General features: G+C 41.8%; 1 protein-coding gene across 3 annotated transcripts; it reads right to left on the bottom strand.

Moving 5' to 3' along the window:
• Positions 1–20,038: 20,038 nt before the first annotated feature.
• Positions 20,039–122,713, bottom strand: ntrk2a (neurotrophic tyrosine kinase, receptor, type 2a). Of its 3 annotated transcripts, none has more exons than XM_065951186.1 (19): positions 122,060–122,713; positions 119,139–119,213; positions 115,811–115,882; positions 115,263–115,331; positions 113,677–113,825; positions 104,194–104,327; positions 102,903–103,035; positions 102,612–102,683; positions 102,133–102,360; positions 101,967–101,993; positions 99,821–99,858; positions 99,470–99,569; positions 59,475–59,663; positions 47,727–47,857; positions 41,219–41,391; positions 40,937–41,092; positions 40,241–40,331; positions 30,351–30,509; positions 20,039–26,328 (listed from the first exon to the last, which is right to left on the bottom strand). In XM_065951186.1, exons 1-19 carry the CDS (start codon positions 122,320–122,322, stop codon positions 26,143–26,145), a joined length of 2,445 nt encoding a protein of 814 aa, XP_065807258.1. In that variant the 5' UTR covers positions 122,323–122,713; the 3' UTR covers positions 20,039–26,142. The 3 variants fall into 3 exon arrangements, with proteins under 3 accessions (XP_065807258.1, XP_065807266.1, XP_065807275.1); XM_065951194.1 differs by having other exon boundaries at positions 40,247–40,331; positions 122,060–122,711; XM_065951203.1 differs by lacking the exon at positions 101,967–101,993.
• Between the last annotated feature and the right edge of the window lie 4,787 nt (positions 122,714–127,500).

Raw genomic sequence — 127,500 nt, 5'->3', positions numbered from 1 at the left:
TTGGTTCGAGCAAAAAACGTTATACCCAGCAGAAGTTAACTGCCGTGTGATACAATTTGCAAATTAATCCAAAACCATACAGCTGTAATGTTTTCATGAACAAATTTGAATAAGAAGCCCAATAAGCCCAGATAAAATGCATTTTACCTCAAACTTTGTTGACCAACAATATGTAGAACTGCTTCTTTTTTTTAAACACAAGGCAAATCCAACTGAAATTGGATGGGAATAAGAGAAAATCTAGTTTGAGTGTTGGTGGTTAAAGGCTTTATAAGCAGATGGAGCAGATCGCCCTTGAGCACCAGCATGAAACCAAAACAACTCACGCTGCATTGTTGTGTTAGCATGCTAATGCTAGCGATCTTTATTATGCTGGTATCTTCACACTGCATGTAAATTTACCTGAAATGAGCGTGATCTAGAAACACAGTTAAGCAGTGAGTACAGTATGTTATTCTTCTTTTCTCTAGTCCCTCAATTAAACAACTTTTATACACGAGGGGAGGAGTCAGCCGGCCGTCCGGGCGATGTAAACAAACTGAAGATAGGACTCTGAAAACTCTGAAAACATCACAGACAGTGGGACTCGGGTGTTACACCCATTGTAGACAGTCATGACTCACAGAGTTATTTTCAGAGGATATACTTGATTTATATTATATTTAAGTGTGAAAAATCACATTTAAAGACTTTAATGAAGAGAGGAGAAAAGGGAGAATAACTTTGAAAAAAGGATGAATAGAGAGTTGGAAGTTGGAAGAAAGAACTAAAGGAAAAGGTGCTGACACTGAGAGAAGAAAGGAAGTGACAGGTCTATCCTCTCGTGTCAGCTTTCTGTCAAAGAGAGAAAGAGAGAGAGAGAGAGCGAGCGAGAGAGACAGTCCTGATAGTCCTTTGTCAGCGTCCAGTCAGACCCCAGACTGGGGATGTCGATGGATGGACGCCAGCGAGGTCATCAGCCGTGACCTTCAGCTTAACCCAGGGACTCACTACACACTAACAGACCATGAGCATGTATGCATAAAACACACACACACACACACACACACACACACACACACACACACACACACACACACACACACACACACACACACACACACACACACACACGCACACACACACACTTAACATACAGCATTACGAGTTGATGGTAGAATACACATAGTTCTAATGAGCGCGGGTAGAACAAAGAGTGAGCGGTGATGATGGATCCAGAGAGACACACACACAGACAGACTGGCACACACACTCTGTCTCAGGAGGGGGATTAATGTGTGAGTTAAAGTACGCCTGCTATAGATATGAGTGCAGCGATCTGTCTGCCTCCTACTCACTGTACCTCACAACTAAATACAGAAACACTGAGAATTCAGCGCTCGTTCACAAGAAGATACAAAATGCTTCAAGTTGCAGAGAAAAAAACAGAACTAAGTTGGAAAAGTTTCTAGGAGGCACCAAAAGCTGACATTGTTTATTATTATTCGGTCGATTTGAAGATCAGTCAGTGCATCCAGATCTAACCTGCGTTACAGGAGAACAGTTTCCCTCAGAGCTGTACAACCTCAGCATACAATGAAGAGCAACCAATTAGAGGTTCACCGTTGGTGCCCAGTAAAGCTGAAATATAAAACGCTAGAGGTAAAACTGGAAGTTTTGTAATTATACTTTTGTAAATACAAATAATCCAGTGCTGTTGTTGGCGGGCTGAAAATGAAAATGATGTCCAACCCACCAAATCAAAAAGGATGCAATGCTGACTATGGGATTTTCACTTTGTAATGAAGCACCCTGCCTGGGTCTTAACTCAGTCTCAACCCCAAAATGTCTTGGTCTAGGTCTTGACTTGGTCTCGATCCCTTAATGTCTTGGTCTTGTCTCGGTCTTGATCCCTTAATGTCTTGGTCTTGACTCGGTCTCGATCCCTTAATGTCTTGGTCTTGTCTCGGTCTCGATCCCTTAATGTCTTGGTCTTGTCTCTGTCTCGGAGCACTCTGGGTCTTGGGTATGTTTTAGTCTTGGTTACTGTGGGCTTGGGTATACAAAAACTGGTTATTCTAGGTCATTTAAGGGTTTCATTGGGCTGTGTAAGTGGAGAAAAATTATTCTAACTGAGTAGGTGATTGAAAAACTGGCTAAAGAGGCTTTTGAAGCATTTAAAAAAAACTTTGAATGAAAGGTTGTACTGTGAATCAGGGGATGTGCAGGATAAGCCATTATAGATGTACAGCAAGTGTCGTTATTGGTATTGCCTCTGATTGTCACTTTCGGTGCATCCCTATATTTAATAATCCAAACTGTTAACGCAAACATTACAGAGATTTAAAGCGATTTCAAAAACTATTCGTTTGTGTTTTCTTGTTTCGCCTCTGAGGAAACTGTGAAAGGAGAGACGGATGATGAGGGAATCTTAAACAGAAAACGCTTCAGGAACAACAAGGAGACTGCTGGGAATTCAGGTGTGTGACAGGTGACGGACAGGCTTGTTAAAGACCTGAGAACATCTGACCCGAACGATCAATCAAAGAGGACTTTTCAAAGTCTAATCACGTCCTTTTTTTTTCTTCCACCAGATCTTTCTCGACTGTAGATAAGAAGGTGAATTAAAGTATCCTCCAGCATTGTTCTCAAAAAACAGAGGAGCTTTTTAACATCTTTTCTCATAATGGTACGTCTCATCCTCCCGAACTGTCAATCAAACCATCTCTTAATCCATCAAAGGCTAAAATATGTGACCTCCTGCACAACCCCAGAGCTTGACTGAGCGACTGTCAGAGTAATAGGTAGCTTCCACTTCCATCAGCAGTAAAAGCAGTTGTGAGACCCTCCTCCAAGATTTAGGAGGTAATTTAAGGATTTGGAGGCAGTCAGCGGGTGCTCCACTGCTGCAATTTAAGGACCTGTTATGGATGCAGAAGGCAGGGATGGGATGTCTGGTGAATTCCTGACTAAGAGGGCTTCAAAGCAAGTTGGTATGTTAAGAGCAAAGACTGGCAGGAGAAAAAAGGTATCAGATTATGTCACAATACAAAAAGCTCAACTACAGAATACAATACATGAACCTGATCATAGATTTAGAGCTGAGTCATTGTTTCCTGAGTTTATTCACAAGCCATCATTTTGAATTTTCCATTGCAAATAACAACTTTGTAAGACGTGCAGACGAGTTTGAAGTTCAAAGGTCACATATTCTCCTCCTTCTCTTCAACCAGTTTAAATAAGTCTCAGAGCTCCCGATACATGTCTGTGAAGTTTCTTGTTCTAAATCCACTCTGATCCTGTATTTGATCATGTCTATAAACCCCTCTATTTCAGCCCTGCTCAGAACAGGCTGTTTCTGTGTCTGTACCTTTAAATGTAAATGAGCTGTGTCTGACCACGCCCCCTCTCTGGAAGGGCTCGGGTGTACTCAAGCTTTCTCGCTCCATGTCCTACTGTTTACGGTGAGAAGGCAGACTCAGAGAGCAGAACTAACACCTAGCTGTGGGAGTGTCACCCACCTGGGGGAGGGGTTACTGCCCTTTGTGATGTCATGAAGGGAAACTCTCCAAACGGCCTGTTTGAGCACACATTTTCTGAAAAGTGGAGCAGGCAGAAGACGGAGAGGATGGACTTTTCTCATCAATGGGGGTTTGTAGACAGACTAGGAACACATATTAGCGTTAGAGAAACTTGGTGAAGTGGATTTTGCATCATATTCATGTTTGTATGAGTGGACCCCAGGAAGAGTAGTTGCTACTTAGGTAGTGGCTAATGAGGATCCAAACAAACAATAAACAATATGTGACTATAGGTTCCTCCTAAAAACATTAAGATTTAAACTGATTTCAATTTTATATTTCACGTTATTGTAAAAATATAAAAAGTGAGTGTAAAAAAAACAACTGTAGAATGTAAGTTTGCAGCATGACGGCAACAATGGTGTCTGCTTCTTTTTACACACAATGATGCACACACACACACACACACACACACACACACACACACACACGCACACACCTGTGTGTCTATTTTACACAGAAATTGAGCCCACTCTGTGTTATTGGATTATTTTTTGCTGTTCTAATGCCAGTGGCCTATTAGTGTGTGTGTGTGTGCAGCTGTGTGCAAAGTTATATGCTTTAAGCCTCTTCAGGGAGAGTTGGGGTCCCCAGTCTGGCAACTTTTTTCTTGAGGCCGCGAGCTGAAAAGTTTGGTCTATCAGACGGTGATATGTGATGATTGCTAAAGCGTTCCATTATTGACATAAAGCTAACGTCTGTGTATGTTCTCAGGTCATCCCGGTCATGGGAAATTTGAAGTTTGATCCAAAGGTAACTGGACTTGGATAAACATCTTGAAGACGGAGGAGAGGAGAGACGACTTCCAGCTCTTAAGTTGCCTTTGGATCAAGGACTATTGCAGCTTTAAAGTGACTAGTGTCTGCAGAGCTCTCTAGTAAATAAATAAAAACCCAAACAATAAAAGGACCACATGCATGTCATAACTTGAATTAAACTGCTCATTAAACTTAATGATACAAACAGTGATAAATGAGATAAACAGTGACTGTAAAACAAAGCATTCAATTACAACCCCTTCTCCTTAAACATTTTCCTTTCATCGTTTCCAGGAGTTCAAAGGACATCTCTGCTTCAGAGAACAACATCTGGACAGTTTGGCTTCATTGAACACATGTAAAAAAGTACGTCGTTTAGGAAGTGCGTCACCTTTTTATGTTTCCACACAAACAGGTTGCACTAGTAAAATTGAGCTGTAGAAGTTCAGATGTGTCATGTTGATAGAGAGAAGAACACTCTGCGGAGAGATTCCTTTGTTTTAAGTCATGCTCTACATTTGGGAAATTAAAGTTTAAACGTATGTGAATAATCCCCCCCCCCCCCCCCCCCCCCCCCCCCCAAATGTCTCCAAAACATGATTAAAAATGTGTGTGAGCTAGCACGCTGTGTGTTTGTTCACCCTTTTGCACCTGTGGCTTAGTCATTCTAATTACACCCTTTGAGGACTCCTTTCCCCCCCGCCTTCCCCAGAAATGAGAGTTAAGGGTTTAATTAGTCCTCGTGACCCTCATCAGAGACAGTCTACCTCAATAACACTCGCCTCAATCAGAGGGACAATGAGCACATGTAGGTGCACACAGATGCAAATGGATGGGGCCTTCTGGGGGGGCCGCACGTAAACGCATGCGCACTCACACACATATTGGTGGACTCGCTGGGGGCAGAGGTCCCCCCAGGATTAGTCAATTATTAAGCGGCCTATCCCTTTAAGAAAGAGTGTTATTGATCGATTATCACTAAAGGTTTAATAATTTAGTTGTTTTAATAGCAGAGATATGGAAGCAGAGGAGAAGAGGAACATTCAGGGGAAGGGGTGGAGCCACGGAGGGAGGAGGAGGAGGAGGAAGAGGAGGAGGGGGGGATGAGGAGGAGGAGGGGGAGGATGAGGAGGAGGAGGGGAGGAAGAAGAGGAAGAGGAGGAGGAAGGGGAGGAGGGGGAGGATGAGGAGGAGGAGGGGGAGGAAGAGGAGGGGGAGGATGAGGAGGAGGAGGGGGAGGAAGAGGAGGGGGAGGATGAGGAGGAGGAGGGGGAGGAAGAGGAGGAGGGGGAGGATGAGGAGGAAGAGGAGGAGGGGGAGGAGGAGGAGGGGGAGGAAGAGGAGGGGGAGGATGAGGAGGAGGAGGGGGAGGAAGAGGAGGAGGGGGAGGATGAGGAGGAAGAGGAGGAGGGGGAGGATGAGGAGGAGGAGGAGGAAGAGGAGGAGGGGGAGGATGAGGAGGAGGAGGGGGAGGAAGAGGAGGAAGAGGAGGAGGAAGGGGAGGAAGAGGAGGTGGTAAGGAGAAGGAGGGGGAAGAGGTGGAGGAAGAGGAGGGGAGGGGGAGGGGGAGGAGGAAGGGGAGGAAGAGGAGGAGGAGGAGGAGGAGGAGGAAGAGGAGGAGGAGAAGGAGGTGGAGGAGGAGGAAGAGGTGGAGGAGAAGGAGGTGGAGGAGGGGGAGGAGGAGGAGGAAGGGGAGGGAGAGGAGGAGGAGGAGGAGGAGGAAGAGGAGGAGGAGAAGGAGGTGGAGGAGGAGGAAGAGGTGAGAAGGAGGAGGAAGAGGTGGAGGAGGAGGAGGAGGAGGAGGAAGGGGAGGAAGAGGAGGTGGTAAGGAGGAGGAGGAGGAAGGGGAGGAGGAGGGGGAAGAGGAGGAGGAGGAAGAGGTGGAGGAGGAGGAGGAGGAAGGGGAGGAAGAGGAGGTGGTAAGGAGGAGGAGGAGGAAGGGGAGGAGGAGGGGGAAGAGGAGGAGGAGGAAGAGGTGGAGGAGGAGGAGGAGGAAGGGGAGGAAGAGGAGGTGGTAAGGAGGAGGAGGAGGAAGGGGAGGAGGAGGGGGAAGAGGAGGAGGAGGAAGAGGTGGAGGAGGAGGGGGAGGGGGAGGGGGAGGGGGAGGAGGAAGAGGAGGAGGAAGAGGTGGAGGAGGAGGGGGAGGGGGAGGAGGAAGAGGAGGAGGAGGAGGAGGAAGAGGTGGAGGAGGAGGGAGAGGAGGAGGAGGAGGGGGGGAGAGGTGGAGGAGGGGGAGGGGGAGGAGGAAGAGGAAGAGGAGGAAGAGGAGGAGGAGGAGGAAGAGGAAGAGGAAGAGGAGGAGGAGGGGGAAGAGGAGGAAGAGGAGGAAGAGGAGGGGGAGGAGGAAGAGGAGGAAGAGGAGGAGGAGGAGGAAGAGGAGGGGGTTGAATGGAGAAGACGTCATGGTAGAAAAACAGCAATGTGCTGAAAAGATGAGGGTTTAAAAAAACGAGATGAACAGATGAGAAAAGAGGAGAGATATTCTTAGCAGCATCTTCTGCTCAGATTTCATTTTTTTCTGCGTTCAGTGGAGCTGCCTCAGTGAACGAGTGTATCCCATCATTCCCGGGACGAGAGGATGATTTCTGATTTGTTTCTCAATCAAAAGAAAATAATAAGATTGAGTGGAGCAGCAAAATATAAAAGCTAATGATGGACCAATTGTTTTAAAATGACACAAACTAAACAAGAACATGATGTAAATAATTCATCAAAGGCTGCGAATAATGAGAAGCTTTGGCAAATTATTGTCTTGATTAATTAATCAAGAGAGATCCAATTATCTCTGCTACATGTCCAAAAGCTTGGATACAAAACAGTTTGGATAATTTAACCATATTATAGTTTTTGTTTTTTTTGCTTTTTGGCATCAAGCACCTCGTTTAGTGGCAGAAAATTGTGTTTAGTGTTTAGTTTGACGTCCAAATCCTAAAATTAATACAAGTTTAAAGTGATGGGGATGATAAATAAATAAATAATAAATATACTGGATGAACTGGAAGCCAACGATAGTTTTATTGTTTGCCTGAAGAAATTAAAATGACTTCTGAATAAAAGAAAAAAACAGCTGCAAAATCATTTCATTCAGCTTTAAGGATCACTTGAGTCATTATTTCAGCTCTAAACACATTTAATGATGTTGACTATGGAGTTGATAATATTAACGAGTTGATCCACACTGTGCTAATGATTCAATCTGTAATAACTGTTTACAACAATCAACACATCTGGAGTGATCAATGGTAGAGCTAAGAGTCAGCATGGGAGATTTAAGAAACAATCACAGAGTCAGTAAAAACCTAGACTTATACAGAAGTCATGCAGCTCAATCATCACTTATGGACCTCTAAGTATAAGGCTACACTTGTGAACTCAGATCACCCACTTCACTGTGAGTTTGACCTTGAACCCCCAGGTCGTTGTTTTAGAGCTCATGCTCAGAGTCCTCATGTTGTATTTCTAGTCTTCTGTGTTCTCATGCTGCAAAACAAACGTCCCCTTGTGGGACAATAAAGAATCTGAATCCTTACGTGTGTGGTGGTGACTGTGTCTGCAGAGACTCTGTCCTCTGCCTGGAGTTTCATGTTTATGTTTGTTTTGGTTGACTCTGGACATTTCTGAGCGGGCAGCTGGTGTGTTTCCCTTCAGCCAATGAGAGGAGTGGATACAATTCAGCGATTGGATGCGATTAAAACCTGCAAATATGATGAGTGTGGAAGAGAAAATATAATCATAGTGAGGCGGATAAAGCTCGGGCGGACAGACAGGGGCCACACACCGGTGGTTAGAGTGTGCTACCACGCAGTAGCTTGCAGTGTAGATCCAAGCCAAAAAACGTCCACTACTATACATCCTGCAGTGAGTTTGTGTTTCTGCGGCAGTGAGCCCAGAAGGAAGAGGAGGCCCAGTTTGATTATTGTGTTTACAAGCTGCTCCTGACTCTACGTCTAAGATTTATAAAAGTAGTACTCTGCTTTGATTCGTCTCTGACTTGACGATGTGGCATCTCTTTCTGAGTGCAGATCTCTGTTTCAATTCACCTCATGATTCTGTTTTTTTTTTTTTTTCAAAGTGTATGGATTGTGAGAATAGTGAGACTCCAGGTCGGCCACCTTTATACCTGCACTTTAAATCCGTGACATTTTGTCCGATGTGTTTCTCCTGGTTAAAAATGCATGAAGCGACTGTACAGGAGAGGCTCTTCAGCCCTGAGAAGACACCGCCTGTCTGAAAAATTCATGAAAAAAGGTTTTTTTATCCCCCACTGTTCTGTCGAGGTGGAGAAGAAGAGGAGATTGTTGTCCGATGTTGTTAACCTGGGGCGTCTCTGACCCTGCTGGTCTCGGACAAAAACATGTTGACAGTTTAGCGTACACACATACGGGTGTGTAAAACACACACACACACACACACACACACACACACACACACACCTGGACCTGTTTGCTAACACATTATTTTTTCATACTTTTTTTCTTAAGTGTCTTTCCTCAAGACGAAGAGAAAGGGAAAGAAACCATGGAAACAGATGTATAGGTTGGTTGTGTTATGAAAGTTAATCATATTGAGCCAGTTAAGAACATGAATTTGGGGTAAAAGCTGCATCACAAAAGGATAGCATTGGGATTTCTTACCTGCAGAGATCCTGCAGCAAATTTAAAGCTATTAAGGACCCAAAGAATAGTTAAATCAACATCTCTCTTTCAAGACATTTTAGTAAATGACAAAGATCCTCCAGTCACCGCATATTTGTTACAGCTTCCTTATTTTAAAGCATAAACATAAACAAACCTCAGTCACAGCTTGTGTTGTTATGGAGTTTTGATTTATTTTGTAATTTTTTTAATTCAAAAAGATCCTCAGTTTTTGAACCAACAACCTTTTTTTTTGGCCACCGCGGGGCAGCAGACACAAGCTGAGATCACTGTAGTGACATATCATCTATCTTTAATTTGACCCTGTCAACATGTTAGCAACCATTTGCTTATTTACACATCCAGTGAGCAATGTAATCATTTATTTAGAGTGTTGCCGATGGCAACCAGTTGGAGATGGATTTTTTTTGTTTGTTATATTTTTTGGCGATCTTGCCTTTATTAGGTCGGACAGCTGAAGAGAGACAGCAAACATTGGGAAGAGAGAACGGGGGACGACATGCAGCAAAAGGCAGAGATTGGATTCGAACCCACATCAGCTGTGATGAGGACTACAGCCTCTGTACATGGGGTATAAGTCATAACCGCTAGGCTATCGGTGCCCCAGTCTAAACTATTTTCAAGCTCTGTTTCTGGCCTCTTCAAAATCCTGAGTAAAAAGTGTGAAGCTGCTAAATGCTCCTCTGTGGTAGAGACACAATAAAGACAAAAATGAGCCCCAGATGTTCAGCTATGGGATGAGTGGAGACAGATTTGTCGAAGTAGAAGTAGAGAACACAGATACTTTAAAGTCCTGATTAGTGTGAGGGTGCTGACACAGGTTTCTGTCACAGCAGTGTTTTCATCAGGTTCTCTTATTATTTGTTTTGCCTTTATGTACAGTGGTTTATTAACCTGTCTGATCCTCTTTTTGAGTTAGATTTGCAATACCCTATTGTTCCTAGATTTCAAGTTTTGTCATACCAGATTAAAAAAAGGGCAACTGAAACCTACAAGCCCCAACACCCAGGATGGCAGATTTACTTTGAGCATGCATACACACAAACCCCATTATTAAGTCAGGCCATTAGGTCTCATCTCCCCTGTCAGGCAGCGCTGTTTTAAAGTCTTAGCGGTCTACCCGCCGAGCTGTGAGCCAAGTCGACTAACTGTCCCTCTGAGGCCGGCGAGGTTCAAACCCCAAATACACCACTGATGGTCTGCGCTCTCCTCCACTGACCACAACTCCCAGCAGCCCCAACACCACGCACAAACACACACTAAAAGGTGTACCACAAATGTTATAATACGTAAACCAGGTATACCAGTTTGACCCGACACACCAATAGACAAACATGTACATGCACACACACACACACACACACACACACACACACACACACACACACACACACACTCCTGCACATCCGTCCTCCCTTGGCAGTACAGCAGAGTCACTGGTGTGATTGCATTATTGATTGCCCTGGATATGTTTTTTTTTTCTTCCTTCTTAAAAGCATTTAGCAATCTGGCAATTAGTTAGAGCTTAATGTAGGATGTCAAAACAGTGCTATTGATCCAAGCGGGGCAAGGAGGAGAGATTGATCAGTCAACTCATTACGTTGCTGGCGCTGGCTCGTCATAAACACTCCAGATGAGACTCCATCAAAAGCCCATCCCTCGTCCAGCGGCTCTCTGGGCTCGCTCTCTGTGCAGCAGCCTGTGTTCTCTCTCTCTCTCTCTCTCTCCTAATTGCACTGTCTGCACCTGGTTAGAGTTCATCTTGTTTTGTTTTTGTTCTCCTTAAGATTGCTCTCCTGCTATATGCAATTGATTGTTTTTTCTCTCTCTACTGCTCCTCCTGTAGCTTCCACCTTTCTTAGTCGCTCATTGTTTTTAGGGTAAAATACAAGCAAGCGATTTATCTCCATCTTTTCTTCCAGTATTTAAGTTTTCTTCCCTCTGAGTTTTTTCCTCCCTCTTCCTTGTCACCACGGCTCAACACTTCTGTGTTTAACAGGCAGGATACAGGCAGTTATCATTAAAATCTCTCCTAAAGGGCAAATGAAGCTGATTTAGTTTACTCTGCGTCACATCATTTCATTAGTCAATCATATGAAAATCAGGCCCGTTGTAGACACACTTGATTCAATTCGCACAAACACGTGGCTCTGCAGTCATTTCTCAGGGTTGTATTGTGCTCAGTGGACGGATGCTAAGCTCATTAAAGGCGGCACAAGCTGCAAAATAATGAGGGCTGGCATTTATCAAACACTTCACACTTTGGATTTTGATTGAAGTTGTTTTTTAACACATCTGTGCCATTAAATATTCAGCAGATCTCTGCACCAAAGCTGGGGTAGAAGTTAAGGTTAAAATGAGAAAATCAGAAACGGGAAAGTAATGGAGATGTTATTGTTGCAAAACTATTAGTCAATCTGTAACTAATCAATCAGTCATCTTTGTTTGTTTTTCACAAATTCATAGCAAATGTTATGACTGATGACTTGTTTGTATTTTCAGCTGTTGAAGCAAAAACTTTTCAACCATTCATAAAAATGTACGCATTCGGAGACTGGTCTACATATTTGCAGATTTGTGACAGCCACATTGAAAACTCTTGTAAAAAATCCTGCAGCAGTGTTAGAGGAAGGATTCTCCACTAACTATAAGTAAACATCACCACAATTAAATTCTAGCTAAGACTTAATATCTCTGTTTTTCTACATTTCTACAATTCACTTAGCAGATGCTTTTATCCAAATCAGAGAGTAAGAACAACACAAGCAAGGATCTAGAGAGGAGGAAACAATGTAAAAAAGTGCAAACGATCAGCTTTGAGTTCGATTGGACACACAGATGCTGACAGGCATTGCACAGATGGCAAAGAGCGGGGTCTTTAGCTTTTACTTAAAGGTGCAAAGCGACTCTGTAGATTGAATGCAGTTTGGAAGTTCGTTCCACCACCGTGGGGCAGACTTTGTAGGCAAGTTTGGTTGTACCAAGGTACAAGGTGGCGTTCATTTATCCATTTGGAGATATCAGCAAGGCATGACAAGATTCTTGCTTAGACTGTAACATCGTCTGGTGAGAATGACAGGAAGAGCTGGGTATTGTCAGCATAGCAGTGGTATGAGAAGCCATGAGAGCGGATTATGAGCTTGTGTATATGGAGAAGAGAAGGGGACCAAGCACTGAACCTTGGGGTACCCCTTTGGATATACTGTGTGCTTTGGACACTTCTCCCTTCCAAGTTTTAATGGGATGAATAAAAGTAGTAGACTAGAGTATTTAGAAAAATGTGATAGCTAAGAGAGAGACAACTCTGAATAAAATCATACACTTTAAATAAATACGGTTGAGTCAATTCAGAATATTGAGATAAATTACTTCAGCTAATTTAAATGTTAAAAAAAAAATTGCACAAGAAGATTTCATTCAGAATTCTGTTACCTTCTTACATTGAGACAAACTTTATTAGTTGGTTTGACTTTGACATTTTGAAAATGTTTGCAGCTCATAGAAAGATTTTGTGATTCAGAAGTAGGCCTAAAGAGTAACAGTTTCTGCTTCAAAGTTGCAGAGTGAAGAATTAAAGTTTTCTTGCCCTCCACAAAGAACATGTAGCCTACAAACATTTTCTCACTTTTTAATGAATCACCTCATAAACATTTCAGAACTCACTTCTGGCAAAAACACTTCAAAAGGCAAACTGGAGGTAAGGTGTAATCTTTATTTATGCCAAAGAACATTACTTTTTTACGGTGTGTGATCCGGTAGGTGCATGTGGTCAGCTCCTGTAACTTCACAAAACAGAAGTGAAAAACTCTCCACCTGGGTCTCATGTCTGTAGCTCAAAAGACAGGATTTCTCTGGTTATCAGCTTAATGTTGCCTACAGGCTCACTTCCTGTGAAACTGATAAAAAAAACCACCTTCACTTGATGCCAATACATCTTTATAAACAATAATCCATGGGACTCAAGTGTTTGATCGATTTAAAGTTCAGCCCTGCAGCAACATAAAGTTTTAAAGTTCAAACCATTAAGCCAGGATGGATGAATGTTTGAACATGTTGAGGTGATCTTACCTTGAGGTGAGATTTGTCAAATGTTGTATCTCATCCACAAACTATTATTTCTGCCTCCACTGTTCTCTGAATCAAACTGCTTTCAGTAGCTTAGCCCTTGTATTGATTATTAGTGTTTTCAAAAGTCCAGGTTCAGTCTCAGGTTACTTTATTTATACCCGTAGGTAAACTCTGAAACTCTCCTGAAGTTTTCAGGATGAGCATGTCTGCAAACAAATAGCCTCCCTTTATCCAGAGTTGAGAACACAGAAGAATATAATCACTAGAATTCACTGCGAGCGAGTTTGAATGGGTTGGTGATCCCTGCTCCGCCGCTACCGGTCGGGCCCAGTTGGTCTTTTTTTGGCCGATTCCACATGTTAAATCGGTGCGAGCCCTTGTGGTTGGGGGTAGGAATCCCTCTGATTGGCTGTTCAGCTAAGCGAAACAGGAGAACCAGTGCATGAGAAGAAATACGGAAGTGCCTCTTCTTTTCTTGTGCCAATAAAAAAAAAGACCGGGCTGACAACGCCTGCGCCATTTTCAACTTTTTATCAGTCACTATTCTCCATTAGAAGTACCTATATTACGAGTGTTGAGCGACAGCGATGAGAAAATTGTCTTCTCGTATCACAACAACGGTTTATTTATCTACATTTTTCCTCGTCCTCTTCCGGTTTCCCCCTTTTTGGAATGAAGATTACAGACTACCGCCGCCTGCTGGCATGGAGAGTTATTGCCTCTCAAGCATGTGCAGAACGTACGTGGTGGTTGGCCGTCAGCTATAGTCTTTGCGGTGTGTTCAAGTGCAACTTTTTGGACTAAGACAAAAGGCCTTCCGGCGGGCTTCCAATAGTTCTTTGCCGTCTGCTCGGTGTGTCAGAGCCTTAAAATCAAACTGAAAAAAAATCTGAAATGAGAAAAACAAGTGCATCTCCAGGAGTGTTGTGATGTAGCACCTTAGGCTGATGGACTTTGAGATTCTGCTCATTTTCCATTTGTCTGCAGTCTGTTCAGCCCTTTATCTCCGCTGCACCGCTGCTTGTTTTTGGAGTGTTTCGCTTGATAACAGCTTTCAAACGGGATGTCAGCACGTTTAGAGAGGAAAACAGCAGCAGCATGAAAGATAGTGCCAAAGATGTTTTTTTGGATCAAGTCTAGACATCTGTTCCAACTAAAATCCGCCTATCTTGCCCTGTTTGTCTTTCTCTCTCTCTCTCTCTCTCTCTCTTTCTCCATGTTTCTTTCTTTCACTCTCTCTTCTTTCTCCTATTTCCACTCTATCCCCTCCCTCCCTCCTATCTCCCCTTTATGCCCCAGCAAGTGTCTTATATTTCCAATGATGATTTAGCTCATAAATCTTGATAAAGCCACTGGCTGTTCAACAGGAAACTCTTGCAGGAGGAGGCAGAAGATGAGGAATGGCTCTGGTTCAGGAGGCTGTCCTGTTTTTCTGTTTTTGGTTTTGACGGCGTCCTCTGGGACGGAGAGTTTTTATGTATTTAGAGCCTTTTTCTTTGGTGCAAACTCACTGGAGGGATCTGCAGAGGTGTTGTTTATAATCATATCCGTGTTTGTTCAGCCACCCCTTATATTTGATTCTGTTCCTAATTCTTTTTTTTTGTTGTTTTTCTTCTACCTGAGCCATTACTTCTCATTTTTCAAACACCTCATGCAGTTACCCTAAATAATTAAGCAATCCAACAGAAAACCTGTGAAACATTTCTTTCTTTTAAGGGCACAGCAGACTATCTGGGGACCAGAAATCAAACCTGTTTGCCTATGATGTTGTTTCAAGTGCAAATAAAGAAATCAAGTTTCTGCCAGCGCTCAATGCAGCTGCAGCAACTCGTTTTTAAAGCTCTTTTCTCTGTATGTCTCCGATTAGGTAGAGTGGTAAGGACCACTTCAATCTTAAAAAAACATTCTAGTAAAGTAAATGAATCAGCATCTAAATGCTCTGTAAATTTACCCCAAAAAATCTGCAAAAGAAAAGAGAGTTATTGTGTGTTTGACTCCCCTGCTGTGATGCTGATATTGGAGTTTAGTTTGTTGAGAAACACAGCTTGTGGCACTAACTTTTTTAAGGATTTTTCTCTTGCTGATGTTTTTTGTTTGCTGCAGCTTCTCTGTGTATAGGACGCTTCAGTCAATGTTTACGTCTGGTATTTCATATAGCCCATTTTTAGTATGCTGAACCAGTACAAAGACAATCAAGATGATTTCTGGCCCAGTTCCCCCCTCCTGACTAAACTAAGGCTGACTCAACACTAGACGATTGTTACTGTTGCTGCACACCTGATTTCTCTCTCCTTGATTCTCCCTCCCTCCTTCGCCTGCTGCACACCTGAATGAATCTGTGTTCAGGGAGGAGGAGGGGTATGTAGAGAACCCGGGTATGGAGCGATTCTGGTTAGCAACGTGGTGAGGAGTTCTTTTTGTTCCTTATATTCTCTGTCTAGGTTTCTGTTTTTCCCCATATGTCAAGATTGTTGGGTTTTCTTATTTTAGTTTGAGCTGGAGATCAAGTAGTCTTATTGTAGGTCTTTTTAGGTGAATCTTTTCTTCTTTGGTAGTTTTAGAGGGAGGTGCTGGGAGGGATGTCCCATTACATGGTCCAATCTTTTTGTTGTTTTTTGGCTTTTGTGTCTTTGATTTCTATTTTTTCTTTGATTAATTTGGGGGAATCATGTTCAATAACGCTCTGGAGTAAAATTTAAATCAGTATGTAGCCTTCCATGTTTTGACCTTGATTTAGTTATTTTGGTTGAGGAGGCTGTTACAATGATTTTTAAAACAAGAGGACTGTTCCACCATATTTTAACATCCCACACTAGAAGACACACACTAGACCTTACAGCCAGACATAACAGAACACACACTTGCTGTTTGAGGCGATTCCACAGACTTGAGATCTCACAGAAACTCGTGAGATCAAACGTGACTTTAGAAGAAAAACAAATAGGGAGTATAGGATCAACGTTGTCAGCTGGTATGTCTTTCATGAGACGTTATAAAGGCACTCATGTTGTTGCCGAAATTTACAAGCTTGTCTACGTTTTTTAAGATTCCATTTGGCTTGGGGCACAGTAGTGTTTATTTTCACTGCTGTGTGTGAGAGCTGTAAAAGTACACTCGCTCTCATTGACTGTTGCTGGTATTCTGTCAGAAACAGTTTGATATTTATGTTTTCAGATCAGGGAGGTTCGACTCGATTGGGAGCAGTAACACCACAAACTTCAATCAATGAATCAAACTTTATTTATATAGCACCTTTCAGACAAATTAAATTGCAGTCCAAAGTGCTTTACAAAAGTCCAGTTATTGAAGAAAAATGAGTTTATAAAATCATTGAGGATTATTTTGAAAAATACAGAATAATAAATAATTGGTTTCGACAAGCCTCAAATGGTTTCACGCCCCCCTGATTGTTGGGGTGAGAAAATCAGTCCTCAAATCGTGTGGTGTGTAGCCAGTTCAAGCAAAGTTTTGTTTTTGTGATGGTTTTGGAGATTATTTTGCCAGATTTTCCTTTGCTGTGAGGTGTGTTATGAGTGATGTAATCTGCAGGGATGAATGATTGGGCTGCACCAATTTCAAATAGTAAAAACTAAACATGTTCAATATATCAAAGATCTGTTATCCTGAGGACAGCCGAGCAGGCCCCTCTGTGGATTGTCGTGTTGAACAAAACGATAGCCATTAGCCAATTGGGAAGCGGGCTGACTGAAGGAGAAAACACAACAACCACAGCGAACCAATTTATACTCACCGCTAATTCTTACCGTCCTCGATGTTTGTTTATTTTAAAGTCGACTTTGACAGATTTTGTGAGATTTGGAGCTTTGAGAGTCTGGTTGGTGAATTTAATTTGTTAGTGTGGTGGTGTGTTGGTTATAGCGTTCATCTCCACACTCGAAACTGGAACGAAACTGTTAATCTATCACTAATTGTTGTCATGTGTGGGCTCTCACATTGTCAACATCTGTTAAGATATTTCAAAAACTCTTCAGTGTGGGCGTTTTAATCCCTTTGTGTTTGCATTCTGTGCCTATGTCTGGACACTGAGGTTTTTAATCTAAGCAAAGAACAATGTTTTTTCTGTAGACCTTTTCTGGGATTTTGTTTATATCATAAATGTATAACACACTATTCCTACTTCCCAATTAAGATAAAAAAATTATGTATTTGACAGACCAAATAATAAAGCACAATACTATTATTTTTTTAAATCAAAGAAAAACCTTTTTTTAAAACTGAGGAACACTTCATAAATTAATATTCAGGCGAACAACAATGTGCAGATATTATTTCAAGTGCAGCTGATCCTCGTCATGTTTTCATTTGAAAATGGTTAAAACACGATTACAAAGATGTTACAAAGATTACATTTTAAAGGAAGAAAATATTTATGCTCATACAGCAGTGGATAACTATCATTACTCACGCTGGTTGGGGAACTTCTCCACACACATCTTCCTCCCCGGGGTGCTGATGATGTCATCGTGCAGGTGCAGCAGTGAGGACTTAACCACTAATGACGGCCTGTCGGGGCCTGAACATCTCTAATTGGTCCGTGTCATTACGAGGCTGCCTTGTCTTTGACTCATTCCTCCATTGTTCTGTGGTGTGTTTCCGTACTAATAACACATTTCTTTTGAGCAACAGTTGCTCTTCCCTGCTGCTTTTAGATCTTCGGGGATGAAGAAGTGTTAATAGCATGGCATTAAAGCAGAGGCAGGCTACAGTTAGCAGAGGCTCAGACTTTGATGTAAGGGATTTTAGAGACACTTAGACCCGGCTCCAGCAGGCATTACCTTCCATGGATGAAGTGATGAAGTGTCGAAAGGTGCCGAGATATTGTCCATACGGGGTTCCAGCCACTGAAATCAGGTGACCTTTCACCTTTCCCTTTATGTCACCGCTCATTTGTGAGGCTTCGTCGGGCTTTGAACTCCATCTTGTTTGTTTTCAGGAACAGTTTTTTTCAGGCGGTGGATGCTTTTATGGTGTCAGAATGTGAGGTCCATTCAAACAACTATTTTGTTTCTGTGACAAAAACATCGCCTCCAAATTTTGAGCAATTTTTTTTACATCATGGGAAGGTAATGAGAAGGCGAGTTTTCTCATTTAATTGCCCATATAATCTGTTTTATGGACGATAACATGGCTGCCACTGATGGCTGATTATTGACGCACTTATTGGCTTGAAAAGTTATTTTGATCACACACTGTGGGAGCACTTCTGTTTCCTTTCATTATTACAACTTGTGAGGTTAAGTCAATGTAGATTAAAACCTGCAGTTCCTCGAGTGTCCTCTTGAGGCTTGCTCCAAAACGGAGCGAGTCCCCATTAGATCCTGTATTAAAATGCAGCAGAACATGTTTAGAGCCTGGTTCAGAAATACGTTTGGTCTCTGATTTCTTTTATAATTAAAACCTCAATGGAGGGGGGATTATTATAACACTTCAGAGTGTTTGGGGTTCTTGTTTTGATTTCAGTCCAGTGCTCAAGGGCAACTGGACAGTACTCAGGAACCAGCCCAAATCCGACCAATTTACAGACTTTGGTCCGTAATGGGACTTGAACCGGCGACCGTCCGGTTGCAACTAAAGCCTCTGCAGACTTATCTACTGTCGCATGAGGAAACAAGCGAAATCTGGAAAAGAATCGAGTCTAAAGTCAAGTAGGAGGAGACTTTTGAGCAGAATATGTTTGACTTTTCTTTTTTTAGAAAGTCGGCTTATGAAGGAGAGGATTTAATTTTCATCATATGATTTTTTTTTTTTTTTTTTTAGGGTTAGGGTTACTTCTGCAAACATGTCTGCAGGGGATGTTTAGTTAAAGGAGGAAAAGCAAGTATTTGAACACAGGCACAAACCACATCCTTTAAAAGTGGCCAAAGCCAATTAGTTTGACTTAAGTTCTCGAGAAAATCGCATTTAATTTATTAAAATTGCTGAAGGAAATTAAATATATTGAGTCTTGGGGTTTACTGTATCTCTTTCAGCTTTAGACCACGTTTATTGAGGTTAAGCATGTTTTAATTGAGATCAAGCTATGAAATAATTTTGTCCTGAGGCAGAAAGACGGAGAGGAGAGGCTATGAAAAAAAAAAAGAGATTTTGGATTCATATTGGAACAATTTCTGCATTTCTGCAACTTTAACCACCTTCGGTCAGAGGCAGCCATGTTTGTTTGAACAAAGACACAAAATAGATTTTACAGTCTGCTTCGTCTTTAAAACCTGCGTGTGTGTGTGTCTGTGCATGTGTGTCTGTTGATTAAAAGTGCAATTTATGAGGTTGATGTGCTGAGTAAAGGAGTTCTCCACTGGACACCAAGAGAGCATTACCACTACCTGCTTTAACACACACACACACATGCACACACACATGCACACACACAGTCTGCTGAGTCCACTTTCTCCTCTCTCCACATCCACCCAAACACACTCTCATACCAAGATGAATTTTTTTCTGCCGCCTCGTGCGTTTCTCATTTCCATCCCTTTGACGTTTATATTGAAGATAAATTGTAGACTGTGTAAGAGGGAACATATTCATTCAGCTGTTGCTTTAATTGCATCAGGGATTTAGACGCACTCTCCTGTCCAATTTGCTCGTACAATTCTCTGCGAAAGCCCTCAGCCTGCCCCTAATCTGCAAACCAAGCAAAGTGTGTGTGTGTTTTTTTTCCACAACTCTTTTCTTTAAAGACACTGGATTTATATTGGGATTAATAGAATGGGAGAGATGTGGCAACACTCAAACACTCCAGCTCTATCACTGAATTCAATTTAGCTTATTTTTTCGGCTTCTCTCACATCACCCCGAGCACGCCTGAGTGCTTCTTCTGTTTCTGCAAAGCCCCTCAATTTCTTCACTTCCCCCCTTTTAATCAGCCTCCTCTTCTCTGTTTGTTGGGCATCTCTCTCGCTCTCTCTCTCTCTCTCTCTCTCTCTCTCAGACACACACACACTCTTTTAACTTTTCTGTAAATTCACTCTGCAGGAGATTTGATGTGACATAACACTTTTTATTAATTACATTGTATCACGACAGACTGGTCCAGGTTCAGAGAGAAATCATATCATCATCATCATGACTCACTTCCACCACTCGACTATATGACTGTACATGTCCCTCTGGTGTGTGTGTGCATGTGTGTGTGTGTGTGTGTGTGTGTGTGTTTATACAAGCTGAGCACTTTTTTTGCTTCATTTCCAGCTTTTAATTACCTTGTGTGCTTTGCAATACAGATGGTTCTTACATTTTTAGGCATTAAATGACATTGAAACATCTCTTTCATACACATTTTGTCCTGTGTCCCATCTGAGGCCTTTCACAATCCAAACATTGACAACACATCCACTTAAATCCTTCTTTTTCTACGACCATGGCAGCAACAAAACCCCTCTTTAACACAGAGACAAACAGCACAGAACCAATTACTGAATAACAGAAATACTGCATATAGCAAGTCACAGTTTTCACTTTTTTTTTGCAGAGAAGCACTTTTTTGTGGTTTTACATTCTTCAAGGCGCAGCGGCTCCAGAAGCATCCGAGCACAAAGGTAATCTGAAAGATGACCTTTATGATTCTTCAGCTTTATTAGCTCAGACTGTGATGTGTGAGAGAGAAGGGATTAAACGTGATATGGATCATGACACGCTCAAAGTCCTGATCTGTATCTGAGTGTGGATTGGCTTCAATTCACTGAGTCGCAAAGTTCAACTTTACTCAGCCCCCGATATTTTAGGTTATGATGAGGCGATAAGAAAACAGAAACTATCTGTTGATATTGCTGAAATACTTTTTCAGGGGAACGAAAGGTTCAGTAGGTTGTGTCGAGAAGGAGGCTGATTTGGAAACATAAATAAATCAATTGAGTGATTCCATAAATCTTAGCTGCCATAATACCGACCTCAGCGGGTAAAGTCATTTGTCATGAATTGGTGAACGGCGACAACAAATCAATGCCTGATTCCTCCGTTGAATGTTATTTGAACTTGGATTTGGGTGGGGTCTGAATCCCTCCTGACTCACTGCAGCATCAATCAGCCTTCTCCACACACACACATATACACACACATACACCACAGAGAGAACTGCTCTGCACCCGGTGGGCAGCTGAATGTCATTTTGTTTAATTCATCGTTATCACACTGCGACTATTTTCCTCTGATTTTAACGTTTTAGGGCAGGGACCAGAAATGAGGCTACAATTTAAAACTGCTTTGTTCCAGGTTGCAACGTGTATAAACATTGAGAATCCAATAAATGATCACTCCATCCTGATTGATCAGCAACTGGAAGATACATTTAATAAAAAGTCAGGAGGGACATCAGGACATGTTTGAAGTTAAAACATCATATTTGAAATAAGCTCGTGTTAGAGTCTGCATGACATTAAAAACACATTCTCATGCTTGAAATCAAGTGGCAACCCTCAAATGTTGAAAAATGAAGCCAATGCAGAAGTGCAAAAAACCTGCAGTTCCTTGAGTGTCCACTTGAGGCTGGCTCCATGGGGATTTTAAAGAAGGGCTAGCATTTTAATTTGAAAGTACCGTGATAAAGTTATGACATGTTAGCTAATATTTTATGTTGATAAGCTTTTAAACACATTTGCTAATATCTTCTTACTCATTAGTTAATTTTGGATCATGCACCAAAGTAAACAAGCGCTAACAATCAAACACTCACTAGCTAACATTTTAATTTGATAATGCAGTTGAGAGGTATAATGTTTGATATTAGCAAAGGTTTAGCTTTAAAGCATTATATTTTCTAATTAATTTTTGATAACCAAGCTAGTGTCAAACACAAGCTACCATTTCGCCACTCCCTGGGTAAGGTTTGACTTATTAACTTTATTAACTCATTAATTTATATGAGCAAATGATTAGCTTGAACACATATTGTTTGCTAACTTATTAGCTAACATTTGATATATCACCAAATATAAATCGAGCTAACATCCAGCCGGTTATTTTTGCTAACAAACTCATTTGAGAGTGATGAAGGAAAGGTAAAGCAAACAATTAGCTGAAACAAAAGCTTAAATTAGCTAACAGTTTATATTAGATAACTCAACCAGCTATAGTGTTAAACAAGCTCTTGCAGTATTTGCACATATTAGCTTTAAAACTAGGTATGCTATGCCAATATGTGAACCTGCCATAAGGCTCAATAACTAGAGAGGTGTAAATTAGTAGCGTAAGTGTTAGCAAGAAGTGTAGGCGATGTTTTTCTGATAAGACAACCAGTTAACCAGATAGAGGAAAAATGCTAACGTTAGCTGTCATCTTTTGTAAGCTATTGAGGTAAAAAACAACAACATATGGCCTGATGTCTCTATTAATTTAATTTGTGTAAATATTTTTTTAACAATTTGTTTGCAACCTGAAATAAAGCAACAGAAGAGCATTTTATCTTTCCACCCTGAGCCAAGCCGTCAGAGGAAAATGGCCGCCGTTTGCTTACAGTCACTTGTGAGTCCCATATAGCTTTCCCCATTTTCTCTGCCCCTCCACTTCTAAGACAAAAGAAGAAAAAGAAAAGTACAATCTAATTACCGACACGGTCTCTGACACGGCATTTTGTGGCGCTCAATTCTTTCAGCAGCTTATTCACATTTGTACATTTGTGTTTTTGTTCATTCCTCTCGCTGTTATTTCATTTTACAAAAAAGAAAATCAAGAAAAAAGTAGCACTTTTTAGAGACCAAAGTTTAAGACTATCACGTACAGTATAGGCAGCATAGAAGAGGAAAGTTGGTTGAGTAAGTCTACTTTACAGTAGGTCACTTGAAGAAGAGAGAGAACGAGAAAAGTCTGTGATTGTCAGTCCCTCCTTGTCCGAGGTGTCCGTTCATTACGACAGTTTTTCCTTTGTTTTTTTTATTTTCCATTTCATTATTTGACTGTTATCTTTGATCTGAGGCATCGAAGCGAAGACAGCCAACACTTCGGGTGGAGCAGAACTAAAGTTTCACAGATCTCTCCTGCGTTGTGCTGACAAGTCTTCATCAAAACAAACAGTGTCTCACACATCGTCTTCCTGTGAGAAGTCCCCTCAGTTCATTATTACAAAAAAAAAACAACAACACAGCAGGTATGTACACACACAGTGCAGCCAGCTGGCATGTTGCTTCAAACCTTTTTTTGACTTTGTGTCTCGCCTTTCATCTCCAGCTAACACACACCCTTGCCCTCTGTTATTGCACAGAGTCAGTGTTTGTAAGTTTTTGAATCCCGTCGAGTGCAGCGCTCGTTCTACTCGACTGTACAGCAGGGATGGATTCTGAGGAGCTTGTTAGCTCTTCTTGTGGGATGCTACGACCATTAACCCTCACATTCATGCTCTGTAGGAGACGATTCTTTTTTTTTTTTTTGCAATATTTGCCAAATGTAATCTGCACACTTGTGTGAAACATCAATCCTTGCTGTAGAGTCCTCTGAACACAAGGACGGGTCAGGTAGCTCAAAGAGGGAGACGTAAAAATACACTCGAGATTATCTTACACATTTGCTCAAACACAATCAAATTAAAAAGTGACCGTTATCAGTCAGTTTTTGCGGTTGCAAAAGGCAACTGTAGATATAGAAAGAAATGTACAAAAATGCTTCTTAATTTATAAATAATAATACTATAGAAATCAATAAAACCAACATTTTCAAGTTCACAAACATCGATACCATCAAGTGCTGTTGTCAAGAAACGTAAAGCCTTCCAGATGGATGTTTTCTTTTTTTTAAAAATAAAATGGCTGTTAGTGAAACCTCAGGGGGGGGTCGCGTTTGAACGAGTAAAATAAGCTCCAAACAAACGTTAAACGTGTTTCCTTGCATGCACGTGAGCCGCTGTTTATATACAGTATGTCGGTGAGAGCAGATATGTGAGCTGTACTGTAAGTGAGTGAAGTGGTTCTCAGTAATGGCGCTGTGTGGTGCATTATTGAGTTTATTTTTTTTTTAGTGTAAGCTGTTGAGTGAAAATGTGTTTGTGTGCGGTTGACGTTGAACACAGGAATGTGATGGGAGTGTGTGAGGTTGAAGCTGTGGCTCACAGGACATGTAATGATGGATGCTCACTTTCACTTTCTCCCCGAGGACTTTCACACCTCCTCTCCCTCTCCTCTATCTTCTCCTCCTTCCCCCGTTCCTACCTCTTCCTCGCCTCCTTTCTACCTCATCGCCTGCATTCGGGACTCTCTCTCCTTTCCTCTCCATTTCTTCCCCCAATATGCGTTATTACCTCTCCTCTCATTTCTCCTCTCTCCGCTGCTCCCACGTTCCTCCTCTCCTTCACCTCTCCTCTCCACCCCTCCATCCGTCCTTCTCAGCCATAAAACAATAAGTCTTGAATGTCTGTGAGGAGACTGTGCTAATGGAGCCCATTAGGCTGTAATGAAATATACATTACACCATTACAGTGGACGGGGGCCCCGGCTAAAGCACTGCACCGCTCAAATAATAAAACATGCACAATTCAATTTCCTTCTCGGACAGTTTTGAGTGTCTTTTAGTGTGCATGTGTGTGTGTGTGTGTGTGTGTGTGTGTGTGTGTGTGTGTGTGTGTGTGTGTGTGTGGGGAGATGGGGGGGGGGCGACTGGTAAGGTATACAGTGTGTGTTTGTGTGTTGTTATGTGTGTCCCCCCCCCCGTCAAGCACACATGTGGTTTTCAAGGATGTCTGAGTGCTGAAAGCCTTGATGATTTAATACGGGTTGACCAAATGAACCACACCTTCAACAGCACCACCGCCCACACACCGCTGACCGAGACCTGACCACTCAAAAAAAAAACCCGGCCCGCCCCTCTACAACTTTTACTACCCCCCTCCGCCCCCTTCCTCCACCTTCTCCTCCTCTTCCTCCTTCAGCATCGTCAGACAGCTGCGTACAAATCAATCAATTGACCTCCGACATCAGTGCTTGACATCACAAGTGAAGCATCTGTCACTTTGGGAGGAGGCTGGATGGTGGTGGGGGGCGGGGGGGGGCGGGGGTGGGGGGTAAAGTCATCATGTTACCATGAGCTGCATGTTTGAGGCCTGAGCAAAGTAAGAGTGTAACACCGAGCGGTTATGAGTGCATATATCCGTATAATCATGTGTGTGAGTCCGTTGCATGAGGAGATACTGAGTAGAGTCGGATAGTTCAATCTTCTTTTTTTTTTTTTTTTTTACATTTTTAGGATTTGCAATTGCGATGAAGTAAAACACCTCAGGTTTCATCCTGAATGCGACCGCAGAAGTTCAGCTCAGCTTCAAGCAGGCACTGTAAAGTTCCAGAAATTCTCTTTTTTTTCCGCCCTCACACACACAGAACATCAGACTGTGTTTGCTTTCCCCCTCATCTCTCCTCTTGTAGTCAGTGTACAGTTTGAATCATCCCCTTGTTTAGCTGAAGTAGGATGAATGCTGACAGTAATAAAGAAAGACAGACGGACAAACAGTCAAGACGGATAGGGTGATGGGGGGGGGGACACAGTGTTGTCATGGCTCGACGCCGTCCGGAGCCATCTTCCCAATTAAACATCTCGCCGTCGTCCAGTCCCATATTTACACTCCAAACACTCACAGAAATCCTCTTGACTCCTCCTGTTGTCTGACGGGCAGCGAGGGATGAGTCACTACATATTTCAGGTTTTTATCAATTCAGCCCCAGTCAGTTTTTAAAGCATTCAAAAAAGAAAAAAAGAAAAGAGAGAGAGGCTTTTTTTCTCTCCCTCCTCTAAAGTTAAATCACTCTCAGTAAATGTTTCTCCAGGAAGGAAGGAGCGGGGAAGAAGAAGAAGAAGGAGAAGCAGAGGTGCACAAAGGAGAGGAAACGGGTGAATGGGAGGAAGGAATGAGGCGGTTGAGGGGACGGGTTGAGGGATTTTTTTTTTTTGATTGCCTTTAAGAGTCTGGTAATACCTTCACATCCTGTACAGTGGTGCCTTGCATCACACACACATCTTGCATGAGCACACTTCATTCACAGGTGTCACCATGTCCACCCTTAAAAAGAACAAAAACACACACACACACACACACATGCATGCACCCTTAAAATACTGTTACACACACACACACACACACACACACACATCCAAAATCTCTCCCGGGTTTCAGCCGAGTATATCCAGGTACACAGGCGAGGCCTTGGCCAGGTTGAGGAGCAGACAGTGGATTTCTTTGATGTTGAGTCTCATGTGCGGCTCTCTCTGCCAGCAGCCCAGCATCAGGTCGTAGACTTCTTTAGGACAGGTCCTGGGGCGCTGCAGCACCCTGCCCTGCGTTATGCACTCTATCACCTACAGAGGAAGAAAGACAAAAAAACATTGAGTCTATAATCAGCAGCTTTTGTGACAAAAAGCAAAGAAAGAGAAAAGCTTCATCAAGTCAGCCTGAAGTGTTGAAACTGGGACGCTGATGGAGCAGTGGTTAGTGCGCGCAGCCCATGTATGGAGGCTTTAGTCTTCCAAGCGGGCGGCCCAGGTTCAAATCCAGCCTGTGGCTCCTTTCCCGCATGTCATTCCCCACTCTCTCTCTCTCTGATTTCCGGCTCTATCCACTGTTCTGTCTCTCCATTAAAGGCACAAAGCGACGATGACGGGAGGATCTCTCCCCGGGTGAAGTTCACTGCAGCGGCTTGCAGTGAAAATGTCACTGTGAATAAATGATTAACTGAGGTGATGAAGTTATTTTAAACACTGAAGTACGAGAACGAGATAATCAAATTCATCTGGAGCTGTGTGATTCTTGCATTAGATTTATTTATTCCAGTCACTAAAAGACACAGATTTTTCTCAGCTCAGTCCGCCCTCAAAGGATGAAGAGGATTTGTTAATCAAGCAAGAGGAGGCTTTTTTTTTTAAACTACTCCGCACAGAAGAAGCTGTATTTCATTTACTATTTTCCTGGCAGCAGTTTTACCGTGAGGAGCCTTTGATACAATTAAGCTTATTATCATTTCCTCACACGGTTAATACACCGTGCTGTGTGCGAGGAGTGATTAGCAATAAAACGATGTCGATTAAGCTCCGAATACAGATTTGTTTTCTTCCCCAAAATGCAACATTTTCAAAAAGGGTTCCTGCAGATTATCAGTCAATGTCTCTGAATTATTAAGATGGATCTTGTAAGAGAGTAATCATTGTGCTTATCTAACATTCATCTCTTCTTTCCTTACTGCTGATTATCAGATTATGAGATACGGGTGTGTGATGGATTTCACATTTCAGTACAATTCATCCGTCTCCGGTGTAAAAGATACGTGAGGTTGGAGGTTAGAGGACTCTGAATAAACATAGATTTAATGTAAACGGGAAAGGAGTCTGTAGAAAAAGGTTAAAGGTTGAGTTGAAAGGGGGTCTGCTGACATGGACAGAGGGCTGTAACCGGAGTCGAGGGCGTCGTGTGGGTGAGGATGATGAAGGTGGAGGTGGAGGTGGAGGTGAAGGGTTGGAGGGCGCTGACATGCTGGACATTCTTTACGGAAACTGGGTCAAGACCCCGAGTGTAGTAAAGGGAAGATTTGTAAGAGTTATTAATAATTCAGAAGAACCAGACAATCCTTTACTTATTTATTGATTTGTTTACCTGCTTGTGTTTTTTTTTTTGCTGATACAGAACATCTGCTTTTTTATCTCTTATTTTACTGAATAGACTACAAATTCACTTTTTACAGCTTAACATATAATAATAATAATAATAATAACAATAATAATTATAATAATAAAGGGATTTGGTGTCCTGCATGCCTGTAAACTCAGATAGATGGACAGGCACTTTATTGTTGTTGTGTAAAAGCACACACTGAAACTCTGCTGGCAGCCCTCTCGTACAGTAGTGTTATAAATCTGGTCTCATATATAAGAAGAGCTCTGGGCCGCAGCGCCTGTGTCCGCCCGCCATCTTGGTTAGTCCACTGACAGAAATAATGACCCCTTTCATAATTATTCCCTCTTTTGTTTCTCCTTTACCGTTTTTTTCCCCCACGCCAACAGTGCCAAATCATTTCTTACTTAAAAAGGACATATTATCCCCCCTTGTCTACCTTCTCAAACAGTCCCCCTGGGGTCTAAGTGAAACATCTGTGCTGTGCTTTGGTCAAAATATAACATGAATCAAGCACTCAGGTTACCCAAACATATGTTCAAATACACTGTACAAGTGGATTTTTCATAATGTGTCCCCTTTAAACTCTGTGTTGATACTGAATGATGTTTCCACTGAGTGAAATCTTCCAAAGAAACTCAGAAAGTTTTTTTTTTTTAATGATATGATAATTTAAATATTCTTGATATGTTGGGCATCATTTTTTAGTATTTGCTGACTTTGGGATCTGCTTGATCTGGTGTAAAAATAGTTGTGGGCTTGTTTTGATTTACTGTCAGGCTGGTTAAGGTTGTCAGCCCTAATGTCAACAGCCGATGTCTTAATGACCTGTTATTGTTGCTATCTTTAATTGAGCAACATTTGCTGCATCCTGATCCTCCAATGTGCAGATTTTTCTTCCTTCCTCTTCTCACATTACGGTTCAGAAAATATTGGGATCACTTTGAATATACTGAGAAACACATCTTCAAAGTATACTTGAAATTGAAAGTGATGCTTCATTGAAGCTGTAGTCTTTAATATTTAAGATAATAAGGAAAGATAAGATAAACCTTATCTTCTGAGATTAAATTCATCCTGAGGGAAATTGCCTTGCAGCAGTTCAAAGAAGGAAAGAGTGTAAATATGAAAAGCAATAAAGACTGAATCAACATGTAAATAAGCTCAGATCCTAAATCTACAAAGAACAAAATATACAGGATGTCTAAAATATATATTTATGTTTGATGTTTAGGAAATCCTCCTTTTAGCAGGTGTGTCACTTTACACTAAAAATTTGGCACTTTTTCTAAACTCATTTTAAAACAGATAAAAAACTCTGCGCCGGTGGACTAGCGGTTAGTTTTTGCGCGCAGCATGTACAAAGGCTTAAGTCCTTGAAGGGGATGGACCATTACGACCTGTGGAACCAATCCCGCATGTCATTCCCCACTCTCATCACCACCGCCATCGGACTGTGTCGTCCCCTTAACCACCGGCGTCCTCGTTCACGCACGGCCTGCTCCGACCTCCACCTCAGCGGTGAGGAAGTGTGGACAACAGGAAGGTCATGAATACAAAGGAGAAATCCTTCCTGCATATTATCACATTATGCTCGTTTGTAAAGCGTCTCGAGATAACAGTTTTTATGAATGGCCGCTATACAAATAATGATTGATTGACTCTCTCTCTCTCTCTCTCACTCGCCCTTATTTTTATGTATATCCACTTTCCTGTCTCTCCAATAAAGGCATAAATAGACCCAAAATAAATCTTTAAAAAATATATTTTCCTTTTGAAATGTGAGCCATATCGAGCTTCCCTGCTCAGTTTCAAACCTCACAATAAAACCAAGACATAATGGGATTATGCCGTCCCGGCGATGTAAACAAACTGAAGATAGGACTCTGAAAACTCTGAAAACATCACAGACAGTGGGACTCGGGTGTTACACCCATTGTAGACAGTCATGACTCACAGAGTTATTTTCAGAGGATATACTTGATTTATATTATATTTAAGTGTGAAAAATCACATAGAAAGTCTTTAAGGCAGATTTAATGGACTAATGTTTCGACGCATTACGTCTTCTTCAGAGTCAAAACTCTGAAGAAGACGTAATGCGTCGAAACAGTTTCTATGGTTCCTGTCTTGAAGACGGTATCCACTGAATTGTATTTTTTGTACGTCTTGTAAGTCTTTCTCTGAGAGCATTCCTGGAGTGGCTGAAGCGCCAGAGTTTCCTTCTACATAAGCGAACGTGTTATGGGACATGGCAGTGTTTTAAATTACGACTGAACGGAAAAGAAACGAGGCAGAAGAACTCCAGTCAGGTGTGGCACTGATCCATGCAGACCTGTTCACCTGGACTCATGTCTCCATCAGTGGAAATCTTTTAATCAGTTTAATGTGGATAATTACAGCTATTTTAGTTCATTTTGGGAATCTTGCTAGGTAATCTGTTGCTATGGACACAGCGCTAACTTTAGATTCCAATGGGCTATTTGTTTAAAATAGAAATAAATCTATATCAAGTTAGTGGTTAAAGGAAGTAGCCGTGTAATGTCGGGCATCCAAAACCCATTAACTATACATCACCCCTAACATACTGTAATGTCCTTCCCTTAATGTTCACAGAAGCTCGTCTTGTCTCTGCGCTTGTGTCTGAGCTCAGTCGGAGGGAGTGAAATAAAAATCGATCAAGTTTAACATGAAGAACTTTTTCTTTTCACTGCACCTCGTTGTTGGAGAGCTGGTACCAGGGCTGTTTGCCGTAGGTGAAGATCTCCCACAGGACGACTCCTAGACTCCAAACATCGCTCTCTGTGGTGAACTTTCTGTACATGATGCTCTCAGGAGGCATCCAGCGGATTGGCAGCATGGTGTGACCTCCGACCTTCAAACACAACACACAAACAAACATGCACACACACACACAGAAAGAGAGAGAGAGAGAACAAAGTCAGTATGATGGAAGGTGAATGTGAGACAGATTTAAAGAGCTGCAAAGCATCCTCTGACACATATTTAAGCGTCTCCATTCAAATGATCCGTTCTTTTATTCTCTTAATCATTCATTCAAACAGTTTAAAGAAGCGCTGCGGACATTTCAGGCCTTCACACTGCAGCTCGAGGCATTGAACCTGTGACACGGTGGATTGCATCATCTCTCTTACTGTAACACACCTCACTGCTGATCGGTGTGTCATTTCATTTCACTGATGGATGAAAGAGATGTACGGCTTTATATTCATTCAGACAAAGAGGGGGAACGTACGCTGTTTGCCATTGAGCTCTAATTGAGCAAACTCATTAAATGGATCATTAAGTGGATGAATATTAAATATATTACGCTAATCACACACAACAATTAAAAGAAGGTGCTGGATCAGTTGTATTTATTTATTGTCCATTGGACTTTCTTACTTCTTAGTGTCTTTCTTATGTTGAATGCTGGCTGTATGCATTTATTTTACTGATGACTGCAAAACAAATTGCCCTCTCACTGTGGTAACAAAAACCAGTTAAACCAACATCAGGTGAATGATTTGGAATAATTTGGGATATATTCAAAATAGAGAAACTGCTTTACTCTCTGGGGATCCAAAAAGACAAATTCTAACATAAACTCCTCAAAAAAATTTGGGAACGTTATTTCGGTCACTCGCTTCGTCCCGTTAATAAAACTAATTGGTGTTGTATTTTATATGGTTGGAAAGCCTGATTAGTCACCTTTACAATGAGGTATAACTTGTGAGGATTGTACATTTGTGGAATGAGAAACACAGCTAAATGTGTGGGTAGCGCCCCAAACAAATGTGCCAAAATCCCCTGCAATGTTCTAAGTGACCGAAATAACGTTTCCAAACTTTTTTTAGGAGTTTATTTAGAATAAGCGTAAAGGCCCTGACACACCAAGCAGCCTGCCCCTGATATCTGCCTGAGTTGCTCTTTCACACAGGTCCTTCACAGCAGGAGATTTCCTCTTTCTGACATGGGGGTGGGGAAGACATGATGCTGCGGGGATCACAGTGTAATAGTAACAACATATCAAAGATGTCTGACGTAGCAACAGGCTAAAATGACAGTGTTTGCCTTTACAGTACATCGGCGCTACATGGGATTGGACGTAGAAGAAAATGAGTTTGATGCAGCATCATTATGGTATGGAGCTATTATTGTGGCAAAACTATTTGAATATGCGTACACAGATCCATAAATGTGTAAAAAGATCCACAAATGCGTAAACTAATCTGCCTGTGAGCCTGAGCTAAGGGCAACAAACCCCACTAATGTGTTTGCAGATCGTCAGACACACATTTGAAGACATGTGTACGCATTTGTGGATCTTGCACGGCAGGAGTGTTGCAAAAAGTCACGTGTAAAATGCCAGCCAATGGAGAGGCAGTTGTAAACGATCATTTGTGTGTATTTTCAGGATTTACAGCTGAAAAAACTCACTGCCATTAATAAATAAGTAAATATTTGTCTACATATTTGCAGATTAGTTTACGCATTTGTGGATCTGTGTACGCATATTCAAATAGTTTTGCCACAATAATAGCGCCATACTCCGGGCACTATTTTGCAGGGGTCTTGCAGGAAAACGTCTGGATAAAGTCAGGGTGAAAACTTCAGCGGGCTGTGTTCACACATGCAGCTCACCCAAAAACTGTTTAAAACATGTTGACTGTATCCCGTCACAGTGAAAGTGGAAACATCCTGACCCCTGTACTCCCTCGTCCTGCACCTCCCCTCTCCTCTTTACTCCTCCTCCATGAATCTACACACCCATCTGCGCTCCATCGCTCCACACAGATAGCACAATCCATTCCCTGAGGTTTATGCCCTGTTATTAATGGCTTGGCACCCACACTTGGTCTGTTTCTTTGTTAGTCGGAGGGTTATTTAATGGAGTAATAAAATGTGCACGGTCACACAGATAGCCATCAGGTTCACTGGTACGCCTGGGGAAACATATCTGCCTCCATCTCTGCAGCTCTTACTCCTCATAAAGCAGAGCGCTCTCTCTTCTGACTCCAACGCCGCCGCCGTCTTCTGCCGCTTCTTTTTTTTTCTTTCTTACTTTCATTTCTCTCTCTGGCTCGCTCTGATTTCACTCTTTATTTATTATGGACATGAGGCAGAACAGAATTGCAAAATTAGTGCAGTACATCATAGATGAGTTACCTAATGTTAGCCCTATTTACCAAAGGCTGTTTGAGCTAATGTTTGTACTGTAGTCATTAGTATTTAGTTTGTTTGTATTGAAGACTGAAAGACTGATATCAAGTGGGTGGGTGTTTGGGGGGAATGTGTCATGTGTACGTAGTGGTAGTCCAATGATGACTGATGAATTTTATTTTGTTTATATGAAGGTTTTATGGATGTTTTTTGACATTCTCAGTATTTATTTCTTTAAAGGCTTTATATGTGATTTTTTGATCCAGCAGATGTCGCCCTTGAGCACCAGCATGAAACCAAAACAACTCGCGCTGCATTGTTGTGTTAGCATACTAATGCTAGCGATCTTTATTCTGCTCGTATCTTCACACTGCATGTAAATTAGAGAGAGGTGGTGCGAGATACCACTGTCAGATATTTAAAATTATTATAAATATAAATATTTAAAATAATATCCCTCATTATTTCAGCTGAATTGTTGTGGCAACACTAGACAAAAATAAATTGGTAGTTTGTCTAATGTCAGTATTTATTTTATTATTAGCTGCATAAATACAACAACATTATGAAATACATTCATCCAAATATAGCATATTTAAAATAAAACCAATTCAAATGTCACTTGGTTAACCTAACGAGCAGGACTTTGGACTGTGGGAGGAAGCTGGATACCCGGAGAGAAATGTGCCGAGTGACTTTAAGGTTTGTCTTAATGGAGGATCGTGCTTGTTCATCTTTTGTATTTGATTCCTTTTTATGAGTTTTTATAAGACTAGACTTTCTCTGGCCCCTTGTGGTCTCACCCCTGACAGGTATCACAATTTAAATATTAAAATGATTGATAGATAAACACTAGAATAATAACAACACAGTCAAACTAATAAACCAGCATTAAAAAAACTAAAAGTCAAAGATGAAATAAAAAATGGAAAAACCCGGACATTTTCAAATGATCGTAACCTTGCAGTGACTTCAGTGTGCGATATAATAAGTAGACAGTGATTGTGATTCTGGACACAGTCTGAGTTTCGTCTGTTCAGTTGTGTTGGATGGATAGTTTTCTGACAGTATTTATTCACTGAGGTGCCCGGACCGGCTGCTATGCATTAGTCTTTTTGTTTTATTCATCATGGCTGATCATTTCCCCTGATGGTCTGAAATATTAATACCAGGCTCTTGAACTGTGGGGCTGCTATGTTTGTTAACCACTATGTATGTGTGTGTGTGTGTGTGTGTGTGTGTGTGTGTGTGTGTGTGTGTGTGTGTGTGTGTGTGTGTGTGTGTGTGTGTGCTCTACAGAGAGAGAGAGAGTAGAGGAAAAAGGAGAAGGGCAGTGTTTAAAAAAAGGCCCTACAAGGTAGAATGTATAAAAGTAAAGAAAAAGAATCAAGGAGCAGAGATGGACAGTTTTTCTCTGCTCGTCATCGGGGGCGGGAGGAGTGCATCAAATATTAAGAAAGTCATGTTAACAGTGACGCAACGAGTCTCACTGAAGTAAAGGCTGCGCGTCTTTCTCTGTGTCATTCAGCCTTTTCTCTGTTTTCTTTCTGCTGTCAGTCTTTGTCTCCTTTGCTGTTTCTCTCTCTCGTTCTCACCTTCTCTCACTGTCTCTGAGCCCGCCTGTCCCTCTCTCTCTCTCCCTCTCTCCCTCACTGTCTTATAAATATGCATCATTTCATGGATAGACCGACGCCCGACTGTTCCAGGAAAGCCTTAAAAAAAAAGAAAAGAGGAGTGAAAAATAAAGCAGAGGAGGGCTTTTGGGATCTCTGTGGTGACCTCCTGGATGTATCCATGGAAACTGGACCAGCTTTAAAAAAGAAAGCATTATGGGATGCATGTGTAGGTGGAGCTTAAGTGACTGACTCCACCTACTCTTTGTTGCACAGAAATCCTACCTTAATTGCCCTCTGTGTTGCCATGGAAACAGAAACTCTTTCCAAGAATGCTGGTGTTTGTGGTGTGTGTGTGTGTGTTGTTTTCTTTACCATAGTGAATAGAGCTCACTCTCCCTATGTGAGTTTGTTACAGTACAATTGTTGATTTATAGACTTTATTTATATGTCACCTTTTAAAACCATTAAGTGGGGGCGCTGGTGGCTCAGTGGTTAGAGCGCACGCCCCATGTATGGAGGCTGTAGTCCTCCAACCTGTGGCTCCTTTCCCGCATGTCGTTCCCCACTCTCTCTCTCTCTCTCTCTCTCTCTCTCTCCCTGATTTCCGACTCTATCCACTGTCCTATCTCTCCAATAAAAGGCAGAAAATGCCCCCCCAAAAAACCCCCAAAACCCACAAAGTGCTTTACTAAACATAAGATCTCCAACAAATAAAATACACAACAAAGACATTTTTACCTTTCTTAGAAAATTAAATGCAAATGTGTGATAAAAATATATTTTTTGATGTGTGATATTTTCCTTTGTCCCTATAAGACAGAAGTTTATCGTCCCATTTTCATGGAGAACATTTCTTATTCCTCAAGATCCAAAACTTTACAAAGTGCCGAGGTGTTGGGTTACAATGGACCCAAGTTATGTGGGGATTATTAAAAAAGATGTCCACCCATTTAAGGGTTAACACACATCATTACAGGAACCGGACAAATTTAGATGACAAGGTTTTTACTGACATTTTGCTTTTATTGCTTTTCCTCGTTGGCAGGCTGCCTTCGAAGAGACACGGAAACCCCAGGTAACCGTGCCATAAAGCAAACCCTTCATTAATGTGAATTTCACTCTAAATGAGACCGTAAATCACAAAAACTAACCTCAGTTTATAGAGAAGGAGGTTTGAAAACCAGTAATCGAGACTGTTAACTCATTTAGAAAAAGTTTTCTTACGTCATCTTTTTCCCATGCGATCAGATTACAGAGGAGTCGCCCCCTGCTGGTGGTAAGACACAATGCCATTTTAAGGCACATCTTCAGTCGCTTTACTTTTAAAGACCAAGAGACTGTGTTCACTTTTAATCCACAGTAATGTCCATCATTACTTCACTAAAGGTGTTTTTAGCTGTGTGTACTCAAACATAGAGAAGGTGTAAGGCTGTGAAAACATTTAGCTTGTCATGAGAATTTTGTAAATAAATACGCGGACAAAATTCATGTTTTAGCTACGAAATATCAAAGTCCATTTTTCATGTGCAACAAGAAGGAGTGTTATTAATTCATTAGCATTATTTAATAAGATGTGTAACTATGGGGCTGTCTAATTATTACAATTTTTAAACGTGATTAATCGCAAAATTTAAACAGTCAATCATGATAAATCACATTTTTTAATCGCATGTTTGAAATTCCATTATTTCGCATTTCAAAATAAAAATACTTGGGCTTTTATTTTGAAGTCTCGTACTGTCTCGAGCTGAGATCGGCCCATGAAGGGACAAAACAGCATGTGATTAATGGTGATTAAAAACAATGTAACGCTTTAATGTCAGACCTTAATTAATTATGATCAACGAGTTCATGCTGACAGCCCGATCATTAACATATTAATTACAAATTAAAAAAAGGTTGCATTGATATGTAACAATCTTTTTTTTAAATAATAATTAGATGTCTGCTCTTTTATTTGTCTAATTAAACGTTTTATTTCCCTTATACCTAATATATCATTTTCACTATATTATCATTATGTATCTATTTATTTTAAAGAATATTTTATGACTTTTTTTCTGTCTTATTATAGGATTATTATTTTATCCATTGTTGCCACTTTCTGCTTTTATTTATTAAAATGAGTTTGGAAACAAATGTTGACAATCTAATATGATCACTTAATATTCTTATATTTTTGTGTAGTCTCCATGTTGTCTCCGTGGTAACAGAATCCTCTTTGTTGTACAGACTGTGTCCACACACACACTCACTCCTGCTCTGAACCCAGCTCTCCTCTCTGGCCTCTCCAGGTGCTCCATTAAGAAGCTGTTTGCCTGAGCTGATCGGGACCCAGAGATGGGTTGTAAAAAAACAAAAAAGCACAAAAAAGAAAAAAGAAAAAAAAGCACAGCAGCCAAATGACTCCGCAGAGATTGTTTAGCTCTGCTTTGCTGCCAGTGTTTTTCAGCGGACTGTGTCAGCAGCGTAAAACAGTCAAGGCTGCAGCCCAAAGACCAAAGCAGACATTTCATTCTCCTTTATCCGACACAAGTGGGCACTGAATCAGTTTAGGGAGAAAAGGTCTGAACGTGCAGCGTGTGTGTGTGTGTGTGTGTGTGTGTGTGTGTGTGTGTGTGTGTGTGTGTGTGTGTGTGTGTTAAGCCTTCCCATGTGACACAAATACACACAGAGAAAAAAAAGACAAACAAAGCTGAAGATCTGAATGAAGCTTCCTGTAAGTCTCTGTCAGATTCATTGTGTAACGGGGGATTCAGTGACGTCACCACAGCCCACTCACACACTCACACACACACACACACACACACACACACACACACACACACACGAGCATAAGGTGGGTGTGAGGGGTGAGAGAGAGAGAGAGGGTTGGGGGGGGGGTACAATTCCTCTATGAGTCATCTCTGCTCTTCTCTGACGCAAGAACATGACTGGATCCCCGTACCCCCCCCCCCCCCACACACACACACACACACACACACACACACACACACACGGCTGTGTTTTACCTCCCATCATCCTGTACCTCTCTTCTGCTCTGCTGTTTTTTATCCCCCGTCTGTCTACCTCCCCGTCCTTTTCTGTCATTCCTCGCTGTTTTCCTCCCGTCTCCTATTTCCTGCTCTGTGGTCGTCTAAAGCTGCAGAATGTGTTTGTGTTTTGTTATTGACTATCCTGTGCAGCTCCTCTCCCACCTCAGCATGTGTACATCTCTTTATCGCTCTATTACTTCTCTTTTCTCATCTTGTATATTTATTCCTGGCTTATTTTTCTCCCTTCCTGGCCTCCCCTCCACCTCTCGCTCTTTCCCTCCTTTCATCTCCTCGCCGCCACCCTCCCTCCCATGCCTCCGTCTCCCACACCTCCATCTCTCCCCCCCCTCTCTCTTCCTCTCTTCCTCTCGTACCGCCTCAGCATACTAAACAGAAGTTCCCTGATTACTTTTCTTCCTGAGAAAACGCTGGATACAACTCTGAGGCTCGCCGCCACTGCCTTCTGCCGTCACCATGACTACAGCCTCGGCGCTTAGTGTTATTGAGGAGGGATGAAAGGAAGAGGAGAGGAGGAGGAGGAGGAGGAGGAGGAGGAGGAGGAGGAGCGGGAGCTGTATATCACACAGATATAGTGCAAAAGAAAGAAAGCCACAGAGGAGAGACTTTTAATCGTTTTGTTCATCTTTAAATTTGATGCCAAACGTGACCAACACGGCTAGATGATGTCATTCTCAACAGAGCAGACGAGATATTAACATTTCTAACTTGTGTTTTTGCCGTTTGTACCATTGTGGCTTGGCTCTGGGTTAATTAAAAAATATTATTTCTTATTTTGGGAAGCTCTGGAAATGTTCAAACCTTCATATTTTCTGTAACATTTCTCAACGTCATGGTCAAGATTTGCACGTGTCAGAAATCGAGGTTATGTCTCGTCAAATGGGCGCTCCTTCTTTCTTTCACTCTTTCATTTCTTTTTTCCCTCTCTCCTCCTCCTCCTCCCCCGAGGTCTCTGTCACTCGAGTCAGTTTGTCACGGTGAAGAGGAGCGCGGGCAGGAAAAAAATGGACAGTCACTCTCGATCAATCAGTACGATTTATTGGATTTCTGCCTTTAGGAAAGGTGACAGATTGCTCTACAGAGGGAATAAAACACACACACAGTCAGTCTCTCGCACCCCAGGGTTTTCCTGACACCCACAGCGGAGCTGCTAAATGTCCTCACAATACACACACACACACACACACACACACACACACACACACACACACACACACACACACACACACACACAGTCACTTGCATTCAAACTCCTACACATATTTTTCTTTTGTGAATGTGACTCTGTATTTTCTACCTTTTCTTTTTGCACAGTGGCCCTTTCTACATCAGCCTCCACTACGTGTGTGTGTGTGTGTGTGTGTGTGTGTGTGTGTGTGTGTGTGTGTGTGTGTGTGTGTGTGTGTGTGTGTGTGTGTGTGTGTGTGTGTGTGTGTGTGTGTGTGTGTGTTACATCCTGTTGATCTGCACGTTCTGCAGCTTAATTAGTTCTTCTGAAAGCAGTACCTTCTGTATACGTCCTTCAATATGTGTTCACTACATACAGTAGTGCTGTACAGTCAGCATTAGATATTAAAGAGCAAAGGAGCTCATATCAGTGTCAAATATATCTGATCTATAGATACATACTAGGGCTGGGTGATATGACCTCAAATCAATATCACGATTAATTGAACATTTTACCTCAATTACAATTAATAAACGATTTTTTGTTTTTTCACCCTTATAGTTCACTGACATGGTCTCTACTGTAAATACGCTCAACTATTAAAGCTGGGATCTGTTTTCTAATGAAAGAGTGCATATCTGATATTTATTGAATATTTCAAAGCACTGCTTGACACATTTGAAAGTAGAAAGTAGAAATTAACTTCTCTGAAACATTAGAAAATAAATAACTAAAAGCAATTTTTCCGCAGTGTTTACATTTGATTTCTTTTTGTTCTGTGTCGTCTTCCCTAAAGACAAAATGTGTCCAAATGACATATATATATATATATATATACAGAAACATATTTTTGTATGTTGTGTTTTGGAGTGACTGACAAATCAAAATATCTGTTTTGTAATGTAATTTTTTAAAGAAATAACCTGACTTTGTGCCATTTTTACCGTATAATGTTTTACTGAGTGGTTTGATACTTTTGATGATTTAATTTCTTTGAATAATCCACCTTGAGGATTATGTCACGTAGTTTTGTAATATGTTGTTTTTATGTGATAGACTGTTTGCAAAGATTTGTTGTCCTTAATTTCCCTTCCTGCCTGGTAGACCACAGATGTGAATTAGCTTTATCGCTAACTCCGACCCGACTGTTATGTTGTGCATGGCCCCCGTCAGAATAAACCAGTAAACTGAAACTAAACAAATTTTAATCAGAACAGTTTATGATGCTTCTCATGCTGCTGGACTCAAATTTTAAAATGTAAATACTGTCAAATGATGAATATATGATGGCCTCAGTGGTAGAAATGTTCTCCAGCATTGCTCCAAACAAACAGATTATTTCACACACCGTCTGAGCTAGCTATCCTCCCCCTGAGTTCATGTAATTATGTACATTATGGCATCACAGTGAGCTCCACACAGCTACGTGTATGTTTAACTTCACTGCACTGCACTCTGTTTAATTGACCTACCGCAGCACGCTTCTTATCCTAAGTCTGCCGAGTCCTTCAGCCATGCCCATGCAGGGGAGGAGCAGAGAGGCTACCCATGCAGCAGGGAGGAGGGAGGCTTGAAAAAAGGGGCCAGAAAAGATATCGACACATACACCTACCCTGTAGTAGTCAGTGCTGTAGACGTCTCTGGACATGCCAAAGTCTCCGATCTTTACCAGCAGGTTCTCCCCCACCAGGCAGTTCCTGTTTGGCAAACGAAAAGTATAAATGCAGGTTATTTAATAAAGATTCTATCTGTAGCCTTAAACACACTGTGGAGTTATTAACCGCTCCCACATGCAGGATATTATCCCACTGGCGTTTAGATGTTTGCATAAAATGTAGCATGAAACTTAAATAAAGTTTAGTTCAGTGAAGAAATCACCCTTTGCATTTTTTGTTTCAAGGATGCAGGAAGCTTCTTTATATTTATGATAAAGAATTCTAAAGATAAGAAAATAAAGAAATGACACAGATTAATAATATCCTTTAAAATCAGTGAATAGTTACAGTATTCCTGTATTCACTCGTACACCAAACTCTTGAAAATAGCTGCATGTGTGAATGCACACGGGCGATCTTTCCCCTAAACTCATCTCCTCACCCCTCTCGCTCTGGATCCATTATCCTGTCTTTCACCACCTGCGCTGACACATCTGCTCAACCCTTGCAAAAAAAAACTTCACGAGAAAGCCTGGCAGGAAAAGGTCGACATGCAATCGGGGTGAAAGTGGCGGGACATTTTGTGGAGTTAAGTGCACGTGTGAATGCGGCTTAAGGGGAGTGTAGTGACAGAGAGAGTGACAAACCTGGTGGCCAGGTCACGATGCACAAAGTGCTGTGAGGCCAGGTAGACCATGCCGGATGCTATCTGCTGGGCGATGTGCAGCATTTGAGACTGAGTCAGCTCCACGGGTCTGGTGGTCTGACCCTCTGACATCAGAACCGCATCTGGACCGTGAGCCCTGGGAGGGAAAAGGGTTTATCATGAGGTGGAGTCGGGCTCGTTGTTGTCCATTTAACACATTGTGTATGTATGTATTTTAATATAACAGCAGTCGTTTGAATGAAATTGACCTGAGGATCTGTACCTGAGGAACTTGTTGAGGTCTCCGTGTTTCATGTACTCAAACACCATGATAAGAGGGTCGCTCTCCACACACACGCCGTAGAAAGTAACAATGTGTTCATGTTGAAGGTTGGTGAGCAGCTCAGCCTCCCGGTGGAAATCCTTCCTGGCATTTTCACTGGCCTCTTTAAGTGTCTGCACACACACACACACACACACACACAGAGAGAGAAGTGACATTTTCATACACTGACAAATTAAAAACTCACACATTACGCCTCGTACACTATTTCCAATTAGTCATGTTCACGGTGTACTCAGTCTGCTCCAATTTCTCTGGCTGATGTCCAAACTCAAATGTAAGTGTCTTGCCTTGTAAAAAGTGAGTTACAGCAACTCAACACAGTGAAATTACAGGGCGCAGAGCACGGGCGCAATACAATGGCATTGCGGGTGGGGGGGGGAAGGAGTCGTTTTATATTAATGTAAGTCATTACGAGGTCCAACTCTGTTTACATTCATTATATTCCCCGGTTCCCTTTGCAACTCATCTTGATCTGCCTTACATGAATCAGGAAACCTGTCAGGGATGTTGTGTAACACAAGTGACTGTGACAGAGTGAGCGAGAGAGAGAGAGAGAGAGAGAGAGAGAGAGAGGAGGAGACGCAGGAAATGAAATTGATATGGGATCTCAATTTATTTCACATCAAAGAAGGAGAAATATAGAAAATTCCTCTTGTCCTACATGAATAATTGATTGTCTTCCTACAATGTATGATATGGATATACATTCACTTTCCACTCTGTGTGTGTGTGTGTGTGTGTGTGTGTGTGTGTGTGTGTGTGTGTGTGCGTGTGTGTGTGTGTGCGCTAACATCTCAGATAGAAGCTCGTGTTACAAATAAAGGTTTATAGGACGAGGAGAAGAAAGCTCAAGGAAGGAGGAAATGACTCGCGACCTCTCGGCCTGAACGCTGAGATACCAGAAAACGAGACAGTAACTCCACCCAGCCCGCATTTAAGTAATCGTGCATCATGAAAAAAACCGAGGCTCGGCTCATGTACATTACAGTAAGTAATGTGATATAACATGATGATTATGGGGGCTGATTTGTACAGTACGGATACAGCGCTCCAATCTCAGTTTGAAACGTGATCTCAGACATGTATGGGAAATCTGCGTTGGCTGACTGGGTTGAATTCTTCTCCTTATGAGAGTGTCTTTGTTTCCCCTCTCAGTTTTTATACTTTGTGTTGCTGAATGTGTCATTTGTTTGATTTTTTGAGTAAGAGAATATCCTGCACCTTTTGCACATTTTGTCATTTTTACTTTATAATGCTTTTCATAATTCCTTTTGTGTTTAAACGTACCTGGCAAGAAACCTGATTCTCAATGAATCATATGTAGCTTGCACTGTGTGCTCCCAGTGAAAGGAGACATGGGATACAACATTTGAGTGAAGAACAGAAATCAGTCTTTCTGTCAGACACACGTGCTGCTCCACTGACTTCCTGAACTTTCCAATATATCAGACAAATATTCCTCATGTGGAGGTAAAACCTGAATAATGTTGAACAGCCTCTGACATCTACATATGATCCATTTCCTGTATCTGCATACTACTCAAAGTTGGATTCATTTTCGGGGTAACAGTCATAGCGTTGCACTGTTCGTCATCCAGTCCGCACACATTCTGGTCCCAGGACAAATAAAAAGCAATCAACAACCTCTAGCTCAGGAAGCAGCAACTCACATTTACATGTGTGAAGGTAACGTTATTACCGAGCTGGGTGCTGATGATTGATGGCATGCAGGACGATGCATGCATATTTCTGTGTGTGTGTGTGTGTGCACGTGTTCCTGTGATCGATGAGGCCTCAGAGTATGAGGTACAGTAACAGTAAAACTCGTTCCTGTATTATGGCTGACGGGCTGATTGATAGCCGACTCTAAAACCAGAACCATTAAGCTCGATTAGTGACTGTAGCTTATTGTAATGAGCTATACACGGAGAGAACATGTTTCTGTTATATACCATGCATGACAGAGTGCAACATAAGTGCAAGATGTACAGGAGGAGGGGAGGTGATGATTAAAGGAAAATCAACCTCAAAATACAAATCACCACATTGTTGAAGAGTGGAGAAGCCAGCTGTGATGATGATGTAATGAACTGACACATCTTAGCTCTATACTCCACGTTTATTGTTTAGGTTTTCTCCATCAGACTGTCGCGCAGATTTTAAGCAAACTTCCACAGAGTTAGCAAAGGACGCTAAGAAAATGCAAATCAGTGTGCAATATAATTTATAACAAGAGAAAACCCGCTAATGGTTTTAAAGGGGACACATTGTGAACATATATCTGGGTAACCTGAGTGTCTACTGACCCACAACATGTGAAATAAACCCATCCAGTCCTTTGTTTGTGGTCTGCATAAGTTTAACAACACAGAGAAAAATGCTCTGTTTCAAATGTGCTCTCCTTGTGATGTCACAGTGGGATTCTGGTATAATCAAATCCCCTGGTATCTCCACCCATGGACTCCACCCCCAGCCTAGAGCAAAACTTTTGCACAGGTCTGCCATTTTTATTCTCGCTACAGAGGAGTGATGTCTACGGGGAAAACTCAGGGGGGGCTCATTACATTTAAAGAGACACACACACCAAAACGGAGCGTTCTGAGAGAGCTGGTTTATACAGGGTCACAAACCTCCTCTGGTGCTTGATTCATGTTATATTTTGAGCAAAGCACAGCACAGATGTTTAATTTAGACAACAGGGGGACTGTTTGAAGAGGGGGAAAAGGGGGTTTAAAATGTCCTCTTTAATGAAAGTGAGCTATTGTGGCTTTTAAAGTTTACTCAACTACAAAACCCATTGATATCACTCTAAATCAATAATTTGGGATTTTTCTGGTGCATCTAATATTAGTTTAACATCATCACTTCCCAGTGGTGGAATTGTCATTATTTTGCACTTCCATTTTGGCTTCATTTTTCAAAACCGGAGCTTTCCGCTTGGGTAGTGTGCATACACTCTATGCACCAAACACTGGTTCTTGCTGCGGAAAAAACACCAGGGGTCTGGCAGGAGAAACTCCAGGTTAAGTCAGAGTGAAAAATTTGTCTGTTGGTGTTCACATATACAGCTCCTCCTGGAAATAGTTTTGTGTAGTGTGAAAGCTTTATTTGATAGCATTTCTATGGGCCAATAGAAATGAGAGAGAGTTGTTGTTAACTGTCATGTTTTCAAACTCAAAGCTCATTATTACCAGTTATCTTTTAACTGCTGTACTTTTGTAAAGAAAGTCCATCCTCGTTTGCTTTTTATATTTTGGATGAATTGGCCCTTTAAATTAGGAGAAGCGGTGAAGGCAATTTCATAATTCATTAGAAAAATCTGTCTCCCCACCAGCTTTCATCACATCGGCCTCTTTGTTGATGCAGCACCGAGGAGGAAGAAAAGACAACTGGAGAGAAATGGTGAGTCATGTTGTTGTCGTCAGTTTACAAAAAAAAAACAAGGCCGGGGAGAGCAGGAAGAGTGTACTATAAGCAGGTGGTACATTAGCTAATTGAAAAGGAGGATAGAAATCCAATTGAGAGAGTTAAATCAATGAAATGACTGTAATGATTACGTGATTTATCTACACGCTGTTTTGGGGAAACACATTTTATTTTGAGTGTAAGTTGAGTGCTGATTATGAAATGTTTGACCAGATTTGATGTGCGGGAAAGCGATGCAGCGTCTTGTTTTACAACCAAGAACTCTGCTTCCGGGGATTTTTCCAGGTGCATATTTTACCGAGTGCTCACGCTGAGCTGAGGCTAAGCTGGCAGCAAACATCAGCGGGGCCAGCGAGAGGTTTAGAGCTAAGCTGCAGAGAGAGAGAGAGACAGGAGGTGTAAGGAGGGAAGAGAAAAAGGAGGTGGAGGAGGAAAGTAGCAGGAGTGAGGGACCGCAGAGGAGAGAGAGAGAGAGAGAGGGAAAAAGTGCAGGTGAGAGTTAGAGGTGAAGTGCTGAAGATGGAGGAAGTGGAGGGGTAAAGGAAGGAGATGTGGGGAGGGGGGTCTCTCACTGGTCATGTATTGTTAATGAGAAGTTCTTCACCAATCAGATCCTGTTTCACCGCAGACCAGCAGAGAAAAGTGTGCTCGATGGAGAGATGGAGGATGCTCTCAGGGAAAACGTTCAATCTCACCCAGGAAGTCGTGCGGTTTGAGTGTAATTCCATCTTTCGCTCCGAGAGAAACTCTCGAAAAGGAGCGACATTTCGAACGGAGGTCGGCATGGCGATACAGGCCGTGTGAAGGATTTTCTTCAGAAATGCCACAAATCCATCACAGACCATACTATTATCTGTAAACGTCTCAGATCTCAGCAAAAAGAGCAACTTCACCTTCAGCTACGACGCTACAGGCCTTATTTTTGTGCCAACATTTATTTTGAAGGCAGATGGATTTTCAAAATAAACCGTATACCATTTTCACTCCTCATAAGTTGAGTTTCTTTCTTTGTAGGGCACGCTGGATGAGACCTGTTTTCCTTTCGTGCACAGTCTGCTCGTCTGGGTCTGGTGTTGGGTTAGTGATAGCTGCATCATTTGTGTGTTTTAAGAAGTTAGCAGGAATGGTAGCAGACAATTTTTCTTGCATCATCCTATAACTTACATTGTTGTAAATTTTAAAGGACAATAGAAAATACATAATAATACATTGTTAAGGTCTTGGATTCTCTGGTGTTTTAAAATGTATAATCCATCTATAGCCTCAGTAGAAGACATCTCTACCAGCTCGTGACTTATTGACTCTGGCAGACGCGTCTCCTCCTCCTCCTCCTCCTCCGGTTTAGATATATTTCCATTGGATCTGATTCAGCTCGGGCCAACCACAAGCTGTTTATTTAACATGGGGCGGTTCAATGTGATGACTGACGGAGGACAGCCCTTCAGGCCTTTTTGTTTCTCAAAGCTCTTGTGAGGAAGTTTTTAACCGGTTATGAAACAGACTGACATGAATACTGATGCCTCTTTATGGTCTTTACAAGCCAACAAAACCAGCAACAACAAGACTGATGATTTCTACAGAGTTATTCTAAATGCATAAAGCTGCTGCGACAGGGAAGGTTTAACATACGCAGATAGACAAAAGCAGCCTGTTTTTACATTTTCCATGTGCACGGATTATTGATGACTTCTGTGCTTTATCATTTACAGTAAGAATACAGCAGAATGTGATTTTTCTTCAGGAATCACAGCCTTTTCTATGTTCCCTCAGATTCTAACTTGCCTCGTCTGTGCCTCCTGCTCGTTCAGTCGAGTCGAAATTTTTCAACTTGAGCAAATAATTTGCGAGATTTTGCATGAGACACGGACGGAGAATGATGCGGAGGAAGTGCCCCATCAGGAGCAATTCAGGGTTAAGTGTCTTGCCTAATGACAAATCGGATATGTTTCTACAGGAGCTGAACCCCCAACCCTCTGGTTGAGAGACGACCGACTCTACCACTGAGCCATAGCCTTCCCTGAAGTGGATGGTCTTGGGTGCAACAACACATTATGTGTATTATATAAGGGAATGTAGGCCTGAGGAAACATAGGGATGACCCCCAGATCAAGATAAGCAAAGAGATAAATTCAATACTTTACCAAAATTGACTCAGAATTAAAGTTCCTCAAAGAAGCCCTAAACATCCGACATGGCTATTTAATGTTTTTAATCTGACCTTTTGTCAATGTTAAATGAACTGGGAAATGCCATGCCAATCCTGTCTGTTGTGTTCATTTGGAAAACATATAAATGTGATACTGAGACTAGCTCTGAACTCTAGCTGTATACTGTCACATGATTCCTTTGTCTAATTTGTTTGAGTGTCCAGGAGAGTTTCGTTTTTGCAAAGTCTGTCCTGCGTTGTTGATCTAAGTTTAACATGTCGCCTGAAAAGCGAACACTTTGTCCTCCTCACTCGTGCACGTCTGAATGTTTCTGGTACGTTCACATCCGGCTGCCCCTGAGATCTTCTTTGCCTCATGCTGAGACGCTGAGGGAATCACAGCGTAATGTTGACATTACAGCCAAGATGGCAGACGAAGCAACAGAGTTGGATACTATGATGACATTTTTTTTTTTTTTTTTTACTTTCTATCATTGCTACGTGTAACTGGACATGTTTACATCGAGGAATGAGGGAAAAAAAAAGATACTGGCAAGAAGAAGAAGTTTGGCTTCAGTATGTGCACAAAGATCACAATGGTCGTGCAACAGTCAGAGGATTCTCGACCTTTTGCAGAAGTTTTACTCGGGTTACTTCAGGTGTTTGTGTTCCCCCTACCTTGGAAAGTTCTGGATTTTGTGCATGTGTTTAATCTGCTAAAGTCAAACCTGATCTGCTGTTTCCTGATCTCAGATGATTAGCTCATCGAATTCTAACTTGTACGTTCAGTTCTTTATCACAGGACCTTTAACTTTTGAACCAAACAAACTTGTGCAATGTGTCATTCGGTAAATTATTAAGATCTTAGATTACCTTGACAGCCACCAGTATCTTCTCCTGGTCCGGTGAGAGGTTGTAACATTCAGCGAGGAAGACTTTCCCGAAGGCTCCCTCTCCCAGCTCCCTCTTCAGCACGATGTTGTGTCTCTTTATGTGCTGGACGACTGTGGATGAGAAAGAATACACGGTCAGAAATATGTCTGCTGGAGGAGTAGATTTCTGTCCCTGCAGGCAAAATCTTAATTCATAAGCACCCAAGGGCTAATTAATGAATCTCAAGGTGAGTTTTTAAAATCTTTTAGGACTAAAAAGCTTCATTTTTGTCTCCCAGAACTCAAATTTTTGTACCTTTTTTCCCCTTAAAGACTGAATATGTGATTTTTCACACTTAAATATAATATAAATCAAGTATATCCTCTGAAAATAACTCTGTGAGTCATGACTGTCTACAATGGGTGTAACACCCGAGTCCCACTGTCTGTGATGTTTTCAGAGTTTTCAGAGTCCTATCTTCAGTTTGTTTACATCGCCCGGACGGCCGGTTGACTCCTCCCCTCACGTATAAAAGTTGTTTAATTGAGGGACTAGAGAAAAGAAGAATAACATACTGTACTCACTGCTTAACTGTGTTTCTAGATCACGCTCATTTCAGGTAAATTTACATGCAGTGTGAAGATACCAGCATAATAAAGATCACTAGCATTAGCATGCTAACACAACAATGCAGCGCGAGTTGTTTTGGTTTCATGCTGGTGCTCAAGGGCGACATCTGCTGGATCTAAAAATCACATATAAAGCCTTTAAATATAAAGATACATTACCAGAAGACAGTGTCAGGTAGGCCAACATTTTTAAAAGCGTTTCTACTCAGATATAAAGGCTTGATTCAGTATCGGTTTAAAGTCCATTTGTAAGAAATGGTTCATGTTTGGTAAAGAAATGTGTCAAATAAAAAAAAAGGAAAAACATATAAACATCTGTTTTTGACTGATTCCTTTTGGGTTATAAAGTGCAGAGCAGACTCTCAGAGTGGATGTTTCACAGCAGAACTTTGCCCTGGGTATGAATAAACAGGTTTACATTTCTGAGAGCATACAGTCTCTCTGTCCGTCTCCTTGGTCTCTCTTTTTGGTTTGAGGTATTTATTGAGCTGTACCAGTGTTTCCCTTTGTGTTTCTGTTGCGATTTCACCAAATTACTTAAAATACTTATTATAAAATTGTGCATTGTGCATATTTAAACTCAATATTTCATGTAAATTTTGTACTCATAAAAAGAAAAACAGCCAAGAATCTCTTGACAGTTAGTTAGCTCAACCTGCAGCTATGTTTTTATCTAATAAAGAACATTCTAGAAGCGTGGGATTTTTCTGTTTTTTAAATGATTTTTTTGTTACTCACGATCCAGATACTCGTACAGCTCGCTGTCCGGGGGCTAATTTTCCGCCTCTTCCAATTTTGTTGTATTATAATTTCCAATGTGAGTTCAAGTCGCAGAGGGAGAATCATAACTGTATTTACTAGAGTTTGTTCAGAGGATATTTTTCTGTTGAGTAAAGATTTTTTTCTGTACGTCATGTGGATGCTGCAGTGAAGATGCTAAATCTCTGTTTTGACATATTGGATTTGGTTTTTAGTACAGTGTAAATAAAAATAAAAACATGTTTCAGTGTCTGTTTCATGTGATCCCTCTCTGCCTTCTGCTCACACACAGTTGGATCAGAGTCGGGAAAACCTGCTTTCTGTTGCTAAGTAACTTCTGACTCTGTGCCAGACGATTTTTTTGGGGGGGGGAGCGGAAAAATTTGGCATCTCACCTTGACTGTGATACAAGGAATTTATTTTACAGAATGATACACAGCACGGTGCCCTCAGTGTGACCCAGCTGAGCCCCGACTTCACTGCAGACGAGCTGTGCAACTGTCCGCATGTAAGGAAAAACACATTATCCTCTAACAAAGCAGAGGGGTAACACACACACACACACACACACACACACACACACACACACACAGATAGAGAGAGAGAGAGAGAGAGAGAGAGGACAGCACGAGCTGAGATTTATCTGTGATGTGATTAAGAGGCGCATTTGAAGAAAAGCTGTCCACTCAGAATATCACATTAAAGGCCAGCTAGACTCTCAGAAGCTGCATCGATCTACACTGTAAGCTACCGGGGTCCTCCATAACCCAATACTGTACAGACCGAGAGAGAGAGAGAGAGAGAGAGAGAGAGAGAGGACAAAAGAGGAGAGGGGAATAAGAGTGATTGTGGTGCAGGAGAACACACCAACAATGTAAAATGTACCCAAGTGTGTGTGTGTGCTTCAGTAGGCTTTGCACACTTACAGTAAAGCAGAACACAGTACCTACTTAAATACAGTTTTTGTTTTAATTGAGGTGTAACCCACATCTGACTCTCTGACATCTTATTTAGCCACATAAAAGTGATTCAATATTGTGCCATAAGTCGTGCATTAACCAGTCACTGTTACTGTCCAAAATGTTACTCAAAACAAAAAAGAAATGCAGTTTGTGTCGTTACAGTATCTACAGTTTGGATAATCTAGGATCTGCAGGACTTGGATTTACTGTACTTGTGCAAAGAGGCTACCAGTGTGAGCTAGTATAAACTAAAACTACGTTCAATTGATTTTCTCCTCATTTTTAAGTTGTAAATGTTATTAAAACCTAATCTCATACATGTACCTGAAAGCAGCTTCCATGTGGAGTCCTTTGTGAAGATTTACAGGGGGGAGCTGTTGAGTTATTTTGCAGCACCCATGTGAGAGATAAGATAACGCACTGTGTTTATTCTGACATATCCTCCGTTCTGCACTTGGAGAGAACGGAGGTCCGTTTGCAAACGCCTGAATTAAACAATCAGAAAGACAACTGTTGGCTCCGTGTTGTACTAAACACACATTTCCAGAACAAGAGCCACACATGCAGAGACCCCAATGTAGATCTCTGCATGTATGGCTCCCTTCCCTCCTGTCCCCAACTGCAGCCGAGTCGCCTCTCGACTCTGCTGCAGATGTTTTGAAGAGACTGGACGACGTGCAGGATGTTGGCGACTTCTGTTTCATCTCTTGGTGTTTTTTTTTTTGATGAAAGTTAACTGAGCTTTGGGCTCATGTTAAAGCCACAAAATATATGATTTATGTTTGACCGGGAAGAATGTAGGAAGACGACTTATAATCAAGAACAAACTTAGTTGGGGCGCCTGTGGCTCCTTTCCCACATGTCATTCCCCACTCTTTCTCTCTCTCTGATTTCCGACTCTATCCGCTGTCCTATCTCTCCATTAAAGGCTCAAAAAGTCCAAAAATAACCCTTAAAAGGAACAAACTTAGTAAATACATGCATCCTCTCAACATGTTAGTTTTCAGGTCCCTTAAAAAAAAAGACAAGTCGAGCATGAAGAGTTATTTCTGTAATGGCTGTCCCGTTTTCCTTCATGACGTGATCGTCTTCAGTTCAACAGCTCGATGCATCATCATCATCCCCGTGCAGCAGCAGCAGCAGCAGCAGCAGCAGCAGGAGAAGCACATTAAACCCACATCCCTTCAAAAACAACTACCCACCGTTTAACCAGCTAATAACCTCACCGCACTATTTCCTAATGTGGTTGTGTAATAAGCATTCACCCATGTAAACCCCTGGCACCGCTTCTCCTTAATCACACCCTCAAATAGCAAATAAATTGATGTGTGTGGATACCAGCGCTTCCACTTTTCCCCCTCCGAGGCAGGAAGAGTTGCTGTTCTCTTTCTCTCTCGCTCTCTTTTTCTTTAATATTGGTCTTTATTGCAGATTTATAACGTGTCTGATTTTGCATTCATGTATTCAAAAAGTTGAATGATTGCTGCACGGAGCAATCAAGAACTTTTCAAATGGACTTTTTTTTTTGATGGTCTCATTGCTCATGAATTCTGCTTTTTCAGCTGTCACACTTTACCAATTTGACACTCCTTCTTCCCCTCCTGCTTTCATTATTCCTCCGTCAGTATCCTTAATTAAGATCTACAGAAATATTATTCCCCATTTACCAAACTTTAAACTCTTATTCTCTGATGTTTTTCTTAATTAGCAGCCCTTCTCCGTGCTTATCATAAGCGCTCATTTTCCCCTCGTTTAGCATCGCTCCATCCAGCCTCATTATCTCCGTCTCACATTCCTTATTCTGCATCGCTCTGTTCCATCATTTATTCCTCCCTGTTGCCGTTCCCCCTCAGCTGCTAAACCTATCACTTTTTAATCAACATCTTCTAAACATTAACATCGCAGCACATGTTCCTCCCCATTCTGTTACTACATCAGTCTTTTTTTTTCTCTCTCTCTCTCTCTCTCTTCTCATCGCTTGTTTATGACACAACATTAGCATCAGGAGGAATAATATTTCCCATCAGCCACCTCCTTCTCCGAGATATTTTCCTGCGTCCTGCAGTCCCTCCACCTTCTCCCTGCAGATCCACCTCTTACACCTCTGCTCATTAATCAACATCTCATAAACAACCAAAAGAAATTAACGCCTCTGGGACATAACTCCCTGTTTGCCACCTGACTCTTTTGCCATTTCTCTTTCTCTCCGCTGCCCAAAATCCTCACATGATGTCGGATTCTGACGAAAACAGAAGAGCTGGGTATCGTCCAAAACCTCACAATTCGATTCCATATTGATTCCATATTGATTTAATATTACACATAGATTAGAGAAATACCCAGATAACTACTCCCTGCACCTTCTTATGTTTGTTAAATAATTATGTGTTTGTATTTCTTTAAAACAAACTGACTCAAAATGTATTTTATCGTCGCATTATTCTTCAATAAACAAAAAATAAAACATGAAAGTACAGTATGATGCAAAATTGTGCCTGACCTGAATTCACAGCACCCACAGCGCCCCCAGTGGATAGGGGTGTCATTACAACAACAACAAAAAAAATAATAATTGGGAAAATAATAAATTGCAATGCTTTACATTTTAAGCAGCACTAAAAAGCAGCCTGAAAAGCTTTGAACTGGTTTTTGTTTGGAAGCTGAAACAGAGCATAAACGCCCGTAAGCTATTCATGTCACCACTCTGATTACTCCTTTTCTTAACCGCTACACCTCCCAACTATAAGCCTCGCTATCACCAGCTAATTTCTGACCTAAATATTCTCAAGCTTTGTGTGTGTGTGTGTGTGTGTGTGGGGGCGTGTAAAAGGGTGTTTTCAAATACCGTACACGCGTGTTGACTTATGAATAACATTTTCCAGAACAATGCTAATCCTCATTCCCTCGATACACAATCCCCAAACGATGTGCTGGGATAGAAGACGATGGAAAAGATTGAGAGATAGTTCCGAGTACAGAGCCAAGAGAAAAGGTGAAACACAGAAGAGATGAGAGAATCCAAATCTGCTCTTCTGTTGCTCTGGCTGTAGCTTCTACTCAGGACGGTGAGGTCAAGTTCTCTTTGATTCGTCTAAGAAATGTACAGTTTCTTAAAATTCCTATACCTTCCTATGACATGCTTTAAAGCGGATTCCTCACATTTAAGACTCAAAGTTATTCAGTTTGACTCATAAAAGAAATATGTTACTGAGGGGGGGTAGCAGCTCAGTCTGTAGGGACTTGAGTTGGGAACTAGAGGGTTGCCGGTTCAAATCTGGGTGCGGACCAAAAGTACGGAAGTTGTTCTGGTAGCTGGAGAGGTGCCAGGTCACTTCCAGAGTGTTTCCGAGGTGTCCATAAGCAAGGCACCAAACAGCTCTGGTGCGCTCCCTGCACATCAGTGTGTAGCAGTCCCACTCTGACTAATGCATGTCCACAGGTCCTGTTTGTGCATGTGTGTTTTTTGTGATTCGGGCCTATGTGTTTGAGAAGCACGAGTGTAAAACCAGAATTTCACCTCAGGGATAAATAAAGTAGTTTAAAATCAAAATAATGATTTTTGCTTTAATACAGTTGATTTCTGAGCTGGAGACAGCAGCTATAGTTAGCTTCCCAAAAAGACAAGATAGAGGGAAACATCAAATCTTGAGAGAGTTACAATGCAGGACAAAGAAGTAGTCCTGAACGCAACTCCAGATAACAGAACGTGTCCTTTTATATTTTGCTATTATGCATCCATCCGTTTTCTTCTGCCTATCTGAGGCTGAGATGCAGCAACAGAAGGCTAACCCAGAAATCCTGTTCAAACCAACATCTTCCAGCTCCTCCTGGGGGAATCCGAGGGGTTTCCAAGGCCAGATTGGATAAATAATCCGTCCAGCATCGAGCTTTTTGTATAGCCCGGGGACTCCTCCCAGTTTGATTTCCACAGAAAAACCTCCAAGGGAGACGCCAATGAAGGCATCCAAATCAGATACCCCGACCTCCTCAACTGAGCGAAAGGAGCAGCAGCAGCTCCACTCGGAGCTTCAGACTTCAGTATTAGCATCAACATATTATAATATGATGTCATAATAAACATAAAAATTCAAACTAATTCAAAAATCAATTTCCTCTTTTTCCCAATGATATTAAAGCAGCACCACCGTGGAGTCTTCAGAAGATGGCTGGAAGCAAAAAATGCAAAAAAAGATCCAAAGATTTAAATAATTGGCAACAACAACTCGCGCAGGATATTAACAAAAAAAAAAAAAAAAAAAGAAGAAAAATCTCAGACAATCCTTGATCTCCATTTTAAGTTAAACTCTGGCCCACTACAGGGCTGCTATGCTCACTGGTCTGGAGGGTTTCTTTGTTTTGCCTGAATTCTTGCGTCCACATGATGGAAAGTTTTTTATTTCCTTGAGAAAGAAGCAGAGCATCACAGGGTCTCTGAGCGCTCCATGATCTCCTGCTACTGAGAGAAACTAGTGGTGTTACACACTCGGTGTTGTTCATCACTCATACTGGACTTTGGATCTCGGTTGATGGTAAAACTTTTTTTTTAGAAACACACAGGTCCGGTAAGAGATGATCACCTGGTAACCCTTTTGATTCTCTCTGAGGCATCGAGTTGTGAAATCGGCCTTTCTGTGGTTTCTCCACTTTTTCATTTCTTCTCTTGGCTCTTGGTTTCCTGTTTCTGAAACTTAACAGGGCTTTCATCTGGTCTTCTCTTCCTCCTTTTATGGCCCTCTGATTTATACATTAGTGTCTGTTTTTCTTTGCAGCATTTAGAAGTTAATGGTGGAAAGAAAAATGTAACCAAATACTGTATGGGTTCAAATGTCCAAATGATTCTTCCAGCTTTCACAAAACCTCACATTATTGGAAAATAAAATGTTAGCCATCTTTACATTTTCTGGGACTTTTGGGTGAGAATTTGATTCATGAGTTTAAAATGTACGTTTACCTAGTAAGCCTGAAACATGTTAACTGGTTGACTTGAAGATGCAAAATGAACTTTTGTTGCACTAATAATAATAATAATAATAATAATAATAATAATAATAATAATAATAATAAAAATAAAAATAATACATTTTATTCATAAGCACTTTTCAAAAACTCAAAGACCCTGTACATTTGTTCAAAAAGAAGCTTGTTTAAAGAGGGTAATAAACCTGACTATAGTTAACTAGTGAGGCTTACAGAGTCACATACAAACATGTTATCCACTGGGTTAATGTGCATGGAAAGCCGTTCCAACATTAATTCAATATTTTTGATTCGATTTTTTGAATTTGATTTTGAAATACTTTATTAATCCCTGAAGGGAAATTCTGGTTTACACTCTGTTATTTTTTAGAGACATGCTTCTCACACACGCAGGCCTGAATCACACACAAACAGGACCTGAGGACATGTAGTAGTGGAGAGATGTCAGAGTGGGGCTGATACGCAGGGAGCTTTTGGAGTTGGGTGCCTTGCTTAAGGCATCTCGGCAGTACTCGGGAGGTGCTCTGGCACCTTTTCAGCTACCAGACCAACTTCTGTGTTTTAGGTCGACACCGGGACTTGAACCGGCGACCCTCTGGTTCTCAACCCAAGTCCCGAGCAGCCTTTCCCAAACTGCAGCGCCCCACTTTGATATACAAAATTACTCCGGGGCCCGTTATAGAATAAAAGTTTTGACTACAGCTATCACTTTCAGTTAGGGTAAACTATTGGACATGACAACATGATATTAGACACAAAAGTTTACTAAACATTATGTCCATGAATAGTCATTACAGGCCTTACTAATCACTTAAAGTGTTGACTCATGGTAAATCATCATTATTGTGATATTTATTTTATTTTTATACTTGGTGGAGGACTTTTCGCGGCCCACCTGCAGTACCCACACGGCCCACCAGGGGGCCGCAGCCCACACTTTGGGAAGCACTGCCCTACAGACTGAGCTACTGCCGCCCCTAATGTCCTTGACATCTCACATCAGTTTCCTGTACTAGATCTGTTCACTAGTTAAACGCTGAAAGCCTTATCACTGTACTAGTAGACAGAGAAGCATTCACATGTTAATTATGGCCAAAATATCTACTAGTTATAGTGGGAGACATTTTTACGAATACTCATAAACTAGGAAGAGCCAAAATGAGAGTGAGGGTGTCTACAAACTGACTAGCTAAACAGTGAGGCTAAAATGTTTACTAGACTCAAAATGAGCCGCTATGGTATCTTTATTTTCCTCTAAAACTAACACATAGGTGACGTTTTTTGACACTGGTTGAGCAGTTACTAGAAAACTGGCACACTAGTCAACATCTGCACACGTCTACTAAACTAGTGAAGTGCAGCAACAGTCAAACATGTTGATAGTGAAATGTTATCATGTGACTAGTTAGTTGTGCATGCATGTCACCTTAGTTTTGCTGCTCTCAAGATACAATTTTCCTCCATGATAAGTTTAGGGATTAAATCCTTTCTAGGGTTACTGGTGGATTTTTTGCCCTTCCTTGTTAACTTGTTGACACTGCGTCCATTTTTCCTTTATCTGTATCTCTTTCACGATGCATGTGACACACTAAAACTGTTAATGAGGTACGCTCAACACAGCGAGCGGTTCCAGTAATCACACACACATCTATCAGCACTGCGTGGTAATTGTTGCTTTATTGCTGCCAAGAAGTGCCATCTTTTATGTGGAGAAGTGTAACAGCCACTGACTCCTGTATTCAATATAAAAAAAAGGCCACAAGCTGGTTAAGGCCACTGTTGAAAAAAAAACAGAGTTTAGTTCTTGGCCTCCCCATCGCTGCCTCTCTGCCAAACTGTCGCCATCAAAGGCTATTGTGCCGGGCTGAAAAGGCAGAGTGCCAAATAATGGGTCAGAAACTTTTCAGTATTTATGCTGCCTGCCTGAGAGTCAAAGAGGCACATGGAGTAATAGTTGTAATGGCTGTGCAGAGTATTCAAAACACACACACACGCATGCACAGCAGTAGGTTATTGACTTTTCATTGATCTTCAGAGCTTTCATTCTTGCCTTTAGGCTTTGAATCTCGGTCTATCTTTTAGTTATATCACAGGACTGAAGAGGTCAAGCCCCAATCCGCCATCATTATACCCCCCTCTACAGAAAAAGACACATATTCTACACACACACGCAGGGTATGATAATTGACTTCAACACAAGGCCAAAGCCTGCAGAAGCTTTTATGACTTGTCAATAATCATAATGTCATGTTGATGGACTAGGTCAATATCTGTGCGTGCTCTCTGTCCGTCTATTCTCCTTTGTTGTGTTTCTCTCGTTCCCCCTTTTAGACCACTTTGCCCTCCTCTCTATGGCTTTGTTGAATTAGCCCAATTATAAATAAGAAATACATGAAAGTCATCGGCGTATATAAACACTTTCCACCTGTAGTTACTCGTGGACTCTCCGTGCCTTCCGGTCTGGGAATAGTTGTGCATGAGTCACACACAGAAGTCTTCAACTCATGAATGAATCTGTGTGCCTAACATATGCTCGGGCACAAACACACACTCACACAGAAACGCACACACAGAAACACACATTGCATACAAATAGACTTTTTATTTTTCCCACTTCTCCCTCAGAACTGACAGCTTATATCCTCAGCGGCTCCAAGGTCACTGCCATGACAGCAGGAAAGATGTTTCCATGGAAACCCCCGTTGTATGACACAAGTGCTTTTAACTTTAAGTTTTTCACACTGGTCTGATGAACGTTTCCAGTCAATCTGGGTTACTATAATCTATATTTACAGATGCTACATAGAATCATATAGGCTTTAGGTGGGATCAGGATTTTGATAAGGGGACGTTTTCTGGTTTCTGTTTGTTGTCAAAATAGTAAAGACCAATCACATATGAGCAGGCTTAGGTGTATGCAAGAAGTCTGAATAGAGAGCAATAACAGGTTTAACTCAGCTCAGCTTCCAGCTTAACAGATATAGAAGGTCAGCTCATAATAAGTTCTAGATCAAAAATTAGCAACAACTCAGCTCGAATCTGTGTCACAAATCAGCATTTAGATTCACAGAATTCCTGGACTGCATCAGAAAAAATCGATCAAACCTCCCTTCAAAATTTAAGCATTTTAAAAACTCATCTCCTCTCGAGGACAGACCCCGACACAGGACCTGACAAAGCCTGAAATCTACTTTTAACCTATCTGCATCAGGGTTGCCAAATCCACTTGTTATAAGCGACTTTGGGATTGTTTTTCTGCAAAGTCGCTTGCAAATTTTATAAGTCGCGGGTTGTGTTTTTTTAGGCTTGTTTTCACACATGCACAACTACGCCTGACAGAGTGACAATGCCCGGGAATAAGTGGGGAAAATATGGAAAAAAAATGTGATAAAGAGAGGGAAAAGAGAGTGTATTGAAGGACTGGATTCGACCTCAGGTAGGGGATGACTCAAAGGCATTCTGCCGAAGTGTGAAATACTAATCTTTTCTTTTAATCAGAGTTTAAAAGTTGACTGTTGCCTATGCAAACAAAAATAAATATATATACTGTTATCAAGTGGTCTCTCTTTTAAACTCTCTATTTCACCTGTTGGGCTTTATTTTATTTATTTGAGGAGCCAAGTCGCTTTTTTTGGGCTTCTTTCCATAGAGCTGGTTGCTTATTTATCTTGCGAGAAGACAAACGATTCCTTATTGGCAGTGGCTATTTTAGAGTCTGTTGGGGCCCTAGGCAAAAATCAATTGGGGGGCCCTCCAACCAGCATTCATCATGATCATGTCTACCAGTGTCTCGACTCTTACTCCTCTTATGTTCTCTCCTATAGACGGATAATTCCTCTTCATCTTTCTTTGTTGACTTTCACCGATGAAATTCGTTTTTTTACCGCAATAATGGGAGCAACACTTAATTGGGCAATGAGATTTGGTGCTGTCAGATGGGGCCCCCCTTAGGGAGTTTTCCGACTGTCGTTGCAAAATTTACACATTTTTATCCACTGCTCTGGTTTAAGTTTGTGAGCCCTCAAGGGGTCCCAAAGCAGTTACCTGCCTTGCCCTCTTGACAAGCAGCGCCTCTGCTTATTCAGGCTACATTCAACTGAATCCTCTTTGTAACTATTTCCACTGAAACTGAGACTCACCAGAAAAAGACAACGAGCGCTCCTCTGGGGAATGCTATGAACCAAAAAATTACTTTGCAGACACATTTGGAATTTTGCTTTCCCTTAAGCCAAACACATGGCCCCTTCTCAAAGTGCTAATTGAACTTTAAACAATGAAGAAGGAGGAGGAAGAGGAAGTCTTGGATGGAAGTTATTTGCCGCCAACCACTGGCTATACCCCAATTACCAAATATTCGGCCATCACTTCCAGAGGCATATAGTTGAGGACAAGATTAGGGTTAAGATAATTGTTTTACTCACATGTGTCAGTTTTGAGCAGGCTGTTGGTGCTCCTGAAGTACTGAGGGTTTTCTATCACCGGGATCTTGGTCATACCGATGATCACGGCGTCTGGGCCCATCTCCGAGGACGACGGGGTGTTGCTGCCATTTGAGACGTGGTGAAGAGGAGAGGCAGAGTCATCGTCGTTGCTGATCACTGAAGACGGTCCTGAGAGAGAGAAAGAGAGAGAGAAGGGGGTGATGAGTGCTGCTGATTGTGTTTGGTTTATCTTATCTCTATGAGGATCCAGAGATGTCCTGGCATGTGAGATGGAAAAGCATATCAGTACACTTGTTAATAGCACAAGAGAATGAATTAAGTATTTAACCTGTTATTAGCAGAGATTGAAAAGATGAGATCATAAAGTGGGGGAGGTTAAGATGTTGTTATTGATCACAGCAGAGAGAGATGCCAGGTGCATTTTATAAACATACTTTAGCTCTCCGAACACTGTCTCAGAAAGTGCTCCTGCATACTTTAGAAGTTATTATCAGTGAGGTTTTTGCATTATGACATTGTGCAGCTCAAAAAATGGACTTGAACATTTTAGATAGATAGGAACTTTATTAATCCCTTGGGAAGGTTCCCTCAGGAAATTCAGTTTAACATTATTTTTAACCTTAAGTTCTAAGACTTTAGTAACAGACTCACAACTAAAACGTCTTTTTTTGGGTCTTTAAAATGTTGAGGGATCAGTACGCTCAAAATCAAGTCCTCGATGGAAGGTGTAGCTGTGTCTTTAAGGCTGGGCCTCCAATTATTCTTTGTTATTTTAAAGGCGCTGTGAGGAACTTCTCTTTCTGATTTTGTCCTTTACATGCATAGGTAGTGTTGTTTGACAAAAATAAAAGTCATCCTGCTTTCTTTTAACAATCAATGTATCAATCAACAAACTGTCTTGTTGTGGGAAGGCTGTTTCCACAGTGTGCTGCTAATCACTCGGACTGACACCTACCCCCATTTGAAGCAGTGTCAGATAAAAAACAACTTCAGATAAGTCATCAGTGTTCATGCTGATGGTCTTTTCGTTTTTGTATCTCATACAGAAGCAACAGTCAGTTTCATAGCCGACTAAAAAACTCCTCACAGGAGCTTTAATATGGACTCGAATATGAATCATTGACAATGAATCAACAATTGGCATCATGTGTCTTCACCCAGCTATCGCACCAAAACCTCCTACAAAAAAAATTATCTCATAGTGTTTTTAAAAAGTATAGCCTCCTAACTAAAGCTGAAGTTCTGATCCCCTTCCTGTGACTGTGTAAATGCCCTCTAACTCATTGTCACTACCACTTACCAGCTGCATATCATGACATTGTCTCTGGCTGAATTAAAGCCATTGTATCAATCAATCTTTATTTGTATAGCGACAACTCATAACTAGTGTTATCTGGAGACACTTTACAAAAAGCAGGTAAAAGACCGTACTTATTGCTATATTACAAAGACCCAGCTTAATCCATCATGAGCACTTTAGCAAAGAAGCAAATGTCAGGACTTGTCTCCCAATGTGCAAATATAACCCCAAAGGAAGCCCCCTGCTGACACTGTTTTACAAAGGTACTGTTTCTGCATCCTGAGCTTCAGTTATTGTGATTAGTGTGTTCAGTGAGACCTTTTCCCAAAACTGGCACAAGCTCTTCAATATAGTCAGGAGGTCTGGGTATGCAAGACTACATCCCCCATTGGTACGCAGAGATACATAAATTCTTGTTCTGACCATGAGCCCCATTCTAGAGGCTCGTGTAGGTTAAATGTGCACCTGCAGAGTAAGAACATGGAAAGGAGAGACACAAGCACCTGACAAACTTAGGTTGTGTTACTGCTTGTAAGACAGATAGGTTCAGAGTATTGACTTAGGGCCATCTTTTATGGATAGGAATTGTTTGAGAATGAAAAATGAGCCAGTAAGTGTGCCTGCGAGTCCTATTAGAGGGCTGCAGCAACAAGTACATTGATGAGCGGCTGTTTTCATGTGTGACTGCTGGGTTCGTTTCTTTTTTTTAGGTCAGTCTCTGCAGCAGCTAATGATGAAGTTAAGACAGGAGAGAGAGGAGATATATTTCTGAATAGTTCGAGGGTAACCAAGGGAATTAATGTTTGCGTTCAAAAGGACAAAGGCAAGTAATCTAGGAAGCTGGAGGAGTTTAAAAAAAAACAAATGGGATATTCAGATTCAGTGCTCTGAGTTGTTTTACTACGATTATCTACTGAAAATCTCCTCGGAGACCAAGCGTTATCTGCTTCAAACCTCGAGAATCCACCACTGTCTCATTTCAAGTGAGAAAAACTGTGCATATTAAAATTCATGTTTCATACGACAGACGTTTAAAATGCAGAAACAGCACGACGCAGAAAGCAGAAGAGAAGGTGGGATGGCATGAGTCAGACACCGAGCCCAGCCCTCTACAGGAACATGGTTTGCTTTGGCAACACAGCGGAGGTGTTATACGTTTCTCATTAAGACTGAAAGAGGAGACAGATAATGGCCCATCATGCTGATTCCATGTTGACAATTTTGGCACACCTACATGACAATGACGATGATTTTCTGTCTTCAGGTTGAGTGCCAAAACAAACAATTTCAGCTTTTCATTCCTCACAGATTATACCGTGAAATTGATAGCTACATTTGCAAGTGAGTACAGGCACAACTTGATGCTCACTTGCCTAAAAACACACAAAAAGAAAATTACTTTAAAGACTTAAATACTAAACTGTTTGCTTCCTGTTCCTTTAACCCTGTACTGTAACTTAAAGTAAAAGTGGTAAAGTGGCGTCATTATATATCATCAAAATCAATAACTCTTGATGCCACATGGTTAGCAAAACAATGGACCATTTGAAACCCAAATCCTGTTAAATTACCCGCAAAACTTCAGTCTCAGGGAAAAGAGTAACAATGGCCATGAATACCTCCATTCATACTGTAAATGCAGACATGCTGGGTAAGCATGAGGACATAGAACAACACTTTGAAACTTCAGACTCTCCTCAGCTTTTTTTTTAATCTCAAAAATAGACTTTGAGAGCTTTAAGAAGCATTGGTTAGTGCACGCACCCCATGTGTGGAGGCTGTAGTCCTTCAGGCGGGCGGCCCAGGCCCAAGTCCGACATGTGGCTCCTTTCCCGCATGTCATTCCCTACTCTCTCTCCCTCCCTCATTTCTGACTCTATGTCTACAATAAAGGCAGTATGGCTTACACCATTCTTAGACGTCCCAGCTCAACTCTTACTCCGTTCTTGCTTGAGGTTACCAGTTGGACTTAAGACGGTTTCAACTCATGGCTGGAGGGGCGCCGGTAGCCTAGGGGTTACAGTATGTTGCACACCCGATGTACAGAGGCTCTAGTCCTCTTTGCAGCAACTGTGTGTTCAAAACCGACCTTTGCTTCATGTCATCCCCACTTTCTCCTCCCAACATTTACTGTCTTTCTTCCGCTGACGTATCCAATAAAGACAAAAATGGCCCAAAATTACCTTAAGAAATACAAACTCTTGGCTGGAAATCTCTTTTCTCTAAGGGAAATTAGAATCCCTGAAAAGTTTCCCTTTGCTGTATCATCACCAGACGTAGAGAAACAGTCTGGTATTATAATGATGTTTATTCATAGCAACAAGAAAATGAATGAATCAGCTTCACTCGGACATGAAGATCCTATCCATCACCCCCGCACACTTTCTCATGATGAAATTTCCACAATGATTTCTGCTTCGTTCACACGCGTTCTGACTTCATGAAAAATTGTGGACACTGGCAGGAAAAAGTCAAAGTAAAAGTCGGGATGAAAAATCTGGCTGTTTCCATTCAGACATCCAGCTCACCCTGAACATTTCTGGATATTTGGTGGGAGTTTTTGTACATGTGTGGAATCACCCTGCGCTGCATAAGAAGGAGACATGACAGCCCAACCTGTCAACCGTAACCTAAACTATTTGAGCATAAATGTCACTCTGAAAATGAAGCTTTTATTACACAAATCTCTCACAGGAGAGAATGTAAAACAGCTTTCAACACTTAACACTTAACACATAAATAATTGCTTGTAGAGAAACCCTCCGGTACATGAGGGAGTTTACTGCTGTTTTAAATGCTTATATGAGCTGTATTTGTTAGAGGTAATATAATGTTTTAATGCATCCTTCTCTGATTTAGGGGTGTGAACTTTCCTTGAATGTGGAAAACGTGTGCGTGCACATGTGTTTGTTTGCATAAAGATCTTTTCAAGGACGTAATTGGATGCTCCTGTCCTCCTGTCGGCCTCTCCTCAGCTCCTCACAGTTTGTCAGGTGAAGGGAAAATAACACCGGAGACAAGTCAGAGCACGGCTCTCATCATAAGCAGTGAAGCATTATTCACAATCGCCCGTACACGGTACCTCCTCTTCAAGACACGAGGAAGCCTGCACACATTGTATTAAGAGTTGAGATTGATTTCCCGTGAGCACCAAATACAGTAGATGTATTCCCTCTCATGTGGTCGCTTCTGCTGAATTATAACACCGGTTGACATCGCTCATTTCCTCTGTCCCTGAACTCATATCAGCTCTAGTGCGGAGCTTGATTGAGAGGGAGAAACATAGAGAGTTTGTTTGTTGTGTGTGTGTGTGTGTGTGTGTGTGTGTGTGTGTGTGTGTGTGTGTGTGTGTGTGTGTGTGTGTGTGTGTGTGTGTGTGTGTGTGTGTGTGTGTGTGTGTGTGTGTGTGTGTGTGTGTGTGTGTGTTGATGACTCATATGAGGATTAAAAAGGCCTTGGGAGGGAAAAAGAAGGAGTTAAAGCACAAAAGGTTTTTGTGTGTATGTGTGGAGTAGTGCATATACTTTTTATGTGGTGTTAATGTGTGTGTGTGTGTGTGTGTGTGTGTGTGTGTGTAACCTAGTTGTTTATTTTTCATTCGGTCATTAAAGCAGGCTGTAACAGGGGGAGTAAAAAGGCCAAATAAGATTTGTGGTGAACTGAAAAATATTCCTCAGCAGTTTGCTTCAGACCAAATCCTTTCGGCAGTTTTATGATTAAACTCAACAACTCTGCGGCAACAACCTATCATGCAGCTCCAGAGTGTTAAATGGTGGCTGCCACTTCCTTAAAGGGGACACATTATGAAAAATCCACTTTGAAAGTGTTTCTGAACATATATTTGTGTAACCTGAGTGTCTACAGACCCACAACATGTGAAATAAACCCATCCAGTCCTTTGTTTGTGGTCTGCATAAGTCTCACAACACAGAGAAAAATGCTCTGTTTCAAATTTGATCTCCTTGTGATGTCACGGTGGGATTCTGGTATCTCCACCCATGGACTCCACCCCCAGCGTAGAACAACAAAACTTTCGTGCAGGTCCGCCATTTTTATTCTCTCTACAGAGGAGTGATGTCTACGGGGAAAACTCAGCGGGGGCTCATTGCATTTAAAGAGACACACACACCAAAACGGAGCGTTCTGAGAGAGCTGGTTTATACAGGGTCACAAACCTCCTCTGGTGCTTGATTCATGTTATATTTTGACCAAAGCACAGCACAGATGTTTCATTTAGACCACAGGGGGACTGTTTGAAGAGGTGGAAAAGGGGGATGATATGCCCTCTTTCCAACTCCAGCTTTTTTTTCTCGTCAGGTGTCCAAGCCGGTCACATGAATGAAAGCTATGAATTCAAAGAATTACAGATTGCTGTTACTTGTTGAATATTAAATAAATTAAGCTGTTAGTTTTGAGCTACTCATGGGGTTTAATTACCTACAATGTTAACCCTGTTTTTATCTCAAGATAACAAAGGATAGATTAACTATATTTACACAGGAGAGTGCAGGTTATTGTCTGTCAGTGTGTGTTTGTGTGTTTGTGTGTTTGTGTAAGGAGAGGCTGAAGATCATTAGCGCAGAGAGGTCCCAGGGTCAGATCGTTATAAATACTGTTAAGCTGAGGGGCAACAAGAGGCTGCGTGCAGGTTTGTGTGTGTGTGTGTGTGTGTGTGTGTGTGTGTGTGTGTGAGGTGGCAGAAGGTCCGCAGGGATTGACTTGGTAAAAGGGGGGTTGAAAAGAGGTAGAGCTGGGGGGGGGGGGGGGGGGGGGGGAGAGAGAGAGAGAGAGAGAGATGGACAGGAGAGGTGAGGGTATAAGTGGGGTCGGGTCATGACCCAACACTGTTAATAGACATGGAACCGCTGTTTAAACTGGTTGAGACTGGAGGACCTCACAGCCTGGTGGAGGGAAGCCCGGGTTAACAGTCAATAAAAAGCATCGCTTTGCTTTCAAATTTCAGGTCATGAAATCAAGAGGGAGGGGGATGGGGGGGGGGGGCAGGATGAGCACTAAAAATGGCAATAATTCAATTATCTAAAGTCACATAATTGTTGAGCCTGACATCAGTGAAGGATCATGGATAGTAGAAGTACAATTTCTAGATCAGCCTGTGTGGAGTACAATGTCCCCACAGGAAACGATGACCAGAAAGGTATCAAAGCGTCCGCCATCGACTGACCATTTTGTTGGGTGCAGCAGGTTTAAGAAATGAGTCTTTTTGAGCAGCTATCTGTTCAGGAAGCCTCTGCAATGCTGCCATCCAATCAGAGAACAGCTCATAAATAATGGCATCGTTAAATGAATGACCTGCAGTCCACTCAGCCTTCCTCATTACAGGTTTATGTTGAGTGCTGGGAGTAAGAGGCTAAAACCTTAGTTCTACACTCGAGACCATCCATCCACTTAACATGTGGAGGAAATGAGAAGACAGGAACACGTGTTGACATTTCTGGACATCGTTCTTGTTTTTGTAGGTTTTCAAGCTTGGAATGTGAAACTAGACCACTCGGCCAAGTGTCCTCCCCTCACTCATGTTCAAATGTTCACATATTTAAAGGCTGGGTCGCTCATTTCCTCCAGATACACTTTTTTAAGATGTTGTTTGAAATTGTCTTTAGGTCCTGACAGAAATGAATAACTCATGTTCTCTGAAAAAGGAACTAAGAAAATCAGTCATCCGTAGCAGTTGTAAGCCTGAAAAAACTTCAACCAATGTCTGCGACGAGGTGCGTCACCGATGACGTTTGTCAGCCGTTGTGAGGAGGATTTTTAAAAATGTATTATGATAAAGTTTAGTGCTTACTTATTACTTAATGAGACATGAGACGACGTAGTTTCTACAAAATGCAAGCGATGAGCTGAGGTGCGCTTCTGGATGTAAGTGAGGGGGCGTGGCTTTTGATGGAGCACAAAGGGGAGGGGCTGGGTGCAGACGCAGCACTGAGGGAATGCTACTTTCAAAATCATGCCAGTTTTTGAAAATGACCAACCCTGCCTTTAATGAAAGTGTAATCTATTGTTCAGTCTTTGGTTTAACAAAAGTTTAAAGATCTTTCACTAAGGACAGTTTTGTATCCTACTGACACAGTTTATTCTTTTTTTGTACGGTCGTATTTTATATTCGATTTTTGTATTCTATCTTAGTGATGTTGAATTTTTACATTAATCATTCTTTTAAAACTGGACCTCAACACAGCACAGTACATGCTCTGGTGTTACATCAAACCTTTTTGAGTCCTTGATCTGTTTGCTAGCTAGTTACTTACTCCTGATGGGAGACATTTCACATCCAGTTTGGGGTTAAAAATACAGATCAAAAATATACCAAAAAAAGCAGCTGAAGGATAACCAACTTTAAATGCGGGCGCACTTATTAATGGTGTTTCTTTGTAGATCTTACCACACAATTTAGTAAGATAAAAATGGTTTAAAATAAGAGAAAGCGGTTTGGCCCGGCCTCCTTTTGACTTCTTGTTTTGGGTTTTGTCTCACAACCCTTGTAGTCATAAATTAAAAGCAAATGTGAAATGGTAGAGCTTCAGGGGCTGCAGATAAAAACACAATAATGATTGTAAGTCAGACCCACTGTGGGGAACATGTCCTGGTGGACAGGCCATTCTTAAGCTCTTTAAGTTGTTGCAGTGACAGCAGAGCTGCTGTGGGAGCTCCCGGGTTTGGGGATCGGAGAGTGGAGCAGTATAGTTTCAGGCAGGAGCTGCACTGGAGCCGAGTTAAAACAATGACTGTGAGTGACTGTATTGATCTCTTTTAGGCTCTCGGGGTACACCTCAGACAAACTGAAGCCATTTACTGCTGCACGTTGCCCGGGGCGATGGATGTGGAGAGGCTTTTATGGGATTTAAGGACATCAGGGCCTGTCAGTCAGTCAGTCAGTTAAAACAGATAGGTTGTCTTATGCCCACAGAGGAACAGAGGGAACAGTTGTTAGCAGATAGCGCTGGATTTGATGAGCCCGGGTGACTTTACAGGTGGTATTCGGCGATGTCAGGGCGCACTATTGGCTGTAATATGTGGTTCAGATTCACTTCAGAGGGCTGATGCACAACCTTGATAACAGATACAAGTTTGAGAAACAACAAATTGAAAAAAGCAAGAGTTTGATGTCTGCGGCTATAGACATTTCACAGAAACCACCGAGCAGCTGAAACGTAGAAACGTATGACGGAGATTTGACAGTAATTTGAAAGCATTAATTAGGGGTGGGACAAAATGTTGAAACAGGCAATTTGTCCTGACTTGTGTGATACAATTATCGAATCCCTGATGCCAAAATTGGTACTTCAATTAAAAAAAAAATATGGTGCTTTATGTAATGAAGGTAAACCCTCTGCTGTTGGGTCCTAAAGTTGTTTTTATCCAAGCAGTCAGCGATCACTCTTCAGAGCAGACAACACAGGACTGCTGCCACCGATGACCCCAAAGGTCTAGGTGACCCCTTACACACACACACACACCACCACACACTGAAACGTACAGATAACTGGTAACATGACCCCCCCTTCCCCCCGTGGTCTCTAAACTGTGCTGTCAACCTGCTGAACACAGGAAATAATCTATCGATCCTGGAGGAGGAGAGAGAGAGGAGAGAAAACAGAGAGGAGAGGAAGAACTTAATGGAAAAGACACATTTTGTCAAAAGAACAAAAAACATGATAGCGCCAAGGTCATGAAGGTTAAACATAGGAAAGCGTATTATTTAAAAGAGAAACACATGAGGACTTTATGAAGCACGAGAGAAAGGACAGAGAGAATAGTTGGGAGGAAACAGTAGACGGGTAGAATTTCCTCCACTCTGCAGTAAGAATCTGCCGATACAAGCCAAAACTTCATCTCCTCTTCGGCCTATAACGCAGAGGCCGATCACATTCCCCTTTTACACCGGTAAAAATAGACATTTCCTCGACGCTCTGCATCCGTCACATATCTCCTTTCTCATCTCCCTGCACGTCTACCACCCTGCTTTCCTTCGTCATCCTCCTGTCCCACCCCTCCTCACATCCTTCTTCTCTTGCTTCCCTGTTGCCTCCTCGGTCTGATCTTTTCTATTTTTAATATTCAACCCACATTCAACCCTCTCTGATGACACACCGGGAGAGCGATTCCCTCCCACTGAAGGAGCACTCTGAGGTGGTCCGAGAGAAGTGAAAGCAGCAGAAGAGAGTGTCAGAGAAAGATATTAACGTGAGAAAAAAAAAAAAGGCAGAGAGAAAGTTGTTGTGATTATCGCTCTGTGCTAAGAGGAAAATAACCACCGAGCCATCTGTTCAACACGGAAGACAAAACCTTTGAATTATAATCCCCCAAAATTAAAGGAAACAGACTAAACACAACTACATTTGAACCCTTCATTTCATTTTACCAGACTCATACATGACCGGGCAACGTTGTTAAATCTTGACTTAACAATAAAGAAGTCATAACGCTAAGGGAAGTTCAAAAGAATACTTTCTCACTTGAGTATAAATTAGAGTTAAATCACTTTTTTATCACGATTAATCGCTGAATTTCAATAGTTAATCTCTATAGACTAAGGCCACATGTCCACCTCGCGTTTTCCTCTCAGCGCCAGCGTCTTTTTTCAGATGTTTCCAAAGGGTAGAGAGCGTTCCCAGCAGACAGCAACCACCTGGATGAAAAGCAGAGCGCCCAGCGTCTTTTTTTCAAGCGCTCTGCCGTTATTGGTCGGCCGCTCCGAGCGCTCAAGTTGAAAATCGTTCAACTTTTCAGAAAGCCGCTGTTGACGTCACGGTCGCTCTTTTAAAATTGTATGATATTCCCCGTATTTTAGCCTCCTACAGATCGTGTCTTGTGCTCACATCCTCTTTGCTCCGTGTCTGCTGGGGTAAAAAAATATCTCAAATATCAAACACGCAGTAAAAAGTAACGGAGCCGTGTCGGTCATACAGCAGCCGTTATCAACAGACTGTTGTCATAGCAACAGGACGGACATGCAGCACTTTTCTTCTCAGAGCACAAACGCTTCATGCAGACACTCCAGATCGTACAGCCAGGGTTCAAACTGTTAAATCAATTTGTAAACATGTTCAATTGTGCTTGCTTTTTTGAACATGGTTTTGTAAGTAACTTGCGGGGCTTTTGGAGCCGGCCTCAAGCGGACCCTCGACTAACTGCAGGATTTGCACTTCCGCATTGGCTTCATTTTCCAACACTGGAGGTTGCCGTTTGGCCTCTTCTGATTAAAATACAAACTCTCACTAAGTGGACATTTACTCAGGGGCTTAGTTTAGCTCAGATGATAGAGCGGGCGCCCGATGTTCAGTACAATGGCTGCAGACTTTCTTGCACTGGTCCTGATGATGTTTGGAGCATGTCTTCCCCCACTCTCTGTCTCTGCCGACAGTTCATCTCTCTCTCAAACTTTCCTGTCTAATAAAGGCAAAAACGCCCATAAACATAAAAAAAGGAAATATAAAGTGTCTTTTTTAGTAGTGAATCTACTCTTTTACAATCTTAAATCCTTTTTTTTAGGATTAGAACACGAGCAGCATTTCAAATCGGATCCCTTTTTCTTCCATCACTTTTCATGTAAACAAACAAGAACAACACCATGACTGACTTCCAGGGAGTGTGTCTGAAATGTTTCATCTTTGTCAACTCAATGCTTTTTCACTTTTCGCTCAGAACCACTGGTAATACTTTGTTTTTGTCAGTGTGATATTGGTAATATTTAACTTGAGTAAAGAATATGAACACTTCCTTCACACCGCTCTAAAGCCGTCATGTCTCAGTGTTAACGTCTGAACCATCCCACTGTATCTAAAAGTCTGAATTCCCTGAGTATGAAGGGGGAAATAAAAGTTATTAGTCTAATTAGCCTGGGACTGTCGGAGCTCCTCACTGACAGAAACACTCTCACTGAGTGTCATACAGTTAAAAAAAAGATGAAGCCTGATGACTTGCAGTATTATTGCTTCAGACATAACGACAGTGAGTGAGAAAAAGTGAATCCAAGAAAAGAGAAAGCACACCATAAGAGGATCTGGATGTGGCATTGATTTCAAAATGGACGCAGATGTATTGGATTTCATTTACGGCGTCTGACTGGGCCTTCCGTGTGACGTAAAGGAACACTTTGAACCAAAATGTGCAAGTACACACAGATACACACCTTAAACGCTCCTCCACTGTCAGATGAAAAAGACACATTAACACACACACACGGTGCACCAATAAAAGATTTATTTTATTGAAAAGAAAAAAGACGCTTTCTCGTCTTCTGAAGAATGACGTATCTTTTTCAAACGAGCCTTTTGAGCAATTATACAGAGCGGCCTCTTGAACGCAGCTTTAATGCCACAATACACCGTTCACGGTTCCTCGTCACTCTGAATGCAGCTTTTTTTTCTTTTCCTGCTGAGATTTTTTTTATTTGTAGTGTTTGACATTTTGACAGGTTTAGACATGTTTTTTTTGTACCCTGGCAGGTCGTGACTGTGCACTTACTTTAATATTTTGTTCTCTAAAAAGGATGATTTATACCACCGCGGATGGAGACGTGTGAAAAATGAGGTATGATGATGTCAGTCTTACACATATGAAGGTAAAAGAGGCACTTGGTAACAGAAACAATAACATCAGAATATACAAAAGAAATCAAAAAGGACAAATAAAGTAAAGATAACGCATGAAAAAAAAAACACATTCACGTCCAGTCTGATACCTAATATAATATACTGTCATAGCTCCCAGTGTTAGCATTTATACAAGAAAATCTACATTATGCAATTTGCAAAGTTCAAGCATTTAATATGTACATGTAATGTGCAAAGAAATCAAAGACATGTCACCCTTAAAGGAGCCAAGCGTCATGTTTATAACAGGTAATAACTCAAGAGTTCATGTTGAAATATTCGGTGATGATGGACCAAAGTTAGCTTAAAAAAATGTACCAAACACTTCTCAGGTGTAGTCACCGGTCGTACACATGATGTGAACAAACCTCAAAGTTTTATCACCTTCCTTCTTTCTAAGATTGGTGCTGAAACATTTAGCTAAATATTTGCTTTTTATTGAAGCATCGCTACTCTAAGTTTGTCTTTGAAGGCTGCAGGCAACATCTTATTAGCTTAGCGTAGCTTAGCGCAAACACTTGAAGCAAGGAAAAACAGTTCCCCTGGCACAAACTCCACCTGTAACTAAACAGCCTGCTTCATGTTTCCTTGATAAAAAAAGTATATTTCACATCATGTTAAAATCTATGAAGGCGTCTTTGTGGTCAGCCTCTTCTCGGCTCTCTTCTCTTTAAAGGTTAGACGCGGTTATGTTACATGTGGTCGATGTTCTGAACCATGAAACTGCTCGGCTGATGTGGCTGTGCTGTGGTTGACAAAACGTCAGTGAAATGAGGCCTTTATAAAAACATGTGTCTCTGTGTATGTTCAGGTTATAATAATCTGAGATGCACACACACACACACTAGACTAAATTGAAATCCTCAGTTATGAGACACACAAAGTGCGTTATATTCATGTTGCTGATGAAGCTACGGTTGTTGAATACTTAAGTTTTTCTTCCAAAAAACTCACAATCTCACTTTCTTTCTTTGTTTGGGGGGGGGCCCACTTTGTCTTTTACACCAGCACACCAAACACACCCTCAGTGACACACAAACAAGACATCAAATCCTCCCGCTTACATTCACTTTGACTTTATCATGTTTTGTTTGGCGCTGTTTTAAATGATTTTACTCTTGTTTTTTATTCACTTGTGCATTTTATGCAATTTTTTACCCTTTTCCTCCGATTGATTTCTGATTTCTGACACCTCATCAGCACTTTGGCAGAGTGATTATTATTTTTTCTGAGTCCCAAAGGGATTATAAAGTTTGATTTTTTTCTTCTCATTAAGAGCTAAATTCATCTTTTTTTTTTAATTCACACAAACGTGAACTTTAATAAAAACCAACAAACTGAAAAAAACTCAGGATATGAAACGTTTCTTTCTGCAGATACTTTCTACGGCAGCCCGGAGTGGACATACCGTACATCCACACGTTTTATTTCCTCACTTTTCCTGTGATAACTGAGAATTTCTGATTTGTATCTCCGGATCTGGATTTTTTTTTTTACCTTGCTATCCTCAGAGTTGCAAAAGCCCAAAACAAACATAGAAATAAGTTTAGCTCACATCATTAGTGTGGGAATGGAAGCGTGATACTATATGTCATGGTGTTGCCAATCACAGTGAGCAGATTGTTTTGATTTATAGATCTGCAGAAAAATATCATCAGAGGAAAATCTCAATTATCTCGACATAATGAAATAAATTAAGTTTGTTATTTTGACATAACGAGAAAAATACGTTGAGATCTTGAGAAAGCGACGCTATATTGTTTGGGAACTGTTTCTTTATCTCGTTTATTATGACGTGTGGATTAATTACCTTTTTTAAATCAAATTAAAAAAAACGAGTAAATGGAGTAAATCAAATGTATGGATGTATGTCTGCTCAGGGCTTCCTTACATCTGCTCTCAGATTCACTTCATAAAGAAACCGAGCGATTGTGTGTGTGATACACTTACTTTACATGGGGGGAAAAAGTTTCAAATCTACTCCCACAGTGAAGCAATGAACCCTTAAACTGAAGTAGATGTTTGTAGAAACACTAAGTGCAGTTTGAACTGCTAACAAACGACAGCGTGATCAATAAACACTACTTGAAATGTGGATTTTGATACATCAGAGAGAGTGCACAGCCCCTCCCCCTCCTCTCTCCCTTTTTTTTTCCTTTTTAATGGATGGAGACGCTACTCGAGCGCTCACTCTTAAGATAATGTGATTTAAAAATATCAGCCATCTGAAAACATTTTTTTGTTATGCTCCTGATTAAATTTCCCCGACCAGTTTTTCCTGTCTGGGGTTTTGGATAAACAAGGTTTTTACTCTATTAAAGTTGGATTCCCTTCAACAAGAAACATTCCTCCTCCTAGACACCAGTGAGTGTCCGAGTTTGTTTTAACCCTCTTCCCTGTATACCTGCCCTGACCTCAATCTCAGTCAGCAGAGCCTCCCTGTACTGTATCTGTGTGTGTGTGTGTGTGTGTGTGTGTGTGTGTGTGTCCTCCTGCACACTGATGTGAAATGTGCACATATGGTGGACAGCGGGGGGGTAAAATGCTGCCTTCAGGAGAACATGCAGTGCATACATGATGAGCTTTGAGCACTTGACATGTGTGTGATTATTAATTCATGTGTGCATTTGTATAATCTGTAATATCACCGAGGTGTTCAGCTTCATGCTTTATTGGTTTGTGATCATTTGTGAGCAGCATGGACACGTTGAAAAGTCCATCAAGACTTTAAAATATTAATTAAAGATTTTTTTTTTTTTTTGTCCAGCTTTTAGTTTAAATCTTCTGGTGTCTGTGTGACAAAGTGCACACATGTTGTGCTACATACAGATGTGTATGCATGACCACATCTGTCTCTCAGAGAGGAAAAGGGTTTGAGTGGAAGACACGCGATGATTAATTTAACAGAGAGGCTTCACTTTATGATGCTGCGTGTCTGTATTGGACACTAACAGGTTCCATAAAAAGCAAAGAAACGAGGAATGTAACATCTTTAACATCTTGTGGGAGAAATATTTCCCCGCCACCAACGCACTTTGATTTATTGAGCTACTAATGATAACAGAGCTGTCGGCAGCAGAGGAAGAGAAATGTGTTCTGCGGCGGATGTTTTGACAGGTGGGGTGAATACCTGCAAAACTAATTTGCTTCCCAAAGCAGTCAGGTACAGAGCTCTGCCCCCTTAGACAGAAAGTAAAAAAAAAACCTAACTGTCGGACTCATCACATTCGGTCGTTATCCTTTTTAGCATTATTGCACCCAAGAGCGAGGAAATTGAAAGTGAAGCCATTTTCCTCGCAAATGCATTCCCATATCTCTGATCACTTTTATGGCTTGTTCTAAAGCGGGACTTGCGAAAAACACTAACAGGACGCCGCTGCCAAACTCAAACAAAATCACTTATTTTTTTCCCTCTTCAAAGGCAGCTTTTCTACCCCCGACCGCAGAGTAGTCCGGATTTATCAATTTAATGAGCCTCAAAACTTCCTCAGACCGGTTTGTTTTCTGTGCAGCAGGATCACCCAGAAAGGAAAAAGCGGCTGAATGTCTGGATTTGGTGTTATTATGCAGGACAACACGGGGTGTAAAAGTGTGGGAATGTTTCTAATTTAAAACACAACCACAACAACAACAGGGTTGTTTACAAGGTGAGGATGGTGTGTGCAGGAGCAGGACTTTATGTGGTGTCCATTAAGGCCTGGTGAACAATATGTAATGATATGGTTTAGTGTGCATTAATAATACAAAGTGTGATGGAAATAAACACATGTAAGAGTGCATGTTAGCTATATTTCACATTTTTTATGTTTTTCATATTGTTTTACATATTTCATATGTTTTTTTGTTTTTGTTTCTTTTTAATACAAAATAAATCCAGAAAGCAATTTTTTTTTTGCCACTAAATTGGCAAATTAGCTGAAAACTAGTTTAGCTTCATCTGACTGCATTAAAATGGTTTGAAAGCATTGACACTACACCTAGACCTACACCCAAAGGGTAAAATGTCAGCATGCTGAGCAAGAATTGTTGTTTTTTTTAGTAAATATCTATTATTTTTAGTTGAAAAATTCAGACATTTGCAATGTTTTTAAAGAAAATGCTCAAATCTGCAGAGTACGAAGACATTGTGAGTCGTTGTGCAGCCTTAGTGTCCATATAGAGAAAACGGGATGAACCGACTTTTAGGGACAAAATCAGCACCTCAGTGCCTTCTTTTTACACTGTAAAAAGTGTGTGTGTGTGTGTGTGTGTGTGTGTGTGTGTGTGTGTGTGTGTGTGTGTGTGTGTGTGTGTGTGTGTGTGTGTGTGTGTGTGTGTGTGTGTGTGTGTGTGTGCGCGCGCGCGTGTGTTTTGAACATTGGAGGCACGTGTGAGTATTTTGGAGAAGATGTAGGTTAAGATCCATCTCCGTCCCTCTGACCTGAATAATTCATCCAATGGGAGACTCTCTGTGTGTCTCTGAAGGCTCTCTCTGATTGGCTGATCAGGATGCTGTATCTCAGAGCTCTACCTGCTTCTTCTACCTTTAGAGGCTGATACGAGACGCCATGCACCTGACCGGTGTGTGTGTGTGTTTGTGTTTGTGTGTGTTTGTGGGAGTGTGTTATGTTTGTACAGTGATGGTCCAATGCCTTTTTTTTTAAATTATGGACACAGAAAATTACTGATACTGATGTTCAGAGCAAGACATTTAGCCAGCTGCTGATTCAGATTTTTTTTGTTGTGTGTGTAAGACTCCCAGAATGCCACATTCTCTCGTGTTTGACATGAAAACATTCAGATTTTGTCCAACAGGTGACCTCTTCTGCCCAATAAAGACAGCTCATCTCTAAATCAACAGCTCGATGTACTCGTGGCAGCTGTAAGTTAATATGAAACAACAGAAAAACATCGGCTGATATTTATCCATGTGCTATATTTGCTGATTTCTGTCAACAGGGTCGAACAGATGGATTTGTGCATTCCTATTTTTATTTATTTTGTTGGGGGGTTTACCTTTTTCCTATTTATACTTTCCTATTTTCTTTCCCATAAATACTCTGTCGCACACATAAAGTCACATTAAGAAACACACACACACACACACACACACACACACACACACACACACACACACACACACACACACACTCTCTCTGTCTTTCAGTCTTGTGTGTGTCCGTCTCCGTTAGCGTGAGACCACCTCCACTGGGATTCTCTGAAACAACGCACATCCTGAAGGGAAAAACAAAAATCATAAACAACAACAAAAACAAAGCAAACTGTAACAAAAAGAAAAAAAACACAACACAAAATATAAAATAAACGGGTTCATAATTGAAATAATAACAGAAGCCTGAATGGAAAGGGTTAATAAAAGGAGGTCTGCAGGTCGGGTCAGTACAGGAGGGATCTTCTTCTGCTCAGTGTTTGTTATTAAAAGTGTTTTTCTGATGCTGATTTAGAGGATGGGAAAAAAAACACAAGATGTTGTTTTTCATTTTTTGCAGTGTGCATGATATAAATATGGGACTCTAAGTTATGCTTGTGTTGTTTTTCCATCCATCGATTTGTGAGTAAAGATGTTTCTATAAGTGGAAAACTCCAGAATTAGAACAGAGGGGTTTAGTAAATTAGCCTCATGTTATCACAACAGAGCAACAACAAGTCTTCCTGTAGTCAGCATGCTTTGCAATGCAATAAACTCTGAAACAGAAATAATGTGTCTGTGGTCGTTTTCAACAACAAACAATAGCAGCAGTGCAAAACCTATTTGTTAATGTAAAGCTGTGTTGTTGGTGTCGACAGGCTCAAAGACGTGGAGGCTCTCCACTTCATCAACAGCTGCACGACTTAAGCTGCAGAAGTTGAAGTACATCTGATAGGAAAACTGGTACAGCCATGTTCACCGACGTAAAAGTAAGTGAATGACTTTCAAAACAAAAAACTATAAAGAAAGAAGCTCAACAACCGACTGAACCTTCCCTCATCCATGTAATGAGCTAATGAGTCAAGTGGAGCTGCAGCATTTTCAAAGTTATGAAGAAGTTCTGTTGGGATTTCTGACTTCTGCAAACCTGCTAAAGTTACTTCGTTGATAACTGCAGAGTTTATCTCCAGATTACTCAACAATCTTCAGCTAATAACTGAACTAACTGATGTTGAAACCAGCAATGAAAGGAGTCGATATTGTACGGCAGATGCAGCTGCTGTTGCAACATCTGGTCACCAATACACAAGACGTTGATATTGAAATGCTGTGAGATTCACTTTGTAGCAGGAGTGCATAGAATTTTAAATAACACAAAACACTTGAAGGAAGAATTTGTAGCTTTCTGATCCAGTAGATGTCGCCTTTGAGCACCAGCATTAAAACAAAACAAACTGCTGCCAACACACCTCCAGCCCCTCACGTTTGCACAGAGGAGTTTAGCGCAAACAAGGGACAAAGTTGTCCATCGCTCGAGCTGTAATTGCCTGTGTCCTGCATTGTTTTGTTAGCAGGCTAATGTTAGCACTCTTGAGTTAGCTTGTAGCTTCACATTGCACATAAATTGACACAGAATGACTGTGATCTAAAAACACTTCCAAATAATCAGTGAGTCATGTTCTTCTTCTTCTCTCTAGTTCTTCACTAAAACAGCTTTTATACACAAGGGGAGGAGTCAGCCGTCCCATCCATGTAAACATGATGTAAACATGATGTAAACATGATGTAAACATGATGTAAACATGATGTAAACATGATGTAAACACGGCTTCGACAACAACACAGCCAGCGGGACTCGAGCTTCTCTCTCATTGTAGACAGTCAGGACTCAGAGACACATTGAGAAGAGGGGCAAGCCGCCGTTTGCAGAGAAATAACCCACTAGAAATAAAATAATGCAATACTTACAGTAGTCTCTACAATTCTCACATTTTTGATACATGTGATGAATTGTGATTTATCAATCAAAAATCACAACAACCCAACCAGCAATGAGATACAAGACCGAGAGTCTCCGGATAGCGGCTCTGTGAGCGTTTACATGACACCACAACGCTTTGAGCTGAATGTTTGCTGATGTGCTCACAATAAAAATGCTAATATGTTGACGTTTAATCTATCTATGTCCCGTCTATTTACATAATACAGCCCATTTTCATCACCTCAGTGTATCTGGTTAGCATGCTAACATTTGCACATAATCACTGAGTAAGTACAGCTGACAGGCTGACGGATACAGATCCCTGACTGTACACAGGGTAATCTATTAGTTTTAGTGTGTGTGTGTGTGTGTGTGTGTGTGTGTGTGTGTGCTATTGTGGAGTATGTTTATTTATCACTGTGCTGCAAAGGTCACAGTCACTCTGATATTTTAAACTGATCCACAGTCGAGCAGCTTCCCCGTAAAGTGCTTATTTGTGGAAAAAGAATAAACTCACAGAGGGGGGTGAAGTGACCTTTCACAGAAACATGAACAATAAACTCATTGATCGCACACACGTCTGAACTTCAGTTTATTGCCTCTAACCTTCTCACTGTGGCCCAATCAATGGACACACATGTTTACAGGTACGTCACACCACAACGTGCTGCTCAAAACACTTCTACCTCCTCTCATGTGCATGCAAAGAGAGAGACATTTATTATTCCTTTAAGGTGATTCACTGCATGTCTGTTTTCCTTTTCGAAATTACAGGCTGATGCCAACATCTGGCCCGTCACTGGGGGAGTCTGTGCCAGCTGACACAACAGCCTTATCAGTGTCGGAGGATTATGTGTACATTACAAAGCTGCCAGTTTAACCACGGAGGCTGAGCCAGCCAGCCAGGAGAAATTAAAAAAAGCTCTCCGCTGGATGGTGGCATTAAAGGTTCAAATGCATTCCAAATATGTGAGCGAAAATAAGAAATGTCATGAGCAGCCAGAGTTTGTGAGTTTTTGAAGGAGAGAAGTGAGTCATGACTCGTAAAACATCAAACGAGACGAGAGAGGAGAGCGATAAGACGAGGTAAAGAGAGGATAAAAGTCTGATTCCAGGTGTGTCACTGCACTGGCTTCAATTTAATTTCATGTAGTGACTTCATGTCCTCAGGCTCTGAGTTACGTGTCTTATTGATTTCCTGCAGCGGAGCTAAAAATGCCAAGCAAGCAGAAGGAAATCATCGCTTGTGAAACATTTACTTTTCATTTATTGTTTGGCTCTGGAGATGCCCGCGTGTGTTTTCAGGTGATTCATTGACATTTTGGTGTTCTGTTAATGTCGTTTTTGTTCAATGTTCTGCAGGAAACACAGCAAAGTGAAAGAAGTCCAAATGTTCCTATTCCGCTTTGAGCCATGATTTAAAATCCTGCAACACTAGGTCAGACTGAAGCTCTCTTTCGGACACAAGTCTACCGTTAAAACTGAATACAGAGCTAAACCACTGCACCAACCACTGAGCCACCAGCGCCCCAAGATATGTGTATACATATGAAGTCATGATAACAATATGTTATTCCATCTATCCATTATCTTTACCGCTTTGGCTGGAGCCGATGCCAGCTGTCACTGGCTGAGAGGCGCGGTACACCCTGGACTGTTGAACAGCCAATCACAGGGCTGCATAAAGAGACAGACGACCAGCCACACTCACAAAACCTAAGGACGATGTAGAGTCACCAGTTAACCTAGCGAGCATTTCTTTGGACTGTGGGAGGAAGGAAGAGTAACCACTCAAACTCCACACAGAAAAGCTCCTGTCTGACGGGACTTCAAACCAGGAACCGTCCCCACTGTGAGGCACTGCACCACCGTGTGTCAGCCGATAAAGTCTGAGTCTCCAGCCTAACAGAGGCAGCGCTGATGCTCACTGCTTCAACCTCCTCTCTATTCTGGACTAATTCCACATTTCAGAAATGTTCTCCTTGACAACAACTGTGGATGGTTTGGATGTGAAATAAAGGGAAGTCAAATCTGCAGACTCCAGTCATCAACATGTGTCATCCTCATCTCCCTCCACGAGCACTGACTCTGAAGATTACTGTACAAGGAAAGCACCAGGTGTGGAGGTAATATACGCATGTAATTCTGCTTTGGCTGGATGGTTAAGTCCTTAAACTGGACTCAAATAATTAGTGTTGGGGCTGCAGTGTAACTCCCACAGCTCCAATCCACAAACTAATGAGCACCAGGGGTTAGGAGAGCCTGGGATAGTGGTGATACTCATCCTCTATTATCAGCTCTGCTTGCTCAAAACTGGAAAAAAAAACAGCACTAATGAATAAACATACAACACTGAGGGAAACATACAGGTTGTGTTTTTAATCAGACGATTACTGCAGAACTTGTGTCCTCTCCAAAAAGTAATCTCTCTCTCCTCTGCTGCAGAAGGATGTGTAATTAGGGAGCACTGTGCAGAGGAGGTACAGCATGAGCAGAGGAGTTATGGCTGAGACGTCTGTCAGAGACGGGAGCTGCAAAAGGAGAAAACCATCCCAGGCAGCTGACTCTTTATGATAAAGGGCAGAGGGAGGCCGGCCAAAAACAACAATCTGCTGCTCCCCCTTCAGCTGGGTCTGTCATTTTCGTTTTGGAGAAACATTGAGAGACAAGTGTGGAAATTTTGCTCTCAAGTACAGAAAAACGCACGGGGGAAAAAAATATAAGCTTGTCACTAACATTTTACAACGAGCAGAAAGTGACCAAAAACCTCCCATTATGAGAGAGGTATGTGAAGACGGAGTCACTTTACGCAGGTTTCATGATGACCTCACTTGCACCTGAGGCTTTAATTTGCACCTCAGACGATGATTCACATGAGTGTGTGTGTGTGTGTGTGTGTGTGGGCGCAGTGGAGGTTCATTGGATTATTAATCCCCTGACACAACAGAGGAATGTGATATCCAGAGGTTTATTGGCAAAAGGTTTCCATGTGATGGTTTATACATTTAGAAAAAGCGAGAACCGGGTCAGGAGAACCCGTCTTCAGGAGTGCAAAATACCTTTATCAGTCAACGACAGCGACACTGTCCTGTTTAAAAAAGGATTTAAATTAAACATTTTTAAAGCATCAAAGACACAAAGAATCTTAAGCGATAAAACCCACACAGATGGTCTAAAATGGATTTAAACATCCTCAAATTAGAGCAGAGAGTCCGTTATTTTCTGTCTCATCTAAAGGCGCATCTAAAGGCGAGTTGGTTGGGCTCGGCGTACACGACCCAAAACCTGTGTGGCCTCATGCGGTATGAGACTGTAATCCACTACCTGGAAGATGATAGTTTAGGGGAGAGGACTAACAAACTCCAAAACACACAAGGAGCCAGACATGGTGGACGGCTGGGCTCGGAGCGAGCAACCTCAACAGGTGAACCAAAAAAAAAAAACGATATGCGACGGAAACGTTGACAACAGAAAGACAGACTCGACTCCTGGAAGAGGAAGGTTCCTTCATGAAGAGGAAATATGACGCTGTGTGATGAAAGCCACAAATTCACAGAAGCCACAGAGCCGAAACCTCTCCTGTCCGTCCGTCTATGGATGGAAAATAAAAATATTCATCCAGCAATTTATCTGCTGATGCAATTATTGAACCGCTGTTGCCAAATATGCATATCTTAACAAAGAACTGGCATTAGGGGCTTCCTATAGCTTAGTGGTTAGTGTGGGCGCCATATGTACGGAGGCTCCAAGCGGGTGGCCTGGGTTCAAACCTCTGGCTCCTTTCCCACATTGCATTCTCCACTCCCTCTCATCCTGATTTCTATCCCTGTCTCTACAATAAAGCCAGAAAATAAACCTTTAAAAAAAATCATTAACCTGAGGAGGTTATTGTGAACAGAGATTACAGTAATTGCCCGTAGAAGAAGTTAATCAATGCAATGTATCGTTGTTTAATTGTCTTGCAGAGCATATATAATTATCACATTACGGTGATGTCATTGTTATTGTGGTTCATGTATCACATCCTATCTTGGGTTACCTTGAGATTTCCCACAAACATTACTTCAAGAAGAGTATGTCAACACAAACATTTCTGTCATGATTTAGAGAACATGACTGTCAGTCACAGTGCGCAAGGCATTTTCATAGATCCAACACCTGTTCTGTGTGTTGTAGCTCTAGCTGTCTGTTGTTTTACGAGCTTTCATTACTAATTCATCTTGGCATGTGATCCAGCGGGTTTTTGTCATCCTCAGTATCTCAAAGCAGCTCGATACAAAGTCACAATCTTAAACCTCAACAATCCAAATAAGTGCCACGTCTGTCTGCCAATCATCGTCAGCGTCTGTAGGAGGAGTGAAAATGTTTTCGATGACTCACTTTATAAACAAGAAGAGCGAGAGAGAGAGAGAGAGAGAGAGAGAGAGAGAGAGAGAGAGAGAGATCTCAGAGCAGCATGAAGCAGTAATGAACAAGGGCTTTACTGTTTGACATCTTTTGTCTGCTGCCATCTCCAGAATCACTGCTGGTTTTATCCTGTCCCAGGTGTCTCACCCCACGTGTGTGTGTGTGTGTGTGTGTGTGTGTGTGTCAGCGTGTGTGTGTGTGTGTGTGTGTGTGTGTGTGTGTGTGTGTGTGTGTGTGTGTGTGTGTGTGTGTCGGTAGTGATTCACTTCCCTTCCAGACTCAGCGAGTGATAATGATTTAGTTTTGGAGCAGCAGCAGCAGCAGCAGCAGCAGCAGCAGCAGCGCAGGTTGGCAATGACGCAGGTTGCCTTGGCAACAGCATGCAATGGCCAACGAAAGTTGACCGTGTCACACTACAGACCATCTGACAACGACATACACACACACTGCAAGACTTTTTACTCTGCAAACAACAACAACAACAACAACAACAACAACAACAATGATGATGATGATGATGATGATGATGATGATGAGGTCATTTGTTGAATTCCTGATTTTGTCCCGGAGGAGAATCGAGCGATATGACCCCTTTAAGACTTTCTACTGGTTGATCTTGCTAACAAATTAGCATGCGAAAAAAACATGTGAGCTAGTGGCCTCTGTGAAAACACCGGACAGCTTTACAGCTCTGTGTACATTTTGTAAACACTGGTTCAAATCTGATGCATGCTATCCCGCTAGCTTGCAGTGATATCTGAAGGCAGATTTATGCTGTTCCACTTCCGGGTCAAAGCCCGACGTGGGATCTGCAGAACCCCTACTATCAACGATCTTAAATATCATAAGATAAAAATGTAGAAAACAGTCAAATAGATGAAAGTAAAAGGTGCAGTGGAGGAGGTTTACAGCGGTGCAGGTTGGTGTAAGATGATGGTGAGTACAAATATCTAACTGTGTAGCATCAAACATTTCACCCGTTCTTTATTTGTCTGATTGAATTTAGACTTTCCTAAACAGATTGATGTGAAACAGCATCTGCTGAAATGTTCTTCCTTCACCCATTGTGAGCGGTTAAGATAACTTCATGCACACAAACAGATATCTCTGCTCATCGTTTTGACCGAGCGCCATCTGTCTTTTTAATTAGCGTTTTCCTTTTAACATGTGTTTGTGTTTCTGCGCGGCTCAGCTCCAGACTGCTCCTGCTCGGTTGTGGAGTATTTTTTCATCAGATGTCTTATGTCAGCTAACAAACCCAAGGACAAGCTCAGCAGAACCGTTGGTCTTGGCAACAGACCACAAGCTGGACTTTGAAAAAACACACACACACAGTAATAAATCCAGCTGGCAGCCGTCTGAGGCTGGATGAGCTGCTTGTCCTGAACATTAACTCTGTGTCTGACACCATGCAGGTAGGAACATGAGCTCCGACGACACAAACAAATACAGACTGACGGCTTCATTTTAGCTTTACACGTTTTTTTTCTCACCGTCTGTCACATTTATTTTTTGACCATTTTCACACCCAATCGTGCACTCTCTTTCTTCCTCTAGTGAATTTACAATTGAAATGAAAAGTATCACCACTGTTAGAGGAACACTGTCTGCATGTGTAATCAGGCAGCGATTAAGTTATCACCTCAACAACACTGTGAAGAAAACACACAAAGCTAACTTCAAGACGAATGGATTGTAAATATACACACCATCAAATAAAAACCCAAATGGATAAAAATCCCTGAGACTCTAATCTGGATATAAAGTGGGTTCTTGAATTTTGATAACTAGCTTGGGTCGTTTCTATTAAATAGATGTGTTTGTTGGCCATCAAGGAAATGGACGGCGGGGGGCTGGTGTTGATCCCAGCTGTCATGGGGTGAGAGGCGGGGTTACACCCTGGACTGTTCACCAGCCAATCACAGGGCTGACATATAGAGACAGACGACCAGCCTCACTCCGACAGGCGATTTAGAGTCACCAGTTAACCCAGGAGGCCGGAGTACCCACAATGCACAGGGAGAACATGCAAACTCTAGGCTACTATCAGACGGGGATTCAAACCATGAACCTCCTCGCAGCCCTATTAAAACATTTATCTGACAAAACACGTCCTGAGATATGCTGACGTTCATCAATCAAAACCTGAATGAAGCAGTTTGTCATCTTTCAAACCACAATCCAAAGTTTGACTGATGTTGGCTTTAGCTTCCAGCTGAATCAGCAAAATCTCAGGAAATATTTTTGATGGGTTTTTTTTTTTTTAAGGCAGCTTTCCGGTTTGAAAGAAGAAGAAGAAGAAGAAGGAGAAAGAGTCGTAAATCAAAGCGCTCTGATGGCCCTCTGGAGCTTCTGAAACAAAAAAACAATCCTCTGAAACAAAATCTGGCTGTTCTGAAGCCTGAGCCTTTGAAAGACATTATGCAGGTATGAACAAATATTTATGTGTGAGCAAAAAACAAAAAGACAGAGGACAATCTTCCTCTCAGACACACAAAAATATGTGAATATTTTGCCTTTTTTTTCTTGTTTCTTAATCTCTCTCCATCCTTCATATACACCTACTTTTCCCCAGCCCCCTTTTACTATCCACCTCCCATACACACACACACACACACACACACACACACACACACACACACACACACACACACACACACACACACACACACACACACACACACACACACACACACACACACACACACACACACACACACACACACACACACACACACACACTGCAGAGAGCAGAGCTGCTGAACAAAGCATTAGGCAGTGATGGGAAGGCAGGGCCGAGGCATCCTGGCTCAGTCTGGACAGGCAAACGATCCACTGATCCATCAATAAAGCCTCTATCTGTTATAGTGCTCAGTGCTGCTGCTCCCTCCTCCTTTTCTTCTCCCACCCTGCTGTGCGAAAAATAGAGCACAGACGCAAAAAAAGTATACAACAGAAAAGCAGCCAGAAACACTAAATGATATTGGCAGGCATCTTCGGCAAACTCTCATACATATTCAGGGAACAACTGTGGACTACAGAGCGTGTGTGTGTGTGTGTGTGTGTGTGTGTGTGTGTGTGTGTGTGTGCCTCCCGGTGACTTGAGTATGTGCCCGAGTGCAGCAGGACGAGGCGTTGATCGATAGCTTAAGCCTCATTAACATAGAGCCGATCATACAGACGTTCACTGTACTGCCAAGAAAAAAGGCACGTTGATGCTACGTGCGCCCACACACACACACACACACACACACACACACACACACACACACACACACACACACACACACACACACACACACAAACTCTCTCTGGCATCAGCAACATTTACTGAGCGAAGCTGCAGGACCTCGAGAAGCAACACACTGTCGAAGTGTCCGAGGAGAAAGTCACACTGACGTGATGCACATTCAGTGTAATGGTCCACATACTGTACACAGACAGCCGAGTCGTGGACTGAAGCTGATGACTCAGCACCACAGACTTTCACTCTGCTGGTCTTTTGATCTGCAGCGACTCGTTTCTCACACCAAACAAAACGTTCAAATTGCATATTTACAGCGCCTGTGGCGGACTTTCACTTTCCCTCCAGTTTGGCGCCCCCTGTGGACAGTCACCTCTCTCTTAGCTTAGCCTGTCCTGCACATATGAAGGTATTTCTTTCTAATGGAAAGTATCATCCCGGAGCACAGATGGCATAGAGCAGGCCCATTCAACAGGCGGCCCAGGGGCCAACTCCAGGCCCATGGGTGACATCAGACTGGCCCGCAGATCAGTTCTATTTACAATCTATCTATTTTTGATCATTTATTCACTTGTTTCTATTTCTTTTACTGCTCTTACATTATTATTGCTGTTATCTTTTTATTTGCTTTTATCTCTTTTAGTTTCTTACATCTTTTTAAGTCTTTGGTCGTCTTGGTCTCAGCTCGTGTTGTTGGGTTCTTGTGTTTCCTGGGTTCTTATGATGGTTGTTATGATGGTTGTTATGATGGTTGTTATGATAGTTCTTATGATGGTTCTTATGATGGTTCTTGTGTTTCCTGGGTTCTTATGATGGTTGTTATGATGGTTCTTATGATGGTTCTTGTGTTTCCTGGGTTCTTATGATGGTTGTTATGATGGTTCTTATGATGGTTCTTATGATGGTTCTTGTGATGGTTCTTGTGATGGTTGTTATGATGGTTCTTATGATGGTTGTTATGATGGTTGTTATGATGGTTCTTGTGATGGTTCTTGTGATGGTTCTTGTGATGGTTCTTGTGATGGTTCTTATGATGGTTGTTATGATGGTTCTTGTGATGGTTCTTGTGATGGTTCTTGTGATGGTTCTTGTGATGGTTGTTATGATGGTTCTTGTGATGGTTCTTGTGATGGTTGTTATGATGGTTGTTGTGATGGTTCTTGTGATGGTTGTTGTGATGGTTCTTGTGATGGTTCTTATGATGGTTCTTGTGATGGTTCTTGTGATGGTTCTTATGATGGTTCTTATGATGGTTCTTGTGATGGTTGTTATGATGGTTCTTGTGATGGTTCTTGTGATAGTTGGGTTATATATGTCTGTTGGGTATCGTGCACTATGGTTTATTTTCTGTTGAATTGTATTTAATTATTTTTAGTATTTTGCATTTGTTATGTTCTTGCTGTTGTTGATGTTCTTCTGTGTTTGGTTTCGTTTGTTCTTGTTTTTGCTGTTTGTCAAAGCACTTTGTAAACTTGTGTTTTTAAAAGGTGCTATATCAATAAAGTTATTATTATTATAATGAACATTGGGGAAAACTTGTAAATGACTGACATTGTTGCCACGGTAAAGTTTTTTTTTTAAAACAGCACAGCGCTCCCGTTCAATAGAACATCTTTGGTAGCCTATCACAAGCTTGTGTTGTTGATGGGTACTGCTGTGGTGGGCTTGCTTGTCTGGGCCTCGGGGTCCTTAGCTTTCTGAAATTCTGAAAATTTGGCCCCCTAAGAGTTGAATAGTCCTGGCATAGAGGTTAGGTCGCGCCCCGTGTGCGGAGTCTATAGTCCTCCAAGCGGGCAGTCCAGGTTCAAATCTTGGACTGGACAATCTTATAATGAAACAAGAAGGTGAAGCTGAACACATAATGACCAGTGATTCATTTATTTGGTGTCAGATTCACCTCTCATCATGTTTCATCTCTTCATTTCTGTCGTGCATTATCCTGCTGTCTTCTTCTTCTTTTTCATCCTGCTGCCAACTTCTACTTCGGCCAATTAACTCCCAATCATGTTACTCTCGATCATGTCATAAACCACAGACAGGAGTCAGGAGGTAGTGATGCCGAGTCAAACTGGCAGGGACATCTCTTTAGAGCGCCATTTTTTGTAAATAAAAACATAACGATTGTATCAAAAGAGTCAGGAAGATGATACATGGCTTTATGGATGATTTGTCCCTACACTGATATCCACTGGATTTTGTGAACTAGCTGCCTAAATACTCATTCCTAAAATCCCACATTTGGTTCCTCTGATTCGTCCCCTCTTGATTATGCCTCTCGAGAATTGAAAACAAACTGAGATGTTCCAGCTTAATCAGAAATGGAGAACCGCATAATGGTTTCTTTTGGACTGGAAGCACGGAGTCTAGGACTTGGACTTGATCGGGCCCTTCTTAGCCAAGCCTTGAGATTCTACTTATGACTTGCAAATGGATGATTTTGTCCCATCTGTTCCGACAAACAAACACAGCTCCCTTTGCTTTCACGCGCGGTGTCGACGTCGCTCCAATTCATTATGTTGTAGAGACACCAAACAGAAAAGGATTTACAGAGTCACTTTAGTTTCCTCACAAACCCTGCAGCCCAACGGTTGATGAAAGAAAAGCTGAGGGCCACGTGTGTGTGTGATCGCAGATAAAGCAGACAGCCTGCACAGTGTGTTGCATGAAAGTCATTCTCTTGCTTTTGTTTATTATGAATGAACCGCTGGCCTCCGTATAAAGACTGGCAGATTCCGTTTGTATTTTGGAGAAAATGTAATTACTGATCCCTTTTCTTATTACTATTTTTTTTTAACTTTGGCACAAATTAAATATTTCTCTTGGCTTCTCTTTTTGAATTCAGTGGCAATGTTATTATGTGCTGTTCTGCCAAGATAATATATCAAGAAACACACTTGAGCAACAGCTTCCCTGATGGTTTAAAACAAAAAAAAAAACTTTCCATCATTTGAATAAAAGCTTTCAATTTGAGATGGATCATGCCCATGTTTATGTTGTAATTACATGACAATCAAAGCATTCGCTGCAGTTTGATTGATGCTCAGGGGCAAACAGACATCTGAAAACAACATTAAGGGAAAGACATTTGCATGTTTGAATTAAAGCTGCCGCCATGAAACCTCACATCCCAGACTCTTCCACCTGAAATGTCCTTAATATGAAGATAAATATGCAGATAGTGCGTGTGCTGACAACGCCGGTTTCCTTGTATGACCATTTTAAGTCCATTTCTGTTCTCCGATTTGCATGAGAGAGTCGTGTCATGACGTCACAGCGCCCGTTTCAGAGTGCTTCTGTTCTGAAGTGGAGAATAATCGGATTTTAAAAACCCTCATATTTCAGAAATGGAAACAAATCGTAACTCCTCTCTAATAATTTCCTTTCGCACAAATTGGACGTGTACATAAAGTCCTGGGCCTCACACTGCACTGCACAGTTACTACTTTCTAATTCTTCAGTGCTCCGTCTGTTCGTAAAGGTCAGGCCGACAAATATAAGACGGGAAATGATGTACGGCGGCACAATGGACTGCCTGATAACACTGAGAGGAGAGGGAGACCAGCTGATGGTCTTCATGTCGGATGACTCAGCCCACCAAAATGTGCCCTCTTCAAAACACTTTCATAACGTTCTTCATTGATTGCTGTCTGATCGTGCACATGGGGTCTCAACATCCTCCGTCTGGATGATGAACAAAGATAGATAGGAGAACTTTCAGCCAGCTTAAATTCCCAGTTATGTTTGTGCAGAGACTAATTCTGCAGATTTAAAATAGCTGCCATGTTTTTCCAGTTGTATCATCTGAAAAAAAAGACCAACGACAGCAAGTCGAGTGATGTGTTTGTCAGAGAGATTGGCGCTCTTGTAGTCAGTCTGTTGCATTTCTACCATGTTGGCTTTTTGGATGTACTTTTTGAGCTTTAATCGGGACGGATCATCATGTGAGACCTTAAAATAGATGACAAATAAAAGAAAACAGAAGATGTGAGATTTCTACAGTAGCTCTTTCTACATGGCGACTCAGCGGCAGGGCCACAACAAAGCTCTGTGGTCACTCTGCCACTCTACACAACAGCGTGGTATTGGTTTCTCAGTGTGTGATTTGATTTTGTGTTTCAGGGTTGTTAATGCATTTGAGGGGCAAACTTCACAAACCCACCCTCACATGTATACAGTGGTGTTCCGACAGTTACAGTGACGCTGTTCTGCGTCTGTCACTGAGTCTAAAGGCGACCGGGCGGAGTTCATCCCACCACTACTGTAGGTTTCCAAAACAATTGAACCGAAAAGCGTAACATCACAGTCCCATCATGAAGAAGCATTCAAAAGGAGCAAGTCATGCAAGTTCAGACAGAGCTCAACATCAGGAAGTTTACATTTCCTGGTACACATGACTCATTAAATGTCTGTTAGTCTAAGGTGCAAGCAGCCAGTCTCACCCTTTCCTCAGTCTAAACCCTCTGTAGGTCTCAACAGTGAGACCGAGCAGAAGACTCCGACTGGTCCAATACCACCATGACATGTTCAATAAGGTCTGTCTGACGCACTGACAAAGGCTTGATGCTGAAAGGGGCCGCAACAGAATCACACATCTAAAATATCTGATCTGGGACAAAACAAAAGTGATGGCCTTTTTTTTATATTTCTTGTGACTTTCATTGACAAATCTGATGATTAAACAGACTGAGTTTGTTTATCTTTTCATAATAAAAGCAACTATGTCTTTTAAGTATTAAAAAAATCCTCTTCTTCTTACTAAAATAAACAATTTAAAACATAAAATCTAAAATGTGCATGACTCAAAAGGAGAACACACGAAAAACCACAACTAAAGAATAATGTGTGAAAAAAAAACAGCTGCAGCCAGGCGGTGCACAGACGAGGTCTTCAGGCAACGCTTCACGTTGGAAGAGATCCATTTCCATTTTCAGAGCTCTTCAAACACTCGCTGCCCTCAGGATCTGCCATCGGCATTCAGTCTTTTCTTCCTCCAGCTCTGAACGCTAAAAATCTGCACACAAACAAAACTGTTCCTCAAACAGCTCAGGACACAAAGTCGAACGGTGATCGCTGCCAAAGATAGGGCCGATTCTTTTCATTCACCTCAAACTGTCTTTATGATCTAAAGCACTGGTTCCCAATCAGGGCCCCGGGGCCCCCTTAGGGGAGGGGCTTCAGATCTATGGGGGGGCCTGTGACTGCTCCGAGGTTGTCTAAATTAGATCTGCACATATTCAATAAAATAACATTAGAATATTACTGGGAAATTTATACAAAAGATCCTTCGGTAAGTGTGTCAGCAGATTCTGATTTTATCAATGAAAAACTATTTAAATCTGTTTATTTTTAAAAGCAATGAATCACTTTATTCCATATGTGTCCTGAGGGGGTTTAGCTTTTCTGAAATATTAGTAGGGGGGGCTCCAAGGAGAAAAAGGTTGGGAATCATGACACATGTCGTGGTTCACAGGGCCTAATTAAATTAATATTACAGAAAAACGTGTCCATACTTTTTTTATCATGACTTGGATTTTTTTCTTCAGTCATTGGTTGTATGTGTGATGATAATATAGCAGTAACTTAACGGCTGAAATCTGGACACACAATCAATCAATCAATCTTTATTTGTATAGCGTCAATTCACAGCAAGTGTTATCTCGAGACACTTTACAAAAGAGCGGGTAAAAAGACCTTACTCATTGTTATATTCCAAAGACCCGGCTTAATCCATCATGAGCACTTTAGCAAAACAGTAAAAGTTACAGTGGTAAGAAAAAACCTTCTTGTAAAAGGCAGAAATCTTCAGCAAATCCCCGGATCATGACCAAACAGCCATCGACCAAAACTGCGCTGGGTTTGAAAAAGGGAGAGGGGGAGATGGGATAAGATGCAGGAAGAGGGATAGGGAAGAAGGGGGGCTACAAATTAAATTATTTAAAAATAAGTTTAAGAAACATAAAAGCATCATCCACTTGAATGAAGGGTTTTGGATGATTCATCAGACTCAACAATCTGTCCATCATATCTAAATACTTCCTCCTCTCTCGTTCCAATGCAGTGCCTCAGAGAGACTAACAGCTTCAGGCCGCTCACCTCATATAACCGACTGAACTAAGAGCACACTGTTACCGTTGCTATGGAAACATCTGTGTAAAGACTTACAGTTTTAGCGTGGCAAGCATCATGTCAACTCCCCAACCGACTGACTTTTAAATAAGGTCTTATTTATGTTTGGTTACAATGCACGTGGGATGATGTTCTGCTGCTGTTCACACTTACTCACAGGACTAAACACAAACACTGAAACACAGAGAGGAGTATCTCAAAGACATCTATCAACTTTACAGATAGGTAGAGTTTGAACTTTTCCATACATGCCGATATCAAAATGACATGTTTTAAGCATGTCAGTCCAGATTTTAATATCAGGACTATGAAATGACTTAAATTAAAGAAGACAAATCATGAGTCTCTTTCACACATGCAGCCCTGAAAAGGACATCCTGCTCCTGAAATATTCCCAACTTCCTCTTTCACACGTCCGTCATTTTTCCAGAGCAGAACGGGAAGCGCAGTGAGGGTGGTCTAAGGAGGCAAGACATGACGTAAAGAAGATGCTACAGTCACAGTGTAATGTTTACAACATATGGTGGTGTTGGACGAATTTACGACATTAAGAAATTAGTGGAAAAAGCAGAAAAAAGTTTGAAGTAGTTTCTCTCCGTGCATCTGTTGCAGGATATAAACGTCATCCCTCCCCTCCCGGGTGAGTCTTCTTATCAAATTAGCGGATTTTGAAATCTGCCCATGAGCTCACACATGCAGCTCACCCTGAAAAATGTTGGTAATTTTCAGGAGTGTTAAGCATGCTAAGCAACCAAAATGAGACAATCCATCCATCCATTTTCTTCCGCTTATCCGAGGTCAGAAAGCAACCGCCTGGATGAAAAGTGCAGCGTCCAGCATCTTTTATTACAAGCGCTCTGCCGTTTTTGTGCGGCCGCTCCGAGCGCTCAAGTTGAAGATCGTTCAACTTTTCAGAAAGGCGCTGTTGACGTCACAAGCACTCTTTTCAAAATGTATGATATTCCCTGTATTTTAACCTCCTACAGATCGTGTCTTGTACTCACATCCTCTTTGCGCCGTGTCTGATCGGGTAAAAAAACAATCTCAAATTTAAAAAATAAAACATGCAGTAAAAAATAACAGAGCAGTGTCACTCATACAGCGGGCGTTGTCAACAAACTGTTGTCATAGAGACAGGACGGACGTGCAGTGCTTTTCTTCTCAGAGCACAGGCGCTTCACGCTAAAACTCGTGAGCGCACAGCCCGGAAAAAACGCTAGGTGGACACGTCGCCTACAGCAAGTCAACCCAGACTTCCCTAGAACTATCAGTGTTATGATTATGAACAGGAATAAGTTGATCGAAGAACATGAACATCACACATTGTGAAAGAACAACAATACTGACTCTGGGACCAGAGAAGTATTCAGGTTCAGGTTTGATACACAGCCCAGGTCTAAATGCAGAATCAGAGATTGTTTTTTGTCATAGTTGATGCAACTCATTCAGTTTTTCCTGTCCTCTGAAAAAGTCTAGTGGGCGAGGAGTATTTCGTCAAAAACCTCAAAAGCTGGAGGCAAAAGCTGAAATTCTGCAGGGAGAGGAAGACGAAGAGGAGGAGGAGGAGGAGGTGATGGTGGATCTGCCGGGCATGCTCAGAAGTGCCTCGGGCCTAGAATAGAGCTCTGCTGACCTTGAGGGTGTCATATCGATCGATCAGCAGTGAGGAGCTTTGTGTACATGCGAGAGAGAGAGAGAGAGAGAGAGAGAGATGGAGGCGTGTAACTCCACCAAACAAGGTGAAAACTGAAACCTGCACTAATGATGAATCATTGATAAGTGAACAAGACAGGACTCTCTCCTCCACCATCTCTCTTTTTCTCTCAGATTTTCTCCTCCTTCACCGTTCTCTGCTTCCTGTCGAAGGCGTCTTCTCCTTCCTCCATCTTGCTGACTTTTTCTCTGTTTTTTTCCCCCCCACTCATGCTTCTTGTCAAATGTCATTTTTAGCATTTGCTCTCTTCTCCTCCTCCATCTGTCTCTCACTTTCTTCCACTTCACATTTCCTGTTTTTATTTCAATCTTTTTTTTTCCCCCCTCTCTCTTGACATTTCCGTCTTGTTTCCTGCGTCAGAACTCAGGTTCATGTTGACGCTTCCCTCCCTACAGGTGCTTCGAGGGCATGAAAACATACAGACGCTGCTGCTGCATCCTCCTCCCCTCTCTGCCGGCACCGTCTGATGCACCGTCTCTTTCAGGAGTCTGCAGTCACTTTGGGAGGGTACTTATGTGTAATTTTGTGGGAGCTGGTAGGCTTTCAGGAGGCACATTTCAGCCAGGCTGCTAGTTATCGTGATTCATTTTTCTCAAGCTCCAAATCTTCTGCTTTTTATTCTTCTTTTTGCAGCCCACGTAGAATTCAAGCTTTGAGCTCGCTTACAAAGTGAATATACATTTCAATTACTCTCCCTAAATAAACAATCTTCTACTCGGCCAGCACCCCAACATTTACATATTGTAAGTATTTCAGTTTAAAGTCTTCCTTCCTTGTGCGGCAAATTCTGGCAAAAGAATCAAATTTCATGGAGCTTTCTTGTACCCTCTTTCAGACTTATTTCACCAAGTAGTACTTGCGCTCTCTCTCTCTCTCTTTGTGAATGGTATTCTGTATTGATCGAGTAGGTTTAGCCTCATTTCCGAGCGTCTTTGATGTTAAACGTTTCCGATGGATCCCCGACTGAAAGTGGGAGAGAAATTTCCACCTAAATCTCACACTGAAACTTCTAAGCAGCTAACAAATGGTTTTCTTTCTGGTTGTAATGTGTCCTTGGGTTTCTTGAAAGGCGCTTTATAAATCTTGAATGTATATATCCTGTGAGGTCTCGCCGACATGCTCGGGTTGGACGACAAATATTTCACTGCAACATCTGTGGTTTGTTGAACAGTGGTGGTCTGAACAGTAGTTTTTAGTAATATACATTAAAAATATTCAGGACACAATTCAGTTCTAAAGATTGTGAACCAAACTTGTTTTTTACTGCAGTAAAAAGTGGCTGAAAGGGGGAAAGCTCCAACTGACTGGTGGGTTGGAAAAGGGCAATCTCAGATCCTAGTGAAACACTAATAATGACCACCTGAGGAGGATGAAGTATCCCCCCTAAAACTTGAATGTTTGACTCATTGTCTTTGTTTATTCCATTTGACTCTCTCAGCTCTCATTAGCGTCATTAGCATCAGAGAGTGACTTTGCTGCCTGGTGAACAAAGTGGAGCATTCGGAGCTAAAAGCTGTCGGATCATTTCCTCGGGTGGTGGTGGAGACCAAAAACTGAGGGGAAAGATGCTAGTTAGAAGAAACGCTAATGATGCTCAGCGTCTAGTAAATTTGTAAAAAGGGTTTCAGTTTGCTCATACTGAATGTTCAAGAAAAGTATCAAGGTGCTCATATCTGGTTGTAACGCTCTTTCCAACTCCAACGTCATAAAGAGCCAAGGCTAATGGTAAACGGACTTAGGCTTGTTTAGCGCTTTTCAAGTCTCCTGACTACTCAAAGCACTTTTACACCGCAGGTCACACCTACACATTCAGAGACTGCTGTGTAAAGTGACCATCAGTATTAACTAATCAACTAATCCCATTCATACGATGCCCAAAAAGCAGTGGGAGCAACTTGGGGATAAGTGTCTTGCCCAAGGACACATCAGACATTCTACAATTTACTTAGCAGACGCTTTTATCCAAAGCGACGTACATCAGAGAGTAAGAACAACACAAGCAAGGATCTAGAAAAAAGGGAACAATGTCGAGCAAACGATCAGCTTTGAGTCTGATTGGACACACAGGTGCTGACAGGAAGTGACCAGAGGCAAAGCACAACATTGAGGGCAGTTCTTGAGAGCTCTAATCAGTATAGAAACCATCTTATAAGTCGTTATCAAACAAAAACCATCGTCATTACCATCATCATCATCAATAATATGGAGACCATCATCATTAAGTTAGTAGGTATTCATAAAGAGCTGGGTCTTTAGCTTTTTCTTAAAGGTGCAGAGGGACTCTGCAGATCCAATGGAGTTTGGAAACCTCCAACCTTCCAGTTGAGAGACAACCGACTCTACCACTGAGCCACAGCCACCCAACAACACAGCACATTACTCCCTCTCTAAACAATATAACTGTGCTTTCGAACACACAGTAACCGTGTACAGTATCAAAAAAAGTTGTCCTGTCTCTGTGTGTCAAGAAGCAGTAAGACACAGTGCACCAAATGTTGCCCATGTTTATTGATGAGAGGAGCAGAATAATGCAGTCAATATAAATAATGTAGCTAACAGCTCCAGCTCGACTCTCAGAGAGAGAGAGAGAGAGAGAGAGAGAGAGAGAGACTGACGGGGACTCATTCCCGAGTCAGTGAGGCGACTTCAGCTTTTCTCATGGACACCTGTTCAATATGCCATGACGCGCTCTCTTCACACTTTCTGATCGCAGATTCATCATCATCATCATCATCATCGTTGTCGCCGTCAGCGCTGCCTGCGTTAAAGCGGGGGCGGTGATGTGCGTCTGCGAGCACATTTCTATGATTAAGAAAAAGGAAAACATTGCCATGTGCATGTGGTGTTTGAATTGGATTAGCTTTCTGGGTTCTGCGTTTGCATGAAGATGAACTTTGATCATCAGCCCGCTTTATCAAAACATGCTGAAGCTCCAAACACACAGCAGGTTATGGAGGAGCCACTGTTTCTGTGAATTACTCAAAGTCATTTATCTCTCCAGCTCACTCTGTTGCTCATATTGACGCCACCTCCCTCACTAACTATCTCTTGATCTCTCTCTCTCTCTCTCCTCCACACGCTCATCCCAACGTCAACACGCTGCAGGGAACACACATCTGGATGTGTGTGGAGCTCGGGGACGTGACTGCGCGGCGAGAGGAAGTCAAATGAAGGAAGAGGAGAGGATGAAAGCTCAAGGGGAACAATCAGAAGGGCAATGAGGTAATATAACCCAACATCCTAAAGAAGAGTGGAAGAGCACACATGTGCAAAAGTGCTTAGATTTAAAGGAATACACACACACACACACACACACACACACACACACACACACACACACACACACACACACACACTCACATAAATAGAGACATGGGATGCTAAGATGCATTAGAGGGATCACTTCCTTCAGAGCAAACTCATTCACCTCTACGGGAGAAAGAAGAAACCAATAAGACAAACACACACACACACACACACACACACACACACACACACACACACACACACACACACACACACACACACACACACGACCATAAAAACAAACACACAAACACACAATGTATATAGTAGCTGCTCCATCTGTCTCTCTCCCTTCCTCTCTGGAGGCCGTCAATCAATCAATGTCAAAACACTGCACTTCTACAGTGTAACTCAGAGTCTCGTATGCATGCACAGGCACACTTTCAAAAATGCTTTCCTCATTCAAATTCATTTTTTTCGGGTCATTTGAATGTCAAATGTGAAGTGCTGCGTTAAATGCTAATGGTCTCAAGTTTATTTCTTCCAAAAACAACACTATCTTAAAGAGCTGAGAATGATTTCCTCAGAGAGTTGAGTTTGTGTTGCTCTCTTATCATGACTCCTGCACTCTGTAACCACGCTGAACTCAACTTCAGTCGACTGAACTGAAAAGCCGGGAAGCAAATCTTTTACCTTTCCTTTGTAGGAAAGGTAAAAGTTTTACTCAACTTGAGTGACTTTACAACAAATAAAAGTGCAAGCAGGAAGAAATGACGGGTGTCCACATCTGCTTTCGGGATTTCAGCTGCAAACTGAACGTTTATAAACTTTTAAAATAACTGCAGAAACATGATGATGTATGTAGAGAGAGGTAAGGAAGTGAGTGTTGTTCAGTTGTTACCGTTAGTACACAAAGCATCAATATGAGCGAGACGAAGACAACTACGTCGGCATGACAACAGAAGGAAATAGTTTAGTCACACTGTAAAGCCATTGCAGAAGTCACACTGTGTTATCAGATCAAATCAGTGGCAGGTTAAGATACATGGTGACATGTGTGTGCATGTGGGAATAAGGAGGTCTTCCACAACGGCTGCGACAGAAGTTAGATCAACTCGACAGAAGAGTCAACATGCATGTTATTCACCAGCAGCATCAAACCCAAAGAAACCTCCTTCAGACGGCCGCTGTGTCCACCTGAGAGCAAGATGGATTCATGGATACAACATGGTTTGTATGTAATATTAGAAGAGTCACAGTGTTGGCTATATACAGTATGTATATATATCTGAGTCTATGAGTCATTGACATTTATCTCATCATCTCTTCTTGTAATCACGTTTTGGATGGTCTTCTATGTCCAACACGCAGACTCAAACACTGTTGTTTTATTATCTACCAGTCTATTTGAGGTCTGCTTCCTTCACACCTTCTGGGGAAAATGGAAGAATTAGAAAAATAGCTGAAACTTAGCAACCTGCTCTATTTGGATGCTTTTAAGAGGATGTTAAAGGTCACATATTCTCCTCCTCTTCAACCAGTTTAATAAGTCTCAGAGCTCCTCAAAATATGTGTGAAGTTTCTTGTTTTAAATCCACTCTGATCCTGTATTTGATCATGTCTATAAACCCCTCTATTTCAGCCCTGCTCAGAACAGGCTGTTTCTGTGTCTGTACCTTTAAATATGTAAATGAGCTGTGTCTGACCACGCCCCCTCTCTGGAAGGGCTCAGGTGTACTCGATGCTTTCTCGCTCCATGTCCTATTGTTTACGGTGAGAAGGCAGACTCAGAGGGCAGAACTAACACCTAGCTGTGGGAGTGTCACCCACCTGGGGGAGGGGCTATTGCCCTTTGTGATGTCATGAAGGGAAAATCTCCAAACAGCCTGTTTGAGCACACATTTTCTGAAAAGTGGAGCAGGCAGAAGACGGAGAGGATGGCCTTTTCTCATCACCTTTGGCTTGTGTTATTAGCCATTTTCAGACTCCGCATGCACACTACACACAGCGCTGCACTGAAACTGTCTCGCCTCTGTAACACCTCTGTTACTACCCCCCACGGAACAGAGGGGGGATTACTTCATCCCCACATTACACCTCCACCACATTCAGGTTGAAGGTGGAACATCACAGGGTGGTAAATGACGCGACTTGCAGCAGCAGTCTGAAATGGGCTAATGTTTAATAGCACAAGAAAACTCCTTTATTTTATTGATGCCACTTTTTCATTTGGCTGTTTTTGTGAAATTAATCTAAAATCTTTTTTTGGTGTATCCATGAAGCCATCCATGTCACAAATCTTTGATAGTAACTCACAAACAGCCATGAACTCTATGAATGTATTGTGGATTAATTCTGTAGTGATTAGGCAGGTTCTCACCCATAGGATGGAGGAGGAAATGGATGCAGACAGAAGTTTAGAGAGTCTTACCTTTGATGCCAAACTTGGAGTTCCCTCCGAACTTGAGAACGACACACATGAGAATGAAACAGGTCAAGGCGACAGCAGCGATGCCCACCACCACGTACACCTGAACGATGAGAAAAACACAATTTATAAACCTCCTACCAGAAGAGGCTGGCCTGGGAAAACACAAGAAGGTGTAAATCCCCAGGCAGATTTTCTTGTGTTGTCATGGGTTCATTCAATTACTTGTAACATGAAAAAAAAAAACAGACCCTGACAAGTTGTTTTCTAGACAGGTGACACAAATGAAATAGTAAACAAACCAGGAACAAGTGACAGAGGCAATCAGCAGAGAAATAGCTGCAGAGGACTTACAGCGACTCCGTCTTTAGGAGGGTCTAAAGGAGGGCCCTCTGTTGATGAGGAGAGAGAGAGAGAGAGAGAGGAAAATAAATACAGAGGAACTGACAAAGAGAAGGTGTGTGTTGAAATCACATCCACTTTAAAACTTTCTAGCAAGCACCGATTGGAAAATGCGAAAATGAGAGTCTAAGTGGGCTCGCAACTGTGACTCCTTTGTACTCAAATCATATCCAAGTTGATCAGTTTTAAGGATTTATTAAACAAAGGAAATTACAACATAACCCTACACCAACGTCCCAAAAATGGTGATTATGATAATGACGGTGAACAGAAAATATTCAAACCCACTCACATATTTTATCTTGTTATCGTCACACAACTGAAAAAGTCAAATGAGGTCAAATCAAGCCCAAATTACTGGACATGATCTCACTTTTTCTTGGATATTTTTTGCCTTTATCGGATAGGACAGCTGAAGAGAGGACGGGAAACATTGGGGGGGGGGGAGTGAGGGCCGAGATCGGACTCAAACCCAAGGCCTCTGTGACGAGGACCACAGTACGGGACATAACCGCTAGGCCATCCGGCGCCCTGATCTCACTCAATTTCTTAAATGCAAAGACTGTTAAAGACAAATGACGGCTGCTACAAACACATAGTGTGCTGGAGTTGAACAGCGTGTTCAGTATGTGAATGAAGCGCCAGGTGGTTCGTTTGTAGCAATTTGTAAAGTGATTGTTGGAAAGAGCAAATGTCCAATCACAGCTGTCCACAAACCCGAAGCAGATCATTTGAATTCTGCACAAGATGAAGGATTGTGAATTGGGCTTCAGTCTATCAACATCAATATAAAGACAGGCACTTTTTCACACCACATTATTTTACAGATTACGTAAAAGAGTCACTTTGTTTTTCATCAATGCATGAAGGTTTTTTTTTTTTTAACATTCTTCTGTTTAAGAGTTCAGACTAACTTTAGCTTATCTGTCCAATTTGGAAGGACTTTTAAACTCCCACATCCTCAAAGTCTTTTCTCTCATGTTCCAAAAGTGCTCGAGCAGTTACCAAACCGGATTATTATTATCTGAGTTCTAATATTAGCGCTTATAAGCTCCGCACTGCGTTGCAAGATCATGCCCTTCTTTTTTTTTCCATCTTCCACTGACTTTCAACCAGCTGTAGTTTTAGTCTCAGAGTTTCTGCATAAAATCTTGTTTGTGGTTTCCAATCAGACGTAAGACAATTTTTAAATGCTTCTTATTTCAAATACGTCCGATGGGGAGAAGGACATAAGGAGCTAGCTAAAGATTAGCTAGGAAATTAGCTGCAACAGTTTAAATCTGATGATGAAAAAAAAGTTAGGTGGCTGGATTTGAATGGAAAGCCCATATTTGTCGACCACTGTCTGAAATATAGCATCTAATACTTTAAAAATAACAGAGTGTTTCAGCTGGCTGTTTTCATTAGCCCCTTTTACATTGTCAGTTCAAGGTGGTACTTTATTCTCCTGTAAAGTCCTGCCTGTCACAGAAGCATACAGGTGTAATGAAGTCGCCCTGCCAACTGCTTCTTTGTCAACAATGAGCAGAAAAGTCTGTATGTGTAGCAAAAGTAGCAACAGTACGTCAGTTGGAGATGGGGGCTGAGTTATTTGTCATTTAACTGAGTTTTGAAAAGCAAGCAAATAAAAGTCTTTGCAGTACCTGTTATGAAATCTGCAGGAGGGATGAGGTGTTGGAGAAAGAGACAGCAGAGAAACATTAGCTTTCAAACATGTCAAAACAGTCAATTCTGCAGCATGCACGTCAGGAAATGATGTCGTCAGTCATGCCTGTTTTTTTGTTTTTCAAAAATAAAAAAAACATGTATTTAACATGCGCAATATATGAAAGAAAAAAAGCAATATTATAAGAGAATCACAACAGCATGGATGCCACAAAAGACAGAACAACAAGCCTAATGTCTAGCTGAAGGATGTGTAGGTATGTAACGCACCCTCAGCAACTTGAGGGACAAAAGAGAAAGAGAAAAATTTCTAAAATGTGATTTGTCTCAATGGAGGAGGATGAAATGATGAGATATTGAACAGAAAAAAAAAAACATTGATCTGAAGACACTGACAGCGTGACATTAGTAGTTAGGATCATGTTTCATTCACCATAATAAATCGGTTCCTTCTCAGTTCCTGCACATTGGAAAATACAAAACAAAAAGAATATTTCATTAGGTGTTGCCTTGATATGTTGAGCTTGCTGAATAAATGATTCTCAGCACTCGTCTATACAGCTAAGATTCCCGATTTCTCGAAACATCTGACTCCTCACCATCCCAGGGCTGTTTCATGAAGTGAGCTTCCACCTCCTTCTGGTCTGTCCCGTATTTGTTTGTAGCCAGGAGTGAGTAGCGGCCGTTGTTGAGGTGCGTGGGGTTGTCCAGCTGCAGGCAGCCGTGGTACTCTCTCTCTGTGACGTCATGGATCAGAGTCATGATGAAGAGTCCCTCCGTCACCTTTTCTCCATCCCGAAACCACTGCAGCGTCGGCTCTGGGTTTCCTGGAAAGACAAAGAAAGAGAGTCTGTTGATTTGATTTGTCATCGTTAAGGTGAAGTGTCTTTCCCAAGGACACATCGGACATGTGGCTGCAGGAGATGGGGGATTGAACCCCCGACCTTCCCGGATATGACTGAGGCACAGCCGTCCTTATAATTGATTTATTAATATGGATATGGTCATGCTGATACCTCTCTAGAAAATCCAGAAAAGTATCACTGAAGGGTTTAAAATGTTGATTTCTCTCTCGTACCTGCCACGCTGAAGGGGATGCACCAGTTATGGTCGGGGATCGCATCACTCAGCTTCGTGATCTTGGGAGAAACTGTGTGTAAAAAAGAAAGAAAAGAGAGTTTAAAGGCACCAATTGGAGATTAAAACAGAAAACACACAACAACAAAAAAAAGCAAAAGAGCAATTCAGAGGTAGAACTAGTGAAGCATTCAAAAACACTGATTAAAAGGAGACTTCACCACACTGATAACACACACACACACACACACACACACACACACACACAAAACACACTGAATTAGAGACGTACAAAGAATATCCAGCAGCAGCGCGGACTCTTTCTCTCCGACGATGTTCTCAGCCGTGCAGCTGATCTTGCTGTTGTGGTCCAGAGAGGACAGGTTGGAGAGTCGCAGCACCGAAATCTGTCCCGACGTCTCGATCTGAGGGATTAAACACATAGACATAGATCAGGAGTTTTTTCAACACGCTGCCCTTTTTCAGAAACCCCTGGCACAGTGCTACATATTGAAAGACACAGCTTGTTATTATACGAGTCTTTTCACTTGTTGTGGTTACTTATTTGTATTTGCAGGATTATTGCGTTGAGAAATCCATTGTTGTTTTCCACCAGGAAATCTGAATAAAGTATCCATCAATCTATCTCTGTTCAGTTAATACATTTGAGGAATATGATTGTACCTTTTATATTTTTGGACTTTATGGGCCTTTATTGTAGACATAGGACAGTGGATATAGTTTAGAAATCAGGAGAGAGTGGGGGATGAGAAGCGGGGAAGGTAGCCCCCAGTTATGATTCAAATTTGGGCCATCCGCTTGGAGGACTATGGCCTCCGTACACGGGGCACGTGCACTAACCACTACACTACTGGCGCCCGCAAATGGCAGAATTTCTGACTCAAAATGTATCCCAACTTTTTTCTGCCAGCACCCTAGTAAGATTTCTGCAAGAAGTCGAAGTGAGTCAATACTGCACATAGTTCTGTTTACATCTGTTAGTCCGATCACTGTCCACTTATATCTACTCTTTTTGTATTTTGTATTTTAAGTTAAGTTTAAGCTTTAAGTTGTATTTAAATTGACACTTTATATTTTAGGTTTAAAATGTTTCGTCTACCTGCTCTGTTGTTAATTTAATGCTCTGTGTGTCTTTGAATTGCCCCCCCGGGGACAAATAACGTTTTTTTATTTTATTTGAATGATCTAAACGTGATGATCCCTCCAACTCCAACGGGAAGAATATTCCTGAATATTACCTGCCTTACCATCAGTGTAGATTCTGTTGCTGTATATGTTGTAAACATTGAACATCCTATTTTCATGCTCTGCACCCCAAGAACCATTGCCCATCCCCCATCCCCCATCCAAGAGGGAAAATCTCCCACCGTGAGGGACATGTGTGAAAGAGCAACTCAGGATCATTTCAGGGGTCAGGCTGTTCTGAAATTTTCAAAAACATTTCAGGAGGGCAAGAGTGAAAAAGGATTTATTGTGTGTGGCGTGCATGTGTGTGTGTGTGTGTGTGTGTGTGTGTGTGTGTGTGTGTGTGTGTGTGTGTGTGTGTGCGTGCGTGTTCTGACCTCATAATAGGAGAGCAGCGCCATATTCCATATCAGCTCAGGTGAGGGCACCCCAGAGGTCGTACAGGACAGGTCCACGCTCTTCCCCTCCATTAATGTCACTTTGGATGGGTTCAACGTTGCCATGGGAACCTCTACATACAACCAGGGAGAGGGAAGGAGGAGAGGCAGGAGGAGAAGGAGGCAGAGGTAGAGAGAGGTGGGAGGGAGGGAGGGAGGAGAAAAAGGAAGGAAGCAAAACTTAGGATTCATGGCCGACTCTTGTCCTTTCGTTCAAAACACAAAGCACGTAACAACCTCGACAATAAGAGTGGAAGAACAGGCAAACACACACCCACTACCACTGAGCGGACTCACAAAGACAGACCTTGAATTCAATCTCCCGCTCTCCCCCCCCCCCTTACTTTCTCTCCTGCTTTCATTTAAGCACACTCACCCCAATCAAACAGAGACACAGCGACAGAGTTCAAACACAGCGATGGTTACACTGATTACTAGTGCATGTCTTCAGCCGGGATTGATTGGACACAGTCTGAAGCCTCTGTCTAAGCAAAAAGACACTGTGTGTGTGTGTGTGTGTGTGTGTGTGTGTGTGTGTGTGTGTGTGTGTGTGTGTGTGTGTGTGTGTGTGTGTGAGAGATGTTTTTATATGATTGTGTACAATGCTGACCACGAGGAGACCTGAGTATGACCAATCAGACACCTGCCACCCTCGTGTCCTATAGCGGTGGTGAACTGAAGAATAGAACAAGAAAGTTCTGAGAAGAGAAAGAAGACAAAAGAAGACATGAATTTAAAAGAAAAGAGGTGAACATGACGGGTAGAGGCGAGGACGAGAAGAGACGTAAAGAACAGAAAAGTTGAGCATGACATGCTGACTCAGACAGTTTCTCTTTGGAAGATGGTTGTGTGTCTTTTGTGTTTGAATCTTTTTTGTTAATTGTTTGATGTTTTAAGTTTTACAACATAGTTATTGTTTTGGGCTTTTTTGGGTTTCAAACCAGAAAACAACTCAAATGATTAAAAACTAAGAATAAAGACAAAGCTGAGCACTCAAATCGACTTTTCACAAATTGAAAAAAATAGCCAAAAGAAAATGTAAAACCGAGCGATGGATAAGAAGACAAAGAGAGAGAGAGAGCCAAAAGGGAAAGAAGCGGGGAGGCAACCAAAGCAACAGATGAAGATGAGAACCGAAAAAAAACATGAAACAAAAAGAAGAGAAGAAAAATAATATGAGAAGGTCCGAAAAGATGAGATGAGAGAATAAAAAACACGAGAATGAGGAGAAAGAAAATCACAAAAAGAGAACAAAAAGAAGAGGTGAGAAGAAAATGGAAGAAAGGAACAATAAGAAGAGACAAGAACAAGAGGACAAAAGAAGGTTAAAACATAGAGATGTCCTGGGTGCAAAGAGTCAAGAAGACGAGAACAAACTGAGGAGAAAAGAAGACGAACCGAGAACAAGAAGACAGGCGAGAGTTCAACTAAGATAGAAACAAAAATGAAAAGAACACGAGAAGACAAATGAGAAGAGGAAAAAGAGAACAAAAAGTAGAGAAGGTGAGAAGAAAAAAGAGAGACAGGGACAATAAGAGACGAAGGGTGTGAACAAAAAGAAAATTGGGCAAATGTGAGAAGAAGCGAAGAATGTTAAGTAGGAAATTAAAGAGAGAAGAAAAGGAGACGAGACAAAAGGAAAGAGAAGAAAAGCGGACAATTAAACTGAAAAAAACATAAACAAAAAAAAGACGACGAGGACAAAGAGAGGAGATGGGTGTCGACAGCCACTGCAGATAAAACTGGACAGATTTCTTATCGAACCCTCTCCTCCTCCTCCTCCTCCTCCTCTTCCACCTCTTCTGTCCGTCGGCAGAATGCTTATCACCAGGGCAACCCACTTATCACTACGGCAACCCACTCAATCACAGCGAGACACAAAAAAAACAGTCATTTCAGTGGTGGCAGGCGAGCAGCTGTATCAGAGGCACATATCTTAACAGGCTTTCAGTAAATCAGCTTTCTTCACACAAAGCGTCACCACACTGAGCACGGGGAGTCAAAGCGAAACTTTTGGGGGGGGGGAACTGAGTGCAGTTGTCGTGACCCCACCGTCAGTAGGCTAAAATGATCTCCATGTTCAATTATTTCCGAGCGCTGCTTTGATAGTCAAACCATCCATGACATCCTGTGTGATCGTAATCCCTCAGCTGCTCCGATGAATCAACAAGTAGGACTGGGGAGGAATTTTACCGTAATTACCATAGTAGACGGGGCATGCTCTCTTCCGTCAACATGTGAGTCATTTATTACCAGGAAAGACTTTCACTATCACGCATGTTTTGTGTTTGGTGTGTGGCACCGCTGCAGCCATGCACCTGCAGACAGTTGTAAACATCTGGAAACGACTGGCACTGAAGTGTCTGCAGAGAAACAGCCAACAGCACGATTTAAGTGCATCAACGAGGCAAATGTAGAGAAGCCTGCGAGGGGGGGGGGGAGTTAAACCGGCCTAAATGTCCTCTTACTAGTAATAAGAAGGCCTAAAATATTACAATAACAGTCAATAATGTGATAACGATAAGAAGTGGGATGAAGAAACAACAATTGTAGAGTGCATATTAACTCTAAATCTGAGTTTCTAAGTCCATTTGCTTTTCTTTATGTCTCACAAAATTCCTATCTGCTTTATGACCCTCCTGTTAACCTGAGGGGAGCTGCAGCTTGAGCTTCATCTGATTGCTTCAAAAGTCGGTTTAAGCCTTGGCCATCATACTCAGACCTCCATCCACAGATTTAAATGTGCACAGCTGAGTGAAGGAGCAGTCACCCGTTCTAAGAGGGTTCAAAAGGTTGCATGTATGTATGTCAACTTGTCTTTGTGTTTTTTTGGGATTAATAAAGTTGTTTGAATTTGAATTGCACCCTCATTTTAGATTTCTGCACCCTCAGTTGAATGGATGCATAAAAAAGATATATATTTGTTTACAATAACTAATCAAGACTTTGGAATGACCAGAGTGACTCAGATTGTGTTTATAACATTAATGATCTGAGGGTCATGACAGGAGCACGTGACCTGTGAGTTCACCGGGGATCACATGCAGGACCACATATTAACACCTCCATATTTTCATTGCTGTTGCAACATGCTCTTCCCATGAAGAGCATGTTGGCTCGAAACATCACTTAATAAATCCTTCAAACGGAGGCTTCTTAGTGTGCGGCTCTTGTATTTGCTTTCCTTACCTATTCATGTTTTGTTTTTTTTTTGATCCAGCACCCACTTAGGGTGTGTGTGTCTTCTTTTTTTGATTTTTCATAATGTGAATTACGCCCTTTAGATCCTGTCTTCTTATTTTAATCAGACAGCTCAGAACAGTCGATCATTACAAAAACGAAAAAAGTTTAATCAGTGAATAAGCCGGGTTTTTTTTAACCTTATTTTACATTTCCTTTAAATGTGAAATCCATCGGCCTGTTCTGCCCTTCTTTTCTCTACACTAACATTAGTTAGTGTTTAATTCTCTGACGTCCTTTACTTTGCCAGATGTATTCCTTAATGTCACAATATGACCTGCTTTTAAGGTAATCAGTGACTTCTAAAGATGGATCAAATTGTTAAACATAGAAAAACCTCATCCAATGGAACCAAAACGATTGAATTGAATACATCACTAAGCACTGAGCACATGCCAGTCCTTGAGTTTCTTTGACTCCTAGAACCCAGATTGCCTCCATTCAGCAGGAGCATGTGCTGTGAATGGACTGAGAATAACAGGTACAGCATCGGGTGCACGTGCCCCCCCCCCCCCCCCCCACGATGTGCTGCTGAATAGATTCTCACAGCTCTTATTTAAAAGGAAAACATCCTCTGCTCTCCGGCTGCAGCATACTTCAATGTCATTGTAGGAGGCGTCATTGTGATCCGCTCTTGCAATAGACCACAAAAGGCACGTTCACATTGATGTTTACAGAAGTTTCCATTCATCATGCGAGGCTCCAGCCTTTCACCAAAGAGACGTGATGATTTGTGACGAGAGGCGAAAGAAGGCGAGAGAGAGAGAGAGAGAGAGACATTTTTCAACCACATACACAACAAGGAGAGAGAGAATGAAAAGTGCGAGACGGTGACACTACAGAAAATCCATCTGCGAGGTCGCCTCTGTATTTTTTCTGTTGTTGGAGCACAGTGGAGACTGTCAATGTAGTATGAAAGGGATTTGCAAAATAATTTCTGCTCGGGATTTAGACGGAAGGCATGACAGGCAGAGCAGCAAAACCAAAGTTGTGTTATGGATTATTGATTTCCTGCCTGTTGTCAGTCAAGTTTCAGCTGCTCTGACTCTGACTCTCTGATCAGTTTGGGCAACATTTCAGTTTTTATGGCGAGGTAGTGTACCTTGACATTCAAACACGTTTTTCCTTGGATAACACCAAACGTTTTCAAAATCAAAACAGAGTCATTTTCAAAAAAATGTCACCCCCCCCCCCCCCCTCCCGTACAGTGTGTGCCAGTGATAACAATAACTAATCAGACCTATTTCTTTTTTTTTTTCTACCAGGCTGTAAACATGTTCATTTCTGCTGTAAAAACGGCTTCTTTGCCTGTTGTGTGTATGTGACTTCCCGTGTTCCTGGAGCCAGACTCAAGCGACGACCTGCAGGATTTAGCACTTCCGCATTGGCTTCATTTTTCAAGACTGGAGGTTACCGCTTGAGTCCTCCCTAGTATTCTTTTTTTATTTATTTTTTTTTGGTTTGGTCCGCTGGTTTAAATTTCCCCCTCAATTCTCATTTTGTGAGTTCATATCCTTTTTTTAGTTTGCACTATGGCACCCATAACCAAACTAGCGCTGGTGCTAACGTTGCTTACTGGACTATTTGGATGCTTACACATACATACACATGTTTTGGACGAGACTCAGTCAGAGTCTCGTTTGAAAATGAAATGGTCATGGCAGAGGAAAGGCGAGAAAATGTTTGCACATCAAGGACATCGTTGTTGACTTGTTATGCTCATGACAGCTGAAACTTTGTGATTTTGTGTTTTTTTAATTTTCAGGTGCACAAAGATGTTTTTGAGGACAGAGCGTGTGTGGACGGGATGAGGACTATAGGCCTTACAACAACTTTGCTAAACAACATGGCAGCAACACCTGAACCTGATGTGTCTGTCACTTTGGAAAAGCTGATTTTCTTTCTCCTGTCGCTTGTGATTGAATTCTTTGTTATCTCACAGCTAACTTTGCCTCAGCCTCCATAGGAGATTCTCGCATGTGAATAACTTTTCTGCCCACAGACACACGAGGAACCATTTGGCCTCTTTACCGCCACATACTGCTGGAGCCTGCCTACGTCCTGCACCTGACTTTAACTCACTGAGAGAGCACGGAAAGTAATGCAGCACCGACCGGTACGCAGGTTCACACCTACTGTCGAGGATATTCTCGTTTATGACGAGCTTACACACTCCAACAAAAAAAAAGAACAGGATGCGATAATTGGACGACAATGGGGCGATAAAGCCTGATAGACAGTCATTCCAGGTGAACAGAGAGAAAGAGATACAGATAAGAGACAGACTGCAGGGCTCTGATGTGACCACAGACAGTTTTAAATAGTCAGCCATTGTTTCTGAAGAGCACGGTGATGATCTCCCAGCAGGAAGCTCGACGGAGCGTTGTGTCGGGTTGAGAGTTTGTTGCCTTTGTACGCCTCGAGTTCGGCTTTTTACAGGAGGTGAAGCCGTTTTGTTTTTATGAAGTCGACAGCTCAGATCAAAATGGTGTCATCCATCTTTTCATTTTGGCTAAATCTCATGATTCAAAAAGTTAATTTTGCACCGGAAAGGGTCGGGTTTAAAATTTCAGAGACATACTTCAACAATAAATCTGCACGCTTCAAACCTCAAAGCCTGAAAAAGTCTTGACATCTGTAAATACTGTAAAACAGATTATTCCTTGATTAAACTCTTCCATATGTTTATTTTATGTTTCCTTTATTTCTTGTTCTCTTACTCACTTCTTCTTATTCTAATGCACAGCTGTGTTATTGTGAATGACTGCTATAAAACTTCTCAAGTCTGGCTGTGGCCATCTTTTTTTAAGTTATTTTTTTGGCTTTGTTTTTTTCGTTTTCTCCACTCAGCATCGTTAAGACTCGATGATGTCATCTGTGTTTGAGCCCCTCTCAGTGTCTTATGTAGCAAAGGGCCATGGTGGGATTGGAACCAACGACCGCTGTAATGAGGACTACAGCCCTTGATGATGGGGTAGCTAGGCTATCGCTGCCCCATCTGTGGTCATTTCAAACGATGGGCGGCGCCAAAAACTGAAGATTACTTTCCTAATTTCTGAAGTGTAGACGCAATCCGTGAAAGTAAAAGGCTAAAGTCATTTATAGTTGTTAACATGTGAGTGGGAGTGGGAGTGGTGCAACGTTTTAGTTAAGTGACAGTTTCTTTCTCTTCATGTTGCATAAGCATGGGACTGCAGTTACTTCCACTAAAGCTTGGTAAAGTTCGAGCAGTGTGAACAGTCAGCCGGCCTTTGGGAGACGAGCCACAGCAGGAAACAGTCCACAGAGAGAAACAGAGGCATATGTGGGGGATCAGTGTCAGCCTGAGGGCATCATCAGGCACTTCCTCTGCTTTGTGCCTTCCTCATATGTCATGTCCAGACAGAGAGAGGGACAGACAAGTCATACAAGCGAGCACACAGACGCGTGGAAAATTTGCAATAAAAGAGTGACAGAGAGCCCGGGAGAGGCTGAGGCTAAAAAGACGGCCAGAAAACGTGACAGAAAAAAGCAAAAGGGCAGCAGTCGGTGCGGACTGAGAGGTCTTTCGGTGTATCACTGATCGCCCCGGGGCATCGTTTGGCACCCCTGCTGCTCCATGTCCTCCTCCTCATATTTCTCTCTGCCAGGGGGGGTCCCCCACCCACCTCTCCAGGGGGCCCTGCTGTAACTGTGCTAATGCCAAAAATAACTGGCGCTAATGGAAGGGAGGCAGAGGGGACGGATCAATACTTATCAATGACATTGTTAGCTTGCTGCTAGCTGACTTATTGTTCGTCCGTCCCCGACTGCCCGGAGCTATTTATGATCCGATCAGCTGCTCTGTCAACAACAGAGACGGCGAAATACTTTGAGATTTGTGTTTCTGCATAGCAAGGGAAAAATTGGATTACATTTCAATTGGGGGTCTTTAAAGCTTTTCTGAATGCTATTATTGTGTTTCATGTTATAAATGAGATGTGAAGATTCCTCTCCTTTCTCTAACAAAATGGATCTGACTGCGTTGATTGCCCCAAAAGGCAGAAACAATCTGTGATTCATTTGCTTACTTCGGTCAAGCCGGAGCTCTAAATCATAACTGAAAGTCAATTTTAGCCAGATTAGCGCTCGTAAAAAAAAAAAAAAAAAAAAAAAACCTACAAATCCAGGCTGAAGAGATTTGTCTGCAGAGCATCACACGGCAGGTCAGGCCGCGGCGCTCACAGACGGCTCACGCTGTAACACGAGCCTGTTAGCGAAACGTAGTGCGTCCCAGACAGAGGAGTTCACACGAGAAGCAAGACGTAGAAGAAGAACGAGGGAATCATTTAGGGTCAATTATCTGCAGACTTTTATGAATCCCAGCTTGACAAACACTCCGATAAAAAGGAGAAAGGTTTGTGGTCTGTGTAGCACTGACAGCGAGGTTAGCCTGCCGGTTAGCTTGATCATTATGTTACAAAAGTAAAACCTCTATGCATAAGGTCAAATCTGTACATACATCTTTCAGTTTACAATTACACAAAGTAACCTTGAACTTGTTTGTTTTATAGTCCCTGATATACTTGTGAAGTCGTATGCAGCCTCCACTTGTTCTGTTTTCTTCTTCTTTGGTTATTTCTATGTAGTAATTTTTTCCACTTTGTGAGAGAAGTGGATGTCGATTGTTTCCTCCTACATTTTTATTTTCATTGATTCCTCTTATTTATCATATTTTTTAATGTATGTTTTTGTTAACCGCAATGTTTCAGTTACTTTTACTAAAAGTTTTTTACATCCTGCAGCCGACTGGATGTGCACGGCACGTTAAGGTCACGTATGTGCTGTATTTTAATTTTATCGATGTAGGATTTTGAGCGCAGGTCTTGCCACAACGAGCCAATGGGCTTAGATCAGTGATCTCACACTGACAATGACGTTGGACTGACACATTTTTATCAAGGGGGGCTAGAACCGAGCGTTCCATGCGGCTAATGCTGCAGCTAACAGGAGGACGTAGGAGAAGCCGCGTTTCTGCGGACTTTGAATCTTTGCACATAGACGAGCCTAAACATGCACAGGACACATGGAAAACACACTAAAGGGCATATAAAAGCAGAAAAAGCAGAATATGGGACCTTTAAGAGGAAAAGGAAATGAAATGTGCTGCATGACAGCAGGTCACAGGTGCTACAGGACACAGTGCAGATGGTCTTTATAACACTTCATTTCACTGTGGTACATGATGGTGCATGAAGGGAGTTTCCTCCACTCAGCATCTTTAACACTCCATGATGTCATCTGTGTTTGAGCACCTCTCAGTGTCTTCTCTCTGTGCTTCTATAATGACCAATAGATTCTAACACAAAAACCTTTACTGTTTGTATCATACGTAGCTCTCCTCTATCTGCATCACACGAGAAGAAGAATCCCCGCAGCACGGAGATAACGTCCACCTTTTTAGGCTCAGTGGCATAAAAAACAAATTACTATTTGAGCCCCTCTTTAAAAGCAAAGATCTGAGTGTGCATCCTTGCGTTGGTTTGGTCATTTGTTTGCTTGCTCATGTGTAAGAAATTGTAGCTTTTTCCTCTGCTCGGTGTCTGGGGAAATTACAATATACAGAGCTAAGCAAAGCCCTGTGTTAGTGAAATACAGTGTGCGCTGCTTCTCTGCTGTAGGCGGTGGAGGTTCACATACCAGCAGGTCTTATATCAGATATAAGTGATTACTGCAGTGGCTTTGGTTAATGCATACAATGTCTTCCTTCTTTTGTTTATTTGAAACGGACTTAAATCTCTGCCGTTGTTTAACCTCCCCTGAGAACTGACAAAACGCTAACAATGTTTGCAATTGTAATAAAAACTTTCATAAAGCCGATATCCTACACTTAAGCTAGCAAAGCACTTACATAAAAAAACAGATGTGTGGGACACATGTACAACACATGAGAGCACACACACACACACACACACACACACACTCAATCATAACAGAGATTTAGGATGAAATGTGTAGAGGAAATCAGCAGGATTACTGTTTTCCTCCTGGCCCTTCAGCACTTTTCACTCAGTTACAGCTTGAGAATGTCTTTTCCAGGTCCTTCCATTTGCGCGTGTGTCTGAGTCCTCCACACTGTGTGTGTGTGTGTGTGTGTGTGTGTGTGTGTGTGTGTGTGTGTGTGTGTGTGTGTGTGTGTGTGTGTGTCTGTGTGTGTGTCCTTACCACAGTTAGGTAAAGTCAGTCCGGACAGCAGCTTGCGGCCTCCTCCATTCTCGATGCAGCGCAGCTCCTGAGTGTCTGCTTCCTCTCCTAACCACAGCTTGATCCACATGTTCTCACAGGAACAGTGCAGAGGGTTCCCTGACAGGATCCTACACACACACACACACACACACACACACACACACACACACACACACACACACACACACACACACACACACACACACACACACACACACACACACACACACACAAAGCCAAGAACTGTCAAGAACAATGGGGAGTAGACAAGCGTCACTTACTTACTTTTTATGCTACCATTAACTGTATATAAAAAAGGACAACCCCCCCCCCCACACACACACACACCCCCTCCCCACCGGATTGTTGATGGACGGCTTGCCTCCCCCCACCCCCTTGCTCCCTATCCCTCTTCCTGCATCTTATCCCACTGTAACTTTTCTTACCACTGTAACTTTTGCTGCTTTGCTAAAAGTGCTCATGATGGATAGGCTGGATCTTTGTAATATAGCAATGAGTAAGGTCTTTTACCTGCTTTTGTATCATAACAATGAGTAAGGTCTTTTACCTGCTTTTTGTAATATAACAATAAGTAAGGTCTTTTACCTGCTTTTGTATCATAACAATGAGTAAGGTCTTTTACCTGCTTTTTGTAACATAACAATGAGTAAGGTATTTTACCTGCTTTTTGTAAAGTGTCTCGAGATAGACGTCATTTGGAGCCGGGGTCTGCGCGGTAGGTCTGGCCCTTTCCTCGAACCAAATCATACATTTTTTTTTTTTTTTCTTAAAGATTTACTTTTTGGGCTTTTCGTGCCTTTAATGCAGAGACAGGACAGTGGATAGAGTCGGAAACCAGGGAGAGAGAGAGCGGGGAATGTGGAAAGGGGCCACAGGTGGAAGCAAACCCGGGCCTACCGCTCGAGATGAGAATCTCAATACATGGGACTCGCGCCCTAACCATTGCGCCACCAAATTGTACATTTAACGTGTCAATAAAACAGCGAAGATCCGGCAGGTCAATGAGGTGAGTCCAAGGCAGAACAAATTCTTCTGTCAGTTTTGAAGCTCGACACTCAAAGTTTTTGGAAAGATCAATGACTCGGAACTTGGAACGTGTCCTCTCACCATTTTCTCTTCTACTGTGATTATCCGACGCACACAGCACTGCAGGAGCCGCATACGTCAATAATGGAGTTAGCATAAAATATCAAATTAAAACTGAACTTCTTTGCAAGATTAACACTTGGACATAAATCAGCGACTTCCTATAACGACGTAAACGATGTTAGGGTTAAATTATTTGATGTGTTTTCACTGAGCCCTGGTGGTTTCAGCTAAGTTAATAGTTACAAAAAAATATTTTTCTGTCCCCACAAAATCCCAAAATTGAAGGCAGGAGAAAACCAAACTCCAAGCTTCAAAACACAACACTGACAGCTGACATGAAAGATGGTATGTATTCATGAACACACTGTGAAGGCAACCACAGGTGACTCAGAGAGAGAGAGAGAGAGAGACAGACAGACACTGAAATGGACAGACAGACAGAGCTTTGAACTCACAGATAAGAGATGTTGAGGTGTCTGAATATCCTCCAGGACAGCGACGACAGGTTGTTATCCTTTAGATTCCTGGAAATTAAAGTCAAAACATCAGGGAGTGAGAGTGTGAAATCAACACAAGGACTATAAGGCTGATGTTAGAGCAGCAGGCGGCACATTTCCACACGCATCAATGAGCCTGCATTGTTTTTACTTTCAAAGTTTCCCCCTCCAAGCAATGTGACAATTAACCTCAAGAAGTACATCTGATTAGTATAATAGGTATCGAGCTTTAATTACGTTAACAAGATCTGAAGACCAATTATAAACAGTGTTCAGGCTGAACCTGAAGTGAACTTCTTTTCCCGCCAGACGCTCGGCTGTCAAAACATTTTGTTGTTCTTTATTTCTTCTTTACGTCATCGTTTAACTCCAACAATAAATCACACGACAAACCAAGAAAACACATGTTAAAACTCGTCAGAACATTTTGGTCCCAACTGAGTCACACTTACTGCGGCTGTTATATTAACAGAGAGGATGGATTTATTCCCTGAGTTTGGACTTACAGGTACTGTAGCTTGAGGTTGTTCTTAAAGGCCAGCATCGATACGTACATCAGTCTGCTGTTGGTCACCGTTCTGTCTCACACACACACACACACACACACACACACACACACACACACAAACACACAAAATATAGTTATTACAAACAGTTTTCAGTAAGCAGCATCACCTGCATCATCAACAAATACAAAAAAAAATCAAGATCTGTAACATTTGAGTTGATATATTTGGTGCAGATTCCTGCTTATTTGAATGATGTTCCTATTGGTATTTAAAGATTACTCATCTTAAATAATGTATCACATCTGCATGATTACTAATACATTAGTTACAACTTATAAATACTATATAGACGCTGTTTTAAACAAGAGGAACCAAATATTTGAAGCAGCTGGAGCCTGAATTTAAAAAGCACTTTGATTCGTTTATCGTCCTAAGTGAACAAAGCAACATCATGTCAGTGGAAGTCTTCGGCGCTAGTGATTTATTTTACAAAATGAGACTGAAGACGAAGTATGAGATGACCGAAAAAGATTCCTTTAATCTGTTTCATGAGAACACCGATGCACCTCGTAATCTCTTTGGACTTGTTTGGGGCGAGCGGGCTGCTAACCCGCCTGTCAGTGTGGTTTGGCCTTGGTGTCGATTAAATGCTGCATCATGTTGGTCGTGCTATTTCTTGTAATATTTGCACACAGTTTTTTGTCTCATCTGTTATCTTCTCACCTCTTTCATTTTCTGTCTTGGGGAAGCCAAAATGCTTCCACACCTCCGATATAAAAGACGATGGTGCGTCCTCAGTTTCTAAATCTTGCTCTACAGCTGCTGTTCACCAGCTCACCATGTTACTGAGATTCTTTTTTCAGAGTACAGACGTGAATCTCGACTCCTTTAAATCGTTTTTTAACTGCCTCATGATTAATCTTTACATTCCTCGTTGTAGCTTAAGGCGTTTTCGGATCGCAGGAACTTTTTCATAGTTCTAGGAACTGTTAGAACCCTCCGTCGTTTTTATCCGCACCGCAGGAACTATGAACTATTTTAGTTCCTAGAACCTCGTTGAGAGGAACCTTTTTAGCTCCTGCCTCAGAGTAGGGACCATGGCGGTGTGAAAGCAGACAAAGTCCCTGTAGTGATTAGATCTCAGAGAACTGCCTAATGGATAGTTCCTCATCAAAAAGTCTCCAGAAGAGTTAAGTCTGAAAACAGCTAGAGAATAGATCCACAAATGCCTACACCGATCCTTAAAAACAGAAATAGAGCCACACAGATTGTCGCTTGGTATCCCAGCAGACTTTGCATGCTGATCTGTGTACACATGTGTGGATCTGTTTCTGTATTTAAGGATCTAGTTCTGCTTTTGTAAATTGTTTTGCTACAATATTATCTCTGTATAAGTAATGTTTATGTGGATTATATTTACTGTGCAGAAAACTGAAAGAAAAACACTAAGAAACTGATTATCAGTTTATCTTATTTACCAAAAGAGACCTTAAAGAGCTGCTCTCATTGGATGCTTTTAGGGTGATTTTAAACGACTTGGAGGCAGACACATCCGACTGACTGATATATGTTTGTGATTTTGATAAATATTTATTGATACTTCATGCATTATAGTCATCTTGTATTTTGTTTGCATATATGCCTGCTCATTATTTTTGCATTTTTTTTATATCAACAAGATTCTTCTGGTTATATGATGCTGTTTAAAATAAAATAGATTTATCTTTTTAAATTAAAACATAACAGAAATCTCCAAATTAGTTTGTTCATTAGTTTGTGGAGAAACAGCGTCGAGTGCCTTTAATATCCCGACAGTCTGCAGGTTACTCTGTAGTGCGGGGAGTGTGACCCTCGCCAGCTGAGGGGAGGCTGTGACATCACATCTTTATCTTTAATGAATAATAATTATAATCAGAAGGTGACTGACTGAGCACATCTGGCAGGAAAGATTTGTAGCCATAAAAAAAGAGACTGGCTGTAAAAAAGATCAAAGTAGTATCATACTTTTGGCATCTGGACCGTTTCCTGTTAAATACAATATAATTGTTTGTACAGTGTTTCTTAAGTATATAAAACACGTGTCCTTACTTTTTACTTTTTGCTTGAACACTCATCTGGCCTGCGTCCACCATTATTAGATTATTCCCTTGCAGTGCGTAACATGCTTTGTATTCATCTCTCTACCGAAAGGGACATTGGCTGGAAAATGAGCTGTCCACTTAACAAATTGTGATGTTTCAAATTAGTGCTGCCTGGTAGACAATTGAGTTTGAGATTCAGAAATGTAAAAAAAAAAAAAGAGACACAGAGGCAGAGGAAGGAGAACCTCTGAGCACTGGGGGATATCCCCCATAATCACAGGCCGTTTGAAAGCAACAACATAATGTGTAATGGAAAAGGGAGAATTATCTGTATAGGAAAAGTAAATACAATTTCTAACACTATAACAAGACGTTTACAGTCATTCTGTGTGCATTTAACTGCTGCTCAGGTGTTGTGGTTAACCTAAAGGACTAAGGGGGTATGATATAAAATGATACGCAATACTTGGCACACAATAACAATAACACCACAAAACAGCGATTCTGTGAAAATTAATATATTAAGACATATAAGACAATCCTATCATGTTACATCACAATATCTGAATAACTGAAGACTTTAAAGGGGACATATTGTGAAAAATCCTCTTCTACAGTGTTTTTGAACATATATTTGGGTAACCTGAGTGTCTGCAGACCCACAAAATGTCCTTTGTTTGTGGTCTGCATAAGTCTTACAACACAGAGACAAATGCTCCGTTTCAAGTTTGCCCTCCTTGTGATGTCACAGTGGGATTCTGGTAAACAAAAAAATCCAATATCTCCACCCATGGACTCCACCCCCAGCCTAGAAAAAAACTTTTGCTCAGGTCCGCCATTTTTATTCTCACTACAGAGGAGTGATGTCTACCAGGAAAACTCAGGGGGGGCTCATTACATTTAAAGAGACACACACCAAAACGGAGCGTTCTGAGAGAGCTGGTTTATACAGGGTCACAAACCTCCTCTGGTGCTTGATTCATGTTATATTTTGACCAAAGCACAGCACAGATGATAACAAAAGGGACCCTTTAGGGTACAGAAGGGTACCAAAAAAGTAGGATGGTACGGATCCTTTATTTTGGTACCAGTCCCAACTTATGACGGTGGAAACACCAATAAATGGGTACCGAACCCAACCCAACTGAACCGGATTGCTTGGTGGAAGCAGCTAAGATAGTATCCCTGAATACATGTCATGTAGCAAAATGTTTGTCTGGTCACATTAGCGGTGAAAGACTCACAGGTTCCTGAGATTCTTGTAGTTGTCCAGGTCTTTGTCGTTGATGGAGGAGAAGCTGCTCTGGTTGGCGATGTAGCTGTCAGGAGATACAAGTGTGTGTCAGCAGGCTCGTTTGTTTAACAGGGAGGAGGAAGCATGCACAGAAGCATTCCAAAAAGACAAAGCAACACAATAAACCCACATCATTAGAGCTCAACATTAAAAAATGAACTCTTGGAGGCTTGCAGCTGATGAATGACCCTGGAAGGGGGAGTTTAGAGTTTGTTAGAAGTAGAGAAGGAGGCTCAGCTCTCTCTCTCTCTCTCTCTCTTTCCCTCTGCTGCACTAGAGCAAGGCACTCGACCCGTTTTAGAGCCGACAGGAGATGATTGTGGGCAACTCCCTCGAGTGACTGAGTGTTACCGTGTGAACAGGTTTCTGCAAAACAATGTGTACTTTTCAAATAACAGATCTTTGGAGATCAGATGTCCGAGAGCGGCTCACCTTCAGAGGGAACGAGCTGCGACTGTCACAGCCGAGCTCTTTGTCAGCCTCGCTGCTGCACATGTTGTTTGGTCAAATCACAAGGTCATTAAATGATGCTTTTAATGTGGCGGACACACAGAGACACCGGCTGACTAAATCATCTCTCATTAGAATCGATGATTTCACGGTCAGTGGTTAGCTTTAGTTTTCATTTTCCAGCTCCAGCTGAATTTAAATCAAAAAGATGACTTTTTAGTAAATGGAAGTCGAATGATTTTCAGCAAGGATTAAACACAAATGCTTAGTCTTAAAATATCTCATAGCAGTGTCCTGGTGGCCTTGAATGTAACGCCATACAACATCATACAACACATAATCATTACATCCCTGCTTTTTGTCTGGCAGGTGCCTTCGTTGCCTCCCTCATTTCTTTTCTGTCTGATCTCTGCCCTCCTCATCAAATAAAGCCAAGTTGACTGAAATATAAACTGTAGAGGGGAAGAAAAAAAAACCTCCAACATCTGATATGCACCTTTTAATAATTAAAGAAGCTGACCCAGAATGTCAGCATTTTTACAGTGGATGAAACACAGAAGCGTGCTGATGAATTTAACCCTTCATGTTTCCAAAGCAGCAACTTTAGCTCGGTGTTGAAGGGAGAAAATGTTTTCCCTCCAGAGAGGCATTACGGAGCAATATATCAAACCCACATCTGCAGCTCATCTCTGACAAGGAAACAAATCTGCAACAAATCACCATTTAAACGTTGAAACAGTAGTATGTGTGAAACAGCAGTGAATTCAGTTTGGGTGAATAATGACATCATCGCCTAACGCTGAGATCTGTTTTTCAGCAGCTTTAATGAACGCTTCACTGCATGCTTGTGTTCCTTCAAAGAGAGGAGTAGTGCTTGAAGTAACCTCCATGTGTCTATTTGAATATGCAATTACTACCTGTATCTTTCACTAGTTTGTACGCTTATTGTTACATGTTTTTTTTGTTTTTTTCAGACAGGCTGCATTACCTATGATCCAACTTTCTGTACTGTTTCCTCTTGTTTTTATCCTAAGGAGGCAACACCCACAAATATCAACAACATAAATATTATTGAACCCTTTTTGGGGGTTTTATTGTCCGGTCATTCAGCTTACACTCGATCTGTTCTACAACTTGTTTATGAAAAAAACAAGGAGAAGTCAACTATTCATTTGGTTTGAGCCCCCCTTAAGGAGTTTACACTGACATTGAAAGCCCTTTAGACTCAGTCAGAGTGTGTGTTTCAGTCAGAGGTCCAAATAATCAGGATGTTCAACCAATCATCACAGACAGAGAGGACACTATAACCTGATCTAGCTCCCTGTTTTTTGTTTTTTTTGGGCAAGGTCGTTTGGAATTAAAACGTCTCTCGGTCATCAGTAATTTGTCTGTTTACATTAAGCACCCAGTCAGTGTCTTTTCATCAGACTGCTGGCTCATGTTAACAGCGTCCAAGGCTTTTTTTTGTTTTTTTCTCCAAGTTCATCTCACACAAGTCCTTATCATCAAGGCTGTTTATCTCTGCCAGGACAGATACTGCAGCAATGACTTTTTTTTCTCTTTTTTTTTGAATCTCCTGTTTAATTGCTCTCAGATATGATGTGGCTCAATTTATTTCAAGGCCAAAATGACGTTAAAGGGAAAATCAAAAAGGTTGATTACAGCGCCTTTCAAATGCACACTGGGATTTTGTGACACCTTGAATTAGACTGTCTTGCAAATCCAATCAAAAATGTTGACTCTTACATCGATTTTCCTCCGTGACTGTGGTTCATTTGAATACACTCAGATGAGCCATCTTGGGAAGTGTCTGTGCTAATATTTAGACAGTGGTGTCTCTCGGCGTGTCTCCGCCCGCGCGCACACAAACACACTCAAACGCAAACACGCACACACACACACACACACACACACACGCACACACACACACACACACACACGCGCACACAAATCTAGGCGTGTGCGCGCCTGTAGCCTGGACTTTGTCTCGGGATAATTGTGAGAATAAAGTCAATCAGCCGCAGCTGCTTTTCATTTTTAAATGACCTGTCTCTCCACGCTCGTGTTGAAAAGACTGATGTGCCCCATGATGGCAATGAAGCTGTTATGCAATGTAGGTTACACATTATGTGGCAGAGCCGAACCAGCGCCGAATCCATCAGAAGGACTTGGATTAATATCCGAACGGGTTAACTCGTGGATTTTCTGTACATTTATGTTCACTAAAAAAAAATAAAGATAAAATCTAGAGCGGGCCTGGCTGTTGTCTGTCAGCTCCAGACACCATGAGCACAGAGGGAAAGGATGACATTCCTTTATTTGTAAATTGTTCTGAATTAAATTAAATTGAATAAATTAAAGAAACTAATCTGATGTTTAGATGAAAGGAGAACAAATGATTCCCTCTTTCATGACACTCACATGTCGGTGATGTTCTCCATCTCCGTCTCGCTCTGAAGGACCGGGAAAGCATTGATTCCTCGCCCCGGGTCCACGCAGGAGATCCTGGTGCTGCTGCAGGAGCAGGACGACGGGCATGTGTCCACGGACATCCAGGGATCCCCCGAGCCCACAGCCACCCCGATCATCATCACCCACCACCACGACCACCAGCAGCACCGCCACGACCACGACCCTCTCCCCGGCGAGTGGAGAGCACCGCTCCCGGGTCTCCAGGCGCTCATCTCGGGTGCCCAACTTCAGCTATAAGGCTCGCTGAACAGCCCCACGGTCCACGATACAGGGTGGCTGGGATCAGCCTCGGTTCAGCCAATCAAGGAGGGGGGAGAATCAAGTAAAAAGATCCGATGGTGAGGCGGTCAGTCAGGCGGTGAGGTTAGAAAACCATCGGCCGTGACAACACTGACAGACAAGACGGTGAAAAAGCGGAGACTGTGTGAATCCTTCCCCGTGTGTTTCCTCCAGAATCCCCCGCCAGTCAGTCAGTCAGTCAGTCAAAATCACACTGAGACACTGACGGGTGTGTTCCAAGGAGGATCTCTCTCTCTCTCTCTCTCTCTCTCCCTCTCTCTCTCTCTCTCTCTCTGAGTGTGTGGATGAGACGGGTGTTGGTGGTGGTGTGGGGTGGGTGGGAGATACAGCTCCAGAATAAATGACAGACAGGATGCAGGAGCCGTGCACTTGCAGGGATGAAGGCTATACGATGAGGACACCAACATCAGAGCAGATCATGTACAAAGTGATACCTCCCTGACCCCCCCTGCCTTTAGGGAAATGCTACTCTGCTCTGCTTGCAGAAAGGGTCAGCTGCAGAGCAGAAGGGTCTCTTGCTCAAGGGTACCTCGACACAGCTGCGTGATTTCTTGTAAATTGTGTGTCCAATGTTTGCTCAGTCTAGGGGGGGGTTAAAGCTCAGCACGCTCTGTGACAGGTTTCCTTGTCTGATGCCAAGAGACAGTATAAGGGGAGGAGAGGTGGAGCTTTAAAGAGGTTATTTAATTTATCTGCTTGCTGGCTTCATGCATAATGTGCATGAATGAGATGCAAGGGTCTATCAATTTACAGGCTCTAATTGCCATAATCATCCTCATCATCATCGCCGCCGTCGTCATTATAATCATCATTACCATCAGGTTGCTAAGCTGGGGTTTTAGAAGTAGACCTGTATACAGTTCATCAATGAAGGCTGAGTGAAGGTGTCTTTATTCTTATTATAAGGGAAGTTATAACTTTTAAGTGCCACATTTCTGACCTATACATGGAAGACAATGTGAGAAATTAATGCAAATTACAACCTGCCTTTTGTGATGCAACATTGTGTTTTAATAACATTTAATTATACTATCAGCAGTTTGATGCCAGTTGTGCTAGCTGTTGGGTCTTTCACTAAAAGTTGGATGTAACGTCTAAGGTGTCACATGAGGGTGCCATCACCAATCATCAAGTCTTTATCTGGCTTGTACCAGACCAAGCAACACGTTATTAAATCATTCAGCCATATTTCATAATCATAAGGGGCTCCCAGCCAAGGCAGACCTGAATCAATACTGTGTCATCTCAGAGTGGAGGCTGCATGCCAGTCATAGATCTCATACCACTGGATGTGTTTCCAAACACAAGAGATGTGTCTGTAACACTGCACATCCACTGAAGAACAAAGCTGCTTCTCCTCTATCTTTTCACCTTGTAAGTGAGAGACAGAAGGTGACAGCACATCTGCCTGTGAGCAGTGACAACACGCCACAGCTGTGAGGAGTGTCTCCTCTCTCTCTCTCTCTCTCTCTCTCTCTCTCTCTCTCTCTAATGTCCTGTCCCCATGTGCAGCTCTAATGTGACGTTTGCTCTGACGCACAGGCAGTGCTGCTGAATAGAGCAGTGTAATTATGGAGCTCTGTCTATGTCGGAACCAATCTGGTGGATGCCCGCCTCGGAAAAAATAAAAATAAAACCCTGTGGTTTGCTCTTGAGCAGAGTGGGCGTACCAATTAAAACATTGTCTCACAAACATAATATTCTAATTACGCTCTGTTCCTTTAGAAAAGTGACAGAGGTTGTACCCGTGTTGCAGGATTTTTTGACATTTTAAACATGTAATCACCCCTATTGAATCGCCTGTCAGCTGCAGACAAAGCATCAGTCGGGATGCATTTCATCCAACACCATGAGCATATTATGATATGTCAATTATACTTAGCCTCTTCTGCAATGTATGGAGTATGTCTAATGTGTTCATCGCCCGGGCTTTATAGCCTGTACACAGGAACAAAGCTTGCTGCAGATGACCAGATTCAACATGCAATAGATGTCCCTCCTGACACAGTGAAAACTCATTTTTTGTTTTTAAACCAACACAGCCATTAAGGTCCACTTTGTTTCATCATGAATATCTAAAATTAAACTGTTTTTAATGAGTTTAATAAAGTCTGCATCCACGAACATTAACTAATGCATCAGTAAGGTAGCTGGAGTCGGTCCAGAGTTTTTGATTTTTGATTGTGCAAATTAAAATTGTGTTTTCTTTTGAATGAGCCTTACCCTTATTGCATGTTTGTTTTATAAATAATGGGAACTCATACAAGTAGCTCCAAAGGTTTTTCTGAATAGCACAAAATAAAATATCAGAAAAAATATTTAAAGGTGTGCACATCATCTTCTAAGCACATACAGAAATAAAACTGATTAAAGAAAGTTGTTTTCTTTTAAAGGGGGAGTTTAATGTCCATTTCAAGTTCATATTTTAACTCTGTGAAAATGTTTCATGAGTTAAAGATATACAAATTCCTCATCGATCTCACCTTTTGGTGTCTGTGGGAACTCTCAGATTAGCGTGTGTCTGACACGGGCCATTTCAGGTACTGTCTCTTTAAGGCTCTCCTTCCTGCAAGCCCATTTTCTTCTGATTGGCCATCTCTCCAGAACCCTGGGAATAAGGACGTGTCCTTGTTCCCTGTGCCTAGGGGCCAGACTGTTTAAAAATAGTTAGCAAAGCAAAAACAAATAATTTTACTTCAGGAAAAAAAAAACAGATTCAGTTGGAGACAGCGATAAGACAACTCCTGCTAGCTAGCAGCTGCCTTTCAAGTGTAGCTAATGTTTGACAAAGTTACACAGCACATCTTACTTTCAGCTGAAATCAATACCTTACAGGTTTAATTAAGCTTCTTCAGACAGTCTTTTCCTCATCCTCCACATTGTGCTAATATTCTCTAGGTGAAAGATAAGAGAGGTGACAGCGTCTTCAAGGTAGCTTCTCCCAATCTGATTTAAGAACTGCTCACTCCCCTGACAGTTTTAAATCATTGCTAAAGACCCACCTCTTCGTGGCTTCTCATTGAAGTTAAAGGCAGGGTTGGTAATTTTCTAAAACTAGCATGATTTTGAAAGAAGCATTCCCTCAGTGCTACGTCTGCACCCACCTCCTCCCCTCTGTGCTCCCTCAGAAGCCACGCCCCCTCACTTACATGCACAAGTACTATTGGTCCAGAAGCGGACTTCAGCTCATGCTCTGACTGTGGGCTCGTGCACGCATGGGGTAGAGAACGAGCAGGGAGACAGGGAGGCGTGTGATTGGTTCATCAGATTGGTACCTCGTGGCAGACACTGGTTGAAGTTTTTACTGACTTACAACTGATTCAGATGACTGATTTTCTTCGTTCCTTTTTCAGAGAACATGATTTATTAATTTCTTTCAGGACCTAAAACTTCAACCAACATCTTAAAAAGTTGATCTGGAGAAAATTAACCAACCCTACCTTTAAGCTTGACATCTAGACATTATTATTATTATTATTATTATTAAGCAACTATATTTAACTCTTATTTATCATGTTCTTATTGTTTTTATGGTTCTTCATTTATCTGAATTGATATTGGTGTTAAGCATGTACAGCAGGGTTGGCTAACTGTGGTTGTTTTAAATGTGCTTTAAAAATAAACATTGACTTGACTATTAAAGCTCCTGTAAGGAACTTTCAGTGTGTGTTGTTTTTTTCCCTTGTGGAAAAAGTAGTTTGTCTTATCTCTTTGCTGCTTTTTGTCCTGTACATGTGTTTGTAATGTATTTTCACAAAATTGTGAAAACAGTCACTAGATCACTTGTGTAAAAACTAAAATGTGGAAAATGTAAAAATAAAGCGGTTTGGGCAGATTGCAGCTTACTTCATCTGACACAAACAATTGATGTTGCGTCATCATTAACCATTTGTTCATGAAGATCCTCTGCTTTTACTTAACAATTATCTGTGTTTGCAAACAAAGCGTTTTAAGAACAACAAGACAGATTGATAAAAGAAGTCAAAATCAACAAACGAGATAAAATCTGACAGTTTTCCCAATGATGAGAAAAGTCCATCCTCTCCGTCTTCTGCCTGCTCCACTTTTCAGAAAATGTGTGCTCAAACAGGCCGTTTGGAGATTTTCCCTTCATGACATCACAAAGGGCAGTAGCCCCTCCCCCAGATGGGGGACACTCCCACAGCTAGGTGTTTGTTCTGCCCTCTGAGTCTGCCTTCTCACTGTAAACAATAGGACATGGAGTGATAAAGCCTGAGACACCCAAGCCCTTCCAGAGAGGGGGCGTGGTCAGACACAGCTCATTTACATATTTAAAGGTACAGACACAGAAACAGCCTGTTCTGATCAGGGCTGAAATAGAGGGGTTTATAGACATTATCAAATACAGGATCAGAGTGGATTTAGAATAAGAAACTTCACAGTCATGTTTTAGGGAGCTCTGAGACTGATAGCCACCTCTACCCCAAAGCCCGCAGTAACCGAGCTTTGGGTTCATGACTGGGACACCCTGAGTTTGTACTGATATTTTACACTAGCTCATTCAATGAGCAGTGTTTTTCTTTAGTTGTCACTGTACAGGCTTTTGGCACATCATGTTTAGATAAACAAACCGTGGTCTGACAAAATGTTCCTGCTCTGTCCATTGTATTTTTTATTTTTGGGGGAGGGGGGGGGGGGGGGGGGGGAGTTCTGCCTCATGAATGGCTACTTCAGAGTCTTCCTGGATGGTAACCTTCAATGGGGCCAGTGTGTCATATTTAAAAGAAGAAGCTTTTGTTCTTTTTATTTTTCTTTTCTCATTACACTCCCTCGTTTTGAACCGGACCGCAACCCCTCTCCCATGAGAAAAAGATTCTGGAAGTCATACAGAACAAATGCAACACAGATGACTGTCCTTTGCATTAGACAGGAAGTGCTGACATAAATAATTATCCATTATTCTTATAAGTTTGAGCTTTTTACACAACTAAGTCACGTAAAAGTAACCTATCAAGGTCACTATTTATTCTCAGCGGAGGTCATACATATTGTCTTATTTTTATTAACGTAATGTTCCAGTTTTCATAGTAAAGAGTTTTATTTGTATAAACAAAGAAGATTCGATTAAA

The sequence above is a fragment of the Labrus bergylta genome, chromosome 2, assembly GCF_963930695.1.
Source record: "Labrus bergylta chromosome 2, fLabBer1.1, whole genome shotgun sequence".
Taxonomy (NCBI): domain Eukaryota; kingdom Metazoa; phylum Chordata; class Actinopteri; order Labriformes; family Labridae; genus Labrus; species Labrus bergylta.
The sequence above is the reverse complement of the archived record's forward strand: the minus strand, read 5'-3'. Positions and strand labels throughout refer to the sequence as shown.

What these genes read in the sequence shown, in the direction of transcription:
- ntrk2a (XM_065951186.1), bottom strand. Translation starts at nt 122,322, where the DNA reads ATGAGCGCCTGGAGACCCGGGAGCGGTGCTCTCCACTCGCCGGGGAGA. An exon ending in AGATACTGGTGGCTGTCAAG is followed by an intron (nt 41,392 to 47,726) that starts GTAATCTAAGAT and finishes GTGTGTGTGCAG; the next exon opens with ACACTTAAAGAGGCCAGTGA. An exon ending in CATCGTGACCTGGCCACCAG is followed by an intron (nt 40,332 to 40,936) that starts GTTTGTCACTCT and finishes TTTGCCAAACAG; the next exon opens with GAACTGCCTGGTGGGGGAGA.